General features: G+C 36.7%; 1 pseudogene; it reads right to left on the bottom strand.

Moving 5' to 3' along the window:
- Positions 1–77,989: 77,989 nt before the first annotated feature.
- On the bottom strand, positions 77,990–120,394 carry LOC142538689 (uncharacterized; annotated as a pseudogene).
- Positions 120,395–144,179: the final 23,785 nt, after the last annotated feature.

The raw sequence follows: 144,179 nt of genomic DNA, 5'->3' as shown, positions 1-144,179 counted from the left end.
TATGAGTCCACAGAGCGAAATTACTCATCGGTTTCCTTTATGTATATCAATATACAATATTTCCTATTGTATTTGCATTTACTCCTCATTCTCATTCTCATCTTTTTCCTCACCACTCATCCCCTTATTCTTTGTTTAAACTCCCCAATTTTCAAAAAAATTTCAAAAACATCCTTAATTCATTGATTTTGGTACGTGACATTGTTATACCTATCGAGTATGTTCTTAAAGACATATAGCCTCAAGACATACGGCAACGCGAAGTTTCCAGCCTATATATCATGTTCAAATGATCAAGTCCTTTTTTTTTTTTAAATAAAAGGCCCATCATGCTTCCGTATAATAAATTAAATATTTTACCTCTTTAACCGAAGTGCCACCGGATTATATCCACCGTATTTTACAGACTGCTCCTCACAGTCTAACCACGCAGTCACAACAGATGGTTACTGAAGCATATTTCTTCAGCAGCACTTGGCACAACCCTAATTCATTTCCTACTTTAGGGTGTACAATAAAAGATGAAATTTTGAAAAAAAATATATGAGAGGGGCTAGAGCAAAGACTTCCTTTATTCAAACACAAACATTTATTATTACATAATAACCTTATGTAGAGGAGGAGAAACTTGTTTAGCTATTGATCGTAGCTGAACTTACAAAACACAGAAACTAGAAAATATTACAATTTATTTCTGATAGAAATTGAGGAAATGTTCAATGATCTCAACTTCCTTCTTCCTGCTTATTTATAGAAGGCTCTTCCGGATTTGAAACTCGGACTTCAACTCTTGATGAGCCTTTACAGCTTGCATGTGGACCACTTTCTGTAGTGGTTAAGTGGTGGTACCTTCACCTTTTCTTGATTTGTCCCTTTCTAGATCATTAATCTAGCAATGGCTTGTTCTTCTGATTTTATTTCTTGGCATAACCAATGAATATACGTTTGTATTATATCAGCTGAGATCTCGTTCTCTTCTTCTTTTAAGAGTTTGTAGAGATCATTAAAATACTTCAGCTGCATTCTTATTTCTTTAATCCGCCTTTTGGAAACCTTAAGATATGTTGCATACACTTTTCTTTGGTTCCAAATTTCAGTTTAACTCTTGTATGTTTCTTTTACCCCATTTTTTACTTCTTTTTATAGATGATTTTGGGGTTAAACTTCCTTGCTTGTTTATTGGATTTCCTTTATCTTTAAAGATAGGGAATCCAATACCTTTCTCCGATCATCTTCCCACACGTGCCATATTGCAAAATTTCCGACGGGTTTTCTTACTTGCCGGCAGCTTGCTATTCCACAGAAGATTTCTTTTCTTTTCGAACAGATCTTCTGCAAAGCTCGTTGTTTTTCCTGTCATTGTATTCAAGAAGAAAGATCAATTTACAGAATTTTGATAAAATTTAAATGGATACTTGACTTTGTCCATCTCTGTTAGACAAACCCAAACTCTGCATACTCTCCTGGTAGATATGTCATCTTCATTAAATGAAGAAATTCGGGGTGTTTTGTAACGTACCGTACTTTTAAACTACTTGAAATTTGCGGAAAAATAAAAAAAAATTCTTAAATACGAAATAAACTTTCAAATTGCGATCATCCATAATCCGTTCTCAAAAAAATAACTGCAAACAAACGTTCGAAATTAAAAATTTTGCTAAAGCATTTGACTAAACATCATAACAGTAACATAAAATCAGAGTATTTGAAACTTTCATAAATTCTTAAAAACATGGCGGTCCTCGGGTTTAGCCTCCTACTCAGTCCAAGCCAGCTCACTGGTCCTCACCCCTCATCTCCTCAAATTCATCATCACCTGTATCGATCAAGTCAAGTGAGTCTAAAAACTCAACATGTATAAACTGGAAGTAACGAGTAATACGTAATAAAATCACATGCAACTTTAAAATAGAACATACGTACTTGAACTTTAACATGCGTGTAAAAGCTTGATCTTACATACATTACATAGACGTGCCATACCGTGAAACTTTTCTTAAATATGCTTGCATACTTGTACATATTTGAACATACATAACTTCATCATTTTGCGTAGAGGCATGTTTCAAAGCAAGTGACCCATACATAAATATGCCTGATCAGACTAAACCACAGTACTGGGCTGATAGGGAAGATCCACTGCCACATACATGAGATCCCCGTTCATGCTTTAACGGGTGGATTGGTCCCTGGTCATGCTTTACCGCTTTCCAATCCTGATCTAAACCCCTTCATGCTTTAACGGGGTGGAGAGGTCCTCGGCCACGTTCACCGACTTCCAAACTCATTCATAAATTGGTCACATGACATTTAACATACCTCAAAAATAAAACATTTTCTCATTTGCACGTCGAACATACTTACTTGGCATTGAGGGATTCATTGGATCTCGCTTGGGGCCACTGCTGCACATACTAAATGAGTTCAAACCCTTATCTTGCATAACTTATACGTAGGTAACTCGTGCTCGCCACCGAAGTAAATAGAGAACTTAAGACATTCTAGATCACTCGGAACTTGATCTCGTTTAATAATCGTATTAAGCCATGATATAGAACCCCAAAACAAATCCTATATTTTTACATAAATAAATTTTAACCATCGTACTAAATCATGATATAGAACCCCGAAACAAATCTTAAAATTTTTTTTTATATAAATTTTTTTTAAAGGGGTACAAGGGTCCGGGTAGACGCTGAAAATTCGCATTTTGAAGGAAAAAGGACACGGACCATGTGTACGGGTCGGGATAGGGGTCCGGGTAGACTCTGAAATTTCGTATTTGGAAGGACAAAGGGGACAGAACATGAACCGACACCTTGAGACCCATCCTAGAGTGCTAGAACATTCATTCAAACTCAAACAAACGCTCCAAAACAACGACGTCCAACTTACAACGCAATACAACTCATGAACACGAAATTTGACACCAAATCAATTCCTACGATTTCCAACTCAACCAAATGCCTAAAGACACGAAACGAAATGCCAACATACATCCCAACATCATTCTTGATATACTTAAACGCAGCAATGATCACCCATCGATGCCCAACAAAGCCTGCAACAAATAAACTTCAAGAACACAATTTTCATAAAAGTCGCAGTTTGAACAGTCCCACAAAAACGATCATAACTCACTCAGTCTTCATCCAAATATTTTGAATTATATATCAAATCGAAGGTATCAAAAAGTTCTATGATTTATATGTTGAATTTTTTTCCTGAAAAGCAACCGAAAAATCACAGTATTTAAAAGAACATTAAATTTTGAGTTTTAGATCTAAAAAAACGTTTCAAAAATCGATCCAACAAGTTTCTGCTCAAACTTTGTACATTATACATGGATTTTTACGCATAATAATCAATACAACATATAATATGCCGATATCGACGCAGGAAAAACATAATATACATGCCTTTGCTTTGAAACGATTGAAGATGGCAAATACCGGTGCGGTGGAATACGGGAGATGACTAGGGAAAACTTGCTACGCGATTCTTGCTCGAAAAACCAAGATAAACCTTCAGAAATTTTCAAAGGAGAGGGGTGGATGCTTCTAGAGCTCAAGAACCCTAGGCTATCTCAAAAATGAAACGTGTGTTTGTGTGTGTTGTGTGTATGCGTGAGTGTGTGGTGTATTGTAGGGAAATAATTGCTTAATTACTCAATTTGGGGCTAAAGAATTGATTAAGTAAATAATTAAAAATAAAATAATACTAATCTAATTAGTTAACCCCAAAGAAAGTTTTAAATAAAACAATAATTGAGTGCAAATTTCAAGATTAAAATCTCTCAATAATAAAATTAGTATTTGAAAAGCTTAAAAATCTAAAATGACCTAATAAATTAAATAAGGTTTTAACATGCTAAAATTTTTCATAAATCATTTAAAACACTAATTTTCTTGATTTGGAATAACATACCACGATACAAGAGTCGCCTAAACCATAACCGGTCTCTTTTTCCGATGTCGCAACAAATATTCGCCTGAAACATAAAGCTCAAGAAACATTTTAACGTGCAACACATAAGCATAAATAATTTAAAATAATGCAAATTAATAAATCATGAATTAAAACACAAATTAATGAAATAAACATGCATTAAAACCATTTAATAAAATACATAAGGAATTTAATAAATTGCACGCATGTGGTTCACGTAGACCTCAAATTTTCGGGACGTCACAATCTACCCCCTTAAATTGAATTTCGTCCCCGAAATTCGCTAATCCTCGATAATCCAAAAGTTTAGATTCTTAATTCTAGATTCCAACAATCCACGCTACCGCTGCGCTACTCTGATAAAAAAAAAAAATTAAGTCTTAGGCTATCCTTACTTATCTTCAATCCTAATTAAATTGCCTATCAAAAACTTCGTTCGCGAAACGCAACTTAAAGCGACTTATGGCGACTTACTTTTACTTTACTATGATCTCGACTTCTGACTTTTCTCATCATTCCCAATATTAGAAATGGAGGTCCAAACTTATCGTATCTTACTCTCCTTATACCATACCCGTAATGTCTATCGACCTATTACATCAGCATTTATGCAGTTCAACCTAAGAAATCTTAGCACCAAAAGTTACTGATCAACTTTTATCATCGGCAATTCACTTAAAAGTTAAATCTTATCTTACCCCATAATAATATTGGCCTACAATCCTTGAATCGAATCTTTACCTTACGATACCAAACTTACGTAACTTAGCTATTTACGAGTACGTCCCAATATAAAGTTTTTGCCAATCTTAAATTTCGAGTAACATTAATCCATAAAAATCCAAAATATACAATATCGATCCTCTCCTTAAATAATAAAACCTTTCTAGCATCAATCACATGCTTAAACTATTTTCTTCTCAATTACTATATAGTTGAGGCCTAAGACACTTGGCCTTTCCTCATTGGAACGAATGTCACACTTTGACGTATCCTCAATACTTAATTAATTCTAGCGTATAAGACTTAATAAGTTCCTCCTGTTAATTATAGACTAACTATAATAAAGCAACTTTACTTATCACTCATAGAGTTCCAGAATCCCCATATCAAGTTTTTGAACGCAACTAATCCCCTTTTGTTTTTATTTCACCCAAAACCTCCGTATGAACACCTATTTCATAAACTTGAAGTTCAAACTTACACAACCCAAATAGTCTTAGATAACCTAATTCCAGCACTTATATTCACTTAATCCTAAGTTTCTTAATGACTTACAAAAATTCCTCAACACAAGGTGTCTGACTCATTTCATACATACGACTAATAAGTAACATAACCAACAATCGTACGCAACTTTCTAGAAAAATTTAATCCTAATAAAAGTATAACTTTAACTGTTAAGATCGTCACTAAAAGTTTTGCTACATCAAATCTTAAGCTCCCGAAAATAAGTTAAATTATTGTCTAATCTTATAACTTAACTAATTGATCAACTTTATCTTAACTTTGTTATCACTCTAAATTCTTCATTTGCCTCTGCATTAATCCACTAACACTTAGATTTTTAAGTCCAATATTGATTCATCCTACAATGCCCCTGATTAACATTCCTTATAACATTATAACTCAGATTATTTCAAGGTTCGAACTATCTCTCCAAGCCTAAGTCAGCGAGAGCTCCTGTCATTTAAACCATTCAATGCTCACTTATCACTAAACCAGTCCCAAATTTCTTAACAATTGCAAAATAAATTCCTAATTTCCTCGATAATAACACAACCTTGTCCATAATTTTTGAAAATCCTACAATTACCCATAAGTTCTTGGCGTTCCTAATTTCATCTTATAGATTTTTCGTAACATAAAGTTCAATAATTTTAAGCTTATTAAACCCAAAATCAATTCCATAACCTCGAAAAGCTACTGATCTTACTCAAGTGTTCCTCAAAAGTTCGAACTTAATCCTCAGAATTTTCGAAATTTTTAATTTGGTCCTTAAAGTTCTCAAAAATTATAATTTTGGCCCTACAACTCTTCGAATTTTGCATTTTAGATCCCCATAAAATTTTTGATTTTAGCCTCATTAAACCTTAAAATTCTCGAAACTCAGAATTCTATCCCAAAAATTCGGTAAATTCGAAGATAGCCCCATAGAAATTTTTTTTTTGCACTTAAGTCCTCAATTACTGGTTATTACTATTAGGTCCTTAAAATTCTCAATTCATGCAATTCAATCCTTATAACTAATCTTACATTTCCATCAATACTTAAAATCCCAAATTATACATTTTTTTTATACTTCTAAAGGTCGTCATAGATTTCAGATCATTAATCCATAAACGAAAATTTTCAAAACTTAACTCAACTAGTAACCACGAATCATCATCAGTATTTTTAAAAAATATCTACTTTTCGAAAGCATTCAGAATTTTCATAACTAACTTATGACTCAAAGAGTAGAACATCTGTGCTTATTAACCAAAAATCAATATGCTCAAATCGTTATCAACATTTTGTAACGCCCAAAAGCCAAATTCTTAATCATGTCCAATACCACAAAACCAACATGCATGAAAATTATATAATTTCGCATTTCATGTCGTAATATGCATAAAAAGTTTAAAGATCGAATCTCAAATCACAATGACAGATAAATATCCACTCTCAAACGTATGTCATGCAAACATACAAGTGATAGCATTAAAAACATGCACATGCTGAAATCATGACTTGCTGCTTACTACATAAAAGAATTTAAAACTTTAAAACTTACAGACTTGAGATGTGACTTCGTGAGCTTCTCGCAACTGGCAGTAGGCATAACCTTTTACAAGAACACAGCTCTGATACCAACTATAACCTACCGTAATTTTAAACTACTTGAAATTTGCGGAAAAATAAAAAAAAATTTAAATATGAAATAAACTTTCAAATTGCGATCATCCATAATCCGTTCTCAAAAAAATAACTAAAAAAACGATCGAAATTAAAAATTTTGCTAAAGCATTTGACTAAACATCATGACAGTAACATAAAATCAGAGTATTTGAAACTTTCATAAATTCTTAAAAACATGGCGGTCCTCGGGTTTAGCCTCCCGCTCAGTCTCCGTCAGCTCACTGGTCCTCACCCCTCGTCTCCTCAAATTCATCCTCACCTGCATCGATCAAGTCTAGTGAGTCTAAAGACTCAATAATACGTAAAAAAATCAAATGCAGTATTAAAATAGAACATACGTACTTGAATTTTAACATGCGTGTAAAAGCTTGATCTTACATACATTACATAGACGTGCCATACCGTGAAACTTTTCTTAAACATGCTTGCATACTTGTACATACTTGAACATACATAACTTCATCATTTTGCGTAGAGGCATGTTTCAAAGCAAGTGACCCATACATAAATATGCCTGATCAGACTAAACCACAGTACTGGGCTGACAGGGAAGATCTACTGCCACATACATGAGATCCCCGTTCATGCTTTAACGGGTGGATTGGTCCCTAGTCATGCTTTACCGCTTTCCAATCCTGATCTAAACCCGTTCATGCTTTAACGATGTGGAGAGGTCCTCGGCCACGTTCACCGACTTCCAAACCCATTCATAAATTGGTCACATGACATTTAGCATACCTCAAAAATAAAACATTTTCTCATTTGCACGTCGAATATACTTACTTGGCTTTGAGAGATTCATTGGATCTCGCTTGGGGCCACTGCTGCACATACTAACGTGAATTCAAACCCTTATCTTGCATAACTTATACGTAGGTAACTCGTGCTCGCCACCGAAGTAAATAAATAGCTTATGACATTCTAGATCACTCGGGACTTGACCTCGTTTAATAATCGTACTAAGCCATGATATAAAACCCCAAAACAAATCTTATATTTTTACATAAATAAATTTTAACCATCGTACTAAACCATGATATAGAACCCCGAAACAAATCCTAAAAAAAAAATTTTTTTTTATTTTTTTTAAAAGGTTAACACGGAACCGTACACAGGGTCCGGGTAGACGCTGAAAATTCGCATTTTGAAGGAAAAAGGACACGGACCCCGTGTACGGGTCTGGATAGGGGTCCGGGTAGACTCTGAAATTTCGTATTTGGAAGGACGAAGGGGACGGAACATGAACCGACACCTCGAGACCCATCCTAGAGTGCTAGAACATTCATTCAAACTCAAACAAACGCTCCAAAACGACGACGTCCAACTTACAACGCAATACAACTCATGAACACGAAATTTGACACCAAATCAATTCCTATGATTTCCAACTCAACCAATTGCTTAAAGACGAAATACCAACATACATCACAACATCATTCTCGATATACTTAAATGCAGCAATGATCACCCATCGATGCCCAACAAAGCCTGCAACAAATAAACTTCAAGAACACAATTTTCATAAAAGTCGCAGTTTGAGCAGTCCCACAAAAACGATCATAACTCACTCATTCTTCATCCAAATATTTTGAATTATATATCAAATTGAAGGTATCAAAAAGTTCTATGATTTATATGTTGATTGTTTTTCCAGTAAAGCAACCGAAAAATCACAGTATTTAAAAGAACAGTAAATTTCGAGTTTTAGATCTAAAAAAACGTTTCAAAAATCGATCCAACAAGTTTCTGCTCAAACTTTGTACATCATACATGGATTTTTACGCATAATAATCAACACAACATATAATATGACGAGATCGACGCAGGAAAAACATAATATACATGCCTTTGCTTTGAAATGATTGAAGATGGCGAATACCTGTGCGGTGGAATACGGGAGATGACTAAGGAACACTTGCTACGCGATTCTTGCTCGAAAAACCAACTTAAACCTTCAGAAATTTTCAAAGGAGAGGGGTGGGTGCTGCTAGAGCTCAAGAACCCTAGGCTATCTCAAAAATGAAACATGTGTTTGTGTGTGTTGTGTGTGTGCGTGAATGTGTGGTGTATTGTAGGGAAATAATTGCTTAATTACTCAATTAGGGGCAAAAAATTGATTAAGTAATTAATTAGAAATAAAATAATACTAGTTAACCCCAAACAAAGTTTTAAATAAAACAATAATTGAGTGCAAATTTCAAGATTAAAATCTCTCAATAATAAAATTAGTATTTGAAAAGCTTAAAAATTTAAAATGACCTAATAAATTAAATAAGGTTTTAACATGCTAAAATTTTTCATAAATCATTAAAACACTAATTTTCTTGACTTGGAATAACATACCACGATACAAGAATCGCCTAAACCGTAACCGGTCTCTTTTTCCGATGTCGCATCAAATATTAGCCTGAAACATAAAGCTCAAGAAACATTTTAACGTGCAACACATAAGCATAAATAATTTAAAATAATGCAAATTAATAAATCATGAATTAAAACACAAATTAATGAAATAAACATGCATTAAAATCATTTAATAAAATACATAAGGAATTTAATAAATTGCACGCATGTGGTTCACGTAGAACTCAAATTTTCGGGACGTCACATGTTTCGTTTGTAGGAGGATCCTTGATGAATTTCTGGGTATTCATATCTAGCCTCCTTAGCTTGATGAAATGAAAAGCTTCGTGTGAGCCTTTCCCTGCTGGTTCTAGTGCTGCACTAAAAAAATACAACTCTATAATATCTCATCTGGACAAATAATCATAGTTTGTCCAAGTTTCATGCACCGCTTCCTGGATCCATTTTGGTAGACCTGAAATTTCTGAGAATCTTGGTGATGTGGTATAAAATGAGGCAAGAGCCCCGAATTCATACCAATCTTTGACCTCCTTTGGATATGAATTTGGTTTCATCCCTACCCTAGGATATTTCCCTGCAACATCAACTCGAACAATAGATGGGTTGATGTCAATTCTTGTGTTTAATTTCTCCCAAGTCTGTTGGTAAACCTGAATGGAGAAATTGCTGCTTCGTTAGTACCAACCTTAGATTTACCCTTGTCAGTATTAGGTCTAAGGTTGATCTCTCCCTCTTCAATCCCCGAGGTGAAGGGCTGACTTGAAGACTCGAGATTTGAATCTGGAGTTTCAATTTTTGTCTTGGCCGACTCATCAGAAGTTGATTCCGGCTTAACACTTGTGCTGGGGATACTTTAATCCTCTGCTCCATGTATAGAGTCATGTACTCGAAAACTCTCCAATCGGGAAACCAATGGCTTCTCAATGCCTTGGAGGATAGGCCTTTGCGTTACAGACCATAACTGAGTATATGCCTGTAAACATCCTGTGATTCGATCAGAGACAATTCTCTTATCTGCTTGTTGAAGCCTTCCCGCAATTTCTGCATTTAGTGCTAACTTGTTAAACTCGGTTTGAAGCATTTCAAGGTGTTCTCTCAAATGCTTCTGCATCTTGATAATAGCATCGATGTCAATGCTGTCAATCTCTTGTTAAAAAATCTGCAAGAATATTTTCGTGAGATTTAATGATAATAATATCAAAAATATAATTTTGACATGAAGCTTGCCATCTTAAAAGTCTAGCTTTTTCTAGTTTGGATTCAATCTTGTTTTTCATAAAAGCTTTTACTTGTGTATTATCAACTTTCAAAGTAAATTTCTTGCAAGTAAAAATAATGGTCATTTTTCAGAAGTCCTTTTTATTGCATAAAATTGTAATGTCTACTCGTTTTAAAATGCGAAAAATATTTTTTTTTATAAAAGCTCGCAATTACAAAATAACCTTTAAAATAATCGTATTTATTTGCCAATAAAAGTAGCGCAGTTTAAAAATAACTCACATCATAAAAAATTAACTCAAACGTAAACGTGTAAAAATCGTAATATCAACATCATATAAAAATGTGTAACTCCTCTAAAAACTCATAACTCAATATGCGGAAAAATAATGGTCCTCGGGTCATGTCACCGCATACCCCGCTTGCCTACTCAGTCTTCGGCACCTCCAGTCTCCTCGACATCGAACTCACCTGCATCACACATACCTAGTGAGTCTAAAGACTAAACACATCTGTACCAGTAATAACAAGTACATATACATAGCACACAGCAGTGAAAAATATCATACTCAACATATATTTAATGAACTTAAAAGCATAACGTAAACGTGTTGTGTAAAATTATATCGTGTCAAAGCATGTCATCTCATGTCATCATATTCGTAAACGTGTCGTATAAAATCATATCGTATTAAAGCATGTCATCTCATGTCATCATATACGTATACATTTTTTAATTGAATTCAGTTTATTAGTTGTGACTTTCGTATCAGCTCTATCGTATTAGCTCTATAGATGGATCCATCTATAAAACTGTGGTACCCGGCGGCAGGAGACATCAGCGACAGCATTACCCACCCACTGAGCCCGAGCCTCAGCTCATCATATCTCATGTCATCGTATACATATACATCGTCAGTCACAACCAACTTCCATCCTTCAAAAGCATTATCATTATCACTTAAAAAACATGCACATACATAAATTTCCCTTTAAACCATGCATGCAACGTATTTATCATAATTGCGTAAAAATCATAAACATGAAGCATAAACATTTAAAATATCATAAATTTGTGCTCAGGGCGCTGTCCTGACCAAAATCTCACCCCGGCTTCAAAATGACCATTTTGCCCCTGGAAACCCAAAAATTATCGTTTTACCTCTGGATCTCTAAAATTGACCCGAAACTTACCAAACTCCTTAAAATGTCCCAAAACATTTTTAAAAGCATTTCTAGATGTAAACTCGAGCCTAATTCACAACTTAACCAATTTGTTTTGAAACTTGGACCAGAGTTCAGGTTTTAACCTGAATCGACCCAAAACTTAACCAAAATTTCCCAAACTTTTTACCACCCTTAGTGAACATCTAAAAGGCTCTAAAACCACTAAGCCAGCCCCCTTAGACCTTCGAACAAGACGCTGAACAGCTGCTGGAATTTCCAGCATTTAACAAGCTTGACCTTAAAGGGACCCATGCTCCATAATTCAATCCTAGCTTGTATCTAACGTGACCGACCTCCCATCAACCTCTCCTAACCCACCTTGACATCTTCTTGGACCCATAAAACTCACGGCCCTAGCCTCATGTAGCCCACACTACCAGCTCGATCGCTAGAGACCCAAAAGCGCCTCAACCGCGCTCCCTTGCTCTTGGCGTATTTTTGCAGCTCAAGGGTTTGGTATAGAAGTGCTAGGGCCCTCCCAAACATGGTTCGGACCCATCAGAAGTAGATCCACCGCATGGACTCACCCTTGCACCCACAGCTTCCTCCCTTACCCTCGATCTACCCAAAAGCCGAGCCACCCCATGGAACGTTTCTCTTGATCTCACCACTCCCAGCAACCCTGATCGGTATGGCTCCCCCAAACACAACGTGACACCAATATCAGATTCTTAGCAACCCATCACAACAACCCCTTGCATAGATTATCAAAATCGTGAGTAGCAAAGCATGAAAACGCAAGAATACATGTAGAAATCGAAACCATTCATGCTCATATTTGGATCGAAAGATTATATGCAAGAACAAGATCATCAGAATATATGACATGTGTGATGTGTAAAAAGATTGATACAATGCGTGCCTTAATGAGAGGAAGAACCAAAAACGAAGCAAATGGAGATCATCAGAATATATGACATGTGTGATGCGTAAAAAGGTTGATACAATGCGTGCCTTAATGTGAGGAAGAACCAAAAACGAAGCAAATGGAGACCCGGGTGAAATTTTCTTGCAAGAACAAGCCAAACACCGAAAGCTTCCAGCTGCTGGGTGATGAAACGAGGGGTGGGACTCTGAAAGAGGTGGGTGTCGGCTGAGATGGGATTAGATTTAGGGCAAATGGTGTTTAAGTGTTAATTAAATAGATAATTATAGGTTAATGGGCCACAATTGTATTTTAAAGGTTTACAAAAGAGTTTTAAGCCCAAGAAGTCCAAAAGTGGGCCCAATAATTCAAAACGCACTTCCGAAAAATATTTCGTATTGCAAAGATTTTGAAAGTCCTCCAATTCGATAAAATTCGCGTACCATTAAAAATAAAGTCCTGCGGGTAAGAATACTCGGTAAAATCCCATTATTTAAAAAATCCACTTAAAACACCATATATTAATTTATAAAAATTAATCATGTATTAAAATAATTTTCCTGAAAATTCTCCGGTCTCCGATCCTCGTTCGAACGTGAAATGTATCTAGAAACCCTAATGCGTGAACTTTTAAAATTTCATGAAATAAATCCCTATCATGCAATAATTATGCATAAAATGCATGAAAACAATTAAACACAAATTAATAAAATATACATGCATTTTATGCTTAAAAATAATTTAATAAAATACCAAAGAAATTTAATAATTTGCATGCACGTGGTTCACGTGGATTTTCAGATTTTCGGGAGTTACAAAAATTTTTTTCGTTGATATGCTATCTTATGACTTCTGTATTTGAGAATAGACCACTGCAATATTTTCATTGTTATTCTCCTTCGGGTGTGAGCTTAGTAAGAACTACTACCCACCAATGATCACTGGCATCTGTGTATAATACAAGATCATCTTCATATTGAGGAATAGTCATTTTCAGAAGATTTTTACAAATCTCCTTTAGTTGACTAAGCCCTTGTCTGTGTTCTTTTGTCCATATAAATTTCACATCTTTTTTCAGTAATGGACTGAACACTTTCCTGTGTTTTGCTAGGTTTTTAATAAACATCCTAGCAAAATTAACAACTCCTAGAAAACTTTGAAGTTGTTTCTTTTCTTTTAAATCGTTTGGAAAATTTTGCACTTTTTCTACTATATGATCCTGCAAAATTATTCCTGACTCATCGATTTCTATTCCGAGAAATTCAATCTTTCTTGTGGCAATGACAACTTTCTTTTTTGATAAAACCAGTCTTTTCTTTTTGCAAACATTAGAAAAGATTTCTAAATGCTCGATATGTTCTTATATATTTTTAGATGCGATTAAAACAAAATCTATATAGACAAACATGAACTTAAAATAATCTTTAAATAGATTATCCATTTTTCTTTGAAATATCTGTGGTGATTAACCAATTCCATTGGTAATAATTCCCAAATATAGTGTCCTTGCGGAGTGGAGAAAGCTGTGAATTTCTTGCTTTCCCCTGCATCCGAATTTGATAAAATCCAGATTTGCAATCAAACTTAGAGAATATCTTAGCATTGCTTATGCAACTGATTAGATATTCTCTACTAGGTATAAAGTACCCATCAAACTCCAAAAGCTTATTAATCTCTTGATAATTAATAACTAGTGTGGGTTTATTCCTTTTTATTTCACCATGATTTCTTACCAGAAATCCTGTGCTGTTGTATGGTTGAATTGCTGCATTAATCAAACCAAGGTTCAAATGTTCCTTGATTATAATCTGCATATCCCTTTTATCAATTATGTTCATTGGGATAGGTTTGCATCGTACAAATTCACACTCTTTGCCTTCCTTAATTTTAAGGCAAGCTTTGAGTTGATTTTTGTCCCACCATGCTAAGGGATCGTCATTGTAATTTTCTTTGATCTTCTTCTTGCCATCTTCCAATGATACCTTAGATTCAAACCCAACTTCATTCTTATGTAGAATTATCTTAAGGCATTCTATATCTTCTGGATGAAGTTCTTTATCTGCTCTTAATTGGAGCATTGTTTCTCCAAACCGTCTAGAATCTTTCATTTTTGGGTTCAAAAGTTTTCCTTTATCACCACGCTTGCTGCGAAATTGAATAGGAAATTTTCTGTAAATTGCCTCTCTTATAGGTTGGAAAGCTGATAAGTGTTTAGAAGGGGGGGTTGAATAAACACTCACGGATTATATATTTTCTTTGAAAAATGAGTTCAGTTTAGTGACAAACTGATGCTCGATATTTTTTCAGTCGATGACAATCAATTTAACTAAAAATAGTTGCGGAAGCAAACTGACTGAAAGATAGAATAACTGAATGAAAAACAATAACTGAAATAGTATGCACACAATTTGTTTCTGGATGTTCGGAGAATAGAATAACTCCTACGTCACCCCTTCTATCACGAGGATAGGATTTCCACTAAAAGACTTTGATCAAATACAACAGTTGTATCGACCCACTTCAGTTTGGACTTATCACTGCCAACACTGAAACTATTAGTTACAAACGTCTTTTATAGTTCTCAACTGAATGAGGCACAACTTAACGAATAAAGCAAATATTACAATCGTGCTAACAAGCTCAAGAATGTAGCCTTGAATGCTATTGATAAGCGAGTAAGTGTGAGCGTAGTGATTTTAGCAGAGTGACAACAATCTTGAATGATAGTTCGTGTGTTCTCTATTTTTCAGCTGGCTTCTTCCCTTATTTATAGGCTACCCTTTCAACGGTAACATTTAAATGTTATCTGAATTTTATATCCGTTGATTTGCCGCGTCAATATTCTTCTGACAATCGTACAATATTCTTCTGACACTCATACACTACAGACTCTGAAATGCGGCGTTCTACTATTAGTTGCAGTCTATTGTATTTTTTGTCGATTGACGTGTTTCAGCTGAATGATCTGCTTTGGGCAAAACGCTTGTTATGTTCACAACTGAATAAATCAACTGATCAGTCAGTTCTCTTCGAGAGTTCAGTTCAGTTAGACTCAGTTGCGTAGTTCAGTTTTCTCATGTTCAGTTATTTACATAAACAGAAGGTTCGCACTTTGTCAAACGCCGAAACTTAGTTTTCAACAATTTCCCCCTTTATGGTGTTTGACAAAACTAAGCAAATATTAGCTGAACAACTGAACTCATTGTAGATAATATAAGAATTTGATCAACTGATATCCAAAAATAGAAACTCGAAATTAACTGCTCTTCTTTTGTTGTTCTAGCATCTCTTTAATCTCTTCCCCTTTTTTGTCAAACAGTTCCATCTTAACAGATAATCTCCGAACATCAGTTGATAGGATGTTGACAGTAGTGGAAATGCTGGAGACAGCAGAAGTCATTGTGGTTTGCAGCGAGTCCATTTTTCTAGATACGAGCGTCTCCAAACTGTCAACTCGTTTGCTTATAGAGTCTTGAGTTACAGAGAGACTCTTAGCCAAACCTTTGTTCTTTTGAATTTCTTCTACTGTATGAGATAGAGAGGTTACATCATCTTGAATCGCCTTCAGTTTTGCTGAGTTGAATTCTTCAGAATGTTCCAGCTTCAGAGTGTGCTCTAATTGAGTGTGCTGAATCTTGTACATGTCAGTGATCATTTTATTCAAGTTGTTCTGAATCTCCTGAATTTCTTCAAGAACTAATTCAAAATCTGTAGATGAATGAGGAGGTGATTGTCTAGATGTTTCAGGTTCCTGATAGACTTGATCAAAAACCACCAAGGTCCTGTCAAATAATATCGTTTCAGTGACAGTATGTTCTGAAACATCTGTTTCAGTTACTTCTATTTGAGTCAGGTGAGTTGAAGACTGATCCGGAGCAGCAACTGAACTTTCCTGCTGATCGTGAGAAACTTCGGGATTGTCAGATGGAGGGTCATGAACTGGTGATTCTGCTTGACAGTCAGCTGAAACTTGGGCTGGCTCGTCAGTTGGAGTATTTTCAGAAATGAACAACTGAGCCTCCGTATTTGCAGCAATTTGATGATCTGGTGATTGAGTATGCACAACATTTTGATTATCTGGTTCATCAGTGACAAGAGGCGGAACTAGCTCTTCAGTTGAAATGAGAACCTTTTGAGCTGCTTGATCAGCGGAGTGATCAACTGAAATAGGTTCATCTGTTGGAGATTCTTGAACCACTGACTGAATAATTTCATCAATATGAGCGAGTGTGAAGTCAGCTTCTGAATAAAGATTTGGATCATTGGAAGGAGGCGCTGACATAGATGAAGATGGAGCAACTGAAGATGAAGGAACAGATGCTTTCTGCGAAAAGTAGCAGCAGTGTCCTTAGATAGTTCCCCAGCTGACTGCTCGGCTAGCTCTTCAGTCACAAACTCTTGAGATACTGCTGGGATGATTAGTTCTTGATCCATTTCCCAATGTTTAATTTCTATATGTAGTCCAATCAAATCTGCTTCCAGTTGAGCATATACTGCTTTATCATTGAATGTAGTTGGACTTGAGGGGTTGAAATTTTTTCGCCGCTCAGCAACAATCTTCTGCAGTCTCTTATCTCTTGTAAGATCAAAGAAATATTTCTTCCTCTCCAAGGCTTGAGTGATCGAGGAAGCTTTGAACATTTTCAACACCACTTTCTCCAGCTCAATAAATCTTTTCAGCTTAGATTTCTTCTGGAACTCCTTAGCGAAAACATGAGCTCGAAATCTTACCCATTCATCATAGATTTTGAGTTTCTCTGCTGAAAATTCATTGACCTCTTGCCAAATAAGATCAATATGAGTTTGAATGGCATTAGTAAGTCTAGGCTCTTCTTGTATTTTACTCTTGCCCTTGGGGTCAGTCAGAATATGAGGGATGTTTAATCCAGAAATAGTTGCATCAATCCCCTCTCTGAGCACCACCCCTGTAGGTCTAGCAAATGGTAGAGGAGTATGACGAGAAACAGTGATTAATGGAGCTTTGACTCCAGCTAGTCTAGTCTGATAACTGGGTTCAGTGATTGTCCTCTGCGGTAGATTGGTGGACAAGGGTAACTGATCCTCTGCTGAGGATGCAGTTGGGACTGACTTTAACGGAACAGCCTGGATTGGTTGTTGAGCTGTTGATTCCATCATACTATCAGTTGGTATGACAATAACTGTAGCATCAGGTTTGTTCTTCAATGTCTGTGGTTTCTTGATGATTTGAGGAGACGGAGTCTTCTCTATATAAGATTCACTCACAATCAATTTCCGCTTGGTAGTCTTCAAAGTCTTGGCTTTCTTGACTGATTTGGGAGCGGCCTGCTGCGTCCCAATCTCCTGTTTGATCTTCACGAATTGATCAGGAGACAAGCCTAGTTTAGTGTTTGGTGGCAAAATGTTTTTGGCATTGAAAATTTTGAATTTCGATAATCTCTCTGAATCATCAGCCACCAACCCTTGGACTTTTATCAAATGGCTGAGCTGCACTGCAAAGCCTTTAGACTGCTTGGTTGATAGAAACATATTCTTCAAGGTGTTGAAGATAAGGTGCTTCCAGTTAAGTCGCCGTTCAGCCATGATAACAGTGATGGCTTAGAATTTCTCCAAAGTTAGTGCAGCAAAAGATCCTGCTTTTGCCAATAGCCCCTTGGCAACAATATCAGCCAGCAACTGAACTTCGTGCTTCAGTTCTTTCTTAGGATCGGAAACTTTGATTTTCCGTCCATCAGCAGAGAGTAGGTTCTGCATCTCTTCAACATCAGATGCTTTGACATCAGCAAGGTGTGCCAATCCATCAGAAGGCAACAAGAATAAATCTCCAAAAGAGTCTTCAGAGATGGTCAACAACTGATTATTGACAGTAGAAATGATTCTTCCATCAGAATTGATGTAGCCATTGGAGTAGAGGTCTTGAAGTTCCTTTGGGTAAATCTTCTGTGAAGATTGCCCCAAGAATGTCCTCAGCCCAGCTGATTCGAGCTTCAGAAAGACATTCTGGACATCGACTTCTCCGATTGACAGAACTGATCCAAAATTGATAGCCAGCGTTCAATAGGTGAGCGGGAATCTGGTTTGCCATTGGTGATAATACGAAAACCTGAAATTTTCGCAAAAAAACAAGCTCTGAGTGTATGAATTTGTTTTTTAAAATTGATATGCGCGTAAGGAAAAACTGAATTGAAGCGGGGAATGGTACATATGTACGTGACTTTTCAAATTCGGGACACGTGTCAGTCCTTGAAAATTTTGAATGAAAACGTGTGTACGTGTGCTGTAAGCGTGTGTACAATTTAAGCGGTTTAAATGCGTCCACGTTTGAAACTGCTATTCATCATGAGATAGCAATCAGTCACTTCACTTGATTTGGAATATAATGTGGTTAATTAGTTAATTTACGTGAGAAGATTAGTAACATAACCAACTGAACGATCAGTTGTGAAACTGCGTCCTTTCAGTTGAAGATTTACTAACCACTGTCTTCTCAGTTAACCTCTTAAAACCAATATTTCCCCTAAATAGATGCATATTATGAGAACTTAATCAAATTAAATCTTATGCTTAGAAGGTTAATCGTCTGCTGTAATGACTTTGTCCTGTCATCTTCCTTGACCCTGCGCTATAAATAGGAGTAGCTTAGTTAGTTTCAAACATATCAGCTAATAATATTCAGCAGCTTAAAATGGCAGGTGCGGGTAGCTCAAGGACTTCAGATATGGCTGAAGAATTCATGAAGGCAGCTTTGGAACAATGAAAAGCTGATATGGAAGATGAAGTCTTCCATAAGATCCTTCACTATTGGAAGGAGCTGCAAGGACTTCAGTTCCTTTATGACAGTGCAGAAGCTCTCTCTCCCACTCTGATGGCGAAATTTGAGAAATTTCGGGAGCGCTTGCATGTTTCCGAGAGAGTGAACTTCTTTGAGGATGACTATGTCTACCAGCTGATGCTCTTCAAAGAAAGGAGGATCCTGGAGCATATAGCTGACTCTGATAGCTTCCACAAGACTACCACTGGAGATATATCTCGTTGGATGAACAAGTGGAGGTCTTTTGTTGAGGAAGAGTATTTTAATGTAATCCGAAACAATTTCTTTAAATAAATAAAGACTTATTTCAGTTTGTCTTAGTCTTTTTATTTTCCTGCAACAGTTAATCTTATCAGTTGAAATACAAATGACTAACTGAATCATAAAAAATAACAAACTGATAGATGACATAAATTAGTTAATAGCAGATATATAAGCAATAAAACTGATAAAGATAAATCAATTAAACCAAGCATATTTCGAAAGTGGGAAAACTTAGTCTCTGGCAGTGGTTTGGTGAATATATCAGCTGCTTGCTGCTCGGTTGAGACGTATTCCAGTCTGATGTCCTTTTTCAAGGCATGATCTCTGATGAAGTGATGTCTGACATCTATGTGCTTGGTCCTCGAGTGAAGAACTGGATTGTAGGTGATAGCAATCGTGCTTGTGTTATCACAAAATATGGGCAATTCTTTAGCGTCAACTCCATAATCTCTCAATTGTTGTTGAACCCAGAGCAGTTGAGCACAACAGCTTCCAGCAGCAAGGTATTCTGCTTCAGTTGTGGATGTTGCTATGGATGTTTGTTTCTTGCTGAACCAAGAGATCAGTGTGTCTCCTAGAAACTGACACGATCTACTTGTACTTTTACGATCAAGCTTACATCCTGCATAATCTGCATCTGAATATCCAACTAGATTGAAAGATGAGTCCTTAGAATACCATAACCCAACATTTTGAGTGCCTTTAAGATATTTCAAAATACGTTTGGCAGCTGAAAAATGTGATTGCTTAGGATTTGCTTGAAATCTGGCACACATACAGACAACAAAAACAATATCAGGGCGACTAGCAGTTAGGTACAATAATGAACCTATTAAACCTCTGTAGAGTGCCGCCTCAACTGATATTCCCCCTTGATCAGTATCCAGTTTAACTGATGAGCTCATGGGAGCACTTGCAGCTGAACACGATTCCATGCCAAATTTCTTCATCAACTCCTTCGTGTATTTTGTCTGACTGATAAAAATCCCAGTCTCCAATTGCTTCACTTGTAGCCCAAGGAAAAATGTTAGTTCACCCATCATGCTGATTTCAAACTTATCCTCCATCAACTTACCAAATTTCTCGCACAATTTGGGGTTAGTTGACCCAAATATAATGTCATCAACATAAATTTGAACGAGTAGAATATGATCATTCTGTGAAAATTTGAACAAAGTCTTATCATTTGATCCAACAAAAAAATCATGATCAGTTAGAAATTTTGATAGAGTTTCATACCAAGCTCTTGGAGCTTGTTTAAAACCATATAAGGCTTTGTTCAAATGGTAGACATGATCAGAAAATAAATGATTGATGAAACCTGGGGGTTGTTCAACATAAACCTCTTCTTGCAGCTGTCCATTCAGGAATGCGCTCTTTACATCCATTTGGTAGACTTTAAAATTTTTGAATGAGGCATAGGCAAGGAATATTCTGATAGCTTCCAGTCTTGCAACTGGTGCATATGTTTCATCATAGTCAATTCCTTCTTTTTGCCTGTAACCTTATGCTACCAATCTTGCCTTGTTGCGCACAACTGAACCGTCTTCGTTCAGCTTGTTCCTGTACACCCATTTTGTAATATAACAGTTTTTGAAACTGATCTTGGAACTAGGTTCCAGATATTGTTATGAGTAAACTGATTCAGCTCCTCTTGCATTGCATTTACCCAGTTTGGATCAATAAGAGCTTCATCAGTTTTCTTCAGTTCCAATTGTGATACAAAAGCTGAATGAATAATTAGATTAAGCATCTGATTTCTTGTTCTTACCGAATCAGATGGATTACCTATCACCAATTTCGGAGGATGTGATTTCTTCCATCTGAATTCAGCATTTGTTGTATCCACGTTAGCAATTGCTTCTGTATCAGTTGGAGCTGCATCAGCAACTGCTTCTGTTTCAGTTGCTGCAGCATCAGTTGATAGTTGAATTTTCTCAATGGGCTCTCTCAACTGATTTTCTGGAATAGTTTCATGTTCAGCTGGTTGATCTATGACTTCTGGTTCTGGTGTTTGGAGGTTGTTCCGATTGATATGATTATCCTCTTCATCATCATCCTCCAAACTGATATCTGTAAATCTGTCAGCTAGCTCAACTGGATAGTTGGCTTTTCAGTTAGTACACTTTCTTCAAAAACAACATGGATAGATTCTTCCACATTCAAAGAATTTTTATTAAAAACTCTATATGCTTTGCTAACTGAAGAATATCCAAGAAATATTCCCTCTGCAGATTTTGCATCAAAGGTTTCTAAATGATTTTTACCATTATCAAGTATAAAACATCTGCAACCGAATATCTTGAAATAAGAAACCACACTTTTTCTTCAATTCCAGATCTCATAAGGTGTTTTCATATGATTCTTATTAATCATAGATCTGTTCTGAGTATAACACGCAGTGTTTACTGCCTCTGCCCTAAATCTTTGAGAAATACCAGAATCAGCAAGCATCGTTCTAGCAGCTTCTTTAAGGGTCCGATTTCTCCTTTCAGCTACACCATTTTGCTGAGGAGTTCTAGCTGCTGAGAGCTCATGCTTAATTCCAGCATTTTCTAAAAAATTTGAAAGAATTTGATTGATGAATTCAGTTCCTCGATCAGATCTGATTCTATCAATTCCAACTGATTTTTCATTTAATAATCTTTTGAGAAGCTTAATCAGTTGGGCAGCAGTTTGGTCCTTGGATTTGAGAAAAATAGCCCAAGTAAATCTTGAAAAATTGTCCACAACCACCAAGGTGTATTTCATTCCCCCTAAGCTCATGACTGGTATTGGACCAAATAGATCCATATGTAACAGCTCTAAGCATCGGGAAGAAGATTTACGACCCTTGTTTTTAAAAGAAGATTTTACTTGATTTCCAAACTGACATGCTGAACAAATTTTGTCTTTTGAAAAATTTATTTTGGGCAGACCAGTTACAAGACCATGATGACTCAGATAAGCAATGAATTTAAAGTTCAGATGGTTCAGTCTCTTATGCCATAACAAGTTTTCAGAAGATTTGGAAGTAATAAGACAAACTGGTGCATAAGGTTGTTCAATCCAACTCACTTTGTAAGTATTTCCACAACGTTTGCCAGTTAGAATGACTTCATCAGTTGAGTCTCTAACTGAACAAGTATGTTTGTCAAACTGAACTGAGAAATTGTTGTCACATAACTGACTGATGCTTATCAAGTTATACTTCAAATTTTCAACTAGCAAAACATCTTTAATTGTAAAGCTACCATGGATAAGCTTACCCTACCCACGGTTTTACCTTTGGAGTTATCTCCAAAACTGACACTTGGTCCAGTGTATTTGATCAGTTGAGATAATAAGTTTGCATCTCCCGTCATGTGTCGTGAGCAACCACTATCCAAGCACCAGATTGATTCCTTGTATGTACCTGTTACCTGCAATCACACACAAGATATGATTCTGGTACCCTTTTCTATTTGGGTCCAAAATTGATTAGTTCTTTGGGAACCCAGACTTGGATCGGTCTAACTGACTGTCCAGTTCCCGTATTCCAGATGGTCTTTCTCGATCTGTGTGTGCTCGGTGTGTAGTGTGCAGATGAGACAACATGAGATTTAGCTTTGTTCAACTGATTGTTCAGCCAATATCTTTTCTGAACCGACTTGTTGTTATAGTAATTGGAGTAGCCATTTGAATAATTTCTTTTGAACCTTTTTGATGACTGACTGTGTGAGTCAGCTAAAGCTTTTGGGCTATAACCAATACCATATCTTCTAGCCTTGTTTGTACTTTCAGTAGGCTGGTCAACCAGTTTACTTTGCTCAGTTTGTTCTTGTACCATAACTGATTTGACAAAGTGAATGTATTTCCCTTTATCCATATTCAGTTTTGGTTGAGTACCATTGGAAGCCATTTCATCTTGATTGCTGAACCCTAAACCAGTTTTATCAGTGACTGATTTCTGTGATTTCTGTATATCAGCTAATACAACAGATGATTTGTTCCAAGCCTGAATAAGCTCAGTTTGCTTTGAATTTTCAAGCATCAACTTTTGAATCATTTATTGATGCCTGCTTCCTTCAGCTTTGAGCTCAGCAATTTTTCCTTTAAGACTCAACACATCAATTGATGCATCAGTTGTAGTTTTATTGTCTATAGGATCATTATGCTTTTCTCTAACCTTTTCAAATGATAAGGCAAGCTTATGATACTCACTAACCATATCATGCAGAGTTGAAATAACTTCTTCTCTGGTGAAATCAGTTGAGCTAAAGTCAAATACATGTTGACTGCTTGACTCCAGTTCTGTATCACCAGCCATCAGACATTTCACTTTCTCTTCACTATCACTGGAACTGCATGAGGTCTCTAGCTCTGACTCTTCACTGTCAGTTTCAGTCTATTTTGATTTGCTCTCTTCAGCTAAGAGCTCTTGATGCTTCTTCCGGAAGGACTTCTTATCTTCTTTGGATCTCCTCTTGTGCTCATATAATTTCTTCTTTCTTTCAGTTGAGCCTTGACTGTCTTTCTTGGGTTTGGTACAGTCAGCAATGAAGTGACCAGGTTTGCCACAGTTGTAGCAAGCGTTTGATTCCTCCTTGAAATTGCCTCTCTGATATTTATTCTGGAAGTTTCCCTAATTTTTCCTCATAAATCTTCCGAACTTTTTGATGAACAATGACATGGCATCATTGCTTAGTTGATCAGCAACTTTCTCTACTGAACCAGTTGGTTCTGTTCTAATAGCAGCTAAGGCAGTTGTGGCTGCTGTAGTATAGGGTTCTCCTTCTCGAGTTTGCAACTCGAACTCATATGCCTTCAGATCAGCAAATAGATCATGAAGCTCAACTTTGTTCAGATCCTTGGATTCCCTCATTGCCATGGTCTTTACGTCCCACTCCTTGGGACGACCTCTGATTACCTTCAAGGCAACTTCTTTGTTTGTGTACACTTTTCCAAGTGCATTTAATTCATTGATGATGCAGCTGGTTCTTTCATCATATTCATGCATCGTTTCACCAGCTCTCATTTTGATATTGTCAAACTTCTGAACAGCAACAGAAAGTTTATTTTCTTTGGTTTGTTCGTTCCCTTCGCAAAGCTGGATCAACTTCTCCCAAATCTCTTTGGCTGTCTTGCACATTTTTATTTTACTGAACGTTACTTTGTCCAGTGTTTTGTATAGTATGTCTTTTGCTACGTTGTCCAGATTTGCTTTTCTTTTGTCTTCAGCAGTCCACTCGTCTCTGGGCTTTTCAATTCTATGAGGTGCCCCATCTGTGATTGCGACTGCTGTATTGGCTTTTAGAATCCTCATTGGTCCGTCAGTGATGACGTACAACATATCATCGTCTTTTGCAGCTAAGTGAGCCTGCATCCTGATTTTCCAATCATCAAAATTTTCTCTGGAGAACATAGGGATCTTGTTAAAGGAAGACATGATCAATTAATTTGAGTTGAGATATTCTTAGACAAGATAAACTGCTCTGATACCACTTGAAAGGATCGGTTGGAAAGCCGATAAGTGTTTAGAAAGGGGGGTTGAATAAACACTAACGGATTATATATTTTCTTTGAAAAATGAGTTCAGTTTAGTGACAAACTGATGCTCGATATCTTGTCAGTCGATGACAATCAGTTTAACTAAAAATAGTTGCGGAAGTAAACTGACTGAAAGATAGAATAACTGAATGAAAAACAATAACTGAAATAGTATGCACACGATTTGTTTCTGGATGTTCGGAGAATAGAATAACTCCTACGTCACCCCTTCTATCACGAGGATAAGATTTCCACTAAAAGACTTTGATCAAATACAACAGTTGTATCGACCCACTTCAACTGAAACTCTTATTTACAAACGGCTTTTATAGTTCTCAACTGAATCAGGCACAACTTAACGAATAAAGCAAATATTACAATCGTGCTAACAAGCTCAAGAATGTAGCCTTGAATGCTACTGATAAGCGAGTAAGTGTGATCGTGGTGATTTCAGCAGAGTGACAACAAGCTTGAATGATAGTTCGTGTGTTCTCTATTTTTCAGCTGGCTTCTTCACTTATTTATAGGCTACCCTTTCAACGGTAACATTTAAATGTTATCTGAATTTTATATCCGTTGATTTGCCGCGTCAATATTCTTCTGACACTCGTACACTGCAGACTCTGTAATGCGGCGTTCTTCTATTAGTTGCAGTCTGTTGTACTTTTTGTCGATTGACGTGTTTCAGCTGAATGATCTGCTATTGGGCAAAACGCTTGTTATGTTCACAACTGAATAAATCAACTGATCAGTTTCCAACTGATCAGTCAGTTCTCTTCGAGAGTTCAGTTCAGTTAGACTCATTTGCGTAGTTCAGTTTTCTCGTGTTCAGTTATTTACATAAACAGAAGGTTCGCACTTTGTCAAACGCCGAAACTTAGTTTTCAACATATGATTTTATGATCACATGGTGTTGTGAACACTAATCGTTTAGTCTCATTTTCTTGAGTACATGATTTGAACATTTGTAGGAAATTATTTCCTAACAATACATCAGCTCCTGTATCATGAAAATAAATCGGGGGTGTTTTTACCTTGTACCAAGGTGTTTGTCCAGCACCGTCGATCATGATTTCAGTCATCTTAATCCCCTTACATAAGATTAAGATTCTTCTGGAGAAATCTCTACCAACAATCTTTGGTAATTCTTCTTCCGAATTATTTGGAAAAACTCCCTGTTTTGCTGTATAGATTCCAACAACTGAATCAATATAAGCAGCAAAATATTCTGCCTTATATTGTTCATATAACATTCCTACTGGAATGTATATTGAGAATGGGCTTGTGGTCATTGAATTTTTCTCATCTTATCATCTGCCATAAGTCCATTCCATTCTCTAGACGTTTTCAAGGTTCGTGTTCCGCAAGAAACTCTAATCCAAGAAGCAGTCGATCTGGTTCTTTCCCTGGAATTCCTTTGATATGAACCTCCAATTCTCCGATATTGATCATTTCTTGGTAAGTTCCTATTATAGATTGTTCCAAATAGTATATGGTATTACAATGAAATTGATTCCTTTGTTTCATAATATCAAATACTATTTCTACTTTATTCCACCCTTCTGGACATTTAAGTTTTCCTATCGTGGAAAAACTTTTTAGCTCTTGTTGGGTTTCTTGGATAGGCGTTTTTGCCCACCTGTAATTTGTAATTCTATCTCCTTGAAAAGATAGTCTTCTTGATTCCAATCTAAGACTTTGATTCCTTTGTAGAATCGGTTTGTCTTGTGTTTGGATATCTATTTCCTGTCTTAAATGAAACTCAACTCTTTCTGGATAAATTGACTGTGCAACTTTTCCAAATATCTCAAGTATTTCAATGAACTCATTTCTAAGAAACAATATCTGAATGATGTGTATTAGATAGAGCATATGAACACTGATAGTTAATAGAATATGGTCTATTAACTTCTTTCATCAGCCTTTTTTCTTTGAAATTCTGATGTAATGTCAAAGTTTGGCTGAAATCTCGATCTGCCAAGTTGTAGCCTATATTTGAATAGATCACTCCTACAATTTTTTCCCGCGCAGATATTTCATGAGATAGTTCCCAGTACTGAATCTTGAAGATTCCCCATTCTTTTATCACATATCGCAATATCAATGGGTGAATCTATTCCTTCTTTGAAAGTAGCTTTTATCATAATCTAGATTGCTCCGATATGAATCCAGGATATTGTCCTTGATACTTCTATCTGAGTTTTTGTAATTTTTTTGGAAGGAATTAGCTGCATCTCCATTCTATTTCCTGTAAGTTCCATAGGAATTGTCATTTCTTTTCTGGAGACTTTATAGATTAGATGATGTTTTTCATTTCTTAGGCCAAGACTTCCTAAGAACTAATCTACCTGTCCTGCAGAGAATCCTTGATATGTCTGAAGACTAGGATTTTCTCTCATGATCCTTTGGACCATGTTATGAGATATCGTTGTTTGGCTAAAGAAACCAGAAAAATCTTCATGTGTCTCGTGTCGAAACACTTCATCTTCAGTCAGATTCCGATTCAGTTCTATCAGATTCTCCATGACTCAAGACTTCTTCTTCATATATACTTTCATCTGAGGCAATATCCTCAAATCGGTATACATGAACAAGATCTTGGTAATAAACTGCTTCTTCAATATCCGAGGTTGGATCGAAGCGTTAATACCTCTTTTTTCATTTTCTGGACAGTTAGTTGAGATATGACCTATTGCTCCACATGTCCAGCAATTACAATCTTTTAAACTTTCATTGGCTCGAGTATGAGCTCTTCTTAAAGTTTTCTTTGTAGGTGTTCTTCCTGTGCTTCGGGATGTACTTGATGCTTGGGATGATATCCCACTTCTTGATGGTCCACTTCTTTGTCCAGATTTGTAAGATGTGGTTTTCTGTCTAGACCATACTATTCCTGGTTTCCAAGAACTTTTTCCACTTTGAGCATAAGGATGAGTCCTAAAACTTTTCCTCTTATGCTTCTGTGGTTTATTTCCAATAATTGTTGGAAGATCATTTTCTTTACAACACAGAGGAGTTCTTTTATTGATACCGCTTAAGCGTTTGTAATTATTTTGTAATGTTGTCATATGACACCATTTTGCCAATTTTCCTTTGAGAAAAGAGGCTCTTCGTGCCAACGTATCTGGATTGCCAGGTACAAATTCCCTTATGAGCATTTCTCTCCAGGGACTTGGCATTTTAGCGAAGAAAAGCTGCATAGCTATATTTTTTTCGACTCCTGAATTCCATTTATATTTAGTGAATAACATAATGTATTCATCCACTAAACATATATCATGTAATTCAAGACTATACAGAGCTTGAGTATATTTCTTCCTCTTCTCTGTATCTTGACTGTTAAAATAGTCTACCCTTGTAAATTGTGCTTTAAATAGGGTAGCCATTCTTCACGCTATCTCACTAATAGATTATCCAGCTAGGACTGACTCTTTAGTTTCTAATGAAGTCATGTCCCAGGCAATCTTAACTGATCCCATAAGACTCATTTCTAAAAGTTTAATGAATCATTCTCTGTTGAGATCTAGTGTTCCCGCAGCGATTCTCATAGCAGATGTCCAGTCATCTATGAGATCTTCTCTGTTTTTAAATCTAATACATCAAAGTTAAGCATAACACCATAAGTATGTATCGGTTCTAAAACAGTTTTCCCATAAGGTGTTTGGTGGAAGGGAATTTAATTTCTCCTTGTCCTTGTTCATGTTGGGTGTGATTCTCAACAACTGGAAATCGTGTAGAGATTCTCTCATATTTATATTCTGAGATCCCACACATTCTCTAGAAGATGACCAGGTTATAGAGGGTGGTCCACCTTCCGTTGTGCTCATCTTCAGATCTACGAATTTGAGATTTATGAAAGATTCCGCAAGCTCTTGTAGATCCTCCAGACCAATCCTTTCTAAAGTTGTCATCAGATTAATTTCTTTTCTGAGACAGATGTAATCAGATTTATCATTTTTTCTTCTTCAATTAAAGGTTTTGACACCACTTTGGCCTTCCCTTGTTGATGTAACAAAGGTTCAGTATCAAATGATGGTGGTAACCTTCTTTCTGAAGTTCTCTTACTAGAACTTGGTTGTTGTTCTAGTATTTGAATTATTGTTCGAATATCCTTTAATATTCCAAGAATTTCTTCCTGGTTTTCAAGGATTTTCTCAACATTCTGTGATACATAATATAGCATATTTCCATAATTTTGTACCGTCTTTTGATTTTCCCTAAGATCTCTCGAGAGTTTAGAGGAATCTGGTACTATTTCTAAGAACCTGTTATTTTGAATCATAAGTTTACCTTAGGACTCTGATATGTTCCTTCTTAATATCTAACCTTAGTTTGATCTTCCTGTAGTAAATATTCCAAAGTTCTGGAATAAATCCTGTAAATACTTAATCTCGAACCTGGGTTCGGAATCATGTTAATTGAGAAAATTCTCCTCCTCAAACATTTAATTACTCTATAATAATAAATTTTGTGTTTGAAATAATTTTACCTAGGCTATGATACCATTTATCCAAGGAAAATCGATCATTAAAATATGTAAGGGTATTTTCGTCAATTTTAAACTATTTAGGGAGTTTGGGTAAAGGTTTTGGGGTGTAGGGAGTTAGGATTAAGATGAGTTTGGGTTTGAAGATTTAAAACAAATTTCACCTTGTATCAAATCCTTCCATTTCTTTTATTAAATCATCAGTTCCTTTTTTAATAAGATTTACCATAACCATACATTCCTAGGCTGGTCAACTTTTCTCAAAACCCGTCCGACCAAACCTAATCGAATCGGTATATCTAGTTTTGTAAAATAAACCTTGATCCCATGAAAATCCTCTATCCACCACAACCAATTTAAAGAAAAAACAGCACCAACCAGTGGCTAAATATTTTATTAAATCTTAATGTTAGATTTTTTATTTTTTGTGATAACAAACAATAACTTATTGCATTTGATCAAGATGTCATTTTATTTGTATTAACGATATTCAACCGCTTCAATAGTATCCTTTCAACCGTTCATTGTATCTAAGAAATCTATAAGCGGTCGAATCAACACATCTCACAAGGATATAACCTAATTTATCATAAATGTCGGTAGACTAACCATACACGACAAAGACTTTCGAGAACTTGTCACTTTGATATTTTTTCACTGCTCATCAGCCCTTGCTCCAAAGAACGTTTATTTAGATCATGAAGAATCATCAAGTGCTTTTGTCAATGAAATGATCTCGAATTTTTTTTTAAATCATAAACTCGAAAATACTAAATAATATAACTTAACATTTTCATAAATCATAATAATTTAGCATTTGAATCTCAAGTCTACAAAAATATCCCTAAATCATCAATTAACCAAAAAGCATACATCGACCTTTAAAAAGATCAACTAACATAAAATAAAGCAGAAAAATATCTCTATTAAATTTCTTAACATAAATCCTTTAAATCTTTTATCTAACAAGCTAGTGTGGAAACATAAAGGCCATCGGGAGTGTATAGCAGCACTCGATCCACTCAATTGTCAGCGCCTCCCATAATATATATCATCAAATCTTGCATCATACAAACTTAGTGAGTCTAATGACTCAGCACGTTCAAAACATGAGTATCAAATAATACATATACATCCACAAGCATTTAAAAATCATACTTTTATTTAAAATAACTTTCGAGCATAAATAAACCATTTAAAATCATTTTCAGCATAAATAATCATATATTGTAAAAATCATTTAATCGTAAAGCTTTCAATCCTTTATCATTTTGGGTGAAGTTCGATCCTTGAATGTACTAATTTTTATCATTTCGTCGACTGATCAGTTTTCATCTCCACATGGTCCATGGGGATGGTCACTAGGCTCCACCGTGAAAATACGATCGTCAAGGTCCTCGAGGCCTTGTCCAGTAAACGGGGTCCCTCTATGGGGCCTTGGCCCGTAAACGAGATCCCTCGGGGGTCTTGGCCCTCAAGATATCCCCAGAAAATCATATATCATATATTTTGTCACAGTAAATTCACATCCCTACAAATATTTTTCATTTTCCTTTAAAAGCTTAAAATATCATAACTTTCCAAAAATAACATTTTAACAGTAAAAATTGTACAACTTTACTATAAATCGTAAAATATCATATTTTCGTCAAAATCATCATTTAAAATCATAAAATATCATTTAACATGCATTATGATCCTTCGGAACGCTGCCAAGCTTTTACGTATTAGCCAAGTGTAAAATGACCGTTTTACCACTAGACGTCAAAATTCTCGATTTTATCTTTTTCTTGCTTTTAATTACACGGGCTTATCCCAAATAATTATTTAATTCTAAATATAATTTCTCATAATTTTATTCAGCTTAAACCTAGGCATTTCAATTAATTCTTTAATTAACATTTTGCGAGGCGTTTAATTCCCGAAGAAATTCAAAACTCCATATTTTCTTCCCAAATTTTAAACATAGACTTTTTATCACCTAAACTACCCTTGTGAGCCATGAACCACACCCGTGGACCCATGGTTCCAATTTTTCTTATTGAATCATGAAATACGACCCTTACTTGAACAACCCGGGCCATCTTCGTATTTAGTCGAGCCACTGCTACTATTTAAATTAAAATTCATCCAAGTGTAGATTTTTGCAAGTAATATATTTCGTAAATACGAGATCGATCCACAAAGAGGTTATTTTAAGTTTAAATTTATTAATTTATAAATTACCAAATGTAAGAATGAAGTTTACAAATTATTAATTTTGTCAAAGATCAAGGATTTATTCTTGGTTTATGTAATAGTTTTTAACTAAAAATAAAACAAAGGAAACCACCATAAATAATGGTTCCAAGAAAAAGAAAAATAAATATTTAAACACATACATAATATAATTTAGTTCCCACTATAAAAAATATCGAATTAACCGATATTTTATATATGGTATCTATGATTATAGTTATGATAATATAAATATAAAATTTCATAAGGTAAATGTTAAATTAAATAATTATATTTCATTTAGAACAACCGGCAGAGCTACGCTATTGACTAAATGAGATATGATTCAATAAGTTAGTTGCGATAAAGTAAATGTTAGTTGCGAAAAATAAAAGTTAGATGCATAAAGTAAAAGTTAGTTGCAATAAGGTAAAAGTTAGTTGCTACTACAAGAAAATATATCATCAACAACACTCCTACGACAACGGTTTTTGTTGAAACCGTTGTGTTAAAAAAACACAACGGTTTCAACAAAAACCGTTGTCGTAGCTAAAATAACCCGCTTATATTTGGCGACGATTTGTAGAAAAAAATACTGTGGCTTTCTTTAGATGGATCCATCGCCCAATACGATCAAGAATACGAGTCACAATCACGATCTGAATTCAACAAACACGAACATGAACATAAATATGAACACGAATATGGATACGAATATGGATATGAATATGAATATTTTTATGTGATATGATTATGATTTTGAAAATGTTTAAGTTTAAAGTTTATGCATCATTAAGGAAATGATATTTTAAGTACAAGTATTTTTCACTGTTATATGTTAACTGTATTACGTGTTACTTGTTATCAAAGATGGGACGTGTTGAGTCTTTAAACTCACTAGGTGTGTATGATGCAGGTGATATAAATAACCATGATATTGGAGGTCTTGACGAGTGACTTGCTAGACTGTCGGTGCACAATACCTGAGGACCAGCGCTTCTATTTTCCGTAATTAAGCTTTGATTTTAGGTTAAAGATTTTTACGACATTTTATTTATGCTTTTTGAGAGATTTTGAGAGGTTTATTATGGGCTACACTTTTCAACATTTATTGTTCTTTAGGTTTGGTAAAACGATTTACGATTTCATGTTTAACTAATCCATTTGGATTTTCAAATACTAGTTGGATGGTTTATTTTAAAATGGTGCAAAAGTATTTTTATGTATATATATATGTAAAGGCCGAAAGTGTGAGAGTAAAAAAAAAAATTCTAGTACTTTTTAAGAAAACGAATAAGCAGACGTTTCAGTTGGTATCAGAGCTAGGTTCTGTAAAGGGTTGTGCCACCATCAGCGCCGGGAAGATCAGTCGTCAAGCCTCAAATTGTAAGTTTACATGCTTTATATGATTTATATGTTGTTATCTGCATTACTACATGAATTATATGAATTATATGTTTACGTCACATGTTTAATAGCTCTATGAGGATATATGATTTGTAGAACCCGTAAATCAGTTTACGTATAAGCCATGCATAATTCTAGATTTTTTTAAATTTAATTGAATTCATTGCATGATTATTTTAAATGCATTTCTTTGAAGTTAATTATTTTATTATCTCAGTTCAGTAGTTTGATTTTTAGCATTTCAGTTATTTTCAGTGAGGCCGGACTGGAGTCGGAGTTTGGAGATAGAATTTAAGATTCGAGAAATATTTCCAGAAGTTAATTTAGCTAGCAAGTAAGTTAATTTAAGTTAATAAGGAGATTTGGGGATTTATTTATGCAACTTGAGGTGAGTAGAAAATAAGCTCATTTGATTACTTAATTAAGGATTTATTCAATAAATTAATTAAAGGATTAGTGAGGCTTTTTAGAGTTATTAATTTAGTAAATAAACAACACTCGACATTCATTTTATTAGTAGATTTCGGCCACCCCTTGGTTACTAGAGGATTCAATTGCCAACTCATCAACTTTGACCATTTCTTTGCATGTAATTAGTAGGATAAATCTAGGATTTTTGGGAGCACCATGTAATTAATTAATGTTAGAACATTATCCTAGTCTAGATGAGCATGTAGAATCGGTCATTGCACCACCATAATCCCTCCAAGTAGAATTGATAGCAAACCACAATTCAAAATTCAAAAAAAAAAATGGAGACTTGGTCTTGATTCTTTCCCTATATTTTGCACCCATCTCCCTCACTCCCCTAACCATCATATCCCCTCCCTTAGTCACGAAATTCAGAGTGTTTTTGAGAGAGGAAAACCGTGCGACTCATAGCTAAGCGAAGGGAGAAAAATCGAGTAGAAGAGGAAAGGAAAGAAGTGCTCCATCTCCTCCGTGCCGCGTCGTCGTCGTTTCGTTCGTTTTCTTTCGAAACGAAACCAGGAATGTCTAGATTTCTTTCAAACCTCAATCAAGTCATATTATCAATTATTTTTCAGTACATGATCATGTTTTATCATGCAAAAACCGAAATACATCATAGAATTTTCAGAAAATAATGCATGCAGATTTCGGCCCTTTCATGACAAGCTTCACGTTTTCTTTTAGTTTTGATGGTTTCAGGTTAGGGATCGACTCCAGGCTCCCATGGTGACTCTTAGACACGTAATAGGATGCATTAGAGTCATATTGGTCCGTTCGTTCAAGCCTTTTGTCGCTGGAAATTCAGAATTTGACAGCAACTTCAATTCTACCATTTTTGCTTTTCGAAATTTTAGTTTTATGTCAAGGGGATTTGATTTGATCTTGGCTGCCCTAGGGGTTATAGCCCTGGTTAGATCACTCCTCTAGCAAGTCTAAGACGTGATTAAGTCTCCTTTTTGGTGGCTGGGTCCATGGCTCATCGGTTTTTAATCATAACATCACAACAGCCCCTATACCCCTTCGGCTACTTCGGTTGGACAGCTTTTGGTTCGTTTCTTTTGTTGTTTGGTAGGGATCTTGGTTGGCCTATGGCCCTTAGCCACGGTTCATACCATGCCCCTAGATGTCTAGGTCATGCCATGGTCAATCAAATAGCCACTGGAACGACACGAGACAACAAGCAAGCAAATCACACCACACGCGCATCAAATGCGCTCACGGTGGATCTTCTCGGTTGGTTGCTGGAATGGTGAAAATTGTGGCTGGCCTAGGGCCCTTAGCCATGGTTCATATCATTCCTTGGGATGTTGGTTAGAGGTTTTGGTTGGTGGTTCAAGCCCCAATGGCCGATAGCCTCGAAAACGACACAAGGAAAACAAGTGCGCAGCTGCTGTATTTTTTTTTGACAGCAAGTATGCTGCTGTTCAGAGGCGTCGTTCAAGTTCTCGGTTGGCTTTTAGCCTATGGCCTTGGACTGGACAGTGCCCCTTTGAGTTGGGAAGGTCATGTTTTCGACCGTTTGTGATTCAGTTCATTTTTGAGGTCGTACGAGAATTTACGGTGCGATGTGCCAAATTGACTCTCGAAAGAGCGTTTTGTGTTTTGGCCTCCATTCCACCTAGATTTCGACCCTATCATTTTAGGAACATTATTTTATGATTTTTCAGCGTATTTTAATCATGACTATACGTCGGTTCAGGGTCGGTTTAGGTTGGCTCGGGGTCATGATTAAATGCGTAGTCATTAGGCGTCATAGTCGCATCTTTTGAACGTAAATTGCATAGTTGGTCAAGTTTTAGCATTTGCATGTTTTTCATGGCACAGTTAAGTTGCAGCGAGCCTGGGGACGATCCAATCCAATCCAGTTGGTAAAATTACGGGAAATTTTCATTATGCCAGTTAATTATTTTACGTGCATTAAATAGAAAATGATTATTTTTGAGATTTATGCGATATGGCTTGTGGTTCATTCACAATGTGGGAGTATTATTTTATACGGTCGCCAGTGACCGATCAGTTCAGTATGGTACCACCCAGTCGCCAGTGACCGGCCAGCTCAGTTAAGTTTCAGCCTCCCCGGTAGCCAGTTACCGATCAGTTCAGCTTAGTGCAGTGGCTGCAGGCGTAAAACATAATCTCAACAGAAAATTTTACCAGTTATTTCAGTACAGGCTCCAAGGAGCAAACATTTTTTTCTGTGATTATCAGTTCAGTTATGCACGTGTTATAATTGCTCAGTACAGATTATTTTCAGCATGCCTCAGGACAGGATATGTTAACTCATGCATATTTTAATTCAGATTTTTACTCGTTACCTGCGATATATGCATGCTGAGTCTTTAGGCTCACTAGACTTGATTGTTGTAGGTACTTATGAGGCCAGGGCTGAGGGCGGGGACCAGTGAGCTAGCTTGGGTCGGCAGTAGTGGCACCCGAGGACCTCAGAGCAGCAGTTGTTATTTTATTCCGCAAACATTTTATCAGTCGTTGGATGTTTTTTTTAAATTGTGATTTTTGGCAAACTTTATTTTCTTCCGCTGCAATATTTTGAAATATTGAACTTGTTTCACCAGTGATTTTATGAATGAGGCCACTTAAGTTCTTTTAAAAAGAAAATTTTTAATTTTTCGCAAATTTTCAAGCAAGAAGTTTTAGGGCATTTACATGATTTATGTGCTTTGGAATTTTATACGTGACATGATATGAAATAAGAAATTATTTGATTTCAATGCATGTTGGTTTGTGGTGGAATTGGACTATGTTGATATTTGGGTTTTAGTATTGACGTTCTACTTTTTGGGTCATAAGTTGATCATGAACCTTATGAATGCTTTTGGGACACGTAGATTTACTAAGAAAATATTTATGATTCGTGGTTACTAGTCGAATTAATTTTTGAGAATTACTCATAAGTAATAATTATTCGAGGATTGCATCAACTTTGGGAATATAAAAATGTTTAAATTGGGATCATAAGTTTTGATGAAAGGTAATGTTGGTTATAAGAATTGATTTTTGGGTGAATAAGTTTAAAATTGTTGAAATTATGTAATGAGAAATCCGTAGAAGAAATTTAAGAATGCCAAAAACATATGGGTTAATAGTAGAATTTTTGAAATTAAGGACTAATTAAGATAATTTTGAGGAAATTAAGAATTAATTTTCAATTTTTAAGGAATTTGGGGACTAGTTTAGAAATAAGTGCGAATTGAATGGGTTACATGGTAAGAATTTTGATGATTTAGACTTTTAAGAATATTCAGAACCTTGGGATATCTTGGTTTTAGTATTATAAGAAATTTTAATCAAGGGTTTTTAAGGATGAATCGATATTAGGCTTGAAAATCTAAGCGTTAGCGGATGCGTTTGGATTTTAAAGTTGAAATATAATAAGTTGTTGAATATTTTGGGTATAAAATAAGGAAAGTTAAAATTCGAGATTATAATAGTAACAATACTAAGTTATTATGGCTCTTTTTAAGTTGTAATTTGTAAAATAAGGACTTAGAAGGAAAATTTAATTGGGATCAAGGACACGTAAGGACATCCTAGAACTTAAGTTTTATCAGAGTAGCGCAGCGGAAGCGTGGATTTTTGGGATACTAGAACTAAGTCTAAACTTTGGATTATAGAGGATAAGCGAATTTCGAGGACGAAATTCAATTTAAGAGGGGATGATTGTAACGCCCCGAAAATTCTAGAGTCCACGCGAACCACATGCATATGAGTGATTAAATTTTTTGTATATTTTTATTAAATGTTTTAGTTGCATTAATTAATTATGTTGTGCAAATTTGCATGTTTAAAATATATTTTTCTACATTGTTGCATAAAAATGTATTTTTTAAAGGTTATTCGAGTTGCGATCGAGGAACGGAGACCGAAGGCTGAAAAATAGAAAATATTTTTATTGGTTAATTGTTTTTAATTATTTAAAATATGGGTGATGCTTTTTATTATTTTTGAAAATATGGGGTTTTGAAGTGATTTTATACGCCGGGACGTAAATTTTATCGGTGTTGGTTTTTCAAAAAAAAATGCGAACTTTTTGGCAACCCGGCTATTAAATTCACAAACATATTTTAACCAAAACTATTTTAATATTTAATTAAATCCTAATTAAGACTAATGGGCCTAAATTATTGGCTTAATATGCCTAAAGCCTTGTTAGTATTTAATTAGCTATATAATATGTTAAACACCTAACCCTACACCATTAATCACACGCCACTTGTGGCCTCTTGCACACACCAAAATCCTTCAAGACACGAACACACACACACAAAAAATTAGAGGAAATTTTCGGTAAAAGCTCAAGGGAAATTCAAGCCAAGGTTCTTGTCCGTTCTTCACAAATTGTCAACGGTTTTTCGTGCGTTAAATACGCAAAGGCACGTCATATTCTCCTTTTACTCATCATCACACCATATTATGATTTATTGCATATTTTGAATAAAAAATTAAGAACCATGATGATTATTTTCGAAATTGCATGCACATGGGTTCTAAACTTGAGTTTTTGTTTACCAAATTCATGAAATTCATGTATCTAAGTTACTGTCATGATTAGGAAGGGATTGGGGTATGTTTTACACAAGTCTAAAGAGTCCTAATCACCCCCAAAACGCTGCAAGCATGGGTAGAATAAAGATGGAACCGTAGGAATTTAACAGAATAAGGAACCGTGAGTGGTTTGTGTGCTTGTTGGGTTCAGGGGACTTGTTCTTATGCATGGGGCGTAGAGGTGCGACCAGGTCTCGAGGAGTGCTCGTGCTGGACGTGGGATAGGGTCAAGAAGAGTCCTAGCATGGCTAGGACCCCTGGAGCGCATCTTTGGAGGAGTCCCATGCATAAGGGACTCCTCGCGCGAGAGCAGGTTTCTGGAGTTGCTGAGAAAAGGGGCTCACGGCTGGTCTGGGGCGAGCCAGGAGGGTCCTATAGGGGCTAAGGTAGATGGGTAAGGTCGGGCTGGGGGCTGGTGTGATTGGGTCGCTGCTGGCTCGAGGAGAAAGATGGAACCGTGAGGAAAGCCATCAAGCACGCAGGTTGCTGTCGTCTGGTTCAGAGCTTCGCTGCTTGGGTTCAAGGGGCGGGGTCGGTCTGGACTTGGTCTAGGCATGGTCCAGGGAAGGTTAGAGTCATGCGGGGTCAAGTGGTTAAGGGCTGGAAGGGGTCCTAGGCTAGATATGAGTCCTAAAGTCCCAAGGATACACATGCACAACACGTACAGAAAATGGGTCGAGTTCCAGGAGGTTTCTGATCGGGCCAGGGCTGGTTTTTCGTGCTGGGCTTGATCAAGAGGGTCACTAGATGGATTGGATAGGTTTTGGTTCAAGGTGGCTTTGGCGTGGCTCGAGTAAATTAGGAGATGGCTCGATGTGTTCGATAAGGTGTCAAAAACGAAAATTAAAAGGCTAAAATTGAATCCATGGGTCCACGGGTGAGGTTAATGACTTGGAAGGGTAGAATATATCATAAAAAGGTTATGTTAAAATTTTGGGATCAAAATAACGAGTTTTGGATTTATTCGGGATTTAATCGCCGCACGAATCGCTAATTAACGAGTTAATTGGAAAGCCTAGTTTTACGCTTTATAAAATTATGGAAAATTATATTTAAGCTTAAATAATTATTATAAGTCTAAGTTTTTAAATTGGGAATTTTATATTAAGGTTTGGTTTAATTCGGGATTAAAACGCATTAATACGTCACATTTAAAGATTAATTTAAAAGTCCTCGATTAAAGCTAAATAAAAATATGAGAAAATTTATGTAAGCTTAAATCATTATTTGGGACATGTTAGAGTCAATGAAATTAAGAATAAGTCAAAAACGTAAGATGTCACGTCCAGGGGTAAAACAGTCTTTTTACACCGGAAAATTAGTAAACGTCATGGCAGTCCCCTATTTGCTGTTTTATATGCTAATATGATTATTTCACATGTTTATGAATTTTTATATGTTGAAATCATGATTTTTAAATGTTCATAAATTATTAAGTTTTAAATTGGACATTTAAAAGATATGTTGCATGCTTGGTTTCAAAATAAAATGATATTATATGCATGTTTTTATTAAGTGATGGAAATACGACATGTTGAAGGATGTGAAGGATTGTGACTACTACATGTTGGAGATATCATGAGGGTTATGGTCCCAGTGGGAGCCCGACGATCGTGTTTCCTTGGATACGAATACGAATACGTGATACGAATACGAATATGTTAATACGTTGGCCAAGGCCCAGTTGATGGGTGAGAGTGTCACTGGTGTCCTCGCCGCCTAGTACTGTGGTTTTCTTTAGATGGATCCATCGTCCAATACGATCAAGAATACGAGTCACAATCACGATCAGAATTCAACAAACATGAACATGAACATGAATATGGATACGAATATGGATATGAATATGAATATGTTTATGTTATATGATAATGATTTTGAAAATGTTTAAGTTTAAAGTTTATGCATCATTAAGAAAATGATATTTTAAGTACAATTATTTTTCACTGTTATATGTTAACTGTATTACGTATTACTTGTTATCAAAAATGGGACGTGTTGAGTCTTTAGACTCAGTAGGTGTGTATGATGTAGGTGATATAAATAACCATGATATTAGAGGTCTTGACGAGTGACTTGCTGGACTGTCGATGCACAATACCCGAGGACCAGCGCTTCTATTTTCCGCAATTAAGCTTTGATTTTAGGTTAAAGATTTTTATAACATTTTATTTATGCTTTTTGAGAGATTTTGAGAGGTTTAGTATGAGTTACACTTTTCAACATTTATTGTTCTTTAGGTTTGGTAAAACGATTTACGTTTTCCATGTTATGGTCGAGCCACAGTGCACCCACCTGCACCAACCCCTGGCCCGACCCCTGCCCATCTCCCTTGGACCCTGACAGACCACCCTGGCTCACCCTTAGCCCCTCTGCACCCCTCTCCCGAAGCACAGCAGCGCACAACGCATGAGGGAGAGTCCCACTTCACATGGGCTCTTTCCCAGCCCATGACTCGAGCCCTAGCCGTCCTAAGACTCTTCCTACGACCTAACCATGACCAATAAGAGCCTCCCTTTAGACCTGGTCGAGCCCCATGACCCAATGTAAACTATCGAGTCCCTTGAATTTGCACAACCCAAAACAACTCTCGGTCCTTTCCTCCCTTGATAACCCACGGTTCCAACTTGATCGTTTCTTGCTTGCAGCGTATTAGTGTATCCTAGGACTCCTTAAAATTGTATACAACATGCCCCTAACAAGTCCTAATCATGGCAGCCCCTTCTAGCACATATAAATCATGTTTTTGGAACAAAAAGCAAGCTTTAAAAATCACCCTTGATGCATAAACGAAAAATATAACAAAGTGCACTTGTTTTTCATTTAATTCATAAATAAATACATAATATGGTGTGATGATGAGTTAATAAAATAGTATGGCGTACCTTTGCATATTTAATGCACGATTAAACGTTGTCGATTGAAGAACGACGACGAGGAGATGATGGCTTGAAGAACCCTTGAAATTTTCGAAGCTTTCTCTTGTTTTTTTATGTGTTTGCCGTGTGTTTATTGGAGAGAAAATGAGTCCTTGTGAAATTTTAGTGGAGGGGCGTGTAACATTAAATAATGGGGTGGGGTTTGGGTTTAAATAATAATTAGAACACTAAAAATAGCTTAGGCTTATTAACAAGGTTAATTAGGCCCAATTAGCCCATTAGGCATAATTAATTTTTTTTTGTTTAATAAAGTTTCTCAATTTATTAGCTGTGTTGTCGAAACTGTAACGTTCCGAAAATTTAAAAGTCCACGTAGACCACATGCAGGCAAGTTATTAAATTTCTTTTGTATTTTATTTAAATTGTTAAATTATTTATTGAATTTTCAAATGATTATTAGTAATGCATAATTTATGAATTTGCATTATTTTAAATTACTTATGTTTATGTGATGCACGTTAAAATGTTTTCTTGAGTTTCACGTTTCAGACGAATATTGGATGCGGGATCGGGGAAGTGAAATCGGCTACGATTTGGGCGATTTGTAAAGCGTGATATTTTATTTCAAGTCATGAAAGTGTCATTTTAAATTATTTATTATGGTTTAAGTATTTTAAAGCCTAATTTAATTATTAGGTGATTTTATGATTTTTAAACTTTTGAAGATTTATCAATTGTACATTTTATTTTAAATCAAGATATTTTAATAAAGTTAGTTGGGGGTTATCATTTTTTATTAGCATTTTTGGTTATCATTTTAATTAGAATTTTGGTTAGCATTTTAATTGTTTAATTAAGCAAAATCTTCCCTCCCAATTTATTAAAACCCACGCACACAAACAACTTTATACACACACTTACACGTCCAGTTTAGAGAGAAGAGGTAGGGTTCTTGAGTTTCCATTTAAGCAGCCTCCATATCACCATTCCCCTACATTTTTCTGAGATTCACGCTGGTTCTGTTGGTAGAAAATCGTACCACGTTCGTCCCGCATCAACCCTCGCACCTTCCCCGCTTCGGTATCGTCGTTTCAGAATTTTTAAAGATCAAATGCATGTATATTCTATTGTTTCTGCATCGATCTCATTTTATTATGTGACGTGATGTGATTATGCGTGAAAAATCCATGTATGTTGAGTTTGAGTAAAAACGTTTGAAATGATTTTTTGATCAAAATTTTTAGATCTAAAAACGTGTCTGCTGTCATTTCATTTACTGCAAAAATTCGGTCGATTCTTTGGAAAAGTTTTCAACATATAAAACGTATTACTTTTTGATACCTTCGATTTGACAACAAATTTGTAATTTTTGGACAAGAAACGAGTGAGTTATGAAAGGTTTCGTGGGACTTCTTAAACTGTGATTTTCAAAAAATGTGTGTAAGGCCCTGGCCCTGTCCTCAGACCCTGCAATCATAGTTCCTGGACTCAGACCAGCTTGGACTTACTCATCGGACTTCTCCACGCCAGGAAAGTGGAGTTTGTGCCTTCCCAGGATTCGACCCCTCAACCTCCTGGCATATAGGTATATTGGCGTCAATCCTGGTAACCACTTGAGCTCATCCACTTTCCTGGCGTGGAGAAGTCCGATAAGTAAGTGCAAGCTGGTCTGAGTCCAGGAACTGTGATTGCAGGGTCTGAGGACAGGGCCAGGGCCTTACAATGTGTTCTTGACGTGTTCTTGAAGTTTATTTGTTGCAGGCTTCGTTGGGGACCATTGGGTAATCGCTGCTACATTTGGGTATATTAAGTATGATGTTTGGACAATAATTGGTGGTTCGTTTTGTGTCGATAGGCACTTGGTTGCAATAGAAGTCGTAGTAAGCATTTTAAGTCAAAAATTCATGTTTATGGGTTGTATTTTTGTTGTGTGTCCTGTTTTGGGGGATGTTTAGGACGTTTTTATATAGTTGAGTCAATGCCATAGTATCCTAGGATAAGTCACGATGTGTTGGTTCACGGTCCGTAAAATATGGTTAGAAGGATTAAGCCTCAGGTCGCGTAATTCCACTTGGCTCGACGGCTCCCGAGCAGTAATATTTTACCGCTCGAGCGCCACTCGCACTGTCCGAGGGTAGTATTCCAGTGGACCTAGCGCTCGAGCGACAAGATGTTACCACCCGAGCGCGCACCAGCTGAGTGAAGTATAAATTTTCTTTTAGTTTTAAATTAAAATAGTGGGTCTTTGTCTTTCATTACTTGGGACATTTCTTAATCTATGTTAAGATTTTTTTGGGGTTCGAGTAATGGGTTAGTAGGTTTGATTGATCGAGGACAAGTCCCGAGTATTTTAGAACGTCATAAATCAATTGTTACTCCGGGTTTTGAGCACGACTATTACGTCTATGTTATGAAAATTAAGTGCATGGAATCATGTTAGTATGTGCAGCAGTGGCCCCAAGCGAGACCCAATGAATCCCTCAAAGCCATGTAAGTATATTCGACGTGCAAAATAAAATATTTTATGTTTTTGAGGTATGCTAAATGTTTTGTGACCAATTATGAACGTGTTTGGAAATCGGTGAACGTGACCGAGGACCTCTCCACCCCGGTAAAGCATGACCGGGTTTAGATAAGGATTGAAAATCGGTAAAGCATGACCAGGGACCAATCCACCCGGTAAAGCATGAACGTCGATCTCATGTATGTGGTAGTGGATCTTCCCTGCCAACCCAGTACCATGGTTTAGCCTGATCACACAGTTTTATGTATGGGTCACTTGCTTTGAAACATATCTCTACACAAAATGATGAAGTATATGCATGTTCAAGTAAGTATTATGCAAGCATGTTTATGAAAGTTTTATGATGATCGCACGTCTATGTTTATGTATCACGTTCAATTTTAATTATGTACGCTCTACTTTTAAGTTGCATGTGATTTTATTACGTATTACTTGTTATCTCCAGTTTATAAATGTTGAGTCTTTAGACTCACTAGACTTGATTGATGTAGGTGAGGACGAGTATGAGGAGACGAGGGGTGGGGACCAATGAGCCGGCTTGGACTGCGCAAGAGGCTAAACCTGAGGACCGCCAATGTTTTAAGATTTTATGCTTGACTTTTTTAATACTCTGATATTCACGAGATTGCTTCACGTTGTTTGAACAAGTTATTTTTAGAAAACTCTATTTGAAACCTTTTTCTTGCAAATATTTTGGTTGAATAGTTTATCCATATTGCATTTTGAATGACTACTATCTATTTAAGAAATTTTTTTATCTTTCTGCAAATTTTAAAATATTTTAAAAGTACGGTACGTTACAGAAACGTTCGCATTTTTGTTGAAAATCCAACACCGATAAAAATTACGTCCCTGCGTATAAAATCACCTTAAAACTCCTTATTTTCAAAAATAAGAAAAAACATCAACCATATTTTAAAAAATTAAAAACAAATATTTAATACAAACATTTTCTATTCTTCAGCGCTCAGTCTCCGTTTTTCGATCGCAACTTGAATAATCCTTAAAATTACATTTTAATGTGACCATGTAGAAAAGTATATTTCAAACATGCTAACATGCAAAACATAATTATTTTAGGCAATTAAAAAAATTAATTGAAATACACCAGGAATTTAATAACTTGAATGCACGTGGTTCGCGTGGACCTTAAAATTTTCGGAACGTTACAATCTTCCCCTCTTCAATTGAATTTTGTCCCCGAAATTCGCTTATCCTTGATAATCAAAAGTTTAGACTTAGTTCTGGTATCTCAATAGTCCACGCTTTCGCTGCGCTATTCTGATAAAATAATAAATCTTAGGTTGTCCTTATGTCTCCTCGGCCCTATTTAAATCTACCTTCTAAATCCTCGTTTGTGAAACTCAACTTACAACGACCCATGGTGACCTAGTTCCATTTTCCTATAACCTCGAATTTCAACCTTGCTTACAATTCCCAATATTCAAAATGGATGACCACACATATCGTATATTACTTTTCTTATATTATACCCAAAATGTTCATCAACCTATCAGATTTCAATATTAAAATCCCAAACACACCTACTAACGCTTAGATTTTCAAGCCTCATATCGAATCATCCTACACTACCCTTGATAAAATTATTTATAACATTATAACCCAAGATATCCCAAGGTTCTAAATATCATTTCGAGCCCAAATCATCAAAATTTCCTATTATTTAAACCATTCAATTATCACTTATTGCTAAACTAGTCCCCAATTTCCTTAAAAATTACAAAATTAATTCTTATTTTCCTCAAAATTATCCAATTGGTCCTTAGTTTCGAAAATCCTGCAATTAACACATAATTTTTTGGCATTCTTAATTTCCTTATACAGGTTTTGTCACGCCCCGTGTCCGAAGCATCTGTGACATCCGGCATTGTTTAACAATTACTTGAAAACAATTAAGCCTCGTATCAAAATGCCAAAAACCAGTCTTTTTCATAAATAAAACATTGTCTTCAGATGGATTCAGCGGAACCAAAAAATTTTGAAGCATAGAAGAAAGCACATAATCGATCAAAATTTTAAAAGACGGACATCATGCTGTTTTCGAAAATGACGACACACATTTATGCATGTCATAACTTATATATTCAAGATTTAAAAATACAAACGAATATACATATCCAAAACCCACTTACAGTATTTTGAGGATAGAACCGAAATTTGTAGATGTTGACATGAAGTTTCCTCTCGGATTTCGGGCAGCACTTTGACTTATAATTTGAACAAACACTCTTATTATTTCAGCTGCACTATGACGTAGAGATCTAGCACTCGACAGCACGAAGCTTCTCCTTGTCTTGGCCGATTTTTTTGGAACGATTTTTTGGGGGGAAAGGAACCGATTTTCATGCTGAATTTTTGAGTGCCTTTTCTTTCATCCATGGTGTAGTATTTGTAGAGGAATTTGAGACCCTTCCACTAGCCTTGGGCGAAATCTTGGGCTACAAGGAAGCAATAATTGTGGTCAAAGCATCTCAAGCACCAAAGGTCATTTCCTGCACCATAAATTTGTCCTAGCCTCTTAGCTTCTCCCTTAGCTCCTTCATTGGTTATCTCAATGGTCATTTCTTGCATAATAAGTGTGTCCAAACCTTTAGCTCCTCCTTTAGCTCTCTTTTTGGCCTTTTTAGGACAAGCATGGTTGAGCTTCTTTGAGCTGAAAGATCGAGCTCATGAGCTAGGGGTTTTCTCCCCAAGAATAAATGAACTTTCTTGAGCTGAGGGTTTTAGCTTTTGAGCTGAGGGTTTGTTTTCCAAGTGACGTACCCTCAATTCTCAAGGTTTTGCATTGCCTCGGCTTCTTTTTGAGCTACTTTTCGAGCTTTTTGAGGTGCTTTGCTTCGAAAAATCTGGGTTCTCACATCCCACCCTCCTTACTGGAAGTTTCGTCCTCGAAACATTAGTTAGCTAGATGTTTAAAGTGATGAGGGTGCCGAGTGCGCATACTTTCTTCAAATTCTCTAGTTGCTTCTCATTCCATATGATTTGACCAGTGTATCTTGACATATGGAATTGTTTAACGTCTCAGCACTTGGTCTTTGGTCTCCACTATTCGAATAGGGACTTCTTTCATCGTTTAGTAGCGATGCAACTTTAAAATTCTGACTTGGATCTGAGACATACTTCCTTAACTGTGAGACGTGGAAGACATTGTCAATCCTTGACATTCCTGGTTGTAAAGCCCAGCCGATAAGCTAGGTTTCCCACTTTTCCCAGTATTTTGAAGGGTCGACATACCTTGGAGTTAGCTTTCTAGATTTACTGGATCGAACCACTCTTTTCATAGGGAAACGTTATCGTGAGCTTTCTCACCGATTTCAAACTTCAACGGTTTTCACTTTAAATCAGCCCAGCTCTTTTGTCGATCATGAGCTGCCTTGCGTTTTTCCTTGATAATAGCTACTTTATCAACAATTCAAGTACCATGATAGCTTTCTCTCTGATTTCAATACTTCCATGATAATTATTGTTATCGGCAAATTCAATCAAAAGGGGTTTTTATTTAATTCCTCCGAGGTCCATGGCACACGTCCTAAAATATCTTCAATAGTTCGATTCACCATCTTTGTCTCATGTTTAATTCCTTTTGTGTGAACAATATTTGAGGCTTTGATGATCGATAAATTTCACACATTTTCCACCAAATAAATTGATTCTCTGGATCTTTGGCTCAAATATAATTGTGGCTAATTCACTATCATGTGTTAGATAATTTTGCTCACATGATTTTAATTTCATCGTTGCATAGGCAATTACTTGCCTTCTTGAATGAGAACACATCACAATCCTCTTTTGATGCATCATTATAAATTGTGAAATTCTTGCCTTCTTCGGGAAGTACTAATACTAGCGTAGAAACGAGTTTCTTTTTCAAGATCTAAAAACTCTTCTCACATTCTTCACTCTAATTGAATTTAGAGTTCTTCTGAGTGAGCTTGGTGAGCGGAAGAAAATCCTTCAACACATTTTCTTAATAGCCAACTAATCCCAAAAACTTCAAATTTCTATTCCAGTATTCAATCAAGGCCAGTCTATGATTGCCTCCACCTTATTGGTGATCCACTGATATGCCAATTTCAGAGATTATATGACCGAAGAATGTGACATTTTTTAATCAAAATTCACATTTCTTAAATTTAGTATTTAGTTATTTTCCTCTGAGCATCGGTAGAGCAAGACGAAGATATTCCTTGCCGTTATACTTACTTGTTGAATATGCAAGAATGTCATCAATAAATGCTACCACAAACTTGTCGAGGAATTTTCTTGAACACTCTGTTCATGAGTTCTATGAATGTTGCTGGAGCATTGGTCATGCCAAAAGGTATTAACGTGAAATCATAGTGTCCATTCCCTTTTCTTTTTAAGGCTGTTTTAGGAATATTCTCTGCCTTGGCCTTAAATTGTGGTAGTATGACCTTAGATAGAGCTTCGAAAAGATCTTAGCTCCTTTTAACTGACAGAAAAGGTCATCTATTCTTGAAAGATGTCATTTGTTCTTTATCCTATTGAGTTCTTTGTAGATTGACACACTAACTTGTGCTTTCACCATTCTTTTGTGTCAATAAGACTTTATCTCCCAAGGAGAGGCACTTAGTCAGATTTTTTTTTGACTAACAAATCTTGGAATTGATCTTTTAGCTTCTTGAGTTTAACTGAAGCCATTTGCTAGAGTTTCTTAGATTTTATTGTAGCACGAACCATCAAGTTACTTTCGAATTCTACTTCACAGTCTGAGATAATTCAAAGTAACCTTTCCGAAGCTCGCTACCACAGGAATATTTTATATCTTGAGCTTAATTCCTTCTTTTGCTTCTCTCATTATTGCTGGTTAGACTTCTTCCCGTACTCCATGCCTTTCTAGATATGAGAGGCAGAAAGGAAGGATTTCGGTTCCTTATCCTTACCATAAAATATGATTTATTCTTGGATTGGAGTTTGGCATTCTTACTTCGAACCATTTACCATTGCATGATTCTTGTCCAACCAACCAATTCTCAGAATGACGTTGAAATTTACCATAGTACACTAAATAAAATCGGCACTGAATATATGCGTATCCATACTTATTTTATTCTATCTTAAAATTATCACGATTAATATCTCAAAACTTAAAACCAATATAGAATCTTAGAACATAACTCCTTATCAGCCTATCGACCTAAGTCCCAATAACCTCGTTAAAATTTCTTTCAACCTTGTACGGAAGAAACTAATTCCTCAAACAATTTTTCTTTTACTAAATCTGTCTTTAATCAAAACTATGAGCCTAACATGCCTTAATACAAACAATTTTCGTTGGATGTCTTTCTCCACAAATCTTTCCCCTATTTTTCTTTTTACTATAAGAAGAGTCAGAACCTATTATGCATGCTACATTTCCCTCGATGTCCACCAATATCTCATAACTCTCTTTATTTACCTAAGGTAATGACCTTAATTTCTTAACTTAAGTTATTGTTTCTTACCTCTATTAAATATTCCAAAAGCTTACATATTTAAATTTATCGCTTATTATCCCAAATTTAAATGTCCATACCGTTAATTATTGACATAAAAATCAACTTTCATATTTGAATATCAAAACTTATTTAATTCTTATCTCATATTTTCATAAATAATTTATTATTCCCGAATCAAAAATTTCATATTAAGTCGGAAGCTTATCTTCGATAAGTAAATTCCCAAATGTAAGTCAACTTATATCAGAGTATTTGTATTCCCATAAATATAAGTCAAATTATCTCTGATAGGTATGTTCTCAAAAATATAATTCAACTTATCTCTGTACATTCTCAAAGAAATGTTACACTTCTTTCTTTCATATCATTTAACCATAATACCAGTCCAGCCTACCTTATCATCTCTTCGTCATCACTGTTATTTTTCCACTACATCCATAGGTGCTTCTTCTTCTTATTCTTCTTCCATGTTTTCAATGACAAGATGCATATAGTTATGTTGTTCTTGCATTCTATCCATATCACCATGAAGCTTGGAGATGTAACGTTCTTGCTTGCTAGAAAGGTCTTCATGTTGATAAAGAGAGCGGTTAGCAACATCCTTCTCAGTTTCAATCTTTACTATCAACTTTTGATTAGGAGTCGTATCACGTGAGATGGGTTACATAGTGTTAGGGCGAGCTGGCTCTTTGATCTATCAAGGCGATAGGTGAGACGTTGTATATCATTTTGAAGTAGGTTCTTAATCTTTATGAGTTCTTGTTGTCTTGTTTTTTTTCTATAGCGAGTTGATCCTTTAGGATTGCAATCTATCGTGTTTGGTTTTCAATGGTATGATTGACGATTGCGAAGGACGGATTGAGCACGAGCACGAAGGCATCCGTTGAGGTAAAATTTCATAATCGAATAAAGGACAGAAAGGCATAAACAATGTTGTCGTGGGATTTTCGATACTAAGAGTTTGCAGAATGATTGAAGGAAATAGATTTCGAATTTCTCAAAGAATTTTAGAAAGAATGAGAGTTTTGTTGCAGAATGTACTAGGCTTTTGCCAAAATTTGACTTCTTCAAATTTTGTCTGTCAAAATCCCAGCGGGATTATGAACCTGACGGCTCTGATACCACTTAAATGTCACGCCCCGTGTCCGAAGCGTCTGTGACATCCGGCATTGTTTAACAATTACTTGAAAACAATTAAGCCTCGTATCAAAATGCCAAAAACCAGTCTTTTTCATAAATAAAACATTGTCTTTACATTGACAATAAAAATGCATCAGAGTTGTAAATGCGGAAACTGAACAAAAGGAAAATAAAGTCTTGATTTCTTGTATCTTTCTCATCGGCTACCATCCTCAGAAGGCTTCTTGTCCCTCCTCATTCAGTTGCTCTTCATTTTAATATGAAATTTGTAAGGGGTGAGTATTTTGAGAAACACTCAGCAAGTGGGGGTCGATCGATTTCCAATGATACATATAGAACTTAATCATTAAAATATTTCTTTAACAAACTTTCAAATCTTATTAGTTTTAACTCATCATTACAGAAACGAAACAAATATGAGACAAAGGTTATCAAACGATTCAGAGCAGTTCAGAAACAGATCAGAACAATTCAGAACATAACAGATCGGAACAGACAGAACACTACTACTCATCTCATTTCCATGGTCAAATTGTCCCCAATATGTTAGTCCTCTAAGGGGTGAGGCCAGAACTCGGTTTTATACCCACCGGTGGGGGCCAGACAGAAATGGTTTTATACCCACCATTGGGGGCCAAACGAAAATGGTTTTATACCCACCATTGGGGGCCAGAAAGAATCACAATTCTCAGTCCCATTTCAAATTGAATCGTAACAGTGTAACAAAGATTTCAGATTTTACCAGACAGAACGTATCAGAGTTTCAGATATCAGAGTTTCAGATGGATTCAGCGGAACCAAAAAATTTCGAAGCATAGAAGAAAGCACATAATCGATCGAAATTTTAAAAGACGGACATCATGCTGTGTTCGAAAATGAGGACACACATTTATGCATGTCATAACTTATATATTCAAGATTTAAAAATACAAATGAATATACATATAAAAAACCCACTTACAGTATTTTGAGGATGATACCGAAATTTGTAGATGTTGACATGAAGTTTCCTCTCGGATTTCGGGCAGCACTTTGACTTATAATTTGAACAAACACTCTTATTATTTCAGTAGCACTATGACGTAGAGATCTAGCACTCGACAGCACAAAACTTCTCCTTGCCTTGGCCGATTTTTTTGGAACGATTTTGTGGGGGGAAAAGAACCGATTTTCATGCTGAATTTTTGAGTGCCTTTTCTTTCATCCATGGTGTAGTATTTATAGAGGAGACCCTTCCACTAGCCTTGGCCGAAATCTTGGGCTACAAGGAAGCAATAATTGTGGTCAAAGCATCTCAAGCACCAAAGGTCATTTCCTGCACCATAAATTTGTCCTAGCCTCTTAGATTCTCCCTTAGCTCCTTCATTGGTTATCTCAATGGTCATTTCTTGCATAATAAGTGTGTCCAAACCTTTAGCTCTCTTTTTGGCCTTTTTAGGACAAGCATGGTTGGGCTTCTTTGAGCTGAAAGATCGAGCTCATGAGCTAGGAGTTTTCTTCCCCAAGAATAAATGAACTTCCTTGAGCTGAGGGTTTTAGCTTTTGAGCTGAGGGTTTGTTTTCCAAGTGACGTACCCTCAATTCTCAAGGTTTTGCATTGCCTCGGCTTCTTTTTGAGCTACTTTCCGAGATTTTTGAGGTGCTTTGCTTCGAAAAAATCCGGGTTCTCACAGGTTTTATATAACATAATTTCAATAATTTTAAACTTATTCACCCAAAAATAAATTCTCCTAACCAATCTTGCCTTTTCATTACAACCTAACATCCCAAATTATACATTTTCATACTCCCAAAGTCGTTGAAATCCTCGAATAATTTTTCCTTGGGTGAAATTCCCAAAATTAACTCAACTATTACCCACGAGTCATCAGTATTTTCTCATAAAAATCTATGCTGTCCCAAAAGTATTTATAATATTCACGATTTAGCTTATGACCCCAAAAGTAAAACATCAATACCAAGACCCAAAAATCATTGTAGTCAAATCAACTTCAACTTTTTCCTAACACCCAATTAACCAAATTCTTATTCATGTCCAATTCCATTGCAAAGCCAGCATGCATGAAAATCATATAATTCTTTAATCCACACCGTATCTCGCATAAAAATTCATAATGCATCTAATCTTTTAGCATAACAAAGTCAAGCAACCATGTAGGATAAAAATCATTTATCATGCAAACTTAAACGTAAACGTCATTTAGCTTCAAAACGTGTATGCACATGTAGCTTAAACGTATAGATCATGTAAACATGTAGGTAACATCATATAAATCATCTAAAGCATGTAAACTCACAATTTGAGTCTTGACAACGGAGCTTACCGGCACTGATGGTAGCACAAACATGAAAGAGGATCGGTTTTAGGTGTTCAAATGCGCAACAGAAGTTCAAAAATCTTTTCAAGGCATTAAAACCGAAAATTTTAAAGGAAAAATTTGAACACCTCATGTACTAGCATGTAACATATACAACACATAACTATGTCATACATAGGGTGTTAAGATAATTACCTATCAATCTCAAAGATTGATGTAATGGCTCCAACCAAGTTGTAAATAATTTGGCTCTTCAAAGGCAAGACAAATCTACAAGCTCTCCTTGTTCTTGAGTCCTTCCTTCAAAATCAAGCCCACCACCAAACCTAAAAGACCCACCTTACACTTGCACTAGAAAATGTAGGGTGTTTTTCTTTGAGAAGTATAAGAATTCCTCAACCAAAATGAAGAGAAATTGGAGAGAAAAATGTGTTCAATTTTCGGCCAAGTGAGGGAGAGTGGGAGAGTGAATGAGTTGTCTTGGGGTTGCAAAAAGCTAAAGGAAGCATGTGCATGCCATGCCAATATTTTAATCAAAAGTAATCCACAACCCATCACCTCCCAAGCATGCAAATCAAGTGGGCTTGTAACATTTACAAAGGGCCCATGGACTTTTAACTTAAATTGTCTCAAACATATTTGAGCCCAATTAAACAATGTTTGATTTTACTCAAGCCCACTAGTTAAATAATCATTTCAATTGGGCTCTACTAGGCCCACTAGTGTTTAATTAATTCAACACTTGAATTAATTTAATTTAGTCTATAATAATGTTTATGAAAATCACAATTTTCAAATATATTATTTATTTGGCTAACTTATAATTTAAGAACACATTCATAAATTAAAAATTACATTTCCCTCATAGAAGTCATATTTCTATTTTTCCTCAAGCTTATAAACTCCTTTATAAGCCGTTCAACACATTGAACTATTTTACTTCTCAACGAGATCTAAAAAGCAAGTACTTGAGTGGCCCTCAATGGTTCATTGATACAACTAGCCGTGGGTTCACATCTCCATGTGATTCGGAAGTAAACATGTCCCTATACGAGCATACCCCATTTGCTCCATTCTTAGTTATCAACTCCTTGATAACAAGAACGTCAGAACTCAAGTCTGATAGTACCCAACCAATCATGTTAAACGCCTAGCAGCATCGCTTACATGATTCCCTAGGTATCAAATGATAGTGCCTGCAAGAACCATTCAATTATGGTTAGCGTACAGTATGGTCCCTTCAACTCATATATCTCGATCGATTCGACAATCATTGGTATATCGAGAGTTGTCAATGAATCGATACTATGTGCCATGTTGTAGTTGTATCGATGGTGTAATCTATGAAATCCCTTTCATAATTACCACCATACTCTGATCAGAGATTTCAAACTACATACACATGATATCACATAGGATATCCATACCCGAAGGTAAGCGGTGAATCCCCGACTACAATGCATCGACTCCTATATGTTTCGACAGAACACCCAACCTTGCCACCTGATGACCCCATGAGAGTCGGTAAACAAGTCAAAGTGTAATTCTAGCACATAGAGTCTCAATGTTGTCCCGGGTCATAAGGACTAATGGTGTACAACCATAAACTAGGACGTTTCCATCTCGATAAGTGAGAACCACTTGGAAAGTCCTTTATGGAGGGTTGTTCAGTGAACTCTACCAGGAGCACCTATCTGCATGCTCGGACATTACAATGTCCCCTACCAATGAAACATGATACTCATATCGCAGATACTAGTCTCGAACTCGAGCGGCCTATATCCTTCTTAAAGGCGGCTGAATCGACTAGGAACTGTTTAGAATATACAGTATTCCAAATATGAGTTTCATGATACTCATCATATGAGCATCTCATATTCTTTTTACTATTTGTATATTCAAGGACTTTATCTATGCAACTAGCATGGGTATATAGATAAAGAAGTGTCAAAATAATAATTTCAAATATTATTAAAATAAAGACTGTTCATACATAGAGTTTAAACATGAACCCTCGGCCAACACTTAGCTTGACGGGCACCTACTCTAACAATCTCCCACTTGCACTAGAGCCAACTACCCATATGCTTCAAACTCATCGATTCGTGATGTTCTCGAATAATCATCCAGGTAAAAGCTTAGTTAGCGGATCAGCATTATTATCTGCGGAGCCGACTTTGTCAATCGAGACATCTCCTCTTTCCACTATCTCTCGGAGAATGTGGTACTTTTTCAGTATATTTTTGGACTTTTAATGAGACCTCGGCTCCTTTGCTTGAGCAATGGCTCCCGTGTTGTCACAAAAGACAAGGACAGGAGCAACTCCATTAGGAATGACGCCCAACTCTTGGACGAAATTCCTTATCCAAACAGCTTCCTTTGCTGCAGCTGATGCAGCAATGTATTCTGCCTCAGTGGTGGAATCCGTTGTACTGTCTTGCTTGGAACTCTTCCAAGAGACAGCAGCACCATTGAGCATGAATATGAATCCAGAGGTTGACTTCGAGTCATCGATATCGCTTTGGAAGCTAGAGTCGGTATAGCCTTCCAATTTCAGTTCCCCACCCCCATAGACCAGGAACAACTTATTGGTCCTTCTTAAATACTTGAGGATGTGTTTCACAGCTTTCCAATGTGGAAGATCAGGGTTCGATTGATATCTACTCACTACACTTAGTGCGAAAGCCACGTCAGGACGTGTAGATATCATCCCATACATGATGCTACCAATCGCAGATGCATAAGGAATGCTTGTCATTGCCGCTATCTCTGCATCAGTCCTCGGAGACATAGACTTGGATAGAGACACGCCATGACACATTTGTAGATGTCCTCTCTTGGACTCATCCATCGAGAACCGCTTCACGATGGTATCAATGTATGTGGACTGGGTGAGACCAAGCAATCTTTTTGATCTATCTCTATAGATCTGTATTCCCAATACAAAAGATGCTTCACCCAAGTCCTGCATCGAGAACTTACTCGCTAACCATATCTTAGTTGATTGCAACATTCATACATCATTCCCAATGAATAGAATGTCATCAACATAAAGCACAAGGAATGTCACAGCACTCCCACTGACCTTCTTATACACACAGGGTTCCACAGGATTCTTAGTAAAACCAAACTCTTTGATTGTACAGTCGAATCTAAGGTTCCAACTCCTAGATGCCTGCTTTAGACCATAAATAGATCTCTGAAGTTTGAATACCATATGCTCACTTCTGACAGATGTAAACCCTTCGGGTTGAGACATGTAAATCTCTTCTTAATATCCCCATTAAGAAAGGTTGTCTTGACATCCATCTGCCATATCTCATAGTCATACCATGAAGCTATGGCTAGCAATATCCTTATGGACTTGAACATTGCAACTAGAATAAAGGTTTCCTCAAAGTCAACTCCTTGTCTTTGAGTATATCCTTTTGCTACCATTCGCGCTTTGAAGGTCAATACCTTCCCATCCGCCCGAAGTTTCCTCTTGTAAATCCATTTACACCCTATGGGAACAATTCCCTCAGGTGGATCCACGAGATTCCACACTTGGTTCGAATGCATGGAATTCATCTCAGATTCCATTGCTTCAAGCCACTTGGATGAATCGGCATCAGATAACGCTTCCTTGAAGGTCCTTGGATCACATCCATGGTTAGGCTCGTCATGGACTTCTTCAAGAAGCAGACCATACCTCATAGGTGGTCTCGAGACTCTTTCAGATCTTCTAGGAGCTTGTATCTTCTCTCTGGGCTCTTCGGGTGTGGGTTCTATAATTGTTGGTGTCTCTCAAACCTCTTCGAGTTCTATCATCTCCCATTTTCTATCCAATAGAAATTATTTTTCCAAAAAGATTGCATTCCTAGAAACAAACACTTTTGTTTCTTGGGGATGATAGAAGTAGTATCCAACTGAATTCTTTGGATATCCCACAAAGTAACATAAAATAGATCGACTATCCAATTTATCTCCCACTACCTGCTTCACATAAGCAGGGCACCCCCATATTCTAAGATAAGAATATTTGGGTGGCTTACCCATCCATATCTCATATGGTGTCTTATCAACATCCTTTGTATGGACATTGTTCAACAACAGTGCCGCTGTCTCAAGCGCATATCCCCAAAAGGATGGCGGCAACTCCGTGAACCCCATCATAGACCAAACCAAGTCTATCAAAGTCCGGTAACGATGCTTCGAAACACCATTCAACTGTGGTGTAACAGGCGGAGTCCACTGCGAGAGAATCCCATTCTCCCTAAGATACTCTTGGAACTCGGCACTCAAGTACTCACTACCTCGATCCGATCGAAGTATCTTGATGCTTCGTCCCAACTGTTTCTCTACTTCACTTCTGAATTCTTTGAACCTTTCAAAGGCTTCAGACATGTATTTCATCAAATACACATACCCATACCTCGAAAAGTCATCGGTAAAAGTGATGAAGTAGGTATGTCCATGCTTAGTGGTGATGCTAAGCGGATCGCACACATCGGTATGGATCATATCCAATAACCCTTTGGCTCGCTCCACATGGCCCTTAAAGGTAATTTTGGTCATCTTTCCTTTCAGACAGGATTCACAAGTCGTGAGAGCATTAATATCAGACATATCAAACAAGCCCACTCCCACTAACTTGTTCATCCTTCTTAGGGAAATATGTCCTAATCGAGCATGCCATAATTGTGCCGAATTTAGAGTATCTTGTTTTCGCTTGTTTGTTGTTGTTATTGCTTGGACATTGTTTAGTGGAATATCTTTCAATTTTAAGGTGTAGAGATCGTTTTAAAGTTCTCCAGTACCAATTAAATATTCATTCTTGTAAATGTTGCAAACACCTTTGCTAAATAAACAAGAAAATCCATCTTTATCAAGCATAGAAATGGAAATAATGTTTTTCACCAATTCAGGTACAAACAAAACGTCTCTTAACATTAACTTAAAATCATTGTTTAAATGCAAGCAAACATCTCCTACGGCCTTGGCAGCAACCCTTGCTCCATTGCCCATCCTCAATAAGGTCTCACCTTCCCTGAGCCTCCTACTTCTTCCCATCACCTGCAAATCATTACAGAGATGTGAGCCACAACCGGTATCCAATACCCAAGAAGTAGAGTTAATTGAAATGTTTACTTTAATATAGAACATACCGTTTCCAGAACTCTTCTGGGCAAGATATTCCCTGCAGTTACGCCTCCAATGTCCAGGCTTCTTGCCGTGATGACAGATGTCAACAGTCTTGTCAGCCTTCACTGGTTTGGCTGCCACAACGGGACCTGTAATCTGCCTCTTCAAAGGCACGTTCTTCTTGGGACGTTGGAAAGAACGCTTCTTTCTCTTCCCAGGTGGACTGGTCTTCGTACCAAATGAAGAGCCCACAAAAAGAACCGGCTTCTCTTTCTTGATGGTGGACTCAAAGGTCACAAGCATGTTCACCAACTCCTCAAGGGTCGGCTCCATCTTTTTCATGTTGAGGTTCACCACAAAAGGATCAAATGAGCTAGGCAATGACAACAGCAACACGTCGGTGGTCAGCTCCGAAGGCAACATCAAATCTATGCCAACGAGCTTGTCCACGAGCCCAATCATCTTCAGGCCATGCTCATGGACCGAGGCCCCATCTTGCATGCGCAAAGTGATCAGCTTCTTGACGGTAGCATGCCTAAGAGGCCGAGTCTGCTCACCAAAGAGCTCCTTGAGGTGCAAATGAATGTCAGCAGCATTCTTTGCATCCTCAAAATGCCTCTGCAGCTCATCATTCATAGAAGCCTGCATGTAGCACCTGGCCTTCAAGTCATGGTCACACCATTCCTTGTAAGTCTTCAATTCCTCAGGAGTGCAGCTAGTCGGAGCCTCAACAGGGGCGACTCAGTCAGTGTGTATGCAATCTTTTCCGAGTTCAAGACGATTTTCAGATTTCTTAGCCAAGTGAGATTATTAGGTCCGGTTAATACGTGTTTTTCGAGAATAACTGACAGCGGATTGCGAATCGAAGACATTGTCAAATTTGTACTGAAAAGTAAAACAGATAAATGTTAATGACTGCTTTAAAATATTTAGTAAGATATAAAGTATGAACTTTTACTTTATAAATTTTCGCTCTCACTGTTTTGACATTTTCACTACCCTCTAGTGAATACGGGAAACTCCTTTCTTCAGTAGGTACCAAGGATCCAATTAGCGAATTATGATCCCGAATAATATCACCCAATCACAATCCCTAAAGGGTAGTTTCCAATTGCATCACCATGCAACCCTTTACGTAAAATTTTGTCTCACGTTTGATTAGGACCCAATAATATGACGTCGTTCATCTTCACGTGTCAAGCCTTACCCATCAATGTTGAACCTTAATGGATGGTCGCCATGAGTTCCCCAATAATATGTGCCGAAGTCATATGAGTTCCACGTAGTTCACATCACCATGTCAATGGATGTCACAGCTTTCCGGCACCCATGGCCCCCCCAATAATATGAGCCGAGCCCTGAGCACGGGTAGCGTTCATCATGCACCCATTGTCGATGGAAGACATGGAAATTATAAAAAAATTTATAATTCCCCTTTTCGGGCTTGATATTAATTTTGAATCTTATTCAAAATGAGGTTTTTTAATTTTGAAAGGTCTCATCATTAATTTTATTTAAAAGCTTGCCATGTTTGATCGTATGTTTGCCGGATTCATGCAACTTTGTTATTATCATAATAATAACGCACATACTCATTATTTATAACATATCATGCATATATTATAAGCAGTAAACAAAACAAGGATGATCAATCGCCCAAAAACTAATGGCCCGTGTGAGCTAAACACGGGCCTAGGTCCAATCCTAGGGAAATGCATGGGATGCAAATGCAAGTATTACATTAGTTTCCAATATTTATATGTCTTCGATCTTCATAATCATCACGGCCACCATCTTCCAATCTTGATCATCCACTATACTAATATTTACAAATAAATATCCATGGCAAATAGGGATACATCACATGGGGATAGGAACGGGCCATAAACCAAGCCCACTTTATAAACTGATAATTATTACAATCATTCAACACAAAATATCCTAGCATACACCTAGCAAATTGGGCATGGGCTTTTGATCATCCTTCATGCATAATATCACATATCATACACCATCAATTAATTATTACAATAATTAATTTATCCAATATTATATATCTTGAACCAATCACTAACCGCCACGATTATAAACTAAATTAACAAAGTATACAAACACATTTGTCTACTTTTTAATTAATTTATTTATAACCGAATTTCTTGTAAATCACCATTTACTATAAATAACTAAAGTCCAACTTCAATTATTTATTTCATGAGAAAATAGTTGCAACTTTTGTAATTTTAAACTTAAGGGCCCAAAAACACATTTTTCACCAAAAAACATTTTGTCACATTTAAAATTCACAAATATGTTAGCCATTAATGGCCCAACAGTATCAAGGTCCATGACACTTTGATAATCCAAAACACTTATGGAAACCCTAGTCGTCATCGCCGTCGCCGGAGCTCCGTCGTCGGATTCTGGCCAACAAAATTTTTTTTTATTTTTGAAGGGGACGTTTGGGCAGCCCCTCGGGGAGGGGCTGCCCTTTTGCCCGAGGGCTGCCCAAAATTTTCCCCCAAAATACCTTGATTTTGTTGCAAAAATTTCATCTCATGCGGTTAGAAATCGACCTCAATATAAAATTATGTATATGCTACACAAACTAGTACCCTTAGCTCATGATACCACTTGAAAGAGGATCGGTTTTAGGTGTTCAAATGCGCAGGGAAGTTCAAAAATCTTTTCAAGGCATGAAAATCGAAAATTTTAAAGGAAAAATTTGAACACCTCATGTACTAGCATGTAACATATACAAAACATAACTATGTCATACATAGGGTGTTAAGATAATTATCTATCAATCTCAAAGATTAATGTAATGGCTCCAACCAAGTTGTAAACAACTTGACTCTTCAAAGGCAAGACAAATCTATAATCTCTCCTTGTTCTTAAGTCCTTCCTTCAAAATCAAGCCCACCACCAAACTTAAAATACCCACCTTACACTTGCACTAGAAAATGTAGGGTATTTTTCTTTGAGAAGTATAAGAATTCCTCAACAAAAATGAAGAGAAATTGGCGAGAAAAATGTGTTCAATTTTCGGCCAAGTGAGGGAGAGTGGGAGAATGAATGAGTTGTCTTGGGGTTGCAAAAAGCTAAAGGAAGCATGTGCATGCCATGCCAATATTTTAATCAAAAGTAATCCACACCCTTCACCTCCCAAGTATGCAAATCAAGTGAGCTTGTAACATTTACAAAGGGCCCATGGACTTTTAACTTAAATTGTATCAAATATATTTGAGCCCAATTAAACAATGCTTGATTTTACTCAAGCCCACTAGTTAAATAATCATTTCCAATTGGGCTCTACTAGGCCCACTAATGTTTAATTAATTCAACACTTGAATTAATTTAATTTTGTCCATAATAATGTTTATGAAAATCACAATTTTCAAATACATTATTTATTTGGCCAACTTTTAATTTAAGAACACATTCATAAATTAAAAATTACATTTCCCTCATAGAAGTCATACATCTATTTTTCCTCAAGCTTATAAACTCCTTTATAAGCCGTTCAACACATTGAACTATTTTACTTCTCAACGGGATCTAAAGAGCTAGTACTTTTGTGGCCCTCAATGGTTCATTGATACAACTAGCCGTGGGTTCACATCTCCATGTGATTCGGAATAAACATGTCCTTATACGAGCATACCCCAATTGCTCCATTCTTAATTCTCAACTCCTTGATAACAAGAACGTCATAACTCAAGTCTGATAGTACCCAACCAATCATGTTAAACGCCTAGCAGCATCGCTTACATGATTCCCTAGGTAACAAATGTTAGTGCCTGCAAGAATCATTCAATTATGGTTAGCGTACAGTATGGTCCCTTCAACTCATATATCCCGATCGATTCGACAACCATTGGTATATCGAGAGTTGTCAATGAATCGATACTATGTGCCATGTCGTAGTTGCATCGTTAGTGTAATCTATGAAACCCCTTTCATAATTACCACCATATTCTGATCAGAGATTTCAAACTACATACACTTGATATCACATAGGATATCCATACCCGAAGGTAAGCGGTGAATCCACGACTACAATGCATCGACTCCTATATGTTTCGACAGAACACCCAACCTTGCCACCTGATGACCCCATGAGAGTCGGTAAACAAGTCAAAGTGTAATTCTAGCACATAGAGTCTCAATGTTATCCCGGGTCATAAGGACTAATGGTGTACAACCATAAACTAGGACGTTTCTCTTGATAAGTGAGAACCACTTGGAAAGTCCTTTATGGAGGGTTGTTCAGTGCACTCTACCAGGAGCACCTATCTGCATGCTCGGACATCACAATGTCCCCTACCAATGAAACATGGTACTCACATCGCAGATACTAGTCTCGAACTCGAGCGGCCTATATCCTTCTTAAAGACGGCTGAATCGACTAGGAACTGTTTAGAATATATAGTATTCCAAATATGAGTTTCATGATACTCATGATACGAGCATCTCATATTCTTTCTACTATTTGTATATTCAAGGACTTTATCTATGCAACTAGCATGGGTATACAGATAAAGAAGTGCCAAAATAATAATTTTAAATATTATTAAAATAAAGACTGTTAATACATAGAGTTTAAACATGAACCCTCGGCCAACATTTGGCTCGACGGGCACCTACTCTAACAAAACCTTTACAAGAACCATTGCTCTGATACCAACTGAAACGTCCACTACTCGTTTTCTTAAAAAGTACTAATTTTTTTTATCCTTCTACTAATTGACCGAAATACAAATATAGATTTATAAAATATTTTTGACACTATTTTAAAATAAAACAACCAACTAATATTTAAAAATCAAAGGAAATATTTTGAATCATAAAATCGTCAATCGTTTTCAACTTCTACTTAGCAAAATTTCTAAAACTAACCATCTCTCAAAACCACTCAAAATCATAATCAAAGTCATAAAATATTTTCAGCATAATCTTAAAAGTCATAAACCATAAACGTAAATGCGGAAAACTAGAAGCGCTGGTCTCCGGGTTATGTGCACCTTCAGCCCAGCAAAGTCAACAATGAAGACCTCCAAAATTATTAATATCAATATCACCTGCATCAATCACACTTAGTGAGTCTAAAGACTCAACAAAACATATTCTTGATAACAAATAATACGTATAAAATCACATGCAACAGTGAAAATACTTTTACGGAAATAACATTTTCATGAAAATGAATAAACTTAAACATAAACATTTTCATATCAACATATTCATATTCATATTCATCATAAACATATTCATATTTGTCAAAAACATATTCATATTTGTTGAATTCAGATCGTTGATTGTGACTTTCGTATTCGTATTCATATTGGCCGATGGATCCATATACATGTAACCACAGTATTGGGCGACGGAGATATCAGCGACAGTCTCCCCCGTCAACTGAGCTTTGGCCTTATGTATAACATATCATCGTATCACGTGTTCGTATTAGTCACAATCCCTTCATCTCCTTCAACATTTCATATTTTCAAAACTTTATAAAAATCATGCATAATATATCATTTTTCTTTTAAAACCAAGCATGCAACATGTCTTTTAGCGTCAACATAATATCTTAAAAATCTATAAACATTTAAAACAAAACGTTTGATCATAAAATTTCATAAACATTTAAATTAAATATTTTAACATTTTATCATAAAGTTTCATAGACATTTAAAATAAGCATTTAATGTTTTATCATAAAATTTCATAAACATTTAAGATAAGCATGTTATCATATAAAACAGCATATAGAGCACTGCCATGACGTTTACTATTTTCTAGGTGTAAAATAATCGTTTTGTCCATAGACGTAAAAATCCTTGAATTTGACTTTTTCTTGCTTTTAATGACACGAGATTATCCCAAACAATTATTTAGGCCTAAATCTAATTTTTCATAATTTTATTAAGCTTAAATCTAGACTTTTCAATTAATTATTTGATTAATTACTCTAGAGACGATTAAATCTCGGATAAATCCAAAACTTATTATTTTGATACCAAATTTTAAATATAACATTTTAATTTCATATTCTACCCTTGTAAGCCATGAACCACACTCGTGGACCCATGGTTCCAATTTTAATCTTTATATTTTTGTTTTTGATCCTTACTGGAACATACCGAGCCAACTCCTAAATTACTCGAGCCAAATCTGAGCCAACCCACCTATGCACCCTACTGACCAAGTCCAGTCCAAAGAACCTAGCCCTAGCTTGCTTAAACTCGTCTGGAACCATACCCAAACCCGGGAATGGGTTGAACTCAAGCCTATACACTCCTAGCCAACCTAGGAAACTTCCAGCCGAGCTACCACCGAGCCCACCTGACCCTAACCATCCTTAGACCACGCCCAAACCCAAACTATATCAGCTCAAGCCCTTCAACCAAAGTAGAGCCACCTGAACATCCATTATCCTGCGCGTCCCCTCCCTGGTTGCCTCACATTTTCCTCGAGCCACAGCGAACCCACCTGCACCAACCCCTAGCCCGACCCCTTCCAATCTCCCTTGGACCCTGAAAGACCACCCTGGCTTGCCCTTAGCCCCGCTGCATCCCTCTCCCGAAGCATAGCAGTGCACAACTCATGGGGGAGAGTCCCATTTCACATGGGCTCTTCCCCAGCCCATGACTCGAGCCCTAGCCCTCCTAGGACTCTTCCTAGGACCTAACCATGACCAATAAGAGCCTCTCTCGAGACCTGGTCGAGCCCCATGACCCCATGCAAACTATCGAGTCCCTTGAATTTGAACAACCCAAAACAACTCTCGGTCCTTTACTCCCTTGATAACCCACGGTTCCAGCTTTATCGTTTATTGCTTCTAGTGTATTAGTGTATCCTAGGACACTATAAATTCGTATAAAACATGCTCCTAACAAGTCCGAATCATGGCAGCCCTCTCTAGCACATATAAATCATGTTTTTGGAACAAAAAGCAAGTTTTAAAAATCACCATTGATGCATAAATGAAAAATATAACAAAGTGCACTTGTTTTTCTTGCAATTCATAAATAAATACATAATATGGTGTGATGATGAGTAAATAAAAGTGTATGGCGTGCCATTGCGTATTTTATGCATGATTAAACGTTGTCGATTGAAGAACGAAGACGAGGATACGATGGCTTGAAGAACCCTTGAAATTTTCGATGTTTTATCTTGTCTTTTTTATGGTGTGTGGCGTGTATTTATTGGAGGGATAAGGAGTCCTTGTGAAAAGTTTAGGGGAGGGACGTGTAACATGAAAATAATGGGGTGGGGTTTGGGTTTAAATAATAATTAGACCACTAACAATAGCATAGGCCCATTAACAAAGTTAATTAGGCTCAATTAACTCATTAGTGATTAATTAAATTATTTTGTTTAATAAAGTTTGTGAATTTATTAACCGGGTTGTCGAAACGTTGGCATTTTGTTGAATATCCAACACCAATAAAAATTACGCCCCGGCGTATAAAATCACGTCAAAACTCCTTATTTTCAAAAATAAGAAAAATTATTAACCATATTTTAAATAATTAAAAACAATTATTTGATAAAAACATTTGCTATTTTTCAGTCCTCGGTCTCCATTCCTCGATCAAAACTTTAATAATCTTTAAAATTACATTTTAATGCGACCATGTAGAAAATATATTTTAAACATGCCAACATGCACAACTTAAATAATTTATGAAATTAAAACAATTAATTGAAATGCACAAGGAATTTAATAACTTGTATGCTTATGGTTCGCGTGGACCATAAAATTTTCGAGACGTTATAGATTGCATCCGATTGTCTAACTCATTAATCTTCAGTTCGGATGACTTTAGTTTAGATTGCTTCAATGCTCTATTTGTCAAACTCTGAAACCTGTAATTCTAATAATTTTCCCCTATTAGGTGTTTGACAAAATTTAGCTTTTGAGAACTGATAAAACGATAGTAGATAAAATAGTCTTCAATAGAAATGTACGGATTCGTACATAAAAAATAAGGATCAACTGAACTGCTAAACTTTCTAACTGATTGGACTGTGCATCATTTCTTAGCATTCTTTTCAGCTGGTCCTTGATCAGTTGGATGTTCAGTTATTTTCTTCGAAGTACCACCTTGACCTTGCTTCTGTTGTTCCTTTTCCCCCTTTTTGTCAACACCTGTTGTGTGAGAAAGATGGCGAACTTTTGTGGTGACTTGGGATATTGCATCAAGCATTTGTGCTTGCATTATGTCCATTCTCTTGGAGAGCCTTGTATGCACAAATTCGATTCATGTTGTTGAGCATATCTTGGGTTGTAACAACGATAGTTCAATGACTCTGTCTTTCTTCAGTTTGTCAACAGCAGAGAACAACTCAGTTATGTCCTTGGTGATCTTCTTCAAATCCTTCATGGTGTGTTACTTGATCGAATCAAATCTCAGCTTATGCATAAGTTGAGTGATTTGACTTCCTAAATTGTTGATATTAGATTGTACAAAACATACTGAATATTTTTTATCATAATGTGAGTAACAATTAGTACCTCAAGAGATAAGTCTTCAGATATGGCTGGTACTTTGCCTTTGTCATTCTCACTGAAAGTTACCATTGCTAAGTCTTTGGATCCAGTCTCAGTTTGTTGTTCCAGTTCAGCAATGAATTCTTCAACTGCATCCTGTTGTAGGTTAGGAACTGAAGTATGGGGTTGAGGAGTAGTTGAACTAGACGACGCATCAGTTGGCTTTTGCATATCAAGTACTGGTTCTGAATTCAATTGAGCCGCTTCAGATCATTGTTCAGTAATGACAACTGATTGAACTTCATCTTCAATACTTTTCAACATAGCATCCAAGGACATTTTTCTGATGTACTTGGGCCTGCATTTTCCTCAGCTGGTTGAGCAAATTAAAAATTCAGTTGGATGTCAGTGGCAATTGATCTGATTACTTCTTCAACGTTGACCAACGACAACTCAGTGTCTGTGTACAGAGGTTGTCCAGCTGGTGAAGATCTCGGCAATGCAGAAGAAATGGATGGTTGAATAATCTCAGGAACAGAGTCAGTCACTTTCTTAGATCCTTGTTCAGCAGGTTGCTCCTTGACTGGATCAGACTAAGCTTCAGTTGGCTGAACCTGCTCTGCTGATTTTGGATTGTTGGTCTTAACATGTATGTACAACTGTTGATCCATCTCCATAATTAGATCTTCATTTGGAGTGAGATGAGATCTGAATCCAGTTGCTGAAAAAATGCTCTGTCATCATACTCAGTTGGGCTGGTTGGATCATAGTTCAGTTTAAGCTCATCAGTCACTTCATTCAATTCTGTATCCTCATGATGTCACATAAGCAAAGCTTGTCTCTCTAAGGCTTGAACAATTGTGATAGACTTAACTGTCTTCACCATCATAGAATCCAAATCTATATATTTCTTCATAACGGACTTTTTCTTCAGGCGTTTCTCAAAGACTATAGTTCGGAAGTTAACACATTCTTCAAAATTCTCTAATTCTGATTCAGCAAACTCATTAATGTCATTCCAGATGAGATCGATTTGAGTTTGAACAAAATTTGTTGGCCTGGACTGTTCAATCAATTTGCCCTGCCTTTTGGGTCAGTCAGATCATGAGAGATACTGAGCCCTGAATTAGTTGAATCCAATTTTTCTCAAATCACTATGCCCTTGGGTCGTGCGATCAAAAGAACAGTCGAACGAATGACAGTAGTAGGAGGTGCACAGAGACCAATAAGCTTCAATTTTCACCAGACTCGGTAACTACCTTTGGAGGGTAATAAGCTTGTTTCTTCAGTTGAGGTTCTTCAGCTGATGTTGCAACTTGGACTGAATGAATTGGTTCAGCAGCTTTGGGTTCCTCAGCTCCAATAGAAATCAGTTAGACAGCTCGAATGGCTTTTGAAACAGCTGGTTTGGTCTTCTGAGACACGGGTTTCTTCAAGATTTCGGGAGAGAGTGTTTTCTCGGAATCACAGTCAATGACAACCAGTTTCTTCCTGATTTTGAGTTAGCGAGACATAGCCTTGGCCTTTGGAATATTCAAAGACTTCGGGGCTAACATCGTTCCGATTTTTGTCTTCATTTTCAAAAATTTAGCTGGGGAGATGTCCAGCTTAGTTCTGACTTGTTGGACATTCTTGGCGTTGAACCCCTTGAATTTGGACATCTTTTCTGCAGAATCATTGATGAGACCAGAGCTCTTCAACAAGTAGCTGAGCTGCAGTGCAAACCCATTTGACTTATTGGCAGATTGAACAATGTTTTTCAAAATGGTGAAAATGATTGATGACCAGTTCAATCTTGTGCCCTTCATGATAGCAGTCATGATTTGAAACTTCTCCAAAGTAAGGGCAGCAAAGGAACATGTCTTGGATAGAACGCCCTTGGCAACAATGTCAGTGTATTTCTGGCTTCAGTTCCTTCTTTGGGTCAGATACCTTGATCTTCTTCCCATCAGTAGATAGCAGTGTTTGCATTTCTTCAATATCAGCTATTGTTACTTCAGAGAATTGAGACTGATCTTCAGCTGGAAGTTGGAAAATATTGTTGAAGAATATTTCATCGATATTCAGGGTCTGGTTGTTGACAGTCATGGAGATCTTGCCATAATCTGAAACTGAGCTGTTGGTATAAACTTCTTGAATCTCCTTTGGGTAAATGACTTGGGTTGCCATTCCAAAGAATTTATTCAGTCCTGCAGCTTCTATCTTCAGAAATACGCTGCGAATAGATTCATCTGACACAAATAGGACAGTGTGAAAATAGATTACCAAAGCATTATGAATGAAGGCTGGGATTTGTCTTGCCATTTGCGTAGATTTTTCTGCGAAAAATATTCCTCTGAGTTTTGAAGTGCGTGAGAGTTTAGAACTTGAATTAAATGAACTGAAGAAAGGAAGCACAAATATACATGTTTGTGACTTTTCAAATTTGTACACGTGGTAGTTTAAGATTAATTCGAATAAATTACATTTATTTCGCATGTAAATATAGAAAGTATATCGATTGAAATACTTGTAACCGAATTTCAAATAATATTTAATGAATGGTATAATTAGTGAAGTAACCTTAAAAGTCACAAATTTTATTATGGAATCTTAACTGAATCGATAATCAGTTAACGTATATGATAAGATCAGTTTGATCGAAAACTAACTGATCAATTAGAAACTGAGTCAGTTCAGTTTAGGACTAAATGATAACTTTCTTATCAGTTAACTAACTATAATTCGATGTTCCCCATAAATTAAGCATTAAGATAAATCAGTAAGCCCTAAAATATTTTTAAAGTAAGAAAACTTAGTCTCTAGTAGTGGCTTTGTGAATATATCTGCTACTTGTTGTTCAATTGAAATGTATTCTAGTCTGATGTCTTTCTTGAGAGCATAATCTCTGATGAAGTGATGTCTGAAATCTATATACTTTGTCCTGGAGTGAATAACTGGATTATATGTAATAGTAATTCTGCAAGTGTTATCACAAAAGATTGATGAATCTTCTGCGATGACACCATAATCTCTCAGTTGTTGCTGAATCCAGAGCAGTTGAGCGCAACAGCTTCTAGCAGCTAGATATTCTGCTTCAGTTGCTGAAAGTTGTAGGTGGATGTTTGATTCTTGTTGAACCATGAAATCAGTATGTCTCCCAGAAACTGACATGAACCACTAGTACTTTTTCGATCAAGTTTACATCCTACGTAATCTGCATCTGAATAGCCAACTAGAATGAAAGATGAGTTTTTAGCATATCACAAGCTGTTGGATATCGGTTTTTTCGTGCCCAAACGCAGCGGAAGTTTTAAAAATTTTAGATCTTGATATTCAAGATGTATTTGTATTGGGCATTCGTATGGTTTATGTAATCAAACATTCATAAGGCGTTAAAAATTTATACCTTTGGTGAATAAATCACTTGGCTCCAAGTAATCCGTTATTGATGGAAATAGCTCTTGATGAATTCCCTACGAACTTTCTTCAAATCTCTTTTCTTTACTCCTCCTATCAAGTCTACGATTAGATTGTTTGTTCCTCTTCCAAATAGCATTAGAATATTTGAAAGAAGTTTTGCGTAGAGATTAACTAAAATGAGAGACGGCTCAAAAATCCTTGAAGTTAATCAAGGTGATGGCCGAAATTTTTGGAGAAGGGAAGGGGATGAATTTTCGAAAAACACAAAGAGAGTGGAGGCTAGGTTTTTTCCAAAATTATGATTGGAATTTTATTTAACCCTAAGCCTAATACACATATATAGAAGCTTAGGGCCCATTAATTAAATTTAATGCTTAATGGACTTAATTAATTAATTATTCTAGTCCAACTAGTTTAATTAATTAGTTAATATTTTAAAGTTAAATTAAGAACCTTAATAATATGAATGTAGGTCTTGTACTCCTACAAGTCCATTATACATATACCCATTAAATTCAATTTAGATCCTTATAAATTCAACATTTGAATTTAATATTTAAATTATAAATTCAACTCCTTGAATTTATCACCTCCAAAATTTAATATTTAATAAACTCAACTTTTGATTTTAATAAATTAAATCCTCAAATTATATAAATTCAATTTCTTGAATTTACTCTCTCCAAATTTCATAAATTCAACTTCTTGAATTTACTATCTCATAAATTCAACTCCTTGAATTTTCTATATCATAATATAAATTAAACTCCTTAAATTTATTCTCTAAAAATTTGATTATCGTAAATTCAACTCCTTGAATTTACTATATCATAATATAAATTCAACTCCTTAAATTTATTCTCTCAACGAAAACAAATGATCTAGTGCTTGTGTGACCCTCAATGGTTCAGGGATACAACTAGCCATGGCTTCAGAACTCTTTTTGATTCAGTACCTAATCCTTTATTCGGGTTTACCCTAATTTGCCCCATTCCATGCACCAACATTTGATCATGAGAATGTCAGAAACTACTTTCTGATTAAACCCATCGAATCATGGTAAGAGCGTCTAGTAGCATCGCGCCATGACTCTCTAGGTATCATGGATAGTGCCTGTAAGAACCAGTCGGTTATGATAAGCGTAGAGTAAGGTCCATTAATCTCATATATCTCAATCGAATCTGCAATCATTGGTTCATCGAAGGTTGCATAATATTCGATAACAATATGATACATATAATAGTGGCATCGCATGTACCATTAGAGAACTCCTTCTCCAACGTACATCTCATACTCTGCCCAGAGATTCCGCACACTATTATTTCATCAGATCACATAGGGTATCCACACCCGTAGGTGAGCGGTGAATCCCCAACTACAATGCACTGGCTCCTATATATCTCGCAACTGTACCCAACCTCGCCACCTGATGACTCTCTTGGAGTCTGTAAACGAGTCAAAGCACAGCCCTAGCATATAGAGCCTCAGTGTTGTCTCGGGTCGTGAGGACTAATGGTGTACAATCATAACCACAGACTTATCCTCTAGATGAATGATAACCACTTGGAAAGTCCGAGGAAGGGTTGTTCGGTATAATCATCATATGACTACCCATCTTCATGTTTGGACATCTCTATGCCCTTACCAAAAAATGCGGTACACAACATCACATATGCTAGTCTCGAGTTCAAGCGACCTTCATCCATGTTTTAGGCGGCTGAATCGACTAGGAATGAATTTAGATTATACATTGTTTACAAATGAGTTTCAACATCGAATTACGATTCATTTGTATTAAGTATAATCAAGGACTTTATCTATGCTGGTTGCATGGGTATAAAGATAAAGTAAAACAAGACCATAAAAAGTTAAATATATTAAAATAAAGATTGTTCATTATATTTGAGTCAATAATTCCCTAGTCAACTGTTGGCTTGCAGGGCATCTACTCTAACAATCTTCCACTTGCCCGAGAGCCAACTACCCATAACTTTAATCCCATTGCTTCGCGATGCTTTTCAAACAATGGTCCTGGCAAGGGCTATGTAAGTGGATCAGCAACATTTTCTGCAGAGGGGACTCTTTCAACTGATATGTCTCCTCTTCCCACAATCTCCCGGATGATGTGAAATTTTCCTCAGTACATGTTTGGATCGCTGATGAGACCTTGGTTCCTTTGCTTGCGCAACTGCAACCAGTGTTGTCGCAGTACACCGGGACTGGATCAACTCCATTAGGAATAACGCCCAACTCTTGGACAAAATTCCTCATCCAAACTGTCTCTTTTGCTGCAGCAGATGCAGCAATGTTTTCAGCTTCAGTGGTGGAATCCGCAACGGTGTCTTGCTTGGAAGTTTTCCAAGAGACAGCCGCACTATTTAGCATGATTACAAAACCAAAGGTCAATTTCAAATCATCTACGTCACATTGGAAGCTAGAATCAGCGTAGCCTTAAATTTTAGTTCTCCACCACCATAGACCATGAACAAGTTCTTAGTCCTTCTTAAGTACTTAAGAATATCTTTCACGGCCTTCCAAGGCACTGGACCAGGGTTCTCCTGATATCTGCTTGAAACACTCAGAGCCTAAGCAACATTAGTATGTGTTGATATCATACCATACATGATACTACCAATGGCTGACGCATATGGAATACGTGTTATCATCTCTATCTATTCATCAGTTTTGGGACACATGGCTTTAGATAGAGTAACACCATGACACATTGTTAAGTAACCTCCCTTGGACTCTTCCATAGAGAATCGCTTCAGAATGGTATCGAAATAAGTGTCTTGGGTGAGTCCCAGCATCCTCTTTGATCTATCTCTATAGATTTGTATTCCCAATACATAGGATGCTTTACCCATGTCTTTAATGGAGAATTTACTTGCCAACCATACTTTATTTGATTGCATTAATCCTACATCATTCGCAATGAGCAGGATATCATCAACATAAAGTACCGGGAATGTCACTGCACTCCCACTAACATTCTTGTACACGGATGGTTTCCTCGGGATTTTTAGCAAAAACAAATTCCTTGATAGTGCTATCATATCTGACGTTCCAACTCCTTGACGCCTGCTTGAGACCATATATTGATCTCTGAATTTGCATACCTTATGCTTACTTCCTACTGATGTGTATCCCTCAGGTTGAGACATATAAATTTCTTCTTTGATGTCTCCATTGAGGAATGCAGTCTTTACATCCAGTTGCCATATCTCATAGTCATACCATGCTTCTATGGCCAGTAGTATTCTAATGGAGTTAAATATAACTACTGGTGAAAAAGTTTCCTCATAGTCAATTCCTTGCCTTTGAGTATAACCTTTTACAACCAGTCTTGCTTTGAAAGTCAATACTTTCCCATCCACCCCAAGCTTTCTTTTGTAGATCAATTTACATCCTATGGGAATGATTTCCTCAGGTGGATCCACCAATGTCCAGACTTGGTTTGAATACATAAAGTCCATTTTAGGCTGCATGGCTTCAAGCCATTGGGTAGAATCAGTATCAGATATTACTTCTTTGAAATTTATTGGATCACATCCAACACAAGGCTCATCATGGCCTTGTTCATGAAGAAGTGTATATCTTGCAGGTGGTCTAATAACCCTATCAGACCTTCTAGAAGCTTGTACTTCAACTACTGGTTGTTGGGGATTAGGTTCAACTTCTACAGTTGATGGAGTATCTTGAATTTCCTCAAGTTCTGTCAACTTGCTTTTTCTATCCAATAGAAAATCCTTTTCCAAAAAGTTGGCATTTCTTGAAACAAACAATTTTTCTTCATTGGGACGATAGAAATAATATCCAACAGAATTTTTTGGATATCCTTCAAAGTAGCACAAAGTGGATCTACTATCCAATTTGTCTCCCACTGTCTGCTTCACGTAAGCAGGACATCCCCATATTCTCATGTAAGAATATTTGGGAGTTTTTCCCATCCATATCTCATATGGTGTTTTATCCACTGCTTTAGTATGGACATTATTCAATAACATTGCAGCAGTTTCAAGCGCAAAGCCCCACGACGACGTAAACAATTCAGTGAATCTCATCATAGATCTAACCATGTCCATCAATGTTCGATTTCGACGTTCAGAGACACCATTCAATTATGGTGTTGTTGGTGGAGTCCACTGTGAGAGAATCTCATTCTCTTTTAGATAACCCAAAAATGCAGTACTCAAGTTGTAGAGCCCAAATTCAGTACACGTATAACCCATGCATTTATTTAATTATTGAAGCATTTATTTAATTTTAAAATGAGTCTTAGTGGTGCATGATTTATTTAAACGCATTACTTTAAATTATCTACGTTTATGTGATGCACGTTAAAATATTTCTCGAGTTTCATGTTTCAGGCGATTATTCGAGGCGAGATCGAGGAAAAGAGACCGATGACGATTTTTGGTAATTTTAAACGTGGTATTTTATTTAAGTTAAGAATGGGGCATTTTAAATAATTTATTTAGTTTTAGCATTTTAAACCTAAGTTATCTATTTAGCTATTTTATGATTTATAAACTTTTAAAAGTTATGTCACTTGTGAAAGTTTTTTAAAATTTAGAGATTTTATTAATTAGGGGAGAGTTAGCATTTTAAATTAGCTTGTTAATTATTAATTAAGTAAAATATTCTCCTAATTAACACTAATCACATGCACACACACTTTTACACACACTAAATAACGACTAAACACAGACACACACTTCACTATTCAGATTTTTTTTATTTTGAGAGGAGAAAACTCGGGTTCATAGTAGAGAGAGCAGCCGTCCCCTTCCCTCTCAATCTTTCAGCAAATTTTCGTGTGTTTTCTTCAAGGATTTTAGCGCCACAATCATCCCGGATCAATCCTCGCGCCATCTCCGCTTCGTTATCGTCGGTTCAGTAAACTTTAACATCATAAGGCACGTATATTCTTTTCTTTTCTGCGTCGATCATGTCATAGTATGTGTTGCATTGTTTTTATGCGTAAAATCCATGTAAGATGTGCAAGGTTTGGTACAGAAACATGTTGGATCGATTTTGAAACGTTTTTAGATCTAAAATTTTGAAATTTACCGTTCTTTTAAAAACTGCTATTTTTCGGTCGTGGTTCTGAGAAAACTTTCAACACAAAAATTGTAGGAGTTTTTGATACCTTCGATTTGATGTAAAATTCGAAATATTTGGATAAAAATTGAGAGAGTTATGATCATTTTTGTGGGACTGCTCAAACTGCGTTTTCTAGAAAATTATGTTATTGATGTGTTCTTGAAGTTTTATTGTTGCAGGCTTCGTTGGGGATTGATGGGTGATCGTTGCTGCATTTAGGTATGTTTAGTATGATGTTGGGTTGGTAATTGGTGCACCGGGTAGTGTCGATAGGCACTTGAATTCATTAGAAGTCGTAAGAAGCGATTTTGGTGTCAAGTTCCGTGTTTTGAGTTGCATCATGTCGTAGGCTGAATGTCGTGAATTCGTGGTGTGTGTACGGGTTGTATCAAAGTAGTAGCATCCTAGGATGGGTCTCGAGGCATCGGGTCATAGTCCAAATAATCATGTTTAGAATGTTGAGCGTCACATGTATTGAATTTTCGTGGGTTTGTTTTCACCGAGGGTACACGGACCCAGACCCGGACCCAGGCACGGGGTCCGTGCCTTCCCTTTCCTTCACACGCATTTTACAGTACCTACACGGACCCGGAGCCGGACCTGGGCACAGGGTCCATGTACCTCCTGTTTGGGAATAGTTTAGGGTTCCCTTTGAGATTGTTTTGGGGTTCTATGTCATGGCTTAATACAATTATTAAACGAGGTCAAGTCCCGAGAGATTTAGAATGTCATAAGCTATTTAATTACTTCGGTGGTGAGTACGAGTACCTAAGTCTAAGCTATGAAAGATAAGTGTTCTAACTCATGTTAGTATGTTGCAGCAGCGGCCCCAAAGCGAGATCCAACGAATCTCTCAACGCCAAGTAAGTATGTTCGACATGCAAAGGAAATTATTTTCAAGTTTTTAAGGTATGCTAAATGTCTTGTGACCAAATTATGAATGGGTTTGAAAGTTGGTGAACGTGGCCGAGGACCTCTCCATCCCGTTAAAGCATGAACGGGTTTAGATCAGGATTGGAAAGCGTTAAAGCATGAACGGGGACCAATCTACCCGTTAAAGCATGAATGGGGATCCCATGTATGTGGCAGTGGATTCATCCCTGTCAGCCCAGTACTGTGGTTTAGTCTGATCAGGCGTATTATGTATGGGTCACTTGCTTTGAAACAAGCCTCTATGCAAAATGATGAAGTTATGTATGTTCAAACATGTTCAAGTATGCTAGCACGTTTAAGAAAAGTGTTATGTTTATGGCACGTCTATGTATCTACGTATGTAAGTTCAAGTTTAAGCGCAAGTTCAAGTTCATGTATGTACGCTCTATTTAAAGTTGCAATGGTTTTATTATATATTACTCGTTACTTCTAGTTTATATGTGCTGAGTCTTTAGACTCACTAGACTTGATCGATGCAGGTGATGATGATTTCGAGGGGACTAGGGGTGGGGACCAAGGAGCTGGCTTGGACTGAGCAGAAGACTAGGCCCGAGGACCGGCCATGTTTTAAGCTTTCTGAAATGATCAAAATACTCTGATTTATGTTACAGGATATGAGATTTTAATCAGACGCTTTTGGGGAACTTTATTTTTAGAGCTTTTGTTGCAACAACTTTTGGAGACATACAGTTTATTTTAAATCAAAATTGAGAGTTATTTCATAATCAAGAAAATTTTTAATTTTTCTGCAAATTTTTAGTAGTACAAAGTACGGTACGTTACAGTTGGTATCGGAGCCGTGTTCTAGTAAAGGGTTATGCCTACTGCTAGTCGCAAGAAGCTCACTAAGTCGCACCTCAAGTCAGTAAGTTTTAAAGTTTTGAATTATGTTATGCATTAAGCATTAATTCATGATTTCATCATGTCATGTTTCAATTTCAAATTACGTGCATCTTATGCTATTGATATCATGTACATGCATACAGATTGAGTTTACGTGTTGGGTAAATTGTTGGAACAGTATGCCTTCTAGACGCATTATTGACAGGGAAGCTAGGGATGAGGACAGAGGGGCCCGTGAGGAGGGTAGAGATGCTCCACCTCCTCCACCGCCAGATATGCAGGCACAGATGCTTGCAGGTATGACGCAATTCTTTGCTCAGTTTGCGGGGAACCAGGCTGCGACAAATACAGAAGCGAGGTCCATACCAGAGGCAGTATACGAGAGGTTCAGACGGATGAGCCCAAAGGAGTTCTCGGGGACTACTGACCCCGATGATAGCTGAAGGATGGATTAAGTCCATCGAAGTAATCTTCGATTTCATGGAGCTGACAGACACAGACAGGGTCAGGTGTGCCACGTCCTTCTGACAGGAGACGCCAGACTTTGGTGGGATAGTGCATTGGTGTCAGTGAACTTGCAGACACTGACGTGAAACGGTTTCAAGGAGGTCTTCTACTCCAAGTACTTCACTGAGTATGTACGATCCGGATTGACATGGAAGTTTATGACGCTGCGACAGGGAGACAGTAGCGTGGCGGACTTTGTCAGGAAGTTCAAAAAAGGGTGTCATTTTGAGCCCCTGATAGCTATTGATGCCCACGGGAAGCTGATGCATTTTATGGATGGGTTGCGGCCGATCTTGCGCCGTGATGTTCGATGTTGCTGGTCCTACGACTTATGCAATCGTCGTATCTAGAGCTTTGGCGGTAGAGCAAGATCAGAGAGATATTGAAGTAGACAGGCCGAGCAAGAGGCCCTATCAGGCTCCATAGTAGCAGTAGTAACAACGACCTCAATTTAAGAGGCCGTTTCAGGGGTAGCCAGGGAAGAAGCCATATCAGGGACCGCCAATGGGCAATGGTCCTATTCAATAGCAGAAGGTGCCTCAGAGGCTTGGTAATTTCCCAATGTGTCCTAAATGCAACCGCCAGCACCTGGGACAGTGCCTATGGGGATCAGGAAAATGTTTTAAGTGCGGAGACAGCGACCACATGTTAAAGGACTGCCCTCAGTGGACGCAGCCGACACAAGGGAGGGTATTCGCCATGCACGCTCATGAGGCGAACCCAGACACGACACTGTTGACTGGTAATTTATGTAATTCAGTACAATATTCAATTTTCTGCCCTGCATGCTAGGATGCTAGTTGGCATTTTGGTGTCTTTCATTGCAAAATATTTATGATAGAATTTTTGGAATATAAGTTAGTGTGTTGTGCTAACGTCTCTCAGGAAACATTTTCATAAAGAGATTAACCACGAAGGCCCTGATAGATTCAGGAGCCACTCACTCCTTTATCTCGGAGACATTCGCTAATCACTTTGGACATCAAGTCCATCGGCCTTGACGTGAACTACTCGGTGACAGTCCCATCAGGGGAAGAACTGTTAGCTACCAGCGTGGTCACAGATATTGATCTAGAACTGCAGGGCCACCTGGTATATGTCGATTTGATAGTTTTGCCAATGCAAGAATTCGATTTTATTTTGGGTATGGGCTGGCTGACGAAAAACCGAGCCCTGATTGATTTTCAGAAAAGGTCAGTATTGGTTAGACCGTTGGGTAGGGAGCAGTTTCTTTTCGAACCAGCCAGATGGAGAAGTTGCCCTCGGATGATCTCTTGCATGCAGGAACGGAAGCTTATTTCCAAGGGGTGTCAGGCTTTCTTGGCCAGCATCATTTTCAACACCTGACATACCCACTCCGTCATTATCAGATGTGCCAGTAGTCAGAGACTTCCCAGACTTCTTTCCTGACAACGTAACAGGTCTTCCATCGGAGAGAGAGGTGGAGTTTGCAATCGATCTTATGACAGGCACTGTGCCAATCTCCAAGGCACCGTACCGTTTAGCTCCAGCTGAGATGCTTGAACTTAAACAGCAGATTCAGGAGCTCCTTGACAAGGAATTTATCCGCCCTAAGTTTTTCAGCATGGGGCGCACCAGTACTCTTCGTAAAGAAGAAAGATGGGAGCATGAGGCTATGTATCGATTACCGAGAATTGAACAAGGTAACGATCAAGAATAAATACCCACTTCCAAGGATCGAGGACTTGTTCGATCAGTTGCAGGGAGCCACAGTGTTCTCTAAGATAGATCTTCGATCAGGATATCATCAACTGAAGGTGAAAGACGCATATGTTCACAAGACGGCCTTCAGAACCAGATATGGGCATTACAGTTCTTAGTGATGCCGTTTGGACTGACAAATGCTCCAGCGATTTTCATGGACCTCATGAACCGAGTATTTCAGCCTTACCTTGATCAGTTCGTCATAGTATTTATTGACGACATTCTCATTTACTCGAAGAGCCACGAGGAGCATAGTCAGCATTTGAGGACAAGAATGCAGGTTTTGCAAAGTCGGAAGTTATTTGCGAAGTTCAGTAAGTGTGAATTATGGTTGGAGAAGGTAGCCTTTTTGGGTCTCATAGTGTCAAGCAGCGGATTGAGGTGGATCCAGCTGTTGGATCTGGGTTTTCTACACGCCCAAACGCAGCGGAAGTTTTAAAAATTTTATTTTATTTTGACAATCAAAATATGTTTGGACTGTTCGTATGGTTTTCATAATCAAACATAGGGAGTTGAAAATCTTATACCTTAGTGAATAATTCACTTGGCTCCAACTACACCGGTTTTAGCGGACGTAGCTCTTCTTGTAAATCCCTACGAACATTCTTCGATCTCCGAATTAGGTCCACGACTGAATTATTTGTTCCTCTTCTAATTTGCACTAGAAAATTAGAAGATGTTTTGCGAAGAGATAGAACACTAAAAATCGACTCAATAATCTAAGCCAAATTTTTCTTGCAAAAGAAATTGGATCTGAGAGCCGCACCCTGTTCAAAATTGGAAGAGTCGAAAAATTGAATTCATCTTCCTAACTTTCGGATGCCTCTTCTATTAATAAGAAAAAAATTCTTATTATTATTTCTAATCATTACTTTACTTAATTAATCAAATTAATTAAGTTAATTAATAATTCCAAAAATGCATCCCAAAATTCTCGAATGATGCTTTTTCAAAATTAAGAAACAAAATCCTTATCTTGATTTCTAATCCATAACTTAAATAATCAAATTAATTAAGTTAATTAAAGATTCTAAATTCATGCCATATTAAATGCAATCTCGAATATTATTTTTCTTTGTGTGCAAGTTTATAAAATTATGGTATCATGAACTTTTCATATTACATAAATCAATGCCATATTTTATAAAACTTAATGGGTTATATTTTAACTCAATTAAAATATAATTTAATTATTAAAGCGCATTTGAACTTTAATAAATTAGCATGATGAGCTTATACTCTTACAAGCCCATGATCCATGCTCCCATTACATTAATTTCATCATAATCTCGATCGAAGATCCAATATCATCGATGTGACAATTCAACTTGTTTGTTATTATGATGCACACTTTAATTTCGAGATCACCAATGTCTATATAAGGCAGGTGTACTCCGTTGACTGTCTTAACAGTCATGCTCTCAAAATTTTCTATAAGCTTTTATAAACTTTATTTACAAGCTTATCGATTGATCATATCAAACTTATTTCTTATAAATTCAACTCATTGAATTTATTATCTCAACGGGAACAAGTAAACCAGTGCTTGTGTGACCCTCAATGGTTCAGGGATACAGCTAGCCGTGGGTTCACAACTCTTTGTGATTCAGAATAATATTTATTCTTATTCGGGCTTACCCTAGTTAGCCCCATTCTTTTCATCAACACCTTGATTTAGAATGTAAGAACTCATTTCTGATCGCACCCATCGGATCATGGTAAGAGTGTCTAGTAGCATCGCCCCATGATCCCCTAGGTATCACTGATAGTGCCTGCAAGAATCAATCGATTATGATTAGCGTACAGTAAGGTCCCTTCATCTCATATATCCCGATCGAATCTGCAACCAGTGGTTCATCGAGGGTTGCATATTAATTCGATAATTATGTGATAACTATAATAGTGGCATCGCGTGTACTATTTGAGAACTCCTTCTCTAACGTACATCTCATACTCTGGCCAGAGATTCCATGCACTATTATTTCATCAGATCACACAGGATATCCACACCCGTAGGTGAGCGGTGAATCCCCGACTACAATGCAATGGCTCCTATATGTGTCGCAACTGTACCCAACCTCACCAACTGATGACTCTCCTGGAGCCGGTAAACGAGTCAAAGCACAGCCCTAGCATATAGAGCCTCAGTGTTGTCCCGAGTCGTAAGGACTAATGGTGTACAATCATAACCACAGACTTATCCTCTCGATGAATGATAACCACTTGGAAAGTCCGAGGGAGGGTTGTTCGGTATAATCAACATATGACTACCAATCTGCATTTTTGGACATCTCCATGCCCTTACTAAGAAACGCAGTACACAACATCACAGATGCTAGTCTCGAGCTCAAGCGGCCATTATCCCTGTTTTAGGCGGCTGAATTGACTAGGAACGAATTTAGAATATGCAGTGTTTACAAATGAGTTTCAACATCGAATTACGATTCATTTGTATTAAAGCATAATCAAGGACTTTATCTATGCTGTTTGCATGGGTATACAGATAAAGTATAACAAGACCATAAAAAGTTAAATTATATTAAAATAAAGATTGTATATTTCACTTGAGTCAATAAATTCCCTAGCCAACCGTTGACTTGCAGGGCATCTATTCTAACAATCTCCCACTTGCCCTAGAGCCAACTACCCTTAATCCCATTGTTTCGCGATGCTTTTCAAACAATGGTCCTGGCAAGGGCTATGTAAGTGGATCAGCAACATTTTCTGCAGAGGGGACTCTTTCAACTGATATGTCTCCTCTTCCCACAATCTCCCGGATGATGTGAAATTTCCTCAGTACATGTTTGGATCGCTGATGAGACCTTGGTTTCTTTGCTTGCGCAACGGCACCAGTGTTGTCGCAGTACACCGGGACTGGATCAACTCCATTAGGAATAACGCCCAACTCTTGGACAAAATTCCTCATCAAAACTGTCTCTTTTGCTGCAGCAGATGCATCAATGTTTTCAGCTTCAGTGGTGGAATCCGCAACAGTGTCTTGCTTGGAACTTTTCCAAGAGACAGCCGCACCATTAAGCATGAATACAAAACCAGAGGTCGATTTTGAATCATCTACATCACATTGGAAGCTAGAATCAGTGTAGCCTTCCAATTTTAATTCTCCACCCCCTTAGACCATAAACAAATTCTTAGTCCTTCTTAAGTACTTAAGAATGTCTTTCACGGCCTTCCAATGCATTGGACCAGGGTTCGCCTGATATCTGCTTGTAACACTCAAAACATAAGCAATGTCAAGACGTGTCGATATCATACCATACATAATACTACCAATAGCCGATGCATATGGAATACGTGTCATCATCTCTATCTCTTCATCACTTTTGGGACACATAGCTTTAGATAGAGTAATACCATGATACATTGGTAAGTATCCTCTCTTGGACTCTTCCATAGAGAATCGCTTAAGAATGGTATCGATATAAGTGGCTTGGGTGAGTCCCAGCATCCTCTTCGATCTATCTCTATAGATCTGTATTCCTAATACATAAGATGCTTCACCCATGTCCTTCATGGAGAATTTACTGGCCAAGCATACTTTAGTTGATTGCAGTAATCCTACATCATTCTCAATGAGCAGGATATCATCAACATAAAGTACTAGGAATGTCACTGCGCTCCCACTAACTTTCTTGTACACACATGGTTCCTCATGATTCTTTGCAAAACCAAACTCTTTGATAGTGCTATCAAATCTGAGGTTCCAACTCCTTGATGCTTGCTTGAGACCATATATTGATCTTTGAAGTTTGCATACCTTATGCTCACTTCCTACTGATGTGTATCCCTTGGGTTGAGACATATAAATTTCTTCTTTGATGTCTCCATTGAGGAATGCAGTCTTTACATCCATTTGCCATATCTCATAGTCGTACCATGCTGCTATGGCTAGTAGTATTCTAATGGACTTAAACATAGCAACTGGTGAAAAGGTTTCCTCATAGTCAACTCCTTGCCTTTGAGTATATCCTTTTGCAACCAGTCTTGCTTTGAAGGTCACTACCTTCCCATCCACCCCAAGCTTTCTTTTGTAGATCCATTTGCATCCTATAGGAACGATGCCCTCAGGTTGATTCACCAATGTCCAGACTTGGTTAGAATATATAGAGTCCATTTTTGACTGCATGGCTTCAAGCCATTTGGTTGAATCAGTATCAGATATTGCTTCTTTAAAGTTCATTGGATCATATCCAACACAAGACTCATCATGGTCTTGTTCATGAAGAAGCGTATGTCTTGCAGGTGGTCTAATAACCCTATCAGACCTCCTAGGAGCTTGTACTTCAACTACTGGTTCTTGGAAATGGGTTAAACTTTTACAGTTGAGGGAGTATCTTGAATTTCTTCAAGTTCTATCATCTTGCCTTTTCTATCTAATAGAAATTCCTTTTCCAAAAAGGTGGCATTTCTTGAAACAAACAATTTTGCTTCATTGGGATGATAGAAATAATACCCAACAGAATTCTTTGGATATTCTACAAAGTAGCACAAAGTGGATCTACTATCCAATTTGTCTCCCACTGTCTGCTTCACGTAAGCAGGACATCCCCATATTCTCTCGTAAGAATATTTAGGAGTTTTTCCCATCCATATCTCATATGGTGTTTTATCAACTGCTTTAGCGTAGACATTATTCAACAACATTGCCGTAGTTTCAAGCGTAAAGCCCCAAAACGATGTAGGCAATTCAGTGAATCCCAACATGGATCGAACCATGTCCAACAAGGTTCGCTTACGACGTTCAGAAACACCATTCAATTGTGGTGTTGCTGGTGGAGTCCACTGTGAGAGAATCTCATTCTCTTTTAGATAACCCAAAAATTCAGCACTTAAGTATTCTCCACCTCGATCAGATCGAAGTGCCTTAATACTTTTTTCAAGCTGATTTTCTACTTCAGATCTGAATTCTTTGAACTTTTCAAATGCTTCAGATTTGTATTTCATCAAATAAACGTACCCATACCTCGAATGGTCATCAGTAAAGGTAATGAAGTAGGATTGCCCATATTCTGTGCTAACACTTAGCGGGCCACAAATGTCTGTGTGGATCAAATCCAGTAGACCATGCGCACGTTCCACGTTTCCATCGAATGGAGTCTTGGTCATTTTTTCTTTTAGACAGAACTCACAAGTAAGTAGAGAATTTATGTTTGACAAGTAATACATGTCTTCTCCCACTAGTTTGTGCATCCTTCTTTGGGAAATATGACCTATTCTAGCGTGCCATATTTGTGTGGGATTTGGATCATCTAACTTTCTTAGTTTGTTGTTGAAATCATGTTTACTTGGACATTCACTTATCATTTCCAGAACATTTCTGGCACATATAATTTCTTATGTCCGGACTTCTTTCAGTGAAATAAAAATGTTCTAACTTATCGGGCTTTGTAGGCCTTTTAAGTGTCTTTCAGAGTTTGCCTCTTATTGGGTTTGTTTTTCTTGTGAGGGGCAGAACATTTCTTTCTCTTACCTTGTGGCCCATTTTCGTCTGACGAGAGGCCCATAAGAAAAACAATAATTTCCTAGTTTTATGGTGATCTCATAAGTTATAAGCGTATTGACTAGCTCTTCAAGGCTATCATATATCTTATTCAAATTGAAGTTCACCATAACCCCGTCAAATGAGGAAGAGAAAAACAACAAATTGATGTCATCAATTTACTCGTTAAGAATCACATATTCCATGCCCACCACATTTTCAATAAGCACAGTCATATATACACCATGCTCATGGGCTAGAGCCCTATCTTGCATGTGTGCAGTCATGAGCTCCTCGAAAGTAGTGTGCATCATCGTATGAGTTTCATGCACCATTCAACTCTTGCATGTTCATTCGAATGTCAGCAGCATTAAAAATTTCTTCAAACTGTCCCTACAGTTCATTTGATATAGAAGCGAGCACATCACACTTTAGCTTGCATACTATGGTCCTACCATCTTGCATGCTTTGTCAGTTCAGCAGGACTGACATTAGTGTGTATATCATTTTCTCCGAATTTAGAACAAATTTCCCAACCAGTCTTGAAAATTAGATTCGGTTAGCTTGTTAATAACAAAAATTTATTACGTGACAAAATCGAAAATATACTGATACGGAAACAGAATAATGGTTGCTGATTATTTTAAAATAATTTTAAGATATAAAATATGGATTTTATTTTATAAATCTCCCTCCCACTATTTTGACATTTCCACCACCCTCTGATGAAAAGGGGAAATCGTATTTCCTTAGTGGGCACAGTAGAGTCCAATTAGCCAATTATAATCTCGAATAATATCAGCCAATTATAATTTCTAAAAGGTAGAATCCAATTGCATCCCTATGCAACCTCCGCGTGTTTTGCCTCACGTTTAATAAGGACCCAATAATATGACGCCGTTTATTTTCGCGTGTCAAACCGACCCTATCAATACTGAATTGTAATAGACGGTCGCCATGAGTTCCCCAATAATATGAGCCGAAGTCATGGGAGTTCCACTCAATTCACATCATATGTCCGGTGGAAGTCACAGCTTTCCGGCGTCCAGGCCTCCCCAATAATATGAGCCAGATACTGTCCGCGGTAGCGATCAACATGCAACCACGGTTGATGGAAGGCAAGGAAAAATTAAACTCTTTTAATTTTTACTTTTTCAGTTTGATATAAATTTTGAATCATATTCAAAATGAGGGATTTTAATTTTAAAATTGTCTCATCATTTTAATTTAAAAATCGCGTGCCACGAGTTTGTATGTTTGCCGGATTCATGCAACTATATTATCTAATAATATACATACATGCATACTACTATATATCGCATATATATCATAATATGACATTCAACAATGAACAAGGATGATCGATTGCCAACACTATTAGATCCACGTGAGCCAAACATGGATCCAGGTCCAAACCTAGGTGAATGCAGGGATGCAAATGCAACTATTACAAGAGCTTCCAATATTTTACATGTCTTCATCTCGTTCATCGGGCCCACCATCTTCCAGTCTTGATCTCCCACTATTTCTAATAATTACATTTAAATAGCCCTGGCACATAAGGGATACATCTCATGGGGTGGGAACGGGTCATAAACCAGGCCCACTTTAATCATATCAAATATTAAAAAAACGAATAAAACAGTAAAATATCCTAACATACACCTAACACATTGGTCAAGGCTCTCGATCATCCTTCATGCATTTAATATCAAATATTAACATCAATTTAATTAAACAATTTAATTAATTGATAAATTATATATCTAATAAATTTATCACTAACCACCACAATTATTAAAAGATTTAATAAATTAAATAAACTCCTTTATTTAATTTCTAATTATATAAATAATAATTGATTTCTTGTAAAAACTCATTTTTACCATAAATAATTAAAATCATATTCTAATTATTTATTTTACAAGAAAATTATTAATTTTCCAAAAATTAATTTTCCAAAATAAAATTTGAACCAATTTTCAAAAATATCAATTTTACCCAAAAATTTTAAAATTCAGAAAAATTGCACCCTAGGCCCAAAAAAATTCAGGCCCAACATCCAGCACGGTTCCCAAGACGATCCCGGGCAGCCGCCCTCGCTGCCCGCCCGCTGCCCGAACGTTTCAGGCAGCGGCAGCGGCCCTGTGCGCGCAGAACGCGCACAGGCGCGCACTAGCGCGCTGACGCCACGCGCGCGCGGTGCGCGCAGGCTTCCGGCGCCTGCGCTTGCGCGTTGCGCGCGCGCACGGACTGCCCGGAACAGTTCTGGGCAGATTTAAATTTTTTTTTTGTTTCGAAAATTTGGAAAAAAATAAATTTTCGTGGTGCTAAATTTTCTGAAAAATTTTCTTGTGTGGTTAGAAATAAATTATTCAATATCAAAATCATAAGATTTAGAAAAATCTTGGCTCTGATACCACTGTTGGATCCGGGTTTTCTACACGCCCAAACGCAAGTAGAAGTTTTAAAAATTTTATTTTATTTTGACAATCAAAATATGTTTGGACGTTCGTATGGATTTCATAATCAAACATAGGGAGTTGAAAATCTTATACCTTAGTGAATAATTCACTTGGCTCCAACTACACCGGTATTGGCGGACGTAGCTCTTGTTGTAAATCCCTACGAACATTCTTCGATCTCCGAATCAGGTCCATGACTGAATTATTTGTTCCTCTTCTAATTTGCACTAGAAAATTAGAACATGTTTTGCGAAGAGATAGAACACTAGAAATCGACTCATTAATCTAAGCCAAATTTTTCTTGCAAAAGAAATTGAATCTGAGAGCCGGCACTCTGTTCGAAATTGGAAGAGTCGAAAAATTGAATTCATCTTCCTAACTTTCGGATGCCTCTTCTATTAATAAGAAAAAAATTCTTATTATTATTTCTAATCATTACTCTACTTAATTAATCAAATTAATTAAGTTAATTAATAATTCCAAAAATGCATCCCAAAAGTCTCGAATGATGCTTTTTCAAAATTAAGAAACAAAATCCTTATCTTGATTTCTAATCCTTAACTTAATTAATCAAATTAATTAAGTTAATTAAAGATTCTAAATTCATGCCATATTAAATGCAATCTCGAATATTATTTTTGTTTGTGTGCAAGTTTATAAAATTATGGTATCATGAACTTTTCATATTACATAAATCAATACCATATTTTATAAAACTTAATGGGTTGTATTTTAACTCAATTAAAATATAATTTAATTATTAAAGCGCATTTGAACTTTAATAAATTAGCATGATGAGCTTATACTCTTACAAGCCCATGATCCATGCTCTCATTACATTAATTTCATCATAATCTCGATCGAAGATCCAATATCATCGATGTGACAATTCAACTTGTTTGTTATTATGATGCACACTTTAATTTCGAGATCACCAATGTCTATATAAGGATGGTGTACTCCGTTGACTGTCTTAACAGTCATGCTCTCAAAATTTTTTATAAGCTTTTATAAACTTTATTTACAAGCTTATCGATTGATCATATCAAACTTATTTCTTATAAATTCAACTCATTGAATTTATTATCTCAACCGTGGGTTCACAACTCTTTGTGATTCAGAATAATATTTATTATTATTCGGGCTTACCCTATTTAGCCCCATTCTTTTCATCAACACCTTGATTAAGAATGTCAGAACTCGTTTCTGATCGCACCCATCGGATCATGGTAAGAGTGTCTAGTAGCATCGCCCCATGATCCCCTAGGTATCACTGATAGTGCCTGCAAAAACCAATAGATTATGATTAGCGTACAGTAAGGTCCCTACATCTCATATATCCCGATCGAATCTGCAACCATTGGTTCATCGAGGGTTGCATATTAATTCGATAATTATGTGATAACTATAATAGTGGCATCGTGTGTACTATTTGAGAACTCCTTCTCTAATGTACATCTCTTACTCTGGCCAGAGATTTCATGCACTATTATTTCATCAGATCACACGGGATATCCACACCCGTAGGTGAGCGGTGAATCCCCGACTACAATGCACTGGCTCCTATATGTGTCGCAACTGTACCCAACCTCACCAACTGACGACTCTCCTGGAGCCGGTAAACGAGTCAAAGCACAGCCCTAGCATATAGAGCCTCAGTGTTGTCCCGGGTCGTAAGGACTAATGATATACAATCATAACCACAGACTTATCCTCTCGATGAATGATAACCACTTGGAAAGTTCGAGGGAGGGTTGTTTGGTATAATCAACATATGACTACCAATCTGCATGTTTGGACATCTCCATGCCTTACTAAGAAATGCAGTACACAACATCACAGATGCTAGTCTCGAGCTCAAGCGGCCATTATCCCTGTTTTAGGCGGCTGAATCGACTAGGAACTAATTTAGAATATGCATTTTTTACAAATGAGTTTCAACATCGAATTACGATTCATTTGTATTAAAGCATAATCAAGGACTTTATCTATGCTGTTTGCATGGGTATACAGATAAAGTATAACAAGACCATAAAAAATTAAATTATATTAAAATAAAGATTGTATATTTCACTTGAGTCAATAAATTCCCTAGCCAACCGTTGGCTTGCAGGGCATCTACTCTAACACCAGCAAAAGTGGCAGCTGTTAAGGAATGAGTTGAGCCAGAGAATGCATCAGAAATCCGCAGCTTTCTGGATTTAGCCGGTTACAACCGTAAGTTTATCGAGGGGTTTTCGTCGGTAGCAGTACGGCTCACTTTACTGACTAAGAAGAATGCTAAATTCGTGTGGGGCGAGGAATGTTAGAGAAGCTTTGATACTTTGAAGCAAGCCCTTATTTCAGCGCCAGTGTTTGCCATGCCATCAGGGCAATGAGATTTCGTGCTATACACTGATGTATCTATGCTCGGTTTAGGCGCAGTTTTGATGCAACATTGTCTGGTCATAGCTTATGCTTCAAGGCAATTGAAAGTGCACGAGAAGAACTACCCTGACTCATGATCTTGAGTTAGCCGCCGTTGTCTTTGCATTGAAGACTTGGAGACACTACTTGTACGGCGAGAAATTCCAGATATTTACCGATCACAAGAGTCTCAAGTATTTCTTCACGCAGAAAGAGCTGAATATGAGACAGAGACGGTGGTTAGAATTGGTGAAAGACTAAGATTGCGGGATTAGCTACCATCATGGAAACCTAACGTTGTGGTAGATGCCTTGAGCCGAAAGGTTGTGGTCATAGTATAGTTGTCAGTACAGAGACCTCTTCAGTCTGAGATTCAGATGTTTTAGTTAGAGGTTTATCCCAAGGGCAGAGCTCCCAGACTATCTAATCTGACTAGTCCAGTCTTCCTTTCTAGACCGTATCCGTGCAGGTCAACCTTCAGATGAGCAGTTGCAGAAATGGAGGCTGAAAGATGAAGTCAAAGGCAGCGTACTCTATACACTATTAGATGGTGTGGTGAGATACAGAGGTAGAATGTGGGTGCCCAAGGTTGATTCAATCAGAGAGGATATTTTAACAGAGGCACATGCATCTCCGTATTCCATTCATCCAGGAGGTACCAAAATATACCGGGATCTGCAAATTTTATATTGGTGGCCAGGGATGAAGCGAGACATCCGTCGATTTGTGTCTGAATGCCTCACTTGTCAACAAGTGAAGGCAGAGCATCAGAGGCAGGCTGGAATGCTTAAGCCACTCCCTATCCCCAAGTGGAAATGGGAGAATATTACCATGGACTTCATGGTTGGTTTGCCAAAGTCACTCAGAGGTTTTAATGCCATTTGGGTCATAGTGGATCGATTCACTAAGTCAGCGCACTTCTTGCCAGTAAAGACGACTTTCTCCATGACGCAGTATGCAGAACTGTATATCAGGGAGATCATTCGATTGCATGGAATCCTAGTTTCTATTGTGTCCGACAGGGACCCGATGTTTACATCGTCATTTTGGAAAAGTTTGCATGCGGCCATGGGGACGAAGTTGCTATTCACTACAGCTTTTAACCAGCAGAAAGATGGCCAATCTGAGCGAGTGATTCAGATTTTAGAGGATTTATTGCGAGCCTGTATAATAGATTTCCATGGGACTTGGGAATCTAAGCTACCTCTAGTGGAGTTTACATACAACAACAGTTTCCAAGCATCTATAGGAATGGCTCCCTACGAGGCATTGTATGGAAGGAAGTGCATATCACAAATTCATTGGGATGAGGTTGGTGAGAGAGCAGAACTTGGTCCAGAGATAGTTCAGCAGACTGCAGATGTGGTGGTCAAGATTCGAGACAATGAAAACAGCCCAGAGTCGCCAAAAGAGCTACGCCGATAAGAGGAGAAGAGATCTAGAGTTTGCAACGGGCGATCACGTTTGTGTAAAGATAGCACCTATGAAGGGTGTTATGAGATTTGGGAAGAGAGGCAAGCTGAGTCCGAGGTTTATTGGATCATTTGAGATTCTCGACAGAGTTGGGACACTAGCTTATTCTGTTGCCCTTCGGACGAATCTGGCTTGGGTACACAATGTGTTCCACGTCTCGATGCTGAGAAAGTACTTGGCGAATCCTTCGCATGTTTGGAGCTACAAACCGTTACAGTTGGCTCCAGACCTGTCTTACGAGGAAAGACCTGTCCAAATCCTAGACAGACAGGAGCGGAGACTTCGGAACAAGGTGACCAAGCTGGTCAAAGTCCTGTGGATGAATCAATCAGTAGAGGAAGCCACCTGGGAAACCGAGACAGATATGAAGAACCGCTACCCAAAACTGTTTGGTAAGATTTAATTTCGAGGACGAAATTTATATAAGTGAATGAGTAACTATAGAGCCCAAATTCAGTACACGTATAACCCATTCATTTATTTAATTATTGAAGCATTTATTTAATTTTAAAATGAGTCTTAGTGGTGCATGATTTATTTAAACGTATTACTTTAAATTATTTACGTTTATGTTATGCACGTTAAAATATTTCTCCAGTTTCATGTTTCAGGCGATTATTCGAGGCGAGATCGAGGAAAAGAGATCGGTGACGATTTTTGATAATTTTAAACGTGGTATTTTATTTTAAGTTAAGAATGGGGCATTTTAAATAATTTATTTAGTTTTAGCAATTTAAAACCTAAGTTATCTATTTAGCTATTTTATGATTTATAAACTTTTAAAAGTTATGTCACTTGTGCAAGTTATTTTAAATTTAGAGATTTTATTAATTAGGGGAGAGTTAGCATTTTAATTAGCTTGTTAATTATTATTTAAGTAAACTTTTCTCCTAATTAACACTAATCACACGCGCACACACTTTTACACACACTAAATAACGACTAAACACACACACACACTTCACTATTCAGATTTTTTTTATTTTGAGAGGAGGAAACTAGGGTTCATAGTAGAGAGAGCAGCCGCCCCCTTCCCTCTCCATCTTCCAGCAAATTGTTTTGTGTTTTCTTCAAGGATTTTAGCGCCACAATCGTCCCGGATCAATCCTCGCGCCATCTCCGCTTCGGTATCGTCGGTTCGGTAACTTTAACATCATAAGGCACTTATATTCTTTTCTTTTCTGCGTCGATCATGTCATAATATGTGTTGCGTTGTTTTTATGCGTAAAATCCATGTATGATGTGCAAGGTTTGGGCAGAAACATGTTGGATCGATTTTGAAACGTTTTTAGATCTAAAATTTCGAAATTGACTGTTCTTTTGAAAACTGCGATTTTTCGGTCGTGATTTTGAGAAAACTTTCAACGCAAAAATTGTAGTACTTTTTGATACCATCGATTTGATATAAAATTTGAAATATTTGGATAAAAATTGAGAGAGTTATGATCATTTTCGTGGGACTGTTCAAACTGCGTTTTCTGGAAAATTATGTTATTGATGTGTTATTGAAGTTTTATTGTTGCAGGCTTCGTTGGGGATTGATGGGTGATCATTGTTGCATTTAGGTATGTTTAGTATGATGTTGGGTTGGTAATTGGTGCATCGGTTAGTGTCGATAGGCAATTGAATTCTTTACAAGTCGTAAGAAGCGATTTTGGTGTCAAGTTCCGTGTTTTGAGTTGCATCGTGTCATAGGCTGGATGTCATGAATTCATGGTGTGTGTACGGGTTGTATCAAAGTAGTAGCATCCTAGAATGGGTCTTCGAGGCGTCGGGTCACAGTCAGTATAATCATATTTAGAATGTTGAGCATCACATGTATTGAATTTTCGTGGGTTTGTTTTCACCGAGGGTACACGGACCCAGACCCGGACCCAGGCACGGGGTCCGTGCCATTGTTCCTTCCAAAGTGTCATTTTGCCAAGTCTACACGGACCTAGGCACAGGGTCCGTGCCTTCCCTTTCCTTCACACGCATTTTACAGTACCTACCTGGACCCGGAGCCGGACCTGAACACGGGGTCCGTGTACCTCCTGTTTGGGAATAGTTTAGGGTTCCTTTGAGATTGTTTTGGGGTTCTATGTCATGGCTTAATACAATTATTAAACGAGGTCAAGTCCCGAGAGATTTAGAATGTCATAAGCTATTTAATTACTTCGTTGGTGAGTACGAGTACCTAAGTCTAAGCCATGAAAGATAAGTGTTCGAACTCATGTTAGTATGTTGCAGCAGCGGCCCCAAAGCGAGATCCAACGATTCCCTCAACGCCAATTAAGTATGTTCGACGTGCAAAGGAAATTATTTTCAAGTTTTTGAGGTATGCTAAATGTCTTGTGACCAAATTATGAATGGGTTTGGAAGTCGTTGAACGTGGCCGAGGACCTCTCCACCCCGTTAAAGCATGAACTGGTTTAGATCAGGATTGGAAAGCGTTAAAGCATGAACAGGGACCAATCCATCCGTTAAAGCATTAACGGGGATCCCATGTATGTGGCAGTAGATTCGTCCCTGTCAGCCTAGTATTGTGGTTTAGTTTGATCAACCGTATTATGTATGGGTCACTTGCTTTGAAACATGCCTCTACGTAAAATGATGAAGTTATGTATGTTCAAACATGTTCAAGTATGCAAGCACGTTTAAGAAAAGTTTTATGTTTATGGCACGTCTATGTATGTACGTATCTAAGTGCAAGTTTAAGCGCAAGTTCAAGTTCATGTATGTACGCTCTATTTTAAAGTTGCATGTGGTTTTATTATGTATTACTCGTTACTTCTAGTTTATACGTGTTGAGTCTTTAGACTCACTAGACTTGATCGATGCAGGTGAGGATGATTTCGAGGGGACTAGGGGTGGGGACCAAGGAGCTGGCTTGGACTGAGCAGGAGGCTAGGCCCGATGACCGCCCATGTTTTATGTAATATCCAAGCCTGGTGAACAGTACGGTTTAAGATTTCATACATTTATTGACTACTTGGTCAAGTTTAAGTATAGTTTAGATGTTAAGAGTTTTGATTTATGATTTATAGTATCGTTGGTTATACTTGATATGTGGTTTTATTGTAGCGTCGTTGCGATTTAATTCATGGTAATTTGTATGTTGAGCCAATTGGTATGAGGCCAATTGGGGTTATTAGACTATATATAGAGGTGCAACTTTCTTGTTGGGAGTGTTGCCAAATTATGAGGAGAAGCGACGTTGCGATTTGATTTTTGTTGCAAAGAGTATATTGTTGGCTACAGAGGGGAGTGCATCCGCACTCCATTTTTCAGTGCACCCGCGATGATTGGACAGAAGGGTCAGTGCACCCGCACTGCAAAAGACACCGCACCCGCGGTCGGCTAGTGCACCCGCGGTATAAAAGTTAGTGCACCTGCGGTGTGTGAATATTAAAAGCGTGTTTTCGGTTTTAAGTGATATAAGACATGAGTTGGTTCACTTTTTCCCCATTTCTACCCATTTTTCTCGGTTTCTTCAGAGCAAGGGAGCTAGGGTTCCATTTTCTTTCTTTCCTTTCTTTGATTCTAGCATCTTGTGGGATTATTGAAGTGAGAACATGGTCATTGTTGGTTCAAGGAGCTAAGGTAAGCTTGTGGTATAGTTTATTCTTGGATTTTGATGTTGGGAGATTGGGTTTGTGATTATTGAGATGTTGATGGTTCATTTCATGGTTTATTGTTGTAGGTTGTGTATCAAGAGATTAGTTTCAAGGTTTCAATTGGTTGTAAGTGGAATTCATTCCTTGTGCTCACATGATATATATGTATTGTGTTTCAATGGTTTTACTATGTTATTCCCTTCCATTTGATTCATATTATGTATAGATATACCATGTTGTATATGAGAGGCTTTATATGTCTCAATTGTGTAAAAAGGGAATACAAAAGAAAAGAGTATTCAAAGTGTTTGGTTTAATGCCAAAGAGAGAGTTCAAATGATTTATTGGATTGATAGAGAGATAGTCAGAGATTGCATGCAATGAGTTGATCAACGACCATAGGCTTATATCCCAACAGAGTAATCGATTTATATCGATGGGATATAGGTACAGAGATAGAGATACTATTGAAATATCAATCCACCAGAGAAAAGAGAAATACCATCGTTATTGTTATTCATGCTATGATATTTATGTTTCAGAGTTGATGGTATTTAATGATTTCAAAGCCATGTTTAACAGAGTATGATATATACAGATTGTTATGTAAGAGTTCCACTTGCTGAGTTTTATACTCATTCCAGTTATTCATGTGATGCAGATAAGAGGGACGGGCCAGGACGTTGATTGGAGCCGAAGTCATATGCATAGAAGATGGAAGGAAGAAGATATTTTGCTAGCATTTTGACATGATCAAAAATAATATTTTGTATTTTGATAAAACACTTGATTGATCATGTATATGTTTTTGATTATAAATGTTGTATGTCAAGAGGATTTTAAATCATCCTTCCCTCTAAATAAGTTTTAGAAAAATTCCGCTGTTATTTTACGAAATCGGTCAGAGGTGTTACATTTTAAGCTTTCTGAAATGATCAAAATACTCTGATTTATGTTACTGGATATGAGATTTTAATCAGACGCTTTGGGGGAACTTTATTTTTAGAGCTTTTGTTGCAACCACTTCTGGAAACGTACAGTTTATTTTAAATCAAAATTGAGAGTTATTTCATAATCAAGCAAATTTTTAGTAGTACAAAGTACGGTACGTTACACAAGTATTCTCCATCTCGATCAGATCGAAGTGTCTTAATACTCCTTTCTAGCAGTTTTCCTACTTCAGATCTGAATTCTTTGAACCTTTCAAATGCTTTAGATTTGTGTTTCATAAACATACCCATATCTCGAATGGTCATCAGTAAAGGTAATGAAGTAGGATTGCCCATATTTTGTGCTAACACTTAGTGGGCCACAAGTTCTGTGTGGATCAAATCCAATAGACCATGCGCACGTTCCACGTTTCTATTGAATCGAGTCTTTGTCATTTTTCTTTTTAGACATGACTTACAAACAGGTAGATAATTTATGTCTGTCAAGTCAAACATGCATTCTCCCACTAGTTAGTGCATTCTTTTTAGGGAAATGTGACATATTCTAACGTGCCATATTTGTGCGGGATTTGGATCATCTAACTTTCTTTCGTTTGTTGTTGAATCTTGTTTACTTGGACATTTACTTATCATTTTTAGAACATTTCTGACTCATATAATTTCTTATGTTCAGACTTCTTGCAGTGAAATAAATATGTTCTGACTTATCGGGCTTTGTAGGCCCTTTAAGTGTCCTTCAGAGTTTGCCTCTTATTAGGTTTGTTTTTCTTGTGAGGGACATAACATTTCTTTCCCTTACTTTGTGGGCCATTTTTTGTCCGACGAGAGGTCCATTAGAAAAACAACAATTTTCCTATTTTATGGTGATCTTATAAGTCATAAACGTATTGACTAGCTTATCAAGGCTATCATATATCTTATTCAACTTGAAGTTCACCATAACCTCGTCAAATGTAGGAAGAGAAAGACTACAAATGGTTGTTATCTAATAACTCGTTAGGAATCACATATTCCAAGCCCATCACATTCTCAATAAGCCCAATCATATGTACACCACACTCATGGGCCAGAGCCCCATCTTTCATGCGTTTAGTCATGAGCTCCTTGAAAGGTGTGTGCATCATTTTACGAGTTTCATGCACCATGCAACTCTTACACATGCATTCGAATGTCAGCAGCATTCAACATTTCCTCGAACTGTCCCTACAGTTCATTTGACATAGAAGAGAGCATGTTACACTTTATCTTGCATACTATGGTCCTACCATCTTTCATGCTTTGTCAGTTCAGCAGGACTGCCATTAATATGTATGCTACTTTCTCCGAATTCAGAATAATTTTCCCAACGAGTATTGAAAGTTAGGTTCGATTAGCTTGTTAGCATAGACGGATTTCGTGAAGAAATCGAAAATATAATGATATGGAAACAAAATAATGGTTGCTGCTAATTTTAAAATAATTTGAAGATATAAAATATGGATTTTTATTTTATAAATTCCCTCCCACTATTTTGACATTTTCATCACCCTCTGATGAAAAAGGGAAATTACATTTCCTTAGCGGGCACGTAGAGCCCAATTAACCAATTATAATTCCAAACAATATCAGCCAATTATAATTTCTAAAAGATAGAATCCAATTGCATCCCTATGCAACCTCCGCGTGTTTTGCTTCACGTTTAATAAGGACCCAATAATATGACACCGTTTATTTTCACGTGTCAAATCGACCCATCAATATTGAATTGTAGTGGACGGTCGCCATGAGTTCCCCAATAATATGAGCCGAAGTCATGGGAGTTCCACTCAATTCACATCATATGTCCGGTGGAAGTCACAGCTTTCCGGCGTCCAGGCCTCCCCAATAATTTGAGCCAGACACTGTCCGCGGGTAGCGATCAACATGCAACCACTGTTGATGGAAGGCAAAGAAAAATTAAACTCTTTTAATTTTTACGTTTTCCGGGTTGATATAAATTTTGAATCTTATTCAAAATGAGGGATTTTAATTTTAAAATTGTCTCATCATTTTAATTTAAAATCGCGTGCCACGAGTTTGTATGTTTGCCGACTTCATGCAATTATATTATCTAATAATATACATATATGCATACTACTGTATATCACATATATATCATAAAATGGCATTCAACAATAAATAAGGATGATCGATCGCCAACACTATTAGATCCATGTGAGCCAGACATGGATCCAGGTCCAAAACCCAGGTGAATGCAGGGATGCAAATGCAAATTATTTCAAAAGCATCCAATATTTTACATGTCTTCATCTTGTGCATCGGGTCCACCATCTTCCAGTCTTGATCTCCCACTATTTCTAATAATTACATTTAAATAGCCATGTCCCATAAGGGATACATCTCATGGGGTGAGAACGAGTCCATAAACCAGGACCACTTTAATAATATCAAATATTAATAAAATGAATAAAACAGTAAAATATCCTAACATACACCTAACACATTGGTCAAGGTTCTCGATCATACTTCATGCATTTATATTAAATATTAAAATAAATTTTTTTTAATTAATTGATAAATCATGTATCTAATAACTTTATTACTAACCACCACAATTATTAAAAAATTTAATAATTTAATAAATACTTTTATTTAATTTCAATTAATTCAATAATAATTGATTTCTTCTAAAATTCATTTTTACCATAAATAATTTAAATAATATTCTAATTATTTATTTCACAAGAAAAATTATTAATTTTCCAAAAATTAATTTTTTCAAAAGATAAATTGAACTAATTTTAATAAAATATCAATTTAATCCAAGGTTTTGAAAAAATCACAAAATCGCACCTATGCCCAAACAATTCAAGCCCAATATCCAGCACGGTTCCCGAGACACTCTCGAGCAGCCGCCCGCGCACAGCCCCAACGTTTCAAGCAGTCACTTGCACGCTGTGCGCGCGCGCTGGCTGCGCGGACGTTGCGCGCAAGCGCGAAAGCTCCGCGCGGCTCTTGCGCGCTCGCCGCGCGAACGCTGCGCGGACGCTTAGCGCAACTCTTACGCTGCACGGTCTGCCCGGAAAAGTTCTGGGCAGATCCGAATTTTTTATTTTTGATTTCTGGAAAAATAAATTTTTATGGTGGATCAATTTTCTAAAATTTTTTTTTGTGTGGTTAGAAACAAATTATTCAATATCAAAACCAAACGATTTAGAAAAACCTGGCTCTGATACCATTGTTGGATCTCTGTTTTCTCGTGCCCAACAGGAGCGGAAGTTTTAAAAATTTTAGATCTTGATATTCAAGATGTATTTGTATTGGGAATTCGTGTGGTTTATATAATCAAACATTCATAGGGCATTATAAATTTATACCTTTGGTGAATTAAATCACTTGGCTCCAACTAATCCGGTATTGGAGGAATAGCTCTTGATGAATTCTCTACGAACTTTCTTCAAATCTCCTTTCTTTAATCCTCCTATCAAGTCCACGACTAGATTGTTTGTTCCTCTTCCAAATAGCACTAGAATATTTGAAAGAAGATTTGCGTAGGGATTAACTAAAATGAGAGACGGCTCAAAAATCCTTGAAGTTAATCAAGGTGATGGCCGAAATTTTTGGAGAAGGGAAGGGGATGAATTTTCGAAAAACACAAGGAGAGTGGAGGCTAGGGTTTTCAAAAATTATGATTGGAATTCTATTTAACCTTCAGCCTAATACACATATATATAAGTTTAGGGCCCATTAATTAAAGTAATTACTTAAGTGGGCTTAATTAATCAATTATTCTAGTCCAACTAGTTTAATTAATTAGTTAATCTTTTAAAGTTCAATTAAGAACCTTAATAATAAGTATGTAGATCTTGTACACCTACAAGCCCATTATACATATACCCATTACATTTAATTTAAATCCCTAATAAATTCAACATTTGAATTTAATATTTATATTATAAATTCAACTCCATGAATTTATCACCTCCAAAATTTAATATTTAATAAACTAAACTTTTGAGTTTAATAAATTAAATCCTCAAATTTTATAAATTCATCTCTTTGAATTTACTCTCTCTAAATTTCATAAATTTCAACTTCTTGAATTTATTATATCATAAATTCAACTCCTTGAATTTATTTTTTCAAAATTTAATTATTATAAATTCAACTCCTTGAATTTACTATATCATAATATAAATTCAACTCCTTGAATTTATTCTCTCAAAATTTAATGATCATAAATTCAACTCCTTGAATTTACTATATCTTAATATAAATTCAACAACATGAATTTATTCTCTCAACGGGAACAAATGATCTAGTGCTTGTGTGACCCTCAATGGTTCAGGGATACAGCTAGCCATGGGTTCACAACTCTTTGTGATTCAAGACATAATCCTTTATTCGGGCTTCCCCTAATTTGTCCCATTCCATGCACCAACATTTGATCATGAGAATGTCAGAAACTACTTTCTGATTAAACCCATCGAATCGTGATAAGAGCGTCTAGTAGCATCGTCCCCATGACTCCCTAGGTATCACTGATAGTGCCTGCAAGAACCAGTCGGTTATGATTAACGTACAGTAAGGTCCCTTCATCTCATATATCCCAAACTAATATGCAACCATTGGCTCATCGAGGGTTGCATCATAATTCGATAACTATATGATGCATATAATAGTGGCATCACATGTACCATTAGATAACTCCTTCTCCAACGTATATCTCATACCCTGGCCAGAGATTTCACGCAGTATTATTTTATCAGTTCACATAGGATATCCACACCCGTAGGTGAGCAGTGAATCCCCCCGACTACAATGCACTAGCTCCTATGTATGTCGCAACTGTACCCAACCTCGCCACTTGCTGATTCTCCTGAAGTCGGTAAACGAGTCAAAGCACAGCCCTATCATATAGAGCCTCAGTGTTGTCCCGGGTCGTAAGGTCTAATGGTGTACAATCATAACCAAGGACGTATCATCTCGATGAATGATAACCACTTGAAAAGTCCGAGGGAGTGTTGTTCTGTATAATCATCATATGACTATCCATCTGCATGTTTGGACATCTCTATGCCCTTACCAAAAAACGCGGTACACAACATCACATATGCTATTCTCGAGCTAAAGGCAACCTTTATCCATGTTTTAGGCGGCAGAATTGACTAGGAACTAATTCAGATTATACAGTGTTTACAAATGAGTTTCAATATCGAATTACGATTCATTTGTATTAAATTATAATCAAGGACTTTATCTATGCTGGTTGCATGGATATACAGATAAAGTAAAATAAGACCATAAAATGTTAAATTATATTAAAATAAATATTGTTTATTACACTTGAGTCAATAAATTCCCTAGCCAATCGTTGGCTTGCAGGGCATATACTCTAACAAAGCCCACATTTTGTGTGCCTTTAAGATATTTCAATATATGTTTGACAACAAAGACAATATCAGGAGTTCAATTTATAGTATTTGCTTGAAATCTAGCACACATGCAGACAACAAAGACAATATCAGGACAGATATCAGTTAGGTAAAGTAAAGAACCTATTAAACCTCTGTAGAGTGCCATCTCGACTGATATTCCCCCGTCATCTTTATCTAATCTAATTGATGAACTCATGGGAGTATTTGTAGCTGAACATGTTTTCATGCCAAACTTCATAAGCAGTTCCTTTGTATATTTAATTTGACTGATAAATGTATCAGTTTCCATTTGCTTCACTTGCAGACCAAGAAAAAATGTCAGTTCATCCATCATACTCACCTCAAATATATCATGTATCAACTTAGCGAATTTCTCATATAATTTGGGGTTAGTTGACCCAAAAATAATGTCATCAACATAAATTTGTACGAGTAAAGTATGATCTTTTTTTGAAAATTTGAACAGTGTTTTATCAACTATTCCAACAATAAAATCATGATCAGTAAGAATTTTGATAATGTCTCATACCAAGCTCGGGGAGCTTGTTTGAGGCCATATATTGCTTTGTTGAGATAATAAACATGATCAGGAAGTGAATGATTTATAAACCTGGTGGTTGTTCAACATAAACCTCTTTCTATAATTGGCCATTGAGAATGCGCTTGTGGGGACCCGGACGCTAATCATCTTATTTATCGTCATTGGGACTAATTTAATTAATTATAATAAACAAGGTCTAAATTTTTTTTTTAAATGCGGAACGTAATGTCTTACATCTTAACATACACGTCAGTATTAAAAGTACAGATCTTGCACCATATACAATCAGTCTCAACTAAGGTTTAACAACTATATAACAAGTGTTTAAACCCTAACTCTAGTCCTAAGTCCGTAGTCTCCACTCTAACTCGATCTTTCTTCACCTCTGTGACCCTGAACCTGTCCCACCTGTTGTCATGCACACATACAGACAAGACAATAGCCGGATAACTCCGGTGAGATATAAATATCCCAGTATAAACAATGTATCAATGCAATCATATAAAACATATATAAAAGCATAAACAGTCATTAAAACATGTATCCAATCTGACTACATAAACCAATACGAATCTGTATTTAAGTCAATGACTTATTATCTTATCTCAACTTATTTCTAACCTAGGGATCCCGATCTAATTTAGACTATGGTATGCTGTATCGAATGTCTACAATAGACGTCGATCTACATCTAAGCTCATCGATACACCGTAAGTCTAGAGTCTACGCGGTTCTGACAAAGACTCAACGATTCTGCCCTAGCTAGGCTGATCTGCCCTAAACTCAAACTCTGGCTCTGCTATAATTCAATAGACTAAACATATCAATCTAATAATCTGCAAATATCAATGCAATAAAATAAAGTATGTGATTTTGGGAAACTCAAGTGAAACCTAACTCGAGTTGTGCAATCCCGAATCAACATTTATTTATACCTTTATTCTGTCGCTCTGATACAATCGAAGTCTCGACTCAAAGCCTGTCAATGTTCAATCTGGCAATGACAATATCAATATACAGTATCAATATTCTATTCAAATCACAACATCCCCGTCTTATCAAATTCTGACGGTACAACAGTACAATCTTGCGATACCGGTGATACCACACAAGTATATACTAATTCCAATAACTTATAATCAACCACCGTACAAATTTGACATCACATCTCAGTCAATCTCATTCTGAAAATCATAACACTTCCATATTCAGTCCGTTTCTTAATTTGACTTCGATTCTACACTATCTAACATGTCAAGAACAACATATATGACATGTATTCAATTCCAACAACATCATAATTTCAAAACATGTCAAAACGTAGTAAAACTTACTTCCAGTTATAGCCTGCGTCGATAGGAACAAAGTACCGAAGTCGAATTTAAAATCTAACGGACTGATTTTACACAATCGCGATTCTAAGCTTCCAGGAAAATTTTGATAGTGTTTCTCTCGATTTCCCGTTTCTGAAGGATTATAACGTTTGTATACATATATATATATATATATATATATGTACGTTCATGCAATAAGCCAAGTGGCTCAATCTTTGTAGCACACGTCTCGCGCATATGCGCAACCCCAATCGGCGTATATGCGCGAGACACTCGGTCTCTGCGCGTATCATGCACATCGCCTCGCGCATATGCGCGACTCATCTCCGTGCATATGCTGCGAGACTCTCTGGAGTTCCTCGCATAGGCTTCTTGCATATGCGCGACATCTTCCGCGCATATGCGCGAGGTCTTCTGCCTGTTTGGCGCATGTGCGCGCATCCGGTCGCGCATGTGCGCCGATGCTACTGTCCTCGCACATCAATTTTCACACGCGATCTCATTTCGTGTCTCGGTTAGCCCTTTCGTAATTATCTCGATTAAAATTAATAATCGTAATTTAACACTGGTATAAAATCTCGGGCATTACATTTCTCCCCCCCTAAGATACGATTTCGTCCTCGAAATCACAGGCATTCAATTATATCAATAGGGAGTATATACAGAAACTGTATAAAATTTACATTATCAAAACAACTCGGGGAATTCTTGTCTCATATCTGATTCAGTTTCCCAGGTTGCTTCTTCAGTGCCATGACGAGTCCATTGAACTTTCACCAGTGGAATGGTCTTCGTTCTGAGCTGTTTTTATTTACGATCAATAATCTGAATCAGTTTTTCAATATAGCTCAACGTCTCATCCATTTCGGCCTCGTCTGGGTGAATAGAATGTGAAGCATCAGGAAGGTATTTCCTTAATAACGATACATGAAAGACATCATGTATCCCGGATAATGAAGGCGGTAACGCGAGTCGATTGGCACGATCTCCTATCTTCTCGAGAATCTCATAAGGCCCAATATATCGTGGAGACAGTTTCCCTTTCTTGCCAAATTTGACAACTCCTCTAAAAGGTGAAATCTTTAAAAATACTCTGTCTCCTGCCTCAAATACCAACGGCCTACGTCGAACATTGGCATATTTGGCATGTCTGTCTTGTGCTGCCTTCATTTTCTTTTGAATTGGCTTCACTTTTTCTGTCATATCTCTGATCATGTCAGGTCCAATCTCAGGCACTTCAGAGTTATCATCCTAATAGAGAGGGGATCGACACTTTTTTCCGTACAACGCTTCGAATGGTGCCATCTCAATATTCGTCTGATAGCTGTTGTTGTACGAAAACTCACAAAGTGGCAATGCATCTTGCCAATTAGTGCTAAAATCAAGCACCACTGCTCTCAGCATATCTTCCAGTGTCTGGATAGTCTGCTCTGACTGTCCGTCGGTCTGTGGATGATATGCAGTACTCAGATGTAACTTCGTACCGAGAGCCTGCTGCAAACTCTGCCAAAAGTGCGAAGTAAATCGAGGATCACGATCTGATACAATTGACTTCGGCACTCTGTGCAATCTGACCACTTCTCTGACATAAATCTCTGCCATCTGGTCAAATCTGTACGTCATCTTGTACGGAATAAAACATGCGGATTTGGTCAATCTGTCAATCACGACCCAAATCGCATCACAACCTCGGGAGGAACGCGGTAACTGCGTCACAAAATCCATGGAAATGTGATCCCATTTCCATTCAGGAATGGACAAACTCTGTAATAAACCTCCTGGTTTCTTTCTTTCTGCTTTCACCTGCTGGCAATTCAGACATTTGGAAACAAATTCGGCAATGTCAGTCTTCATTTGTTTCCATCAGAACTGTCTTTTCAAATCATTATACATCTTTCTGCCACCAGGATGAATACTGAATCGACTGTTGTGCACTTCTGACAATATCTGTCGTCTCAAATCTGAAACATTCGGCACAACCAAACGATTATTTACATACAAGACGTTATCACGTACCTGATATTCCGATCGATGCCCTGTTCTGATCATCGATACTGATTTCTGTACATTCTGATCAACTTTCTGAGCCGCTTTAATCCTCATAATCAGCTCTGGTTCTACTTGCACCGTATAAAGTTTCAACGGTCTATAATCTGTTTCAAATGCTAATCCAGACAAACAGCAGTCTTCTATCAATTTGAAACACCGATCGTCGACAAGGATAAAGAACATACCTTTCGACTTAGTGCATCAGCTGCTGCATTAGACTTTCCTGGATAGTATTTGATTTCACAATCAAAATCCTTAAGCAAATCAAGCCATCTTCGTTGCCTCATATTCAATTCAGACTGTGAAAACAGATATTTCAAACTCTTATGATCAGAATATATCTCAAACTTTTCCCCATAAAGATAGTGTCGCCATATCTTTAATGCAAAGACAATGGCTGCCAATTCAAGATCATGGATTGGATAACGAGTCTCATGTGGTTCAAGTTGTCTTGAGGCATAAGCAATAACATGCCCTCGCTGCATCAGAACACATCCCAACCCTCTGTAAGAGGCGTCGCAATAAACCACAAAATCACCAGTACCGGATGGGATAGTCAACACCGGAGCACTGGTCAATTTCTTTTTCAACTCCAGAAAACTGGTCTAGCATTCTTTAGACCAAACAAATGGAGCATTATTCTGAGTCAGCTGAGTAATCGGTTTAGCAATACTTGAGAAATCTTTAATGAAACTGACGGTAATATCCCGCTAAACCCATAAAACTTCGAATTTCGGGCACTGACGTCGGTCTTGGCCAAGAAATCACGGCTTCAACCTTACTGGGATCCACAGATATCCCATCTCCAGATATAATATGCCCCAGAAATACTACCTGCCTCAACCAAAACTCGCATTTCGACAGTTTGGCATATAATTTCTCCGCCTTTAAAATTCGCAACACAGTTCTGAAATGCTCAGCATGCTCACTCATATTCTTTGAATAAATCAAAATATCATCGATAAAAATAATCACAAAATCATCGAGATATTTCTGGAATATACGGTTCATCAATCCCATAAATACAGCTGGAGCATTCGTCAGACCAAATGGCATGACAATAAATTCATAGTGTCCATACCTGGTTCTGAATGCTGTGTTTGAGATATCAGAATCTATGACTCTCAGCTGATGATATCCAGATCTCAAATCGATCTTGGAATATATAGAAGAACCCTGCAACTGATCAAACAAAATCATCAATACGAGCAAAGGATATTTATTCTTTATCGTTGCCTTGTTCAGTTGCCGATAGTCGATGCAGAGTCTCGTCGAACCGTCTTTCTTTCTAACAAACAATACTGGAGCACCCCAAGGAGAAACACTTGGTCTGATGTACCCCTTGGCCAGTAAGTCTTCCAGCTGATCTTTTAATTCTTTCAATTCAATTGGTGCCATTCTGTACGGAGCCCTAGAAATTGGCACTGTACCTGGCATCAATTCAATGCTGAAGTCTATCTCTCTAACTGGAGGTAATCCCGGGATCTCATCTAGAAAGACGTCAGCAAACTCACGTACTACTGGCAGATCTGCCAATGATGGACTCGACTTCGGTACATCTACTGAATAGACAAGGAATCCCTCTGCTCCTTTCTGTAATAATCGAGTCATAGATAATACGGATATTAAAGGAATTCTCGATCTAGAACCCTTACCGTAGAATTTCCACTCTTCAGCCATGTTAGGCCTGAATCTCACTATCTTGTGGAAACAATCAACTATAGCTCTGTACTTGGTCAGCATATCAATACCGATAATACAATCAAAATCTGACAACCCAAGTACGATGCAATCTAATTCAATCTCATGCCCGTCATATTGTAGTACACAATGTTTTACAGAATTTACGGATATCAAACCTGTCCCCAAAGGAGAAGAGACAGACACTACAGTAGCTAAAGACTCTACAGGCAATGCATGACTCAATGCAAATCGTTCAGAAATAAATGTATGTGAAGCACCGGTATCAATCAATACATAAGCAGGGTAACCACATAAAGAACAGTTACCTGCCACAACGTCATCTGGTGCTTCCTGGGCCTGCTCCTCGGTCAAAGCGAATACTCTGGCCTGCTGTCTAGGAGGCTGGCTAACAATCTGGCTACCTCCTGGCCTCTGCTGTGACTGAGCTGGCGCTGGATGAAATGTATGAACAGCCGCTGATCGTCTCTCAGTCTGTGCTGCTGATCCCGATGAATCGGCTCCCTGAGATCTTTGGGACCCTCTCTGTGGACACACTTTAGCAAAGTGTCCCGGCTGTCTAAAGATGTTGCAACTACCAGTTACTCCCTGGCATTGCTCAGTTGCATGTCTTCCTCCGCAAGTCTTGCAATAAACTCCAGTGTAACTCTGGCTCTGTCTGGAACCACCGGAGCTGGAAGAACTGCTGCCAGATCTCTTGAATTGCTTTCCCATGGCTTTCAAAAATTCTTTCTTCCCTCCACTGCTGCTGCCACCCTCGAATCTGGGAGGTGGTTGCTGTGGTCTCGATGCTGGAGGCACAAATGAAGCCCCTTTCTGTCTCATCAGACCGGCTTCTGCTCCCTTAGCTCTGTTCAGGGTGTCAGTAAAGTTATTCGGATCGCCCTGTGTTCACCAATGTGAAAATATCGGGGTTCAAGCCATTGATGAACTGGTCAGCAGTAGCTTCCTCGCTGTCAGCCACATGTGGAGCAAATTTCAACAAGGTGGAGAACTTGGACACGTACTCTTCTATGTTCATCGATCCCTACCTTAGATTAGCAAGCTCCGCCCCCTTGTCTTTTCTGTATGACACTGGAAAGAATCGTTGATAAAACTCAGTTCTAAAGACATTCCAGGTAATAGTCGTACCTCTATGCTCCATGGCTCTCTTTCTAGTAATCCACCAGTCCTTAGCAACATCGTGTAACTAGTGTCCAATTAATCGAACTCGCCTCTCATCTGTATACTATAATGAGTCAAAAAGCATTTCAATATCATCAAGCCAACTCTCGCACTCCACAGCGTTCTCTGTTCCTTTCAAAGTTGGCGGGTGAAATGACTGAAATCGTTTCAGTAACGTTTCCATTGGGGTCGGTGTTACATCCATCGGAGGATTTGATGTACTTCCCTGTTCTGGTACTCATCTCGGAGGCATATCTGGTTATCAACAGAATTAGTAACTCAAATACAACAACCAACTTCAGTCCTCCTTTGATCATCTTACTGCTGATCTAGAATCGGTGTTGATCAATTCTCAATAAAACATATTACTATATCAAATCAGATAAGCAAGTAACATGTATTAAAGCAGTAAGACATGCTAGCATTCAAAAGCAGGAAAGAAATCCTTAATCTACCCCGCTCACTAGCCTCTTCTATCTCAATCTAAAGGATCTATCGCTCTGATACCACCTGTTGTGGAGACCCGGACGCTAATCATCTTATTTATCGTCATTGGGACTAATTTAATTAATTATAATAAACTGGGTCTAAATTTTTATTTTTAAAATGCGGAACGTAATGGCATACATCTTAACATACACGTCAGTATTAAAAGTACAAATCTTGCACTATATACAATCAGTCTCAACTAAGGTTTAACAACTATATAACAAGTGTTTAAACCCTAACTCTAGTCCAAGTCCGTAGTCTCCACTCTAACTCGTTCTTTCTTCACCTCTGTGACCCTGAACCTGTCCCACCTGTTGCCATGCACACATACAGACAAGACAACAGCCGGATAACTCCTGTGAGATATAAATATCCCAGTATAAACAATGTATCAATGTAATCATATAAAACATATATAAAAGCATAAACAGTCATTCAAACATGTATCCAGTCTGACTACATGAACCAATACGAATCTGTATTTAAGTCAATGACTTATTATCTTATGTCAACTTATTTCTAACCTAGGGATCCCGATCTAATTTAGACTTTGGTATGCTGTATCGAATGTCTACAATAGACGTCGATCTACATCTAAGCTCATTGATACACCGTAATTCTAGATTTTACGCGGTTCTGACAAAGACTCGGCGGTTCTGCCCTAGCTAGGCTGATCTGCCCTAAACTCAAACTCTGGCTCTGCTATAATTCAATAGACTAAACATATCAATCTAATAATCTGCAAATATCAATGCAATAAAATAAAGTATGTGATTTTGGGATACTCAAGTCAAACCTAACTCGAGTTGTGCAATCCCGAATCAACATTTATTTATACCTTTAATCTGTCGCTCTGATACAATCGTAGTCTGGACTCAAAGCCAGTCAATGTTCAATCTGGCAATGACAATATCAATATACTGTATCAATATTCTATTCAAATCACAACATCCCCGTCTTATCAAATTCTGACGAATACAACAGTACAATCTTGCGATATCAGTGATACCACACCAGTATATACTAATTCCAATAACTTATAATCACCACCGTACAAATCTGAAATCACATCTCAGTCAATCTCATTCTGAAAATCATAACACTTCCATATTCAGTCCGTTTCTTAATCTTACTTCGATTCTACACTATCTAACATGTCAAGAACAACATATATGACATGTATTCAATTCCAACAACATCATAATTTCAAAACATGTCAAAACGTAGTAAAACTTACTTCCAGTTATAGCCTGCGCCAATAGTAAAACAGTACCGAAGTCGAATTTAAAATATAACGGACGAATTTTACACAATCGCGATTCTAAGCTTCCAGGAAAATTTTGATAGCGTTTCTCTCGATTTCCCGTTTCTGAAGGAGTATAATGTTTGTATACATATATATATATATATATATATATACGCACGTTCATGCAATAAGCCAAGTGGCTTAATCTTTGTAGCACACGTCTCGCGCATATGCGCGACCCCAATCGGCGCATATGCGCGAGACAATCGTCTCCGCGCGTATCATGCACATCGCCTCGCGCATATGCGCGACTCATCTCCGCGCATATGCGCGAGACTCTCTGGAGTTCCTCGCATAGGCTTCGCGCATATGCGCAACATATTCCGCGCATATGCGCGAGGTCTTCTGCCTGTTTGGCGCATGTGCGCGCATCCGGTCGCGCATGTGCGCCGATGCTACTGTCCTCGCACATCAATTTTCACACGCGATATCATTTCGTGTCTCGGTTAGCCCTTTCATAATTATCTCGATTAAAATTAATAATCGTAATTTAACACGGTATAAAATCTCGGGTATTACAGCGCTTTTGACTTCCATCTGGCAAACTTTGAAGTTCTTCAAGGAGGCGTAGGCTAGGAATATTCTTATTGGGTCCAGTCGAGCTACTGGTGCATAAGTTTCATCATAATCAATTCCTTCTTTTTGTTTGTACCCTTGTGCAATCAACATAGCTTTGTTGCGCACAACTGAACCATATTCGTTCTGTTTGTTTCTGTAACCCATTTTGTAACTATAATTGATTTTGAACATGGTCTTGGAACTAAAGTCCAGACATTGTTATGGGTAAGCTGATTTAGCTCTTCTTGCATAGCATTTATCCCGTTTGGATCAGTTAGAGCTTCATGAGTTTTCTTCAGTTCTAATTGAGAAACAAATGCAGATTGTACAAATAAATTAAACATTTGATTTCTAGTTCTTACCGGATCAGATGGATTACCTATAACCAAATCATGTGGATGTGATTTACTCCATCTGTAGTTGGAACTGGTTGGATAAGTTTGTGTCACTGTTTCAGTTTGTAACTGAACATTTTCTTCAGAATCAGTAGAAACAGGTTCAGTTAGTACTTTAGTATCATTGCATTGTTCCACAACTTGATTGATCGGAACAGTTTCTTGTTCAACTGTTTATCCACCACTTCAGGTTTAGGTGTTTGAAAGATTTTTCGATTGATGTGAACTTCTTCTTCACTATCATCCTCCAAGATGATTTCTATATGGCGATCAGTCAGCTCAATTGGATCAGTTGGCTTATTAGTTAGAATAGATTCATCAAATACAACATGCATTGATTCTTCTACATTTAAAGTACGCTTATTGAAAACTCTGTAAGCCTTGCTGACTGATGAATATCATAGAAAAATTCCTTCATCTGATTTTGCATGAAATGATGTTGAATGATTTATCCATTGTTATGAATAAAGCATCTGCAACCAAATATTTTGAAGTAAGACACCAAACTTTTCTTTCCATGCCAGATCTCATACAGCGTTTTCAAATGATTTTTATCAATCATTGATCTGTTCTGAGTATAACACGCAGTGTTTACTGCTTCTGCCCAAAATCTTTGAGAAATACGAAAATCAGCAAGCATTGTTCTAGCTGCTTCTTTAAGAGTTCGATTTCTTCCTTTAGCTACACCCTTTTGCTGAGGTGTTCTTGCAGCTGAGAACTCACGCTTGATTCCTGAATTTTCTAAAAATAGAGAAAGTTTTATTGACAAATTCCGTCTCTCGATCAGACTTTATTCTGTAAATCCCAACTGATTTTTAATTTAAAAGTCTTTTGACAAGTTTAATCAGTTGTGCAACAGTTTGGTCTTTTGATTTGAGAAAGATAACCCAAATAAATCTTGAAAAATCATCGACAATCATTAGGGTGTATTTCATTCCCCCTAAACTCATGACTTGTATAGAACCAAACAGATCTGTATGTATCTGTTCTAAACATCTGGAGGAAGATTTACTCCTATTGTTTTTACATGAAGATCTTACATTTTTACCAAACTGACATGCTGAACATATTTTATCTTTTGAAAATACAACCTTAGGCATACCAGTTACAAGATCATTACTATTCAGATGAGCGATGGATTTGAAATTCAAGTGGTTCAACTTTTTATGCCATAACCAGTTCTTGGTTGAATTAGAAGCTACAAAACAAACTTGTTCATTAGGTTGATCAGTCCAACTTATTTTGTAAGTATTACCACACAGAATTCCTATCATCATGATATTACCAGTTGAGTTCTTAACTGTGCAGGTGTGTTTGCAGAACTGAACTGAAAAATTATTATCACGCAACTGACTGATTGTTGCGACTTAGATTGTTGCACTCCCAAGAGCAGGTTGTCCACAAGTAGTATAATTCGGTGAGTCCGAATATCGTATCCACAGGGAAGCTAAGGTAATTACAAGTCCACTACAATGTCTTTTTGTTTTGTTTTTGTTTTTTGTTTCTTTTTAATTTTAATTTTTTGAATCTTTAATGGATAAATTTTAATTGTTCAAATTTTAATTTAAGTAGTTGAGATTAAAGGATCCACTCTTGGTATTTTAATAAAGTTAACATTAACGAACATTATTGAAATCCACTTAATAAAATGGTCCAATATATTAAATAATCATATTTATATTATGTTATATATTATTATCTTATAAGTATATAATATATACCAAAACTTATAAATGTGGTCAAGTATTTATTGTGTTATATAAATTTGTAAACACTGAATCAAGGTTCCCAATTTAAATGGTTGGTAAAACCAAACTAACATTTAAATGGTACCAAGAAATTAATATTATGATATATTTATATATAGTAAATCAAGGTTCCCACTTTAAATGGTTGGTAAAACCAAACAAACATTTAAATGGTTATAAGAATTTAATATTATAATATATTCATATATAATAAATCAAGGCATCCACTTTAAATGGTTGGTAACACCAAACTAACATTTAAATGGTTCCAAGAATTTAGTGTAACATATAGCAACAATAAATCAAAACTCCCACTTATAAGTAGCGTATAAAAATGCTTAAAGAAATAAATATAACATAAACAATAAATAATGATTAAATAATATAAAACATAGATTCTTACCTTTTAGTAACCTTATTATCATGCCAAGAGTTTCACCTTTTCATCACAACTTTAGGAAGTTAGCTATTCATTATTCAAAGTGTAAAACTTTGAATATGAAATTAACATGCTAATTATATTTAAATGAAGAAATAAAGGAAAAATATAGAGAGAAATATTATAAACTCAAAGGTTTGTTCATAGAATGAGGGATATCTCAATACATTACAATGCACCCCTATTTATAGCCAAATTTAGGGAGACAACCACAAATAAAATATTATTTTTTTATACAAAAGTCTTCATTGGTGTTCCAAGATATTATATTATATTACACATCACTTTTGAAAATCTTCTTCTTGGAATTTGCTTCTTCACATAAAAAGAAACATGTGGATAATTGAGTTGTCTAGTTGTAGTATTTTTTTTCAAATCATTTGACCAAGTAATTTGAGAGATATGGTCAAAATACTAGAGTATGGTAAAACTGTCACTCCTTTGGTAACTTTATTTGTTGCTTAATTTGATCCCAATTGTGAGAGGATTTTTATCTCATGCTTGACACCAATATTGTAGATATTAACATCAACTTTCTACAGGTCCACGAATTATCTTAATTCCATTTGCAACGCCAAGTTTATTCTTATTTTATCGAACCTGTAAAAAATAGTAAAAACTTGTAATTACACAACAACTTATATTTTATACAATTTATTATAAAACATATAATATTTAAACATTTAATAAAACAAAAACTATATATTTATATTATAAAACATTTAATTAATGTACAATTTTTATGTTTATCACACCTCCCAACCAGCTTATTGCTAGTCCCTAGCAATTTAAGCGTTAATAGCAATACAAAACATATTGATTAATTTAAATAGAAATGTAATCAAAACTATCTAAGTGTTTAAACTAAATTTGAAAACTGTCAAAGTTATATCAAGATCATCATAATTATAATTTATGAAATAATTTGAGATGATCAATTCAAAGCTTATTTCCGGTAGTTAAATGTACACGGCCTTCAGAAATTCCTAGTAAGAGTCTCAACTCCATATCCTCACAGGTTAATAAATGTTTCAATTTATGGCAATGATTTCTCTCATGGAGTTGGAATACAGATAAATGCTCAGAAAAATGGTTTACAGAATGCAGACAGACAAACGAGCCAAACTAATCAAAAGATAGAAAATCCATTGATTCAAAATCAAGTTGTTCTTATTATATATTTTTTCCTGATATTTTTTTATTTTTTTTTGCATAACATCATGGAATCAGACTAAGTTTATGCTTCTTGACCACATATTTATTTAATTTGTACAATAAATTTCTCTCTCTCTTTTTTTTTTTATGAGAGATATATGGGTCGTGGCATATAACTTAAAAATTACATAGATATTCAATATCTTTCTTTTTGTATTTTTCTCCCTTTTTTTTTTCAGGAAATATCATTTTTTTTTCTTCAAAATAAGAACTCAAGATCTAAACAATAGATAGTCTCTCTCATGATCAATAAAGGCTCGAAAGCTGTTTTCTCAGTTCTCTCCACTCACTCACAAAATATGTGTGAGTTTAAAATTATAGGCACTCTTATAAGGTATATCTTGGGCCATATACTTTAATACCGGATATTATCACAATGGTTAATCACTCAAAAAGATTTCATAAATCATATTTTTATATTGATCAGAATATTAAAATTGATTTTTTTTTCAAATAAAAATTTAAACATTCTTAAATAGATTAATGCATGTTCTAATTTAAATCTTTCAAACATGTAATGTATGACAATTTTTGCAAAAATTACTAAGATACAAACAATAAACATGATTTTATTTTAAAATAATATATATTATTTTTTTTTTATTTTTTTTTAAAATTTTTTTTTTATAAGTTTGTTCTCCCCCCAATCAGAATATGACATTGTCCCTAATGTCAAAATAACTATTAATAAAGAATACGTAATGAAAGAGATATCACCTGGAATTTTATTGAAGATAACAAACTGAAACAAACGCAAATCAATCCACGACTTTTGAATCAATGATCCAACTTCCTTTTCTTACTGCTTGATTGCGACCAATTGATCTTTGTTATCATCGGATCAGGCTTATGAACAAAAGGTTCCAAATCATCAATTGATTGGTCGGCAGTCGAAGCACAGATGAGCATCCGTCGTGAATTTTCAGAAATGAAATTAATTTTCCTCTGGTTTTACGTCCAGAAACGGCTTCAACGCCTTCTATGAGTCGAGGATATGCTTCCCATCCAATTTTCTTATAAATTGGCAAACATGGTCTTTTTTAGTCGGATTCCCAAGACTATGACGCTCATCTTGGAATTGTTTGCATAAACGGAGAAGTTCAATATGCACATGTCCACTAGAATGCGTCTCAAGAGTCAATAAGATGTTATCTAAAGACTCCTTACTCAGCCCATTCTTAATGAAACCAATTTTATCTTCTCTGTTATTGGAAACACATCCCAAAGGTCTGCATCGTTTGTCACAAATCCATCTTGCACACTTATGACAAACCCCTAAACTTTTGGCCCTTCGTTTTTTCGCATAAGTGCTTTTTCCTAATCAAGGCAAATACCGAATGAGCAATGATTGTGGAACTTCTCCTCCTAATCGGACCTTAGCTTCTATTACAAGACGAATATCTTCTGTAATTCCTTTTTGCATTAGCAATCTCAATCTTTCACACCTTACTGCATAAATTTTTCTTAGAATATTTTCAGAAACAGAGAGAAAATATTTACAAATTTTTGAGAGAATTTCATCCATTTTGAAAAGAAAAGAAATTATTTTTTTTTATTATTGTATCAGCAATTGTGGGAAACTGATTTAACCGACTATGAGAGTCACGGAGTACCGTTATCCGCCATTTAACAGGGAAAATAAAAATATTAAGAAAACCTGAAATAAAAACAAACAAACTTAAATGCAACAAAAAAAAAATCAAGGATCAGAAAGGGAAATAAACTCTTCTTGAAAGATTTCATTTTCTAAAAATGGTTTAAGCCTTTGTCCATTTACTTTAAAAATATCACTATTTTTAGGATTTTCAATATCCACAGCTCCATAAGTATACACATGCTTTACAACATATGGGCCTGTCCATCTTGATCGTAATTTTCCTGGGAATATGTGAAGTCGAGAATTATAAAGCAAAACTTTTTTACCAATCTCAAAAGATTTTCTAAGAATTGTTTTATCATGAAATGATTTGATTTTTGCTTTATAAATTCTTGAATTCTCATACGCGTCATTTCTGAGTTCATCAAGTTCATTAAGTTGCAATTTACGCAATTTGTTGGCATCATCCATGCTTGAATTTAAAGTTTTGATCGCCCAATAAGCTTTATGTTCCAATTCCACAGGCAAATGACAATGTTTTCCATAAACCAACCTATAGGGAGACATATTCAATGATGTTTTAAAAGCTGTTCGATATGCCCAAAGTGCATCATTAAGTCGCAGAGACCAATCTTTTCTATTTGAGTTAACAGTTTTTTCCAAAATTTGTTTTATCTCCCTATTAGCTAATTCAGCTTGTCCATTTGTTTGAAGATGATAAGGAGTAGTTACTTTATGAGTAATACCATATTTTTTCATTAATGAAGCAAATGGTTTATTAACAAAGTGAGTTCCCCCATCACTTATCATGGCTCGAGGAATTTCAAATCTACTAAAAATATTTTCTTTTAAAAATTTGATGACGATTTTATGATTATTTTTTCGACATGGAATTGCCTCTATCCATTTGGAAACATAATCAACTGCAACTAAAATATACAAGTATCCAAACGACGATGGAAAAGGTCCCATAAAATCAATTCCCCAACAGTCAAAGATTTCAATTTCAATGATAGGATTCAAAGGCATCATGTTTTTTTTTGAAATCGCACCCAATTTTTTACAATTTTCACAGATCTTGCAGATTTCGTGGGTGTCTTTAAACAAAGTGGGCCAATAAAATCCACACTGCAAGATTTTTGCAGCCGTTTTCTTTGAAGAAAAATGTCCTCCGCATGCTTCTAAATGACAAAATTTAATGACACTACTTACCTCTTTGTCGGGTATGCAACGTCGAAAAATTTGATCTGTACAATACTTGAACACATACGGATCATCCCAATAAAAGTTTTTTACCTCATTCAAAAATTTTCTTTTATCTTGGGAACTCCATTGCGGTGGCATTTTTCCTGTCACAAGAAAATTTACTATGTTAGCAAACCAAGGTGTAGTAGTAACTGAAAATAGATGTTCATCAGAAAAATTATCGTTAATTGGTGTCATTTCACAAGATGATCCTGTTACTAGTCTCGATAAATGATCGGCTACGACATTCTCGGTTCCTTTTTTATCTTTGATCACAATGTCAAATTCTTGGAGTAACAAAATCCATCGTATCAGTCGTGGCTTTGCATCCTGTTTGGTCAACAAATATCTAATAGCAGAATGATCAGTAAACACAATAGTCGTTGATCCAATCAAATAAGAACGAAATTTATCTAATGCAAATATTACAGCAAGTAGTTCTTTTTCAGTTGTGGAGTAATTCATTTGAGCATTGTTTAAAGTTCTACTTGCATAATATATCACATAAGGCTTACCGTTTCTTCTTTGACCCAGTACTGCACCGACTGCATAATCACTCGCATCGCACATGATTTCAAATGGTAAAGACCAGTCAGGAGGTTGCATGATAGGAGCTGATGTTAAATGTCGAATAATTTTATCAAAAGCATTTTGACATTCTTGAGTCCACTCAAATGCAGTGTCTTTTGTTAAGAGGTTACAAATGGGTTTAGAGATTAAACTAAAGTCCTTTATAAACCTCCGATAAAATCCAGCATGGCCCAAAAATGAGCGAATTTCTTTAATGGTTTTTGGAGGGGGTAAATTGGCAATGACATCAACTTTTGCTTTATCAACTTCAATTCCATGAGATGACACGACATGTCCCAAAACAATTCCAGAAGTAATCATGTAATGACATTTTTCCCAATTTAAAATAAGACCTTTTTTCTCGCATCTTTTTAAAACTTTTTCCAAATTTTCAAGACAATTATCAAATGTATTCCCAAAGACAGTTAAATCATCCATGAAAATTCCAAACAATTTTCAACCATGTCGCAAAAAATGCTTAGCATACATCTTTGAAATGTTGCTGGGGCATTGCATAAACCAAATGGCATCCTTCTGAATGCAAATGTTCCAAAAGGACATGTGAATGTAGTTTTTTCTTGATCTTCGAGTGCAATGGGAATTTGATAATAACCTGAATATCCATCAAGAAAACAGTAGTATGGATGACCATCTACTCTTTCTAAAATTTGATCCAAAAATGGTAATGGAAAATGATCTTTTCTAGTGGAGTCATTTAATTTTCTATAATCAATACACATCCGCCAACTAGATGGGACTCGACTTGTTAACAATTCACCTTTTTCATTTTTTATCACTGTGATGCCAGATTTTTTTGGAACTACTTGTGTTGGGTTACCCACTTACTATCAGAAATAGGGTAGATAATCCCAACATCAAGTAGTTTGAGAACTTCAGTTTTCACAACATCTTTCATGTGTGGATTTAATCTCCTTTGTGGTTGTTGAGATGTTTTAGCATTTTCTTCTAAATGAACTTTGTGTGTGCAAATTAGTGGATTAATGCTCTTGAGATCTTTTAGTGTCCAACCAATTGCATTTTTATGTCTTTTAAGCATATCAACTAATTTACCTTCTTGATCACTTTCTAGTTTGGAAGAAATTACGACCGGATATGTTTCATCTTCTCCAAGAAATGCATACTTCAATTCTTCTGGCAAGGGTTTTAACTCCAATATGGGTGGTTCGTCTTTGTTCTCATATTTTGCATCAAATTCTTTCTCTTATCCTGGTAACGAGTGATACCTGATAAAATCATCAAGATCAATTTCAATATTTTCTTTAACAATTTCAATTGAACAAATATCTAATTGATCACGAATACTCCCTTCTTGAATGTTTTCTTCCACAAGAGTTTCAATAAGATTTTCATCTTCACTTTCATCTCCTTTGTCATGTGGTTGCTTACAAAGATTAAAAACATTGAGCTCCAAGGTCATGTTACCAAATGACAACTTCATTATTCCATTCCTGCAATTTATAAGGGCATTAGAAGTTGCTAAAAATGGACGACCCAGAATTACAGGAATTGCATTACAAGCTTCGATAGGTTGTGTATCTAAAACTATGAAATCGACAGGATATACAAAGTTATCAACTTGGACCAATACGTCTTCTACCATACCTCTTGGCACTTTAACAGATCTATCGGCAAGTAAAAGTGTTACCGAAGTAGATTTTAACTCGCCTAGATTGAGTTCTTGATAAAATGAATATGGAAGTAAATTCATACTAGCTCCAAGATCAAGCAAGGCTTTTTTAATCTTTCGTTCTCCAATAATACCTGAAATAGTAGGACAACCAGGGTCTTTGTATTTCAAAGTATTATTATTTTGAATGATTGCACTTACTTGTTCAGCTAAAAATGCTTTCTTTTTCACATTCAATTTTCTTTTCACATTGCACAAGTCTTTCAAAAATTTGGCATATGATGGTACCTGTTTTATTGCATCTAATAAAGGAATAATAACTTTTACTTGTTTAAAAATATCATATATATCAGAATTCAAATTTAATTTTTTTGTATTTTTCAATGCATGAGGGAATGGTGGTGACACTGTCTGTTGAACCTCCTCTTCGCAAGTTATGGGTTCCACTTCCTTACCCTTTGGAGTTGATTTATCATCATCTTCACAAGGTTCAAGAATGGATTTTTCCACAACCTTACCACTTCGAAGGGTAATAACAGATTTTACCTGATCCATCGATTGAGTTCCAGAAGTTCCAGTTTGTGAATGATGATCCTTGGGATTAGGCAGAGGTTGTGAAGGAAATTTACCTTTTTCATGAACATTAAGTGCAGATGCAAATTTAGCAAGAGTATCTTTCAAATCTGTCATGGTTTGAGCAGTTTGAGTATTGATAGACTCTTGCTTTGCAATGAAAGAATTCAATGTATCTTCCAAATTTCTTTTAGTTGGATGAACATAAGGTGCGTAATTTTGAAAATTTTGTTGATTTTGGAAATGTGGTTGTGAAAATTGTGCAGCATTATCATTCCTCCAACTAAAATTTGGATGATTTCGCCAACCTGGATTGTAATTTTGAGAAAATGGTTCAAAATTTGGCCTTTTGAAATTGTTCAAAACATTGGCTTGTTCATGGAGACATTCTTTAAAAGAGGGCAAAGTGGGAAAATCTTTTGTAAAATGATCACTTGTATCACAGATGTGACACACAATTTCTTGAACAGATTTTAATTGACCATTCTTTTTCAATTCAAGTGCCTCAACTTTTCTTGCCAAAGAGGTAAATCTAGCTTGAAGATCATGTTCATCTTTGAGAGTGTACATACCTCCACCAGATGTAGGAGATTGAATCTTGTTTGATGGTTCGATTGTACCTATAGTGTCCCAATTTTGAGCATTTCCAGCTAATGAATCGAGATACTCAATTGCCTCGTTTGGATCTTTATCTTCAAATGTTCCATTACACATAAATTCAACCATTTGCCTATCTTTAGGTGTTAAGCCTTCATAAAATTGAGAAACAACCCTCCAAATTTCAAAACCATGATGTGGACAAAGATTAAGCAATTCTTTATATCTATCCCAACACTGATAAAAAGTTTCTCCTTGTTTTTGAGTGAAAGTGATGATTTGCCTTTTGAAAGAATTTGTTCTATGAGATGGAAAAAACTTTTTCAAAAATTGTTGTTGCAATTCATCCCAAGTTCGAATGGATCCCGATCTAAGATTTTGTAGCCAAGTTTTAGCTTTATATTTTAAAGAAAAAGGAAAAAGCTTAAGTCGAATGGTGTTAATGCTACAATTTAGATCATTATATGTGTTGCACACTTCTTCAAACTCTCGTAAATGCATGTATGGATTTTCAGAATTTAAGCCATGAAAATTGGGTAAAAGTTGGATAATACCAGGCTTAAAATTGAAATGAGATGCATCAGGGGGAAAAACTAGACATGAAGGTGCACTAGTACGTGTAGGATTCATGTGATCTCTAACTGTTCTTCGTCTATCATGATCATGTTGAGATTGAATTTCATCTTCATTTTCTTGGATGGGTTCTTCCGCCATGTTTTGTAAAAATAAAGGGTTATTTTGAATGAGTCGACCACTAAGTGTACGTGACCAAATGCTCATGCAAATGCAAATGCAAAAAAAATAAAAACACACAAAAGCAATAAAAATTTAAATAAAGAAAAATAAACTATAAACAAAATTAAATAGACTTCAAATTAAATTATACTTCCCCGGCAACGGCGCCAAAAACTTGTTGCGACTTTGATTGTTGCACTCCCAAGAGCAGGTTGTCCACAAGTAGTATAATTCGTTGAGTCCGAATATCGTATCCACAGGGAAGCTAAGGTAATTACAAGTCCACTACAATGTCTTTTTGTTTTGTTTTTGTTTTTTGTTTCTTTTTAATTTTAATTGTTTGAATCTTTAATGGGTAAATTTTAATTGTTCAAATTTTAATTTAAGTAGTTGAGATTAAAGGATCCACTCTTGGTATTTTAATAAAGTTAACATTAACGAACATTATTGAAATCCACTTAATAAAATGGTTCCAATATATTAAATAATCATATTTATATTATGTTATATATTATTATCTTATAAGTATATAATATATAACAAAACTTATAAATGTGGTCAAGTATTTATTGTGCTATATAAATTTGTAAACACTGAATCAAGGTTCCCACTTTAAATGGTTGGTAAAATCAAACTAACATTCAAATGGTACCAAGAAATTAATATTATGATATATTTATATATAGTAAATCAAGGTTCCCACTTTAAATGGTTGGTAAAACCAAACAAACATTTAAATTGTTCCAAGAATTTAATAGTATAATATATTCATATATAATAAATCAAGGCATCCACTTTAAATGGTTGATAACACCAAACTAACATTTAAATGGCTCCAAGAATTTAGTGTAACATATAGCAACAATAAATCAAAACTCTCACTTATAAGTAGGGTATAAAAATGCTTAAAGAAATAAATTTAACATAAACAATAAATAATGATTAAATAATATAAAACATAGATTCTTACCTTTTAGTAACCTTATTATCATGCAAAGAGTTTTACCTTTTCATCTCAACTTTAGGAAGTTAGCTATTCATTATTCAAAGTGTAAAACTTTGAATATGAAATTAACATGCTAATTATATTTAAATGAAGAAATAAAGGAAAAATATAGAGAGAAATATTATGAACTCAAAGGTTTGTTCATAGAATGAGGGATATCTATATACATTACAATGCACCCCTATTTATAGCCAAATTTGGGGAGACAACCACAAATAAAATATTATTTTTTTACACAAAAGTCTTCATTGGTGTTCCAAGATATTATATTATATTACACATCACTTTTGAAAATCTTCTTCTTGGAATTTGCTTCTTCACATAAAAAGAAACATGTGGATAATTGAGTTGTCTAGTTGTGGTATTTTTTTTCAAATCATTTGACAAAGTAATTTGAGAGATATGGTCAAAATACTAGAGCATGGTAAAACTGCCACTCCTTTGGTAACTTTATTTGTTGCTTAATTTGATCCCAATTGTGAGAGGATTTTTATCTCATGCTTGACACCAATATTGTAGATATTAATATCAACTTTCTACAGGTCCAAGAATCATCTTAATCCCATTTGCAACGCCAAGTTTATTCTTGTTTTATCGAACCTGTAAAAAATAGTAAAAACTTGTAATTACACAACAACTTATATTTTATACAATTTATTATAAAACATATAATATTTAAACATTTAATAAAACAAAAACTATATATTTATATTATAAAACATTTAATTAATGTACAATTTTTATGTTTATCACTGATGCTAATCATATTATATTTTAAACTATCAAGAGTAGAACATCATCGAAAATAATGTTACCATGTATAAGCTTACCCTTACCCACGATTCTACCTTTTGAGTCATCTCCAAAACTGATTTTTGGACCTGAATATTTGACCAGTTTGGATAACAAATCAGCATCCCTTGTCATATGTCTTGAGCATCCGCTATCTAGGTACCAGATTGAATCTTTAATTGATGTACCTGTCAACTGCAATCATACACAATGAATAATTTTGGTACAAACATCAATTTGGGTCCTAAACAGATTAGTCCCTTTAGGAACCCAGACTTGAACCAGTCTATCTGACTTTCCAGTTGCTGTGTTCCAGATAGTTTTTCTCGGTTTGTGTGTGCTTGATGTGTTGTGTGTAGATGAGACAATATGCGTTTTAGCCTTGTTCACCTGGTTGTTAATCCGATATCTTTTCTGAACATTCTTACTGTTATAATGAGTATTCCTAAAGATCTGATTTTCATAATTGAATCTTTTAGATGACCGGCTTCGTGAATCATTAGATGTCAGCTTCTTATTGTTCTATTGATATGTATTCCAGTGTGATTTACTTCTTGAGCGCATGATCTCTGATGAAATGATGTCTGACATCAATATGTTTGGTCCTTGAATGAAGAATTGGATTTTATATAATCGCAATTGTGCTTGTATTATCAATGAATATTGGTGATTCTTCTACAATTACTCCATAGTCTTTTAGTTTTTGCTGAATCCACAGTATTTGGGCACAGCAGCTTCAAGTAGCTAGGTATTCTGCTTCAGTTGTGGAAGTTGCTATAGATGTTTGCTTCTTGTTGAACCATGAGATCATTATGTCTCCTCGAAACTGACATGATCCACTGGTGCTTTTTCGATCAAGTTTACATCCTGCATAATCTGCATCTAAATATACAACTAAATTGATAGATGAATCCTAAGCATACCACAAGCCCACATTTTGTTTGCCTTTAATATATTAAATATTAGTTTGGCAGCTGAATAGTGCCCTTTTGAACAAAACCCTACGACTAAATTTCTTAGTTTGTTTTAAAGCTTGAACCGACGTCGCGGTTTAACCTGAATCAACCCGAATCTTTACCAAACTTTAAATAAAGCTTGCTAACACCTAACCAACCCCTTTTCAACCCAATTTAAAACCATTTAGAACCTTCGAAAATGCTTAGAAACCTACTGAATTTTTATGCCATTTTGAACCAAACCCTAGCCCAACAAACCATATTCCCCTTCGACCCTAACCCTTAACCATCGTGACTAGCCCCTAAACAGCTATCCTAGGACCTATACCAAACCGTTATAACTCTACTAGACCAGCTCTAGCTAGCCATGCACGAGAACGTGCATGGTTCTCCAAGCCTTGCGCCGGCCACATCTACGAAGTTCCCTAGACATGCGCCATCCCTATCCATCCTCTCTAGCCATGTGTAGACCACCATGGCTCGATTCTAGGACCCTCATGAGCCCAGCCCCTCTCTTGAAAGCACCCTGTGCAGCCTCGCCACTTTATCCTTCCAAAATCATGCCCTTGCTTGTGTTGAAACCCAAAAAAAAACGTGCAGTCCTTTTCCTTCCTTTCCAGCCTTTAACTGTGCATCTAAGAGTCCTTAAACACGCTGTAAATTGAGCCTCTACCATCCCTAACCTGGCAGCCCCTTCCCTTAACAAGAATCATCCAGAATTATGCAAGAAAAATCATTTTTTCCATGTATAAAACCTTAAAAATGAAAATAGCATGATGCTTTGAGATTTTTCGTCCAAGAACACATAATCACACAAAATATGGCATTAATGATGAGAAAAGAAAGAAAAAAGCATGTCTTTGCGTGATTCATGCACGAATATTTAATTCTTGATGTGAAAGGATGTTCCCGGAGAGGCGGGGAATCCTTGGTGCGTTTTCCTTCAAATTTGACGTGGATTGCTTCAAAAACGTGTGATCTCAATCCTCTCCACTCACTCACAAAATATGTGTGAGTTTAAAAATTTTAGGCACTCTTATCAAGTATATCTTGGGCCATATACTTTATTAACTAATTTTATCACAATGGTTAATCAATAAAAAAGATTTTATAAATCATATTTTTATAGTGATCAAAATATTAAAATTGATTTTTTTTCAAATAAAAATTTAAACATCCTTAGATAGATTAACACATTTTCTAATTTAAACCTTTCAAACATGTAATGTAATGATATTTTTGCAAAAATTACTAAGATACAAACAATAAACATAGTTTTATTTTAAAATAATATTTTAAAATTTTTTTTTAAGTTTTTTTTTTTAAATTTGTTCTCCCCCCAATCAAAATATGACAGTGTCCCTAATATCAAAATAATTATTAATAAAGAGTACATAATGAAAGAGATATCACCTGAAATTTTATTGAAGATAACAAACTGAACAAACGCAAACCAATCCACGACTTTTGAATCAATGATCCAACTTTCTTTTCTTACTGCTTGATTGCGACCAATTGATCTTTGTTATCATCGGATCAGGCTTATAAAAAAAGCTTCCAAATCATCAATTAATTTGTCAGCAGTCGAAGCAGAGATGAGCATCCTTCGTGAATTTTCTGAAATGAAATTATGTTCCACAGCTTTATCAAAAAATGTCAACAAACTGTCATAATAATTATTGATATTCAACAAGCCCACAGGTTTATTATGGATATTAAGTTGTGCCCAAGAAACAGTGTGAAAGATTTCTTCTAATTTACCAAAACCACCTGGTAGTGCGATAAAAGCATCAGAATTTTCAATCATTTTGGTGATTTTTTCATACATAGAAGAAACTTTTAATTCCTCCCCAATCGTAACACCTGTAATATTTCCTTCAGCTAAAGCTGTAGGAAAAATACCCAAAACCTGACTACCTCCAAGATGAGCAGATTTTGAAACAGATCCCATTAACCCAATATTACCTCCCCCGATATACCAAGTGAATTTTTCTCTCATCCAATATCTTTCCAAGATTATTCGCTACTTCTACAAACACTTCATCTTTTCCAGAACTCGACCCACAAAATACACAAATATTTTTCAATGTTTGTGCAGAGGATCCAGCCATGTTTTTACTTTTTTTTTTGGTCTGCGAAAATAGAGAGAAAGATGAGAGATTTTATAGGGGTAATATGTTATCATGACAAAACTATGGGTCACAGCTGTAAGCAGAATAAACAGTAAAAACAATAACGACACACATGCATAGAAACAGTAGTGTGATTGTGGCTCACGAATTTCCTCTGGTTTTACGTCCAGAAACGGCTTCAACACCTTCTATGAGTCGAGGATATGCTTCCCATCCAATTTTCTTATAAATTAGCAAACAAGGTCTTTTTTAGTCGGATTCCCAACACTATGACTGTGGGGACCCGGACGCTAATCATCTTATTTATCGTCATTGGGACTAATTTAATTAATTATAATAAATAGGGTCTAAATTTTTTTTTTTAAAATGCGGAACGTAATGGCATATATCATAACATACATGTCAGTATTAAAAGTACAAATCTTGCACTATATACAATCAGTCTCAACTAAGGTTTAACAACTATATAACAAGTGTTTAAACCCTAACTCTAGTCCAAGTCCGTAGTCTCCACTCTAACTCGATCTTTCTTCACCTCTGTGACCCTGAACCTGTCCCACATGTTGCCATGCACACATACGGACAAGACAACAGCCGGATAACTCCGGTGAGATATAAATATCCCAGTATAAACAATGTATCAATGCAATCATATAAAACATATATAAAAGCATAAACAGTCATTAAAACATGTATCCAATCTGACTACATAAACCAATACGAATCTGTATTTAAGTCAATGACTTATTATCTTATCTCAACTTATTTCTAACCTAGGGATCCCGATCTAATTTAGACTTTGGTATGCTGTATCGAATGTCTACAATAGACGTCGATCTACATCTAAGCTCATCGATACACCGTAAGTCTAGAGTCTACGCGGTTCTGACAAAGACTCGGCGGTTCTGCCCTAGCTAGGCTGATCTGCCCTAAACTCAAACTCTGGCTCTGCTATAATTCAATAGACTAAACATATCAATCTAATAATCTGCAAATATCAATGCAATAAAATAAAGTACGTGATTTTGGAAAACTCAAGTCAAACCTAACTCGAGTTGTGCAATCCCGAATAAACATTTATTTATACCTTTATTCTGTCGCTCTGATACAATCGAAGTCTCGACTTAAAGCCTGTCAATGTTTAATCTGGCAATGACAATATCAATATACTGTATCAATATTCTATTCAAATCACAACATCCCCGTCTTATCAAATTCTGACGGTACAACAGTACAATCTTGCGATACCGGTGATACAACACCAGTATATACTAATTCCAATAACTTATAATCAACCACCGTACAAATCTGACATCACATCTCAGTCAATCTCATTCTGAAAATCATAACACTTCCAGTATTCAGTCCGTTTCTTAATCTGACTTCGATTCTACACTGTCTAACATGTCAAGAATAACATATATGACATGTATTCAATTCCAACAACATCATAATTTCAAAACATGTCAAAACGTAGTAAAACTTACTTCCAGTTATAGCCTGCGTCGATAAGAACACAGTATCGAAGTCGAATTTAAAATCTAACAGACGGATTTTACACAATCGCGATTCTAAGCTTCCAGGAAAATTTTGATAGCGTTTCTCTCAGTTTCCCGTTTCTGAAGGATTATAACGTTTGTATACATATATATATATATATATATGCACGTTCATGCAATAAGCCAAGTGGCTTAATCTTTGTAGCACACATCTCGCGCATATGCGCGAGACACTCGGTCTCCGCGCGTATCATGCACATCGCCTCGCGCATATGCGCGACTCATCTCCGCGCATATGCGCGAGACTCTCTGGAGTTCCTCGCATAGGCTTGGCGCATCTTCCGCGCATATGCACGAGGTCTTCTGCCTGTTTGGCACATGTGCGCGCATCTGGTCGCGCATGTGCGCCGATGCTACTGTCCTCGCACATCAATTTTCACACGCGATCTCATTTCGTGTCTCGGTTAGCCCTTTCATAATTATCTCGATTAAAATTAATAATCGTAATTTAACACGGTATAAAATCTCAGGCATTACATTTCTCCCCTCCTAAGATACGATTTCGTCCTCGAAATCACAGGCATTCAATTATATCAATAGGGAGTATATACAGAAACTGTATAAAATTTACATTATCGAAAAAACTCGGGGAATTCTTGTCTCATATTTGATTCAGTTTCCCAGGTTGCTTCTTCAGTGCCATGACGAGTCCATTGAACTTTCACCAGTGGAATGGTCTTCGTTCTGAGCTGTTTTTCTTTACGATCAATAATCTGAATCGGTTTTTCAATATAGCTCAACGTCTCATCCATTTCGGCCTCGTCTGGCTGAATAGCATGTGAAGCATCAGGAACGTATTTCCTTAATAACGATACATGAAAGACATCATGTATCCCGGATAATGAAGGCGGTAACGCGAGTCGATAGGCACGATCTCCTATCTTCTCGAGAATCTCATAAGGCCCAATATATCGTGGAGACAGTTTCCCTTTCTTGCCAAATCTGACAACTCCTCTGAAAGGTGAAATCTTTAAAAATACTCGGTCTCCTGCCTCAAATACCAACGGCCTACGTCGAACATTGGCATATTTGGCCTGTCTGTCTTGTGCTGCCTTCATTTTCTTTTGAATTAGCTTCACTTTTTCTGTCATATCTCTGATCATGTCAGGTCCAATCTCAGGCACTTCTGAGATATCATCCCAATAGAGAGGGGATCGACACTTCTTTCCGTACAACGCTTCGAATGGTGCCATCTCAATACTCGTCTGATAGCTGTTGTTGTACGAAAACTCACAAAATGACAATGCATCTTGCCAATTAGTGCTAAAATCAAGCACCACTGCTCTCAGCATATCTTCCAGTGTCTGGATAGTCCGCTCTGACTGTCCGTCGGTCTGTGGATGATATGCGGTACTCAGATGTAACTTCGTACCGAGAGCCTGCTACAAACTCTGCCAAAAGTGCGAAGTAAATCGAGGATCACGATATGATACAATTGACTTCGGCACTGCGTGCAATCTGACCACTTCTCTGACATAAATCTCTGCCATCTGGTCAAATCTGTACGTCATCTTGTACGGAATAAAACATGCGGATTTGGTCAATCTGTCAATCACGACCCAAATCGCATCACAACCTCGGGAGGAACGCGGTAACTGCGTCACAAAATCCATGGAAATGTGATCCCATTTCCATTCAGGAATGGACAAACTCTGTAATAAACCTCCTGGTTTCTTTCTTTCTGCTTTCACCTGCTGGTAATTCAGACATTTGGAGACAAATTCGGCAATGTCAGTCTTCATTTGTTTCCACAAGAACTATCTTTTCAAATCATTATACATCTTTCTGCCACCAGGATGAATACTGAATCGACTGTTGTGCGCTTCTGACAATATCTGTCGTCTCAAATCTGAAACATTCGGCACAACCAAACGATTATTTACATACAAGACGTTATCACGTACCTGATATTCCGATCGATGCCCTGTTCTGATCATCGATACTGATTTCTGTACATTCTGATCAACTTTCTGAGCCGCTTTAATCCTCATAATCAGCTCTGGTTCTACTTGCACCGTATAAAGTTTCAACGGTCTATAATTTGTTTCAAATGCTAATCCAGACAAACAGCAGTCTTCTATCAAATTTGAAACACCGATCGTCGACAAGGATAAAGAACATACCTTTCGACTTAGTGCATCAGCTGCTGCATTAGACTTTCCTGGATAGTATTTGATTTCACAATCAAAATCCTTAAGCAAATCAAGCCATCTTCGTTGCCTCATATTCAATTCAGACTGTGAAAACATATAGTTCAAACTCTTATGATCAGAATATATCTCAAACTTTTCCCCGTAAAGATAGTGTCGCCATATCTTTAATGCAAAGACAATGGCTGCCAATTCAAGATCATGGATTGGATAACGAGTCTCATGTGGTTTAAGTTGTCTTGAGGCATAAGCAATAACATGCCCTCGCTGCATCAGAACACATCCCAACCCTCTGTAAGAGGCGTCGCAATAAACCACAAAATCACCATTACCGGATGGGATAGTCAACACCGGAGCACTGGTCAATTTCTTTTTCAACTCCAAAAAACTGGTCTCGCATTCTTTAGACCAAACAAATGGAGCATTATTCTGAGTCAGCTGAGCAATCGGTTTAGCAATACTTGAGAAATCTTTAATGAAACGACGGTAATATCCCGCTATAACGCATAAAACTTCGAATTTCGGGCACTGACGTCGGTCTTGGCCAAGAAATCACGGCTTCAACCATTACTGGGATCCACAGATATCCCATCTCCGGATATAATATGCCCCAGAAATACTACCTGCCTCAACCAAAACTCGCATTTCGACAGTTTGACATATAATTTCTCCGCCCTTAAAATTTCGCAACACAGTTCTTAAATGCTTAGCATGCTCACTCATATTCTTTGAATAAATCAAAATATCATCGATAAAAATAATCACAAAATCATCGAGATATTTCTGGAATATACGGTTCATCAATCCTATAAATACAGCTGGAGCATTCGTCAGACCAAATGGCATGACAATAAATTCATAGTGTCCATACCTGGTTCTGAATGCTGTCTTTGAGATATCAGAATCTCTGACTCTCAGCTGATGATATCCAGATCTCAAATCGATCTTGGAATATATAGAAGAACCCTGCAACTGATCAAACAAATCATCAATACGAGGCAAATGATATTTATTCTTTATCGTTGCCTTGTTCAGTTGCCGATAGTCGATGCAGAGTCTCATCGAACCGTCTTTCTTTCTTACAAACAATACTGGAGCACCCTAAGGAGAAACACTTGGTCTGATGTACCCCTTGGCCAGTAAGTCTTCCAACTGATCTTTTAATTCTTTCAATTCAATTGGTGCCATTCTGTACGGATCCCTAGAAATTGGCACTGTACCTGGCATCAATTCAATGCTGAAGTCTATCTCTCTAACTGGAGGTAATCCCGGGATCTCATCTGGAAAGACGTCAGCAAACTCACGTACTACTGGCAGATCTGCCAATGATGGACTCGACTTCAGTACATCTACTGAATAGACATGGAATCCCTCTGCTCCTTTCTGTAATAATCGAGTCATAGATAATACAGATATTAAAGGAATTCTCGATCTAGAACCCTTACAGTAGAATTTCCACTCTTCAGCCATGTAGGGCCTGAATCTCACTATCTTGTGGAAACAATCAACTGTAGCTCTGTACTTGGTCAGTATATCAATACCGATAATACAATCAAAATCTGACAACCCAAGTACGATGCAATCTAATTCAATCTCATGCCCGTCATATTGTAGTACACAATGTTTTACACAATTTACGGATATCAAACCTGTCCCCAAAGGAGAAGAGACAGACACTACAGTAGCTAAAGACTCTAAAGGCAATGCATGACTCAATGCAAATCGTTCAGAAATAAATGTATGTGAAGCACCGGTATCAATCAATACATAAGCAGGGTAACCACATAAAGAACAGTTACCTGCCACAACGTCATCTGGTGCTTCCTGGGCCTGCTCCTCGGTCAAAGCGAATACTCTGGCCTGCTGTCTAGGAGGCTGGCTAACAATCTGTCTACCTCCTGGCCTCTGCTGTGACTGAGCTGGCGCTGGCTGAAATGTATGAACAGCCGCTGATCGTCTCTCAGTCTGTGCTGCTGATCCCGATGAATCGGCTCCTTGAGATCTTTGGAATCCTCTCTGTGGACACACTTTAGCAAAGTGTCTCGGCTGTTTACAGATGTTGCAACTACCAGTTACTCCCTGGCACTGCTCAGTTGCATGTCTTCCTCCGCAAGTCTTGAAATAAACTCCAGTGTAACCCTGGCTCTATCTGGAACCACCGGAGCTGGAAGAACTGCTGCCAGACTTTTTTGAATTGCTTTCCCCTGGCTTTCAAAAATTCTTTCTTCCCTCCACTTGCTGCTGCCACCCTCAAATCTAGGAGGTTGTTGCTGTGGTGTCGGTGCTGGAGGCACAAATGAAGCCCCTTTCTGTCTCATCAGACCGGCTTCTGCTCCCTTAGCTCTGTTCAGGGCGTCAGTAAAGTTATTCGGTCGCCCTGTGTTCACCAATGTGAAAATATCGGGGTTCAAGCCATTGATGAACTGGTCAGCAGTAGCTTCCTCGCTGTCAGCCACATGTGGAGCAAATTTCAACAAGGTGGAGAACTTGGACACGTACTCTTCTATGTTAATCGGTCCCTACCTTAGATTAGCAAACTCCGCCCCCTTGTTTTTTCTGTACGACACTGGAAAGAATCGTTGATAAAACTCAGTTCTAAAGACATTCCAGGTAATAGTCGTACCTCTATGCTCCATGGCTCTCTTTCTAGTAATCCACCAGTCCTTAGCAACATCGTGTAACTGGTGTCCAATTAATCGAACTCGCCTCTCATCTGTATACTCCAATGAGTCAAAAAGCATTTCAATATCATCAAGCCAACTCTCGCACTCCATAGCGTTCTCTGTTCCTTTCAAAGTTGGCGGGTGAAATGACTGAAATCGTTTCAGTAACGTTTCCATTGGGGTCGGTGTTACATCCATCGGAGGATTTGATGTACTTCCCTGTTCTGGTACTCGTCTCGAAGGCATATCTGGTTATCAACAGAATTAGTAACTCAAATACAAAAACCAACTTCATTCCTCCTCTGATCATCTTACTGCTGATCTAGAATCAGTGCTGATCCATTCTCAATAAAACATATTACTATATCAAATCAGATAAGCAACTAACATGTATTAAAGCAGTAAGACATGCTAGCATTCAAAAGCAGGAAAGAAATCCTTAATCTACCCTGCTCACTAGCCTCTTCTATCTCAATCTAAAGGATCTATCGCCCTGATACCACCTGTTGTGGGGATCCGGACGCTAATCATCTTATTTATCGTCATTGGGACTAATTTAAATAATTATAATAAACAGAGGTCTAAATTTTTTTTTTAAAATGCGGAACGTAATGGCATACATCTTAACATACATGTCAGTATTAAAAGTACAAATCTTGCACTATATACAATCAGTCTCAACTAAGGTTTAACAACTATATAACAAGTGTTTATACCCTAACTCTAGTCCAAGTCCGTAGTCTCCACTCTAACTCGATCTTTCTTCACCTCTGTGACCCTGAACCTGTCCCACCTGTTGCCATGCACACATATAGACAAGACAACAGCCGGATAACTCCGGTGAGATATAAATATCCCAGTATAAACAATGTATCAATGCAATCATATAAAACATATATAAAAGCATAAACAGTCATTAAAACATGTATCCAATCTGACTACATAAACCAATACGAATCTGTATTTAAGTCAATGACTTATTATCTTATCTCAACTTATTTCTAACCTTGGGATCCCGATCTAATTTAGACTTTGGTATGCTGTATCGAATGTCTACAATAGACGTCGATCTACATCTAAGCTCATCGATACACCGTAAGTCTAGAGTCTACGCGGTTCTGACAAAGACTCGGCGGTTCTGCCATAGCTAGGCTGATCTGCCCTAAACTCTAACTCTGGCTCTGCTATAATTCAATAGACTAAACATATCAATCTAATAATCTGCAAATATCAATGCAATAAAATAAAGTATGTGATTTTTGGAAACTCAAGTCAAACCTAACTCGAGTTGTGCAATCCCGAATCAACATTTATTTATACCTTTATTCTGTCGCTCTGATACAATCGAAGTCTCGACTCAAAGCCTGTCAATGTTCATCAGGAAAATTATCGTTAATTGGTGTCATTTCACAAGATGATCTTGTTACTAGTCTCGATAAATGATCGGCTACGACATTCTCAGTTTTTTTTTATCTATGAGCACAAAGTCAAATTCTTGGAGAAACAAAATACATCGTATCAGTCGTGGCTTTGCATCCTGTTTGGTCAACAAATATCTAATAACAGAATGATCAGTAAACACAATAGTCGTTGATCCAATCAAATAAGAACGAAATTTATCTAATGCAAATATTACAGCAAGTAGTTCTTTTTCAGTTGTGGAGTAATTCATTTGAGCATTGTTTAAAGTTCTACTTGCATAATATATCACGTAAGACTTACCGTTTCTTCTTTGACCCAGTACTTCACCGACTGCATAATCACTCGCGTCGCACATGATTTCAAATGGTAAAGACCAATAAGGAGGTTGCATTATAGGAGCTGATGTTAAATGTCGAACGATTTTATCAAAATAATTTTGACATTCTTGAGTCCACTCAAATGCAGTGTCTTTTGTTAAGAGGTTACAAATGGGTTTAGAGATTGAACTAAAGTCCTTTATAAACCTCCTATAAAATCCAGCGTGTCCAAAAAATGAGCGAATTTTTTTAATGGTTTTTGAAGGGGGTAAATTGGAAATGACATCAACTTTGGCTTTATCAACTTCAATTCCATGAGATGACACAATATGTCCCAAAACAATCCCAGAAGTGATCATGTAATGACATTTTTCCCAATTTAAATTAAGACATTTTTTCTCGCATATTTTTAAAACTTTTTCAAAATTTTCAACAAAATTATCAAATGTATTCCCAAAAACAGTGAAATCATCCATGCAAAATCTCCAAACAATTTTCAACCATGTCGCTAAATATGCTTAGCATACATCTTTGAAATGTTGCTGGGGCATTGCATAATCCAAATGGCATCCTTCTAAATGCAAATGTTCCAAAAGGACATGTGAATGTAGTTTTATCTTGATCTTCGAGTGCAATGAGAATTTGATAATAACCTGAATATTCATCAAGAAAACAGTAGTAGGGATGACCTACAACTCTTTCTAAAATTTGATCCAGAAATGGTAATGGAAAATTGAAACGTCTGCTTTTTCGTTTTCTTAAAAAGTACTAGAAATTTTTTTTCTTTCTTTCAAACCTTCATAATTCAATATATATATATATATATATATATATATATATAAATAATTTAAAATACCTTGATACTATTTTTTAAAATAAAACATCCAACTATTACTTAAAATCCAAAGGGAATAGTCAAACAAGAAATCGTAAATCGTTTTACCAAACCTAAAAAGCAATAAATGTTGAAAAATAAGTCCATACTAAACCTCTCAATATCTCTCAAAAGCATAAATAAAATGTCGTAAAATCGTTAACTTAAAATCATAAACTTAAATGCGAAAAATAGAAGCGCTGGTCCTCGGGTTATGTGCACCGATAGTCCAGCAAAGTCATCCATCAAGACCTCCAATATCATAATTATTAATATCACCTGCATCATACACATCTAGTGAGTCTAAAAACTCAACACATCATATCCTTGATAACAAGTAATATGTAATACAGTTAACATATAGCAGTGAAAATACTTGTACTTAAAATATCATTTTCTTAATAATGCATAAACTTTAAACTTAAACATTTTCAAAAACATAAACATATCACATAAACATATTCATATCATATCCATTTTCGTGTCCATATTCATATTCATATTCGTATTCATATTCATATTCATATTCATATTCATAGTTCATATTCGTGTATGTTGAATTCAGATCGTGATTGTGACTCGTATTCTTAATCGTATTGGGCGATGGATCCATCTACATGAAACCACAGTACTGAGCGGCGAAGACATCAGCAATACTCTCACCGGTCAAGTGAGTCCATGGCCAACATATAAACATATCAACAGTATTCGTATTCGTATCACGTATTCGTATTCATATTCGTATTCGTATTCGTATTCGTATCACTGGAAACACGATCGTCGGGCTGCCACTAGGACCATAACCATCACGATATTTCCAACATATTACATATTTAGTCACAATCCGTTCACGTGCTTCAACATGTCGTATTTCCATTGCTTAATAAAAACATGCATATAATATCGTTTTTCTTAAAATCTAGCATGCAACATGTCTTTTAAATGTCAATATTTAAATCATAAAAATCATAGACATTTAAAAATCATAACTTAACATATTAAAAATCATAAATATCCATGAACATTTTTAAAATAAATATTTTAACATCATAAACGTTTAAAATAAACATTTAAATCATAAAAATTTAAAATAAATGTTTTAGCATATTAAATCATAAAACATTAAACATATTAACATCTTAAAAATCCATAAATATTTAAAATTGACATATTAACATATAAACATCCATAATAATTGAAAATAATAATATCAGCATATAAAACAATATTTAGAGCACTGCCATGATGTTTACTAATTTTCCGGTGTAAAAAGATCGTTTTACCCCTAGACCTAAAATTTTACGTTTTCGACTATTTCTTGATTCCATTGACTCTAACATGTCCCAAATAATTATTTAAGCTTACATCAATTTTCGCAAATTTTTATTTAGCTTAATTCGATGACTTTTAAATATAATCTTTAAATATAACGTATTAAAGCGTTTTAATCCCGAATTAAACCAAACCTTAATATAAAATTTCCAAATTAAAAAATTAGGCTTTTAATAATTATTTGAGCTTAAATAAAATTTTTCATAATTTTATAAAGCATAAAACTAAGCGTTTCAATAACTCGTTAATTAGCGTTTCATGCAGCGATTAAATCCTGATTAAATTCAAAACACGTTATTTTGATCCCGAAATTTTAAAATAACCTTTTTATGATTTAATCTACCCTTTCAAGTCATGAGCCACACCCGTGGACCCATGGATTCAATTTTTGCCTTTTAATTTTCGTTTTTGACACCTTATTGCACATACCGAGCCATCTCCTAATTTACCCGAGCCACGCCCGAGCCACCTCGAGCCAAACCCAAGACAACCCACCTATGGACTCTACTGAGCAAGCCCAGCCCGTAAAACCACCCATGGCACGCTCAAAAACTTGCTGGACAGTAGCCAACTTGTATGAATGTGTGTGCGTGAGCTTGTATTCTTGGTGTATTAGGTTCCCTTGTCAACTAGGACACCTCCAAGCCTTAACCACTCGACCCCTCACGACACTAACCCTCCCTCGGACCACGCCCAGACCAAGCCCAGACCAGCCCAAGTCCCTGAACTCGCGCACCAAGCACCGTACCAGATACATGCAGCTTGGCCGAGACTCCTCCTTGGATAGGACTCCACGTTTTTGCTGCTAGGGTTCCAACCACCGAGCCACCCCTTGAACCAGCCCCTCAAGCACCATCTTAGGACCCTAATGGCTCGACCTATCCCAGCCCAAATCCCCCAGGCTGAGCTCTCTCGTCCCTGCACCATCTGCAAAACCTGCGTTGCTTTCATGGGGCTTCACGGGTTGGAGTCCTAGCTTGCTAGGACTCCTTCCCAGCCTCTTGTCACGGACCCTATCCAAGTCCTGGCCCCGACTGGACCCTAGCCCAGCCACCGAACTCAGAAAGCCGTGAGCCTTATGACACACCAGCCACCCGATGGTTCTAGCTTCAGTTTCTACTTGTTGCAGCGATCGGTGTGTTCCTAGAATCCTTAGAAATCGTATAAAAACCATGCTTAAACATTACCTAATTCATGGCAGTCCCTAGCAATACAAAGACAGGATTTTTTTTTTTATCATAACCACGCTGTCAACATCCATGCTTATGTAAAAACAAAAATATGATTATCATGTCACTTAATTTTCGTACAAAGCATGCATATAAACATATTATGGTGTGATGATGTTTGAAGGGAAGGATTATGCGTACCTTTGCGTATTTTACGCACGAGAAACCATTGGCGATTTTTAGAACGGCGACGAAGAGACTATGGCTTGAATTTTCTTGCAAACCTTTGATGTTTTTCCCTCAATTTAATTGTGTATGCCGTGTTTTGTTGGTGGTGGGGGAAGAGTTTTGGTTGCCAAAAATCTGAAGTGGCGTGTGAAAGTGTGGGGTTTGGGGTGGGTTTAACATAATAAATAGTTAATTATCTCCTTAATTAAGTTTAGACCCATTAAGCATAAGTTTAGGCCCATTAGTCTTAATTAGGATTTAATTAAAATTTTAAATAGTTTTGTTTAAATAACTTTGTTAATTTATTAGCCGGGTTGACAAAAAGTTCATATTTTTGTTGAAAAACCAACACCGATAAAACTTACGTTTCGGCGTATAAAATCACCTCAAAACCTCTTTTTTTTTTCAAAAATAAGAAAAAGCATCACCCTTAATTTAAATAATTTAAAACAATTATTTAATAAAAACATTTTACGTTTTTCAGCCCTCGGTCTCCGTTATCCGATTGCAACTTGAATAATCTTTAAAAATACAATTTTATGCATCATGACAATTAAATCCTATTTAACATATAATCATGCATGTCACATAATCAATTAAGCAATTAATATCAATTAATTAACCATTTTTCAGAATTCCTAGATTTGCATGCCGTTGGATTACGTCGTCTTAATTTTTGGACCTTACAATTCCTCCCCCCTTTAAATAAAATTTCGTCCTCGAAATTCGCTTATATTCAATAACCCAAAGTTTAGATCCTAGTATCCCAAAAATCAACGCTTTCGCTATGCTACTCTGATCAAACTTAAGTTCTAGAATGTCCTTATGTCTCCTTGATTCCGATTCGATTCTAATAGCCACTTTAACCGTTCATGCAATCATAAGCAATATAAAAATGTTAAATGACTAGGTTACCCATAAGTATAGTGTCTGTCTCCTCCTTGGCTTCTTCAGTGTTCATAGAATATGCTCTTCCCACAGTAGGTGCATTCTTCTTCGGGCAATCAACGGCTTTGTGCCCTTCTTCCTTGCATATGAAACACTTAGTAGTACCCCACACGCACGGTCCAAAGTGTAGTCAATTGCACTTCTTGCATGGTTGTCCTTCTGCAGGCTTTGGTACTGCAGGTGGTGGCTTCGGTGGTCCTGACTGCTGATGATTTTGACCTTGGGACTTTTGAGGCCCCTGAGGTCTAGGAGGACCCGTATATGGCTTCTTGTTTGGATGGTTATTATTTTGATAGTGCTGCCTCTTGCGTTGATTCTCAAAATCGATGTCCTTCAAAGACTGTTCAGACTGGAAAGCATAAGCGACGGTAGTAGCACAATCCAAAGGTCGCATCATCATAACATTGTTGCGAAGGGTAGGTCGTAGGCCATCCATGAAATGACTACGCTTCACTGCAGGATCCCTTGCAATTAGGGGTACAAAATGACAACCCTTATCAAATTTCTTCACAAATTCAGCAACAGTAGAGTCTCTCTGTTGGAGGCTCATAAACTCCCTCATCATTCGCGCTCTAACGTCCGCAGTAAAGTATTTCTCATCGAATATTTCCTTAAAACGAGTCCAAGTAAGTGTAGCAATGTCGACCCCATGCTCGGCTCCTTCCCATCATAAAGAAGCATCATCCCTAAACATGTAAGTGGCACACCTCACACGGTCAGCATCCCCCATGTTCAGATAGCGAAAGTGTACCTCTAGTGAACGTATCCAACTCTCTACAACGAAGGGATCGGTGGTGTCAGAGAATTCCTTCGGCCCTAGCCTCCGGAACTGAGCATATGCATCATGTGGTGGCCTAGGTGCCTGCTGTAACTGCTGCTGTTGCATCTGCTGTAGCTGCTGCTGTAACTGCTGCTGTTGTAATTGTTGCTGATGTATCTGCTGCTCGAAAAGACAAGTCGTCCCTTCTAAAGCACGGGTAGCAGCATCCTGGTGGTGCATTCCCTTGATGATTCACACTGTTCTCGGCTTGATTCTCATTAATAGGGGCACGTCTAGGAGGCATTTTATCTGAACGTTTTTCAAATTTTAACGTAATCAACATGCATTTAAATCTAGGTTTTCTTAGCCATGTGATATATCCTTATTCATTTTAGCAATTTAAGCATGCAAAGCGTAAATACTCAAAAAGCTAGTAAACATGTAACACAAACATATTATTCATGTCATCATGCAGGTAACATCATATCAAATCATATAAAGCATGTAAAACATACAAATTGAGGCTAGACGACTGAGTTTTCTGGCGTTGATGATGGCACAACCCTTTACAGGAACTTGGCTCTGATACCAACTGAAACATCTGCTTATTCGTTTTCTTAAAAAGTACTATAATTTTTTTCTTTCTTTCTAACCTTCATAATTCAAAATATACATATATATAAATACTTTAAAATACCTTGATACTATTTTTAAAATAAAACATCCAACTAGTACTTGAAAATCCAAAGGGAATAGTCAAACAAGAAATCGTAAATCGTTTTACCAAACCTAAAAAGCAATAAATGTTAAAAAGTGTAGCCCATATTAAACCTCTCAAAATCTCTCAAAAGCATAAATAAAATGTCGTAAAAATCGTTAACTTAAAATCATAAACTTAAATGCGGAAAATAGAAGCGATGTTCCTCGGGTTATGTGCACCGACAGTTCAGCAAAGTCATCCATCAAGACCTCCAATATCATAATTATTAATATCACATGCATCATACACACCTAGTGAGTCTAAAGACTAAACACATCATATCCTTGATAATAAGTAATACGTAATACAGTTAACATATAGCAGTGAAAAATACTTGTACTTAAAATATCATTTTCTTAATAATGCATAAACTTTAAACTTAAACATTTTAAAAAACAAACATATCACATAAACATATTCATATCATATCCATATTCGTGTCCATATTCATATTCATATTCGTATTCATATTCATATTCATATTCATATTCATGTTCATATTTGTGTATGTTGAATTCAGATCATGATTGTGACTCGTATTCTTAATCGTATTGGGCGATGGATCCATCTACATAAAACCACAGTACTGGGCGGCGAAGACATCAGCAACACTCTCACCGGTCAACTGAGTCCATGGCCAACATATCAACATATCAACGTATTCATATTCGTATCACGTATTCATATTCGTATTCGTATTCGTATTCGTATCAATGGAAACACGATCGTCGGGCTCCCACTGGGACCATAACCCTCATGATATTTCCAACATATTACATATTTAGTCACAACCTCTTCACGTCCTTCAACATGTCGTATTTCCATCATTTAATAAAAACATGCATATAATATCGTTTTTCTTAAACCAAGCATACAACATGTCTTTTAAATGTCCATATTTAAATTATAAAAATCATAGACATTTAAAAAACATAACTTAACATATTAAAAATCATAAACATCCATGAACATTTTTTAAATAAATATTTTAACATCATAAACGTTTAAAATAAACATTTAAATCATAAACATTTAAAATAAACGTTTTAGCATATTAAATCATAAAACATTAAATATATTAACATCTTAAAAATCCATAAACATTTAAAATTGACATATTAACATATAAACATCCATAATCATTGAAAGTAATCATATTAGCACATAAAACAATATTTAGAGCACTGCCATGACGTTTACTAATTTTCCGGTGTAAAAAGACTGTTTTACCCCTAGACGTAAAATTTCACGTTTTCGATTTTTCTTTATTCCATTGAGCCTAACATGTTCCAAATAATTATTTAAGCTTACATGAATTTTCTCAAATTTTTATTTAGCCTAATTCGATGACTTTTAAATTAATCTTTAAATATAACGTATTAATGCGTTTTAATCTCGAATTAAACCAAACCTTAATATAAAATTTCCAAATTAAATACTTAGGCTTTTAATAATTATTTGAGCTTAAATACAATTTTTCATAATTTTATAAAGAATAACGTAGGCGTTTCAATTATTTCGTTAATTAGCGTTTCGTGCGGCAATTAAATCACGATTAAATCCAAAACTCGTTATTTTGATCCCGAATTTTTAAAATAAACTATTTATGATTTATTATACCCTTCCAAGTCAAGAGCCACACCCATGGACCCATGGATTCAATTTTTTCCTTTTAATTTTTGTTTTTGACACCTTATCGAACATATCGAGCCATCTCCTAATTTACCCGAGCCACGCCCAAGCCACCTCGAGCCAAACCCGAGCCAACCAACCTATGGACCCAACTGAGCAAGCCCAACCAGTAAAACCACCCATGGCCCGCTCAAATACTTGCTGGACAGTAGCCAACTTGTATGAATGTGTGTGCGTGAGCTTGTATCCTTGGTGTATGAGGTTCCCTTGTCAACTAGGACACCTCCAAGCCTTAACCACTTGACCCCTCACGACACTAACCCTCCCGGGACCACGTCCAGACCAATCCCAGACCAACCCAAGTCCTTGAACTCACGCACCAAGCACCGCACCAGATACATGCAGCTTGGCCGAGACTTCCTCCTTGGATAGGACTCCACGTTTTTGCTGCTAGGGTCCCAACCACTGAGCCACCACTTGAACCAGCCCCTCAAGCACCATCTTAGGACCCTAATGGCTCGACCTATCCCAGCCCAAATCCCCCAGGCCGAGCTTTCTCTTCCCTGCACCATCTGCAAAACCTGCTCTGCTTTCATGGGGCCTCACGGGTTGCTAGGACTCCTTTCCAGCCTCTTGTCTCGAGTCCTAGCATGGCTAGGACTCTTCCCATGACCTCTCACGGAGCCTAGCCAAGCCCTGGCCCCAACTGGACCCTAGCCCAGCCACCCAACTAAGAAAGCCGTGAGCCTTATGACACACAAGCCACCCGATGGTTCTAGCTTCTGTTTCTACTTGTTGCAGCTATCGGTGTGTTCCTAGAATCCTTAGAAATCGTATAAAAACCATGCTAAAACATTACCTAAATCATGGCAGTCCCTAGCAATACAAAGACATGATTTTTTTTTATTATAACCACGCTGTCAACATCCAAGCTTATGTAAAAACAAAAATATGATTATCATGTCACTTAATTTTCGTACAAAGCATGCATATAAACATATTATGGTGTGATGATGTTTGAAGGGAAGGATTATGCGTGCCTTTGTGTATTTTACACACGAGAAATCGTTGGCGATTGAAGAATGGCGACGAAGAGACGATGGCTTGAATTTCCTTGCAAACCTCTGATGTTTTTCCCTCAATTTAATTGTGTGTGCCGTGTTTTGTTGGTGGTGGGGGAAGAGTTTTGGTTGCCAAAAATCTGAAGTGGCGTGTGAAAGTGTGGGATTTGGGGTGGGTTTAACATAATAAATAGTTACTTATCTCCTTAATTAAGTTTAGGCCCATTAAGCATAAGTTTAGGCCCATTAGTCTTAATTAGGATTTAATTAAAATTTTAAATAGTTTTGTTTAAATAACTCTGTGAATTTATTAGCCGGGTTATCAAAAAGTTCATATTTTTGTTGAAAAACCAACACTGAAAAAATTTACGTCCCGACGTATAAAATCACCTCAAAACCTCTTTTTTTTGAAAAATAAGAAAAAGCATCACCCTTAATTTAAATAATTTAAAAGAATTAATTAATAAAAAACATTTTACGTTTTTCAGCCATCGGTCTCCGTTCTCCGATCGCAACTTGAATAATCCTTAAAAATACAATTTTATGCATCATGACAATTAAATCCTATTTAACATATAATCATGCATGTCACATAATCAATTAAGAAATTAATATCAATTAAATAACCATTTTTTCAAAATTCCTAGATTTGCATGCCGTTGGATTACGTCGTCTTAAGGACCTTACAAAAATAATATTTTCTAGTGGCGTCATTTAATTTTCTATAATCAATACACATCCGCCAACTAGATGACACTCGACTTGTTAACAATTCACTTTTTTCATTTTTTATCACTGTGATGCCAGATTTTTTTGGAACTACTTGAGTTGAGCTTACCCCACCCACTTACTATCAGAATAGGGTAGAGAATCCCAACATCAAGTAGTTTGAGAACTTCAGTTTTCACATCTTTTTCATGTGTCGATTTAATCTCCTTTGTGGTTGTTGAGATGTTTTTGCATTTTCTTCTAAGTTAATTTTGTGAGTACAAATTAGTGGATTAATGCCCTTGAGATCTTTTAGTGTCCAACCAATTGCATTTTTATGTCTTTTAAGCATATCAACTAATTTACCTTCTTGATCACTTGCTAGTTTTGAAGAAATTACCACCGGATATGTTTCATCTTCTCCAATAAATGCATACTTCAATTCTTCTGGCAAGGGTTTTAACTCGAATATGGGTGGTTCGTCTTTGTTCTCATATTTTGCCTCAAATTCTTTCTCTGATCCTGGTAACGAGTGATACCTCATAAAATCATCAAGATCAATTTCAATATTTTCTTTAACAGTTTCAATTAAAAAAAATCTAATTGGTCATGAGTACTCCCTTCTTGAATGTTTTCTTCCACAAGAGTTTCAATAAGATTTTCATCTTCACTTTCATCTCCTTTGTCAGGTGGTTGCTTACAAAGATTAAAAACATTAAGCTCCAAGGTCATGTTACAAAATGACAACTTCATTATTCTATTCCTGCAGTTTATAAGAGCATTAGAAGTTGCTAAAAATGGACGACCCAGAATTACAGGAATTGCATTACAAGCTTTGATAGGTTGTGTATCTAAAACTATGAAATCGACAGGATATACAAAGTTATCAACTTGGACCAATACGTCTTCTACCATACCTCTTGGCACTTTAACAGATCTATCGGCAAGTAAAAGTGTTACCGAAGTAGGTTTTAACTCGCCTAGATTGAGTTCTTGGTAAACTGAATATGGAAGTAAATTCACACCAGCTCCAAGATCAAGCAAGGCTTTTTTAATCTTTCGTTCTCCAATAATACATGAAATAGTAGGACAACCAGGGTCTTTGTATTTCAAAGTATTATTATTTTGAATGATTGCACTTACTGGTTCGGTTAAAAATGTTTTCTTTTTCACATTCAATTTTCTTTTCACAGTGCACAAGTCTTTGAAAATTTTGGCATTTGATTGCACCTGCTTTATTGCATCTAATTAAGGAATATTAACTTTTACTTGTTTAAAAATATCATATATATCAG

Source organism: Primulina tabacum, chromosome 3, assembly GCF_025594145.1.
Source record: "Primulina tabacum isolate GXHZ01 chromosome 3, ASM2559414v2, whole genome shotgun sequence".
Lineage (NCBI taxonomy): Eukaryota > Viridiplantae > Streptophyta > Magnoliopsida > Lamiales > Gesneriaceae > Primulina > Primulina tabacum.
The sequence above is the reverse complement of the archived record's forward strand: the minus strand, read 5'-3'. Positions and strand labels throughout refer to the sequence as shown.